The sequence below is a fragment of the Gobius niger genome (genome assembly GCF_951799975.1).
Source record: "Gobius niger genome assembly, chromosome: 22".
In the NCBI taxonomy this organism is placed as follows: Eukaryota; Metazoa; Chordata; class Actinopteri; order Gobiiformes; family Gobiidae; genus Gobius; species Gobius niger.
In genome coordinates, this window is record NC_136873.1 from 3,539,772 (window position 1) to 3,657,567 (window position 117,796).

A 117,796-nucleotide genomic window follows, 5' to 3' on the forward strand; every position below is an offset into this window, starting at 1 on the left:
TTGCATGTGTAAATCTTGAGCGCCATTTTCTCCAAATGAGGTTTTCGTCCTATTCTTTCAGCAACATCTCCACTTTAGTAGCTCCTACAGACGCCACACTTTACAGGCAAGAATGTAGTGGAGTAGAAAGTATTATGTTTCTCTTTCAAATGTAGTGGAGAAAAATGGAAAGTTCTTAACACAAACAACACTCAAGTAAAGATCTGAAAATACTTTGACCCCTCTGCTGCTGAAGCTCAGTGCGATGTTTTGTTGCAGGGCCATGGCACGTGTGAGCAGAGCCTGATCCGGGTCATAGTGAGCCGCTCCGAGACCGACCTGCAGAAGATCAAGGACGAGTACCGCGCCATGTACGACTTCTCCCTGAAGGAGGACATTGCGGTAACTACTTCTTTTGGAAACCTCCAGGGCCATTTTACTGCCTTAAGGGGAGACACTACAGGCAAAACTAAATTTTTTCAGTTTTCAGGTTTTGGGCCAAACTGGTCTCTGAACATATAAACTTTCACGCGGAAACAGAAAATATGCCTAATCTTCACAATAACATGTTTAAATATTGCGCTGATTCAATGTTCCCCCATAGACTTATATGGGAGAACACAATTTACAATATTCCTTTTCTGCCATGGCGACGTGAAAACAGGAAGTGACCTCCCTCTCTCCTGGTGCAGCTGAATTGTTGGCCTTTTTCAGTGAATTGTTTGCCTTTTTCAGCGAACCACGTGGTTTTTCTGGATACTTTTGTACGTCTTTACCGTGTTTTTGTGGAGCTTTGGTGGATTTGTTTACTTTGAGAGTCCAAAATGGTCCTGAAGAAAGCAGCTTTTTGAAGGTAAACAAACTGCTAGCTTATCAGCTAAACCCATTTGAGATCTACAAACATCTTCTTCTGAGACACTGAACAGTGAAGAGGCACCAAGAGCCCCCACACCTGCAGCACGGAGGAGGCGTCACAAGAGGAGCTACAGGAAACAACAAAAGGGACCAACGAGGAGATGGTGATAGACTGTGGAGGGAGCTGTGCAGGAGGAAGAGGAAGGACGAGGTGGAGCTGACCAGTGCAGGACACCACGCTCTGAGACGGGGACAAGCCCAGGAGGTGGTGCACCGTTTCAGATGATCAGAGGAGACAGAGGGCAGCTACAGTTTCTCCATCCTCCAGGGTCATGCGGGTGGAGTGGCTGAAGGACAACGAGATCATGGACCCGGCCGAGGACAGGAACTTCTACATCACCGTGGACACAACCTGATCATCAAGCAGGCGCGTCTGTCCCACACGGCCAACTACACCTGTGTGGCCAAGAACATCGTGGCCAAGCGCAAAAGCTCCACCGCCGTGGTCATCGTCTACGGATTTCCCATCAACCAGTGCTCCTCCTGTGACCAAAACAGTGAAGATGGCGGCCGCGACACAACCATCTTTCACCAAAGAAAAAAAAAAGAGTGGAAAAAGAGTGGTGCCACTGAATGGGTGCTGCTGCCGTATGCTCTCTCATCGAATGCAATTTCTCCATCTGTGAGATCAATAAAGTATCATCTTATCTTATCTTAATTTCAAGGGCCTTTTTCTCAAAACACATTTTTCTGTCATTGTGGCGACACTATGTCCACGTCAGTCGGACCTAAAGACTTTCCAGCCTTGGACTGAACAATATTTGGAGGATTTTTTCAGAGGGATTTTTTATTATCTAATCCCTAAAGCCCCATTTATTGAGTTTTGAATGTCAAAAAATAAGGCCAAAATTATATTTTTACAAATTTTTCCACTAAAAAACAGCTTATTTTCAAACTAAACAAGAAATCCAAAATCCCCTCAGACTCAAAAGTCTTGGTAACTCATTTATCAATAAAATGAAACCATAAATTTGAATGTAGCTCTATCCATTATTCAGATTTCGTCGCCGAAAAGATGGGAAATTTGGGGCATTTTAGGCATAAAAAGTTTATAGAGCGCTTTTCATACACAGGTCGCATCGCAAAGTGCTTTGACATTTAAAAAAAGACATTAAAACATTATTGCCCGACAAACCCTCCCAATATATACAGCTGTCACAATACACACACACACCTACACCCCCAACCCTTTACTCTACACTCACACACAGAATCAAAATCAAGTACATGAGGCTGGGTACAGATGACCAAGGTGAGGAAACACCATCAGATAATATCATGATATAATAACCTGAGGTGCTTTGAGAAACTTGTTAACACAGGCATGTAAAGCACAATACAAGTGTAAGCCATGACAGGGTGACCTGTAGGAGCAGCCAGCATAGACCAGCAGAGCCAGGCTAATGGTCAGATACACCTGGCTGGAGGATTCACCTTTTGTACATGTTTTTAGTGTCCGCCTTGGGCCTGTGTTTACACCAGTGGTTCTCAACCTTTTGGAGCCACGACCCCCATTTTAACAGTAAAAGGGATTCCCGCTCGGGTCACGAATAATTCTTAACCTCTTAACTCCCACCTGAACCGAGAGGATCTTTTTGTCATTTTTTTTGTCACATTTTTTAGTTCATTTTTTGTCATTTTTTTTGGTCATTTTTTTGGTCATTTTTTGTCTTTTTTTGTCTTTTTTTTGTCTTTTTTAGTCATTTTTTGTCATTTTTTAGTTCATTTTGTCATTTTTTGTCTTTTTTTGTCTTTTGTCCATTTTTTTTGTCATTTTTTTGTCATTTTTTTGTCATTTTTTTGTCATTTTTGTTACATTTTGTCATTTTTTGTCATTTTTTTGTCATTTTTTTGTCATTTTTTTGTCATTTTTGTCCATTTTTTTGTAATTTTTTTGTCCATTTTTGTAATTTTTTTGTCATTTTTTGTCTTTTTTTGTCTTTTTTTGTCTTTTTTTGTCATTTTGTCATTTTTTTGTCATTTTTTTGTCATTTTTTTGTCATTTTTTGTCATTTTTTGTCCATTTTTTTGTAATTTTTTTGTCCATTTTTGTAATTTTTTGTAATTTTTTGTAATTTTTTTGTCTTTTTGTCATTTTTTTGTCATTTTTTTGTCACATTTTTTTCCATTTTTTTCATTTTTTTGTCACATTTTTTTTCATTTTTTTCATTTTTTTGTCACATTTTTTGTCACTTTTTTGTCATTTTTTTTTAAATTTTTTAGTCATTTTTTTGTCATTTTTTTGTCACATTTTTGTCATTTTTTTGTCACATTTTTGTCATTTTTTCCAGATTATATGCTAATGAAAATATGGCTATTTTATCTGAATGATCTGGCGACCCCTCAAATTTGTCTCGCGACCCCCAGGTTGAGAACCACTGGTTTACACCATGTGTGCCCTCTCACGTTCCAAGTGACCGTTGTGTTTGTGTTACAGAGGGACACTGAGGGACACTACCGGAACGTGCTGCTGGGACTGTGTGGCCCCTAATGACCGCCTCCGCACCGGACCTCTCCACCCGGCTCCACCCCACCGGCCATGTTGACGATTTGGGTTGAACATGTAAAAGTAGTTTGCATTCTATTATGATTTGTTGATATTTTATAACATACGAGTCGTTTATGATGCAAAAAGAAACTAAAAAGTCAGGTATAGGGCCTTTAAAGTGTACTCTATTATCCGCAAGGGGAGAAGTGTTCTCTGCATTTGATCCTCCTTCAGTGTGGAGCCAGGCTGATGGTCTGAGTCACCCGGATGGAGGGTTAACCTATTGTGCATGTTCTTGGTTCCATCCATTAACTGATTCCCCTGCTGTAATATGTTTCCATTCACACACAAAATCAATGCATTTGTAATAAATCTCATGTTGGCTAATAATGAATGCCTCTAGTGCTAATTATTGATACAGTTACCTGCACAGGAAATAAATGTCTTTCCTCCTCCAGAGTCATCAGTGTCCAAACCGTTTCTGTCTGTTCTTAACATAACATTATATAATTCATGTTGTGAGGCTTTATGTCGCTCTGGCAGAGATTGGGAGAGAGAAAAAATGTCCTGCAATAAGTGAATTTGCCCCTGATTGAACGAGAGACAAAACATCCAACTTTTAAACATTCAGTCAGTCACATGATCTTGGACGTCACATGAGAATCCCCACTGGAGAGAGGCCATACAGATGTGAGCAGTGTGAGGAGGCCTTCACTCATGCTTTCTTCAGGACCATTTTGGACTCTCAAAATAAACAAATCCACCAAACCTCCACAGAAACACAGCAAAGAGTATCCAGTAAAACAATGTGGAACAGAAACCACACAGGGCAGGGCTGTGTGGTTTCCCCCCTCTTGTCTATGCAACACTTGATGTGCTTAGCCTCAGCCACTCAAAGCACACACTTGTTTTTGGCTTTTCATTTTGTACGATTACAAGACACTCGCCAAAAAAGGCAGCCCTGTCAACCAATCAGCCACTAACCTTAAGGATTGTGGGCTGTTTCCTAATCTTAATACATCTCTGATTGAATGAGAAAAAATTGGATGACAAAAAAAAATTTGCCCTCGGCCCCTGCTCTTGGCAGTGTAACGTCGAGATGCACTTCTTTGTCAAGCTGCACTGACAGTATCAACGCGCATGTGCACATGTCTTGTTTCTTATTAAAAACGAGTTATTCACAGCTGGTAAACTTTGTCTTGCATAATATTACGTAACTAAAGAGCAGACGACTCTTTCCTCAGCAACTTTTATTACATTTAAACGGTCATGCTTTATGATTATTCACAAAACGTGTACTTTTTTGTTTGTTTTTAAAGCCTATATTTACAACAGACAGATTTTTAAAGGCAAACTGTTTTAGCAGCGACGTCATTTACTAATTACATGTAGAATAGACTGCCTAATTCGACAGTAAAATTTAGTGCAACTCGAGAAGCCGTCTGTTTCGATTGTACAGCGGCCTGTCCACACTCCAGGCCGGCAGGTGGCGACAAACCCCAATGTTTACCAAATGTCCACCGTCATTAGCAGCAGAAGAAGACTTGTCATGACGTGGAATGTTTACGCTGCGGCTCAGTCCGGTCACACTGCTCACGTTTAAGCGGAGAGACAGTTTTTCCAACGCGAAACCACAACATTTCTCTCCAGACTCCGCGAGCCCGGTACGACCCGACCTGCCTCCACCTCACAGCGGACAAACGGAGGTCAAAAACGGGGATAAGGCCACCGGAAGGGTCGGGATGGGAGCTCGCGGAACCGGTCGGCTAAGCTAGCGGTGAGGCTAACAGCTGATTTATCCGTGTTTAGTTTAATTTGTCAACAGCACGAGCAGGACCTGGGGGGTTTGTGGGGGTCAGAGGTGTCATGTAGAAGGTTTACTGACAGGACCAGAGATTTGTACCATTATGAGTTAGAGATGGTCACATTTTGTCCGAGTTTAGATCTCGTTAAGTCTTGGCCCCATGTTAGAGCCAGTTGGTTTACTCCAGTGTGATTTTAAACCTTGATAAGTCCCTGTTTAGTGAAGCTCTCTCCTATATTTTAGCCCTGATCCTTGGTAGTCTTGTGTGTGCTGTTGTTCTGCCTCTCTCCAATAACAAAGCAGTTATAACAGCTCACAATATTGCCAATTCTCAAAAATAGGATGGATAAGCACGTACAAAAATATAACATAGAATTGGCTAGCATTTCAGATTCATTATGTGTAGTTTCACCAGAGCCGTGGGAAGATATTTTAGTTAGCTGAGGGACAAAATACTTTTTCTGTGCATAAATCCTATTTATTAACCTCTTAACTCCCGCCTGAACTGAGAGCATTTTCTCCAGTTCAGCTTTACCCAAATCCTGTAGGCCAGTGTAACGCCTCATTTGAAAGACCTACAAAACTAAATGGATCTTTTTCCTCACGTCAGATTTTTTTTCATCACTTTTTTTGTTGGGCAGTCGTCTCATTTTTGTCAAATTTTCATGACTTTTTTTGTCACTTTTTCGTCAAATTATTCGCATTTTTTTTGTCAAATTCTTATAACTTTTTTGTACATTTTTCGTCCATTATTGTCATTTTTTTGTACATTTTACGTCCATTTTTTCTCAATTTTTCGTCCATTATTTTTCACCTTTTTGTCAAATTTTTGTCATTTTTTGTACATTTTTTGTCACTTTTTCGTCAAATTTTTCGTCAAATTTTTCGAATTTTTTTGTCACTTTTTTCGTCAAATTATTCACATTTTTTTGTCAAATTCTTATCACTTTTTCGTCAATGTTTTCTCAATTTTTTCACATTTCCATCCTTGTTTTCGTCTCAGTTTTGTCGCTATTTTCACACCTTTTTCCAGAAGCTTTTGGACTGGGGGTAAAGCTGGAGAAAATGTGCTCGGTTCAGGTGGGAGTTAAGGGGTTAATATTGCCTGCAGTTCACAAACTATCCACCAGGGGGTGCTGCAGCGCCCTCAGCACCCTAGGTTCCCACGGCCTTGAGTTTCACCCACAGCCTCCCATGTGACCCTCTCAGATTTGGATGACATTTTTTGTCAGCCATTTTGAGAGAGCAATTTTATACAAGGCAGTTATTCTAATTTACTGCATTTACAGACCAACAGAAGGTTTGGTCATCATTGTAGTGTGATATAGACTGGTGCTATGGGACTGAAAAAAGCATAATACCCCCTCTTTAAACATTGAACTAGATTAAACTTCTGTGCATAGTGGAGTGGAAGCATGATACAAGTCTCCCAAAGTGCTTCACACAGGGTAGGATCATCGCTAAGCTGCATGTGTCTTCTAGGAACAACGATATGCCCTCAGGCAGTGGTGGTTTGCCGTGTTACATGTTCCTGTTTGGTGTTTGCAGGGCAGTGGTCAGTCACGGTGCTGAGAGCTGCAACCTGAAGCAACATGGAAGACAAGTACAGCAGCAATGTCCTGTCCGGGTCGAAGCTGGGCATGGTGGAGGCGTCCGACTCCAGGTATCTGGCGAGGGCTCAATTGCGGCAAATATAATAAGACATGAATGACAATATTAAAGCAAACTCATATAAGAACGTCATGTTTTTAGTGTTGCTCAAAGTGTGTGTTGCTTTCAGACTGACGCGGTACATCGTGTTGCTGCTAGTCTCCAAAGCGCTAAAAGCCCTGGGGATCTTCGAGGCGTACGACATCCTCAAAGTGGTGCACATCGTCCAGTTCATCTTCATCCTCAAACTCGGGTCAGTCGTCGTCCGCTTTGCTTCACACAGCATGTGGCACGTGTTCTGAAACTGTGCTGTGATTCCAGGAGCGCTGTGGTCCTGCTGTTCTTTCAGAAACCCTTCTCTTCCGGGAAACCGATCTCCAAACGACAGGTGCGCTCGCTTCTCATAGCGTGTGTTTGAAAATGTAATGTCTCTGTGATGTTCTCCCTTTCCAGTGGATAAAGTTGGTGAAGCACGCCGTCTTCAGCTGCGTCATTTCTCTGCTGGGGTTCTTCGGCCTGACTCTCTGTGGACCTCTGAGGTATTTCCAATGCCATCTTTCGGAATAAACACGACTGCCACAAGTATAAGCTATGCATAAAACAACATCGAATTAATGGATAGAGCCAGGTTTAAATGTATGCTTTTCTTTTGTTGAAATATTACTGTATTTTCCGGACTATAAGTCGCACTTTTTTCATAGTTTGGCTGGAGCAGAAAGGAAGTTTGGGGTTAGCGAGAAAATGTAGGTTACTCTTACAGCAATTAAACAAAAGAAAGCTAATCACAGGCTAAAAGCGAAATGGCCACAGCTAGAAGAACGAGTTTGCAAATGAGAGCTTGAAAAACATGTTGGAGGAGATTTGTCAACACTGCAGTGGTCTGTTCTTTATGCTATAGTTCAGGGGTTCTCAACCTTGTAGAGCACAAAACCCTGAGTATGTCAAAAAAAAAAGTAAGTCTCTAGCCCATTCCTGTGCGGAGTTAGGATATTTTAACTAAATAACCAGTTTACTCACTCCAGCCACTAGGGGGCAATTTGAATAAATAAAAAATAATTCCACAGGTGTCCAGCAGAGGGCACTTGCATAAGAGATCAGAATAACACATTATAGCCCCGTGGTAAATGAAGCTTACCACCACAGAGTGTGGAGAGAGTGAATAATAAAATACTTTGAGAAACTTGTGACACAGGCTTGTACAGCGCAATACAAGTGTAAGAAGTTATTACTTTGGTCACATTACATAATGATGTTTTATTTGAAAATAAAAATAAATGGAAATTAAAAGAAAGTGTGAAGACTTGATTACTATTTTTGCAAACCACTACATTGAAACAAATATGTGCCTGAATCAAGTGTTGATCTTGTGGATATAGTAGTAGGGACGACTGTGCCAGGCGATTTCTCTCTACTTCACAATGAGGCATTTTGGTCTGGGCCATACAATTCTTTATTAGAGCCAACCCGGTCCGGCCCCCGATCACAGTCAGGAACAATAATGTGGCCCCCAGAGAAAAAAGTCTGAGGACCCCTGCACTAGGGGGTCGCGAGACAAATGTGTGGGGTCGCCAGAGCATATAGATAAAATATTTATTTTAATATTATTATTATGGTGTGGTAGCATACATGCTATTTTACCGGGGTGCCATTATTTGTTCTAAATTTAATTCATTTTTGTTTTAGCCATTGTTTTTTCTTTGTTTTTTAAGAGTTATATAGGTTAACCTCTTAACTTCCGCCTGAACCGAGAGGATCTTTTTTCTCACGTTATCAGATTTTTTTTCCATCATTTTTTTGTTGGGTATTCAACTCATTTTTGTAACTTTTTTGTCATTTTTTCGTCAATTTTTTTTATCACATTTTTGTCATTTTTTTGTCAATTTTTATCAAATTTTTTGTCAATTTTTATCACATTTTTTTCACATTTTTTTGTCATTTTTTGTCACATTTTTGTCAATTTTTTGTAATTTTTGTGTCACATTTTGTCACATTTTTTATCAATTTTTTGTCAATTTTTTGTCATGTTTTTGTAATTTTTTTGTCAAATTTTTGTCATTTTTTCGTCAATTTTTTGTAATTTTTGTGTCACATTTTGTCACATTTTTGTCATTTTTTATCACATTTTTAATCAAATTTTTCTTATTTTTTTGTCAATTTTTTGCCATTTTTTCACAAATTTTTCGTCACTTTTTTGTCAATGTTTTCACACTTTTTTGTCACATTTCCATCATTGTTTTCGTCTCAGTTCTGTCGCTATTTTCACAGAAGCTTTTGGACTGGGGTAAAGCCAAACTGGAGAAAATGTGCTCGGTTCAGGCGGGAGTTAAGGGGTTAATGTCCCTGTTTTTTCCCATGGTCTGACCCGGGTGGGGGTCACGATCCTAATTAACTGTTATAATGGGGGTCGCGGCTCTAAAAGGTTGAGAACCACTGCTATAGTTATCTGAAACCTCCCAAATGTTGTTGAGTCCAAGCCTGTAAATTGTGGAGTCTGTAGGAGCTACTAAACTTCATTTGGAGAAAACGACTCTAATGTTTTGGGGTTTACTCCAATCATAGAGTGTAAAAATAATAGACAGCTTCTGCTCACTCCTCCCCGTTTGCATTACTGACTATGTTCGAGAGGGAATCCATGCTGGATTTACAGACTGCTCTTACCCTGCTCCTACCGAGGATGGACTATAGACTGTGTGCAGTTCGGTTGTAACCGTGCCCTCGCCTTTAGCTCGCATGCTAACAGCCTGTCAATCAAAGTCAGGCCCTCATTAATACCGTAAATTCTCTAATACTGGCCTGTATCCCATTAGCGGCCGGGTCTCTGACAGAGGCCGGGTCTCTGACAGAGGCCGGGTTCGCGGCTGGCGGAGGCAAATTAAAGCCGGTCTCTAAAACAGGCCGGGGCTTTTATTAGAAACTATAGTGGTAGAAATATTCTCCATGTTAGGAATTTGTCTCATACTGGTGTAAAAGAAAACTCACGTGCAGGAAGTAACAAACTGAACCCGGGCCGATGGGGACGCTGCGGAGGAGCTGATCCGAGCGTAACTTTGACACAGATTTAGCCACTTTTCAAACCTCCTGTGACTATATTTGGAAAAAGGGAAAGCAACAAATGTTGTGTGACCCTCCAGGGTTTTAATAAAGTCTCCATCGCGTCTTCAAAGCACGTCCAGCTGCTCCGTGTGCAGGTCAGTCCCACGCCTCAAAATAACTCCTCCCATCAGCGCGAGCGTCTCGTCTTCTCTCGGGTCAGTCTCATGATCGATCACAAACACAAACGCTCCGTCTAAACTTGCCTTTTACACAAGATAACAACAAATAATCCGGTCCGAGGTAAAAACGAAACAGAAACCTGCAGTGACATGGACGTCAAAGCTCCGCTAACAGCAATGAAACACTTCCTGTTGTATAGGAATATCTAGCTGTAGATAGTTTAACATTATATGAAACCAGGCAAAATAGTTGTTTAAAACGTGTGCAAAGATCAGTGCTTTCTAGATGGAGGTGTTGCATCACTAGCGGTCAATGGCAGCCCCCTGTATGGTAGTCATGGAACTGTGCTACCCACGGCCATTGACTCCAACTTGATAATGACCACGCTTCCACGATAAACACTGCCCTGCCAAAGCAGCAGAGGGTAAAGGTTATGTCCCTCGATCTAAACCTTATTGAGCATCTGCGGGGCATTCTTAAAAAACAGAAGTTGAAGCAGCACAAGGTCCTCGATGTGGTCACAGAGGGGTAGAAGAGCAGTCCATTGGTCACCTGTGAAGCTTGGGGTAATCTCCTTGGTCAAGAGGTTTAAAACAGAGCTGGGAAATACTGGTGGAAACACAAAATATTGATATTTTGAGCCCAATCTGTCATTTTCATTGAAGGGTGTACCACCAGTTTTTACAGTATTGGCTGTGTTGAGATATTTTGTTAGTCAGTTGCTAAATGTATTGATCCATCTGGTGTGCTGTGTCTCTGACTGTGGCCCAGGACCCTGCTGCTGTTGGAGCACAGTGATGTGGTGGTCATCGCTCTCCTCGGGGTCCTCTTCACCAGCTCCGGCGGCGGCCCCTCCAAGGTAAAATACAAAAGTATAATTGCAATATCCAAGATGGTTATTATAGGAATATTTTTGTCATATGTTCTGTTTTGATCATATTGTCCGTCTCTGAGCCTTTGCGAGAGACGACTGCTGTTATGACTGGGCTGAACTGAAACGGAGATGGAATTCTTTGCTTGGTTTTCAGACCAGAGGAGCTGCATTCTTCATCATCGCCGTCATCTGCCTCCTCCTCTTTGATAACGACGACCTCATGGCCAAGATGGCAGAGCACCGTATCCTTCCACTTCACCGTACTGATCCGAAACTACAGAGGAAGCCTTGTCGTGTGACTGAGATCATTACCAGAGGCGGGACCTAGATCAAGCACCAATACGGGCTACACCAGTTCTGAATGCTTCTCAAATAGAACTAAATCAGACTGAGTTATGTGTGTACTGTGTGTAAACCATGTCCAAACCAGAAAGACACCGAACTTAAAGTGTTTACAAGGTGAAAATAAACAATCAAATCCCTCCCCTCTTTAACCAGAAAGGAATGGGTACTGATCCCCGGTATCTTAATCGTGCTTATCGTGTGCTGGCATAAGCTCCAGCCCTAAAGAGGCTAGATACAAGTTGGCCATTTTATACTCACTACTGCCACCTCAGGTCATACGTGTAACTGCACCTTCTATATTAAAGGAATAGACCACCGTTTTTACATACTGAGATATGTTCTTACCTTAGCTTTGACGAGTTCTTTAGGACCTGTCTGATCTTCCCCCGTGTCCTCAGTCACGTAAACACAGCGCAGACGGCGTTAGCATTTGGCCTCTCCCTCTCTCCTCTATAGCTCCAAAACTGGTCAAGATAGAAGCTACCAAGCTCTTCCACGTTTTCCCTATTTAAATATGGTTACGTGAAGTGTTCCACTACAAAGTATAATTACACAAAATTAAACAATGTGGATTTTCTAAGCGGATAAAAGGGGGAACTATATTGTAAGGCGTAATAATACCAGGAGTAGTTTGAAATCTGTGCAGTAATCTTCACTTTACTGCGCAGTAATCTTCACTTTACTGTGCGGATGCCAAATTACTCCTGGTATTATTACACCTTACAATATAGTCCCCCCTTTTATCCGCTTAGAAAATCCACATTGTTTAATGCCATCCATCCATTTTCTTCCGCTTTATCCGGGGCCGGGTCGCGGGGGCAGCAGTCTCAGCAGAGATGCCCAAACTTCCCGGTCCACACACACCTCCTCCAGCTGTTCTGACCCCGAGGCGACACCAGGCCAGCTCAGAGACATAGTCCCACCACCGTGTCCTGGGTCTTCCACGAGGCCTTGTCCCACTAGGACATGCCTGGAACACCTCCCGCGGGAGGCGACCAGGAGGCATCCGGAACAGATGCCGGAGCCACCTCAGCTGCTCCTTTCGACGTGAAGGAGCAGCGACTCTACTCCGAGCTCCTCCCGGGTAACTGAGCTCCTCACCCGATCTCGGAGGATGCGCCCAGCCACCCTGCGAAGGAAACTCATTTCGGCCGCTTGTATTCGCGATCTTGTCCTTTCGGTCATGACCCAAATCTCATGACCATAGGTGAGGGTGGGAACGTAGATCGATCGGTAAATCGAGAGCTTTGCCCCGACTCAGCTCCCTCTTCACCACGACAGACCGATACAGCGACCGCATCACTGCTGACGCCGCATTGATCCGTCTGTCGATCTCACGCTCCATCCGTCCCTCACTCGTGAACAAGACCCCGAGATACTTGAACTCCTCCACTTGAGGTAAGGACTCCCCACCGACCTGAAGAGGGGAAGCCACCTTTTTCCAGTGGAGAACCATGGCCTCGGATTTGGAGGTGCTGATCCTCATCCCGGCCGCTACACACTCGGCTGCAAACCGCCCCAGTGCAGCTGAAGGTCCTGGTTCGTTGAAGCCATCAGAACAACATCGTCCGCAAACAGCAGAGATGAGATCCTGAGGCTCCCAAACCGAACACCCTCCGGCCCCTCCGGCCCCTGGCTGCGCCTAGAAATTCTGTCCATAAAGGTAAAGAACAGAACCGGTGACAAAGGGCAGCCCTGGCGGAGACCAACACGCACCGGGAACAGGTCTGACTTACTGCCGGCAATGCGAACCAAGCTCCTGCTGCGGTCATACAGGGAACGGACAGCCCTTAGCAGAGGGCCCCGGACCCCATACTCCCGGAGCACCCCCCACAGGGCACCACGAGGGACGCGGTCGAACGCTTTCTCCAGATCCACAAAACACATGTGGACTGGTTGGGCGAACTCCCACGAACCCTCGAGCACCCGACGAAGGGTGTAGAGCTGGTCCAGTGTGCCACGGCCAGGACGAAAACCGCATTGTTCCTCCTGGATCCAAGGTTCAACCATCGGCCGGATCCTCCTCTCCAGCACCCTGGAGAGGAGGATCCATTAAACAACATTGTTTAATGTTGTGTGATTATACTTTGTAGTGTAACACTTCACGTAACCATATTTAAATGGGGAAAACGTGGAAGAGCTTGGTAGCTTCTATCTTGACCTGTTTTGGAGCTATAGAGGAGAGAGGGAGAGGCTAAATGCTAACGCCGTCTGCGCTGTGTTTACGTGACTGAAGGCACGGGGGAAGATCAGACGGGTCCTAAAGAACTCGTCAAAGCTAAGGTACGAACATATCTCAGTATGTAAAAACGGTGGCCTGTTCCTTTAAAGGGGCTAGATACAAGTTCGCCATTTTATACTCACTACTGCCACCTCAGGTCATACGTGTAACTGCACCTTCTATATTAAGCTCGTGCATGACGGCACTTCAGACCCGAATTAACACCATTTTGAGTGACGTATTTATGTCCATAATCTACAGCAAAAGTTTCAAACTGACACCTGTCACCTATTCCTATTCACCTGCAGTGTCTCGCCTTAAAATTGAATTGCCGGTGACCCAAGTACAACAATTTTCAAGATTTAGTTTACGTCATTTCACTTGTTCCGAAACGTTTCTGACTCGATTCAATACATTTAGTTATATCTGTGAATTAGGTACGAACATTGCACTTGTCCCATTGGCAGTTTTACTTACTCTTATTTCAAGCGAGAGTAGCTTAGAACCAGCCTGACATGTCCTCAAGAGAGCAAAGTATTCTTGGTCCGATCAGGATTAAAGTCTACACAAGTGAAAACCGCTCAAAACTAGTTTAATATTCTCAAATCAAGTCCGTTAAATCCATGCTTGATATTTGTTTTTTATAGTGAGCCTGAAGAAATATCACCAGTGGTTCATGTGAAAACACCGCACTAGTCTTTCATCTCCTCCTGTAACCTATCAATTCACTTTATGAAACGACAAATGTATGGTTTTGCATTGGGGAGAGTGTGGAGTTGGTTGTGTTTCCTTCACTGAGCCCAGCTGAGGGGCACCACGACAGCGCCCTCACTCACTTCCTCCACACGGCCATCGCCTTCCTGGGAGTGGCCGACCACAAGGTAACAGTCCCGTGTTTGTCTATTGGAAAGTGATCGGATGGATACTACTAAGATCATAGACTTATTCCATGTACTTAAGTAAGTGAGGGGAATAAATAGAACCACAGCTGTAGCTCCTCCGTTTATCTCATCTGTTTATCGTCCGTTAGGCCTGTTACTAAGACAACATTTTGACAAAAAGTTTGACATTTTGAGAAGAGGTCGACTGATCATGGGTTTTTCTCAGGCGGATGCCGATTTTGGGGGATTTTTGTTGATGCCAGTATGCACAGCCGATATTTATTTCAGATTTTTCAATGTCTGTTTATAATCTTGTGTATGAAGCTTCCAAACTGTAACTCCTGGTGTTACTAAATGGTCTCCCATCCAAGTACCGATCAGGCCCTTCCCTGCTTAGCTTCCCAGGTCTGACGGGATTGGGCAGAGCAAAGGCGGTATTGCCATGGTAACGGTCTCTATCACACTGCAAAAAGTACCCGACTAAAAACAAGGAAAAAAATCTTAAAAATAAGACATTTTGTCTTGTTTTAAGGAAAAAAATCTGCCAATGGGGTCAGCATGTTTTTCTTGCTAAGAATTCTTATTTCTAGTATATTTTTCTTATCAAAAAACAAGAAAGAAACACTAAATTTAAGCAAATAAATAGCTAGAATTAAGCAAAATGTCCTCAGAAAATTGAATAATTTAAGGAAAACATTCTTATTTAGTGAAAAATTGTGGGTATTTTACTTAAATGTTGCTTGATTTAAGTAAAATGTTCTTAATAAATACTAATATTTAAGGAAAATATTGCCGGCGCCCGGGGACCCGTCTCCATGATGTGGAGCCAGGCTGATGGTCAGAATCACCTGCTGGAGGATTCACCTACTGTACATGTTTTTAGTGGTAGGGGAAACGTACACAGACACAGGGAGAACATGCTCCACACAGAAAGGCCCCGTCCTGGTGGGAATCGAACCCAGGACCTTCAAGCTGGGAAGCTGAGGCTCTAACCGCTGTGCCACCGAGCCGCCCACTTTAAAGAATGGAATGTATTATCTATCTGTGAGAATCAGTTCTTACATTAACAGTTGTTGTGATCTTAGTTTTTTCTTAAAATAAGAAAAATATTCTTTGTCTAAAGCTGAAAAAGATTAAAAACGTTTTTCTTTCTTGTTACAAGAAAAAATATCATGTTTTTTAGCAAATATATCTGAACAAGAAATGGCTAGATTTGATTTCCTAAAACAAGATTTTTTTTCTCAAGGAAACTTTGCTCGGCAATAAGAACTTATTTCTTAAAGTAAGACATTTTTTACTTGCTTAGAATCCACTTTTTGCAGTGCACTTATGGTTCTGAAATTATGTGCAAAAGTAAATGGAATAAAATATATAAAATACAATGCAAGCTGTCCAAACTTTCGACAGATTTTCTTCACAAAGTTTCTCTGTTCCCCCGAGGCCGAGGAAGTTGTAGGATTTAAAGGCTCTGACTGAGCTCAGTGCAAAACACTATCCCTTTCGTATCTAAAGATAGGCCAATAGTCGATATTTGAAAATACCCAAATATCAATATCAGTCGACCTCTAATTTTAATACAGGCATGCAGAACTAAATGTAAAGCTTATTAGTGACCATAAAGTGTTTTGTTTTTGTATCTGTGATTATCAAATGAATAAATAAATGAAATATCATTGCTGGGGTACTTGAACAGTTTTGAAGACCTTAAAAAAAGCTGAAATGGAGTTTGTCTTGTCTCCGCTCTGACTGTGCACAGGGAGGAGTGGTGCTGCTGGTCGCCGCTCTCCTCCTGAAGGTGGCGTTCCACACGGCCTCCAGGAAGCTGTCTGTGGAGATGGGCGGAGCTAAACGCCTGCACGCTCTGGATAACCTGCTGGGCACGGCGGTGCTGCTGCCGTGGGTCGTCGTGCTGTCCGCCACCACTGAGGTCAGCAACAAACACTAAATACAACCGGCAGCTGTGTATGACGTTGAGCTGTGATATTCTGTCTGTCTGGAATATTGATTTATGTGGAGTTTTTGGGGCTGATACCGATATGAAGGGGATTGGGAATAGGTTTGGAAATAGTAACATGTTTGATTACTCGATTAGATTAGAAAAGTAGTCAGATTAGAGCAGGGGTTCTCAATATATATTTTACTATTATTATTATGGTGTTGTAGCATACATGCTATTTTACCAGGGTGCCATTATTTGTTCTAAATTTAATTCATTTTTGTTTTAGCCATTGTTTTTTCTTTGTTTTTTAAGAGTTATATAGGTTAACCTCTTAACTCCCGCCTGAACCGAGATGATCTTTTTTCTCACATCATCAGATTTTTTTTTCCAGCATTTTTTTGTTGGGTATTCAACTCATTTTTGTAACTTTTTTGTCATTTTTTTGTCAAATTTTTATCACATTTCTGTCATTTTTTCGTCCATTTTTTTTTAATCAAATTTTTGTCCGTTTTTTGTCAATTTTTTATCACATTTTGTGTCACATTTTTTGTAATTTTTGTGTCACATTTTTCTCATTTTTTTGTCACATTTTTCATCAAATTTTTGTCATGTTTTGTCACGTTTTGTAATTTTTTTGTCACATTTTTATCACATTTTTGTCACATTTTTCGTCATTTTTTTCTAATTTTTTGTCACATTTTTGTCACATTTTTATCACATTTTTGAAATTTTTTTGTCACATTTTTGTCATTTTTTTGTCAATTTCTTGTGACATTTTTGTCACATTTCCATAATAATAGAGGAGCAGTGGTTGGTTACTCGGCTGGTGACGAAAGCTCGGAGGCGTCTCCAGGAGGTGGGGGCGTTCCTAGGAGGACTCAGGCAAACCTATCCCTAAAATGGCCGCCATCAGAGTTTTTACAGATGACTCAAAAATACGTGAATGTGCCAAGGCAACACTTCAGGCATGTTTTTTGTCAATTTTTTTTATCACTTTCTTATCACCTTTTTGTCATTTTTTGTCAATTTTTTGTCATATTTTCGTCACATTTTTATCACTTTTTGTAATTTTTGGTAATTTTTTGACAATTTTTTGTAATTTTTTGTAATTTTTTTGTCAAATTTTTATTTTTTGTAATTTTTTTCTCATTTTTTTCTCATTTTTTGTAACATTTTTGTCAAATTTTTATCACATTTTTTTGTCACATTTTTGTCATTTTTTTGTCCATTTCTTGTGACATTTTTGTGACATTTTGCCACTTTTTCATCCATTTTTCGTCACTCTTTTGTCAATGTTTTCTCACTTTTTTGTCACATTTCCATAATAATAGAGGAGCAGTGGTTGGTTACTCGGCTGGTGACGAAAGCTCGGAGGCGTCTCCAGGAGGTGGAGGCGTTCCTAGGAAGACTCAGTCAAACCTATCCCTAAAATGATCAGAGTTTTTACAGATTACTCAAAAATACGTGAATGTGCCAAGGCAACACTTCAGGCATGTTTTTAATGAGGGAATGTCTGGATTTGTTCTCATGAGTACTGGTATGAAAACAGATGAACTTGACCCCGTGAACCCTCTCAGTCCGCCTTTTCCCTTCGTGTTGCAGAGTAAGGTGGAGTCGTGGTCGTCCCTGCTCCTGCCCCTGCTGATGATCGTCTTCTGCGTGCTGATCCTGGACTTCTACGTGGAGGCGGTGTGCAGTGCCAAGATGGAGGCGCCGCGCGTGGCCCGCTGCGGCACCGCGGCTCTGTTCGTGTCCGCCCTGGTCCTGGCTAACTTCTGGACACACCCCCTGACGGACCCGCTGCGCCCGCTGAGCAAACCCCCCGCCCAGAGCACCGAGCACGTGCTGTCGGGCGGGGTCATCGTCAGCGCGACCTTCTTCATCCTGGGTCAGACAACAACACGCGGCTTAAGATCACCTCTTCTCTTTAGCTGCCACTGAAAAATTCAACATGGCCGCCATTTTTTGGGATGGCTTCCATAGATACAGACAGCATCTCGTCATAGAAGGGGGCGTGGCTTCACCGAGGGGGAAAATAGAATCTTTAGAGATACACAATTTTTCCCTCTTTTCAGCCATTTTCTGGTGGAATATCAACTTATTTATCACATAAATAAAGTCAAGTATAAATCAGGCCCATTTGGATATTTTCTCACAGCAGATTGTTCAGTAGAAGTGAAAAAACGGCAGTTGTAGCAAACGCTAGCTAACCGTTAGCATTAGCCCGATGCTAACATGTAGCATCAAGTTAGCATTCTTATTCATGTATAGATACAGACGGCATCTCTGGAATCGCCCATATATGGTCATTTTTGAAAACAGTTAAGGGGGAAAACAATTTTGAAAAAATGAAAATTTTCTCTAATTATTCAAAAACTGCTTTAACAAATGCTGAATTATGAATATAGTTTTCTACTAAATAAAGATACAAAGACATGGGGAGGAGCAAAGTGGTTCAACAGCCCATAAATACATGAATAACGGAGAATGCTAACTTGATGCTACATGTTAGCATCGGGCTAATGCTAATGGTTAGCTAGCGCTAGCTACAACTGCCGTTTTTTCACTTCTACTGAACAATCTGCTGTGAGAAAATATCCATATGGGCCCGATTTACACTTGACTTTATTTATGTGATAAATAAGTTCATATTCCACCAGAAAATGGCTAAAAAGTGCGGAATATTGTGTTTCTCTAAAGATTCTATTTTCTCCCACGGCGAAGCCACGCCCCCTTCTATGACGAGATGCTGTCTGTATCTATTTATGGGCTGTTGAACCACTTTGCTCCTCCCCATGTCTTTGAATCATTATTTAGTAGAAAACTATATTCATAATTCAGTTTTTGCTCCAGTAGTTTTTGAATAATTAGAGAAAATTAACATTTTTTCAAAATTGTTTTCCCCCTTAACTGTTTTAAAAAATGACCATATATGGGCGATTCCAGAGATGCCGTCTGTATCTACAGTCATCATATTCAATAGGGGTGTAACGGTTTATCTCACGGTGCAAGTCCAATACAAATAATACGTTGTTTTTTAAATGAAAGAGCCTAAATGTTCATTATGAGGCAGTATTTATAATATCGGAATAAAATTGTTGTTATTTTCAAAATTTTCAAAGCATATTTCAATGTGCCTCTGGGCTCCCAATGCAAAACAAAATAGAAAACAAAATGGTAGTGCGTTAAAGTAAAGCATGTGCCGCTTTAGACGGCAGTTAAAACACTCACAGAGCAGCGTGTTTGATTTGAGGCTCGTGTTTTAGCTGTTCCAGGACAATTATAGATTGTTCTTTTAGTGAGACAGAAGGTTTGTTTTTCCTGCTTTACTAGTTTCGATCACTTCCTGTGTTCCTCAGAAGCATCACCTGGTGGTGAAAGTGACGTGTTGTAGGCAGCTTACATGTTCCTGGGCAGCATTCGGCTTGTACTTTTCTGGAAACAAAGCTTTTGAGGCAGAGAATGACCAAGATCCTACACATTTGTCTGCGTTTTTGTCAGTGTCATTCATTTTTATTTGTATATTTGGTCACGGTGCATGTTAATGAACACACATGGGACACATTCATGTAAACATGCCGGTGTCTTGGGCTAATTTCCATCCGTCGCACCCCACTCAAACTCGCAAACCCACTCTCCTTTATCCTGGCCTATTGTGCATGTTTTTAACAGTAGGGGAAACTGGAGTATCTGCAGACACGGGGATTTATATCTGATCTCTTATTCTGTAGCACTGGCAGCCTTTATACTTCTATGTGTTTATCTTTGAAAGCTTAAAATCTTTAGTTTCCAACACAAAAGACCGCAAATCTCTATCACCTTCTGTTCCAAAGTTATGTCCGAATGTCGGCGATGTTGTAGATGGCCTGTAAAAACGAAATAAAGCGCAATTTGGCCCCTTCGTGCAGATCTCTTAGAGCACCCACATTAGGGCTGCTCGATTATTGAAAAAAAAAATTGTCACGATTATTTTTGTCATAATTGAAATGACGATTATTCAAACGATTATTTGTTGCCTTTAAAAAAAAGTCTTTATTGTATTTATATATTTATTAATAACAAAAACTATGCTGAATATTTTCTGTTTTCTGGACAGTCATAAAAGTACAAATCATTTTTCAAGTTTGCCTCGATTAAGGAGAGGTCCCTGTTTCACACCTGCCCCCTGCTGGCCAGCCCTCACACCTGCGCAAGTAAACTGAGCAGCGCGGCCTGATGACATCATCACACAGTGCCGTTTGTTTTTATGTCAGACAAAAGCATGAGCCATGGCAGGTGAAAAGCGAAGGGAAAATAATCCCAGCGCCATGAAATAACGCAAGTCTGATTTGCCAGAAAAAAAATGAAGAAAATTTAATATTTTGTTTTTGTTTTTTATTGACCTTTATTTAACCAGGATAGTCCCACTGAGATTAAGAATCTCTTTTTCAGGGGAGTCCTGGCCCCAGAGGGGAATCTATTGTGCATGTTTTTAGTGGTAGGGGAAACCGGAGTACCTGGAGGAAACCTACACAGACATGGGGAGAACATGCAAACTCCACACAGAAAGGCCCTGTCCAGGTGGGAATCGAACCCGGGACCTTCTAGCTGTGAGGCGTGAGCGCTAACCGCTGCGCCACCGTGCCGCAAAAAAGTCTGTTTTAAGCCCCATATGCAGGAGATGTCCGCTTTAATAAATGTCAAGCCAAGAGACTTTGAGAAGAATGAGTTTAGATTGCGATTAACCTTTAGCTTCAAGGCTAAAACATCTACGTTTATTAACACAGTCTCCTGTCCTGACTAAAGATTGTCTTGGCCAACCAAAAACATGCTCTGAGCAGTGATAAGTCGACCGAAGGGGCGTGGCATGGCGCTGACGAAACTGCGCTCATAAGACATAAAATTACGGGAACTTGCGCACTGCAAAAAGTATTTAACTAGATCAGTATAAACATCTCAATTTGAGCATAATAATCAAAATTTTAGTTGTTTTGACTAGTTAAGAAGTTGTTGGGCATTTTGTCCTGGATTATTTCACTTGTTCTGAGATGTTTCTGACTCGTTTTGATACGTTTCGTCCTTATTTCAGGTCATTTTCTTTGCAATGTGACAAAAATGTGACAAAAATGTGACAAAAAAATGACAAAAAATGGATTTGAAAAAAAAAAATGACAAAAAATTGCAAAAAAAATGACCAAAAAGTGACAAAAAAATGATTAAAAAAAGGCAAAAAAATGACAAAAAAAAGACAAAAAAAATGACAAAAAGTGACAAAAAAAATGACAAAAAAATGACAAAAAAATGACAAAAAAAAACAAAATATGACAAAAAGTGACATTAAAAAAATGATTAAAAAAAGACAAAAAGTGACAAAAAAATGACAAAAAAAGACAAAAAAATAACCCAAAAAATGACAAAAAGTGACAAAAAATGTGACAAAAAATTGAAAAAAAAATGAAAATTGGTCTTATCTCATTGGCAACTTTACTTTCTTATTTCAAGCGAGATTTCCCCTAGAACTGGTCTGACATGTCCTCAAACAAGCAAAGTAAACTCGGTCCGATCAGGAAAAGTGTCTAAATGAGTGAAAACCGCTCAAAACAAGAGACATTTCCTCAATTCAAGTCATTTAAGCCAATGCTTGATGTTTCCTTTTTGTAGTGCGCTGTATCTACTGTAAACACTGCATTTGTGTGTAAAAAGAAAGATTAATCTCAAAAACAAAAAAAAACAAATTGCTAATGGTTTTAGTTTAAAGTTAATTAGCATTTGTGTATCTTGAAATCTTGCTTTCTTGTTTCCTGTGTGCTGTCCTGTAAGTCTCCTGCTGACGTGCTCTTGCTCCTGTGTGTGTGCAGCCTCCAGTATCCTGGCGTCCCCGTCGCGCCGCGGGCAGAAGGGCACCCTGGTGGGCTACTCTCCCGAGGGCACTCCCCTGTACAACTTCATGGGGGACGCGCTGCAGCAGACGTCCCAGTCCCTGCCGCGCTTCATCAAGGACTCTCTAAAGCAGATCCTGGAGGAGTACGACTCCCGGCAGATCTTCTACTTCCTCTGCCTCAACCTGGTACTGTCTCCAGTCGGTCAATAGTATTTTACACTGCTGCGACCGATGTTTAGAACTAGGGCGGTTATTTTCCCCATATTGATCGATCTTGTTTTCTATTCGATTTTTTTTGTTTTAACCCCTTAACTCCCACCTGAACCGAGCACATTTTGTCTAGTTTGGCTTTACCCCAGTCCAAAAGCTTCTGGAAAAAAGCTGCGAAAATAGCAACAAAACTGAAACGAAAACAAAAAATTGCAAAAATGTGATTAAAATTTGACAAAAAAAATTACAAAAAAAGACAAACAAAAAAAAAGACAAAATGTGACAAAAAAATGACAAAAATGTGCCGAAAAAATGACAAAAATTGGACAAAAATTTGATAAAAATTTGACCAAAAAATTACAAAAATGTGACTAAATGTGACAATTTTTTTTTTTTTTTTACAAAAATGTGATTACAATTTGACAAAAAAATGACAAAAAATGACCAAAAAAAAGAAAAAGTGACAAAAGTGACAAAAAAATACAAAAAAATTACAAAAATGTGACAAAAAATGTGATAAAATGGGACAAAAAAATTACAAAAATGTGACAAAAATTTGATAAAAAAATTGACCAAAAAAAATGACAAAAATGTGACAAAAAAAATGACAAAAATGACAAAAATGTGACAAAACGTAACATTATTATTATTTTATTTTTTTTACAAAAATGTGATTAAAATTTGACAAAAAAATAAAAAAAAAAGTAAAAAAAAATTACAAAAATGTGACAAAAATGTGATGAAAATTTGACAAAAAAATGACCAAAAAAAAGACAAAAATGTGACAAAAAATGACAATTAAGTTACAAAAATGAGTTGAATACCCAACAAAAAAATGATGGAAAAAAAAAATCTGATGACGTGAGGAAAAAGATCCTCTCGGTTCAGGCGGGAGTTAAGAGGTTAATGGACTGAAAACTGCTGCAGAGGAGGCAAAGACGAGCTCGACCCCTCTAAGCCCCATACTCAACATCCCCATCTCACCCCACACCACGCAAACACACACATCTGAAAAGACAAGTTAGCCAGAGTTTGTAGCTGATTTCATTCCTAAATTCACCAGATCCTCTCCTTTGGCTCACACTGGACTTCCTGTTTGCTTGTCTGGTGTTTGCCCCTTCACCTTCATAGCACAGGTGAGGGGGGTTCAAAATTCCCCCATGTCCGACCGCGAGGATACTAACCCCTTAACTCCCACCTGAACCAGGCACATTTTCTCCAGTTTGGCTTTACCCCAGTCCAAAAACTTCTGGAAAAAAGCTGTGAAAATAGCAACAAAACTGATACGAAAACAATGATGAAAATGTGACAAAAAATTGATGAAAAATTGATGAAAAAGTGGCAAAAATGTCACAAAAATGTCACAAGAAATTGAAAAAAAATTTGGCGAAAAAATGTCAAAAATGTGACAAAAAAGTGACAAAAATGGGACAAAATGGGACAAAAATGGGACAATAATGTGATAAAAAAATTGACCACAAAATAACAAAAATGTGACAGAATAAATGACAAAAATTTGACAAAAAATGACAAAAATTTGATAAAAATTTACCAGAAAACAACAAAAATGTGACAAAAAATTACAAAAAAATTACAAAAAATGTCACAAGAAATTGACAAAAAATGTACAAAAAATGTACAAAAAATGTACAAAAAAATGACAAAAATGTGACAAAAAATGACAAAAAAATGACAAAAATGTTACAAAAAAAATTACAAAAATGTGATAAAAATTCGACGAAAAAATGACAAAAATGTGACAAAAATGACAACCAAAAAAAAGACAAAAAAGTTACAAAAATGAGTTGAACACCAAACAAAAAAATGATGGAAAAACAATCTGATGATGTGAGCAAAAAGATCCTCTCAGTTCAGGCGGGAGTTAAGAGGTTAAAGATCATCATGTTTCCCTCTCTACCTTCTCTGACGTCTGCCTTTCCCTCCAGGCGTTCACCTTTGTGGAGCTCTTCTACGGCGTGTGGACCAACAGCCTGGGCCTGATCTCAGACGGCTTCCACATGCTGTTCGACTGCTCGGCGCTGGTGCTGGGGCTGTTTGCGGCGCTCATGACGCGCTGGAAAGCCACACGCATCTTCTCCTACGGGTGAGTGCCTCTCTATCCCGATCTGGTTACTCCCTCGGGGAAAACGTTTCTGTGACCGCTGGGAGTCCCAGATCTGAGCAGCCCCTGTGGCGTTTCAGGTACGGCCGCGTGGAGATCCTCTCAGGGTTCATCAACGGCCTCTTCCTCATGGTCATCGCCTTCTTCGTGTTTATGGAGTCGGTCACGCGGCTGTTGGATCCGCCCAATATCAACACAGATATGCTGACCGTGAGTACAACCTTTTCACCAAACAGTTTTGTTCAATATGTCAAATGGCTGCTAGAAGTTTTGAATGATGCAAACAAGATCAAATGACTTGACTTGACTTGAGTAAAAGTAAAGATACTACTGAATGCTCAGTCAACATTTTAGCAAAGTGAAAGTACTAAGTATTCAAAGTAGAAAGTACAAATATACATATAGAAGTGTTAGGAAAGATAAACTCGTACGAAGGTGCATTATGTAACTTTTAATTCAAATACAAAAGTTGATTTTAGTCCGTATATACAACACTCCAGGACCAATTGTTTTGGGGTTTCTGGTAGGTATGTGTAACCATGGATATGGTTCTATCATAGAAGTGGGAAATAAGTAAGGATTAAACAACTCGGAGCCGCATTAGACGTTATAATGCACGATGCAGAGTCAAGAACACATTATAACCGTGTAATGCAGCTCCTCGTTGTTTAATCCGCTTATACCAGGGTCCCACAAACGTAACATTTATAATAAATGTTTTTTTCATTGACTAAACTCACTAAATCTGCCAGACTACGGGACTATTTTGTGTGGGTTATTAGCCGGTCACTGAAGGCTGGTCTCAGAGCGAGTCATTCTCCGCAGCTATTACGAGGATCTCAGTCAGGCTCAACGACACAACATCAGCACAGAATCACAACACAACAGGACTAACCCGGAAACACTTTTCCCTGGAAGTAAACACCGATATGCGGCACTCGTGGGCAGGAGTTATTTACCTTTTACGCTGTTTAACCTGAAGCTAAAGCTAGCTAGCTCAACCAGCTCAACTGTTTATGGAAACAGCTGCGGTGGAGTCGCTCACACCTGGGCCCCCCCAACTGAAACTTTTATGTTTGACTTTACTAATCCAGACAAATATGCTTCAATGCAGGATCATTTTATGTACGCCTGAAAATGATGAATAGCCTTAACCGTTTTCAATAGAAATGTAAAGCTCATATGTTATTAACAGTAGCTAACCTAGCTGCTCACTCTCCTCAACAAATGTTTTGGCCAAAAACGTTGAAATTAACACTAATTCCATCTCATACGTTCCTGTCAGTCACTAATTACGCCTTTGTCTGATTCAGCTGTGTCATGCGTTGCTATGGCGATGCCACAGCGGAGTGATATCCCAGTGATTTAACTACCGGACTACGTGTGCGGTTATACCAAAATAATGCACCAGCCAATCAGAATCCAGTATTCACCCAGACCATAGTATAATTGCGTCTACAACATTATATCGACATTCCTATTTGGAAGAAAAGCAAATCTTTGTGTTTGTCATGTTGTGTCGCAGTTTCCTTGTGCAAGTTTTCATCTCTTTCTTGAAAAGTTACAGCTCAAAACCAAAATGCTGTTCCTAATTCCACTGTGTTAAGGCTGTATGCTCCGCCTGGCCTCACCGTAACCAACCATAAATATCTCTTAAACCGGCCCCCTCTACACCCTGGCTTTTAACACACTACACTATGTACGGCTTACATAATACAGTGTACAAAAAAAGAAGACAATTGTACAGAAATAATACTAATACTATAATGAGGATGGAATTGACAACTGGGAATGAGCAATGTTTGGTGTTGGTAACCTTAGGAACAAAATACAGTATAATGATCGCTTTTGGTTCCTTGCTTTGTACAGTCATCGTACATGAAATGAGACCGTTGTTGTAGTGCGCCACATTGTACTGTATCAAGTTCCCTTTTGCCAATGAGACTAATCTCAATATGATGTTGCTAAATGTTTGATTGATAAAGTAATTTGCTATAGGCAGTCATATATCTTATTCAAGGTAAATGCCATAGAGTGCGTCTAATATATTTTTTGCTGCTTTTCCTTGTTGTTTTTTTTCATTTTGTACTATGTCCTTTTTGTTATCGTGAAATGTAAATTTGTATTGCATTGAGTTGGGGGTGGGTGCCTCATGAGCTTCCAGCTGAATGCTCAAATAAACAATTAAACTTAACAAAATATCACAAAATATCACGCACATTAGAAACTATAAAAAAGATTAAAGCAGTACTAAGTAACTTGCTTACCTTAATAAATCCTTTTCGTAGTCCCTCTGGGGGTAATACAAGTGTTAATGTGATGATTGGGGTCTGTCATCTCCCCTTAGTGTCTCTGGCCAGAAAACCACAATTGCAACTTTGCTGGCACCGGGTAGATGTCACCAATACACATAAACAGGCTTACGGGCAGTGTTAAATTCGTCGACTAAAATATTTAGTCTTAATTTTAGTCAAAGGGATATTTTTGACGACTAAAACTAAACTAAAAGTTTCTCCTGAGATTAAAGCTGTGACTAAATTGTCCAGATATTTTAGTCGACTAAAATAAGACTAAATAAAAATGAAAAGGAGAGACTAAAATCATCCAAACTTCTATTGAGCGTCTGAAAAAACCTCATATCTTTTAAATTCTCTGCCTAAGGATCAGCTCTGAGCTTTGTTCATGTGGAAGAAGCTCCATCAAGTCGAGGACCACGATTAAATATGATTATAATGAATGTTATAAATATAAGTCGACTAAATTAGTCTTAATTTTAGTCGACTAAATTGACATGCAATTTTAGTCGACTAAAACTAGACTAAAACTAAGAAGTTTTTTTTGACTAAATCTCAACTAAAATTAAATTACATTTTAGTCAAAAGACTAAGACTAAAACTAAAATAAAATATGTCAAAAGTAACACTGCTAACGGGCAAAGCTAACTGCGGGCTAGCGGCACTTTAACAGTATTTACAGCCACGTTTGAGTGAAAAGAAAGATCTCCATTGTGTTATTGGATGAACAATATCCCTCTGTCCCTTTGTTTTTTCTGTCAGCGAAGTATTTACTCTCACGGACAATTAATGAGTAAAAAATCCCAACATTCTATGACACCTGCAATGGCACTTATGGCCTCTAGGGGCATGTGTTGCTTAGTACTGATGGGTGCACCTCTAATTTGAGTGCATTTTGGCCCAGGGCTGAGCAGGGTCAGAATTGCCCGTGGAAAAAGCCTATTAATGTCATGTAGCTCCAATTGTTTTGATCCACACGGCTCAGTCTCTTGTGCCGTCACTCCACACCCATGTCGGGCATCCAAAACAGGATTTCTCCCCCTAACTCCGACGCCTGTGGTGACTTTCTGTCCCGTGTGTCCAGCCGGTGTCAGTGGGGGGTCTGCTGGTCAACCTGGTGGGCATCTGTGCCTTCAGCCACGCCCACAGCCACGGAGGGAAGAGCTGCTCGTCAAACGACCACGGGCACTCGCACCACGGGCACTCCCACAGCGAGCACGGGCACGGTCACGGGCACGGGAGTCATGGCCACAGCCACGGGGGTCACGGGTCACACGGACACTCTCACGGATCAGGAGGAGGAGGCATGAACGCCAACATGAGAGGTGCGTTGCTAAGTAGCATACTTGTTCCTTTCCAAAGCTGCGTTTCTGCGTACACTCCGCTCAGGTCAAAGGAAATGTCTGCTCGTCTGTTTACATTATGAATGTCTCAGCTAGAGTTTATTCTAGATGGCACCACAAGGAACTGGGGACATGACAATTGACCTTTCGCAAAACCCCGCCCCAAAACAGTTGTTGAATCGTACCTCATAGCAACCTTTGCATCCAGTCACTATCGGGATTTCCTCCCATAGAAACTAATGGAGCTGGACCTGTTCCTCCCCTTTCAAAGCTGATAAATGAGCTGTTGTTGCTGGACGTCGTCATGAATAAGATATTTGTGCAGCTGGAATATCTGGCATGTTTACTTTTTAAGCGTCTGTGAGCAGGGGCTGGACTGGGACTGAAAAACAGCCCTGGACTCTGACTAGCCTGGCCCAAATGAGCGTAATTGTGACACTTCCACAAATACATATTTTAACCTCTTACCCCCCGCCTTAACCAAATGCATTCTGTCCTCTTTTGGCTGTGGAACACCTCATTTGAAAGCTAAGACCCACAAAACTGACCTTTTTCCTCGCGCTGTTGCTGTGTTGTGTCACCTTTTGTGTGTTTTCTTTTCTTTTTCATTTTAGTCACATTTTTGTTGAATTTTTGTCCCATTTTTGTCCCATTTTTGCTGAATTTTTGTCCCATTTTTGTTGCATTTTTGTCACATTTTTGTTGAATTTTTGTCACATTTTTGTCACATTTTTGTTGAATTTTTGTCACATTTTTGTTGAATTTTTGCTGAATTTTTGTCACATTTTTGTTGCATTTTTGTCACATTTTTGTTGAATTTTTGTCACATTTTTGTCACATTTTTGTTGAAGTTTTGTCACATTTTTGTGGAATTTTGTAATTTTTTTGTCACATTTTTGCTGAATTTTTGTCACATTTTTGTTGCATTTTTGCTGAATTTTTGTCACATTTTTGTTGATTTTTGTTGCATTTTTGTTGCATTTTTGTTGCATTTTTGTAATTTTTTGTCACATTTTTGCTGAATTTTTGTCACATTTTTGTTGAATTTTTGTTGCATTTGTGTCACATTTTTGTCACATTTTTGTCACATTTTTGTTGCAGTTTTGTTGCATTTTTGTTGCATTTTTGTTGATTTTTTGTAATTTTTTTGTCACATTTTTGCTGAATTTTTGTCACATTTTTGTTGAATTTTTGTTGCATTTGTGTCACATTTTTGTCACATTTTTGCTGAATTTTTGTCACATTTTTGTCACATTTTTGTTGCAGTTTTGTTGCATTTTTGTCACATTTTTGTTGATTTTTTGTAATTTTTTTGTCACATTTTTGCTGAATTTTTGTCACATTTTTGTCACTCTTTGGTTAAGTTTTTGTCACATTTTTGTTGAATTTTTAATGATTTTTTATAATTTTTTGTTGTGTTTTTTTGTCCGTGTTTGTCTCTTGCTCTCATCCTCTTTTTCTCGCTATTTTGACGCTTTTCTTTTTAGCTTTTAGATTTGGGTAAAGCTCGGTTGAGGCGGGACCGGTGGCCCTCGAGCCAGTGGCCCTTCTGTGCTCTTCCAGAATGGACATATGGCCAGTCCGCCCCTGTCTGTGAGCCACTTCCCGCACGCCACATGTTAAATCTGCGGCTTACGCTGACCTCAGACTGTCCTATAAACTTGTACTTGGGTGTAGAGCACAGAGAACTTAGGCCTGAGTGGTCACAGATCGTAAGAATGAAGTAGCCATAACTTTCAGATTTGAGTCAGGCGTGCTCTGGGCTCCAGTAGCTTTAGCTCGCAGCTAACCTTAACTTAACACCTGACCCGGGTGTCTGTTGCCGTCCGACAGGGGTGTTTCTCCACGTCCTGGCCGACACTCTAGGCAGCGTGGGCGTCATCATCTCCACCATCCTGATCCGGCAGTTCGGCTGGCTCATCGCGGACCCCATCTGCTCGCTCTTCATCGCCACGCTCATCTTCCTCAGCGTGCTGCCCCTCGTGAAGGACGCCTGCGAGGTGCTGCTGCTGAGGGCGCCGCATGAGCACGAGAAGGAGCTCAGCACGGCGCTGGAGAAGGTACTGTCCAGAGCCAAAACCTTTCAACTTTACAATGGGGAAAATACTAATCGCACATATTTTAGCCATAGACTGGTTTAGATCAGGTTTAGACTGGTTTAGATCAAGTTTAGACTGGTTTAGATCAAGTTTAGACTGGTTTAGATCATGTTTAGACTGGTTTAGATCAGGTTTAGACTGGTTTAGATCAAGTTTAGACTGGTTTAGATCAGGTTTAGACTGGTTTAGATCAAGTTTAGACTGGTTTAGATCAAGTTTAGACTGGTTTAGATCAGGTTTAGACTGGTTTAGATCAGGTTTAGACTGGTTTAGATCAAGTTTAGACTGGTTTAGATCAAGTTTAGACTGGTTTAGATCAAGTTTAGACTGGTTTAGATCAGGTTTAGACTGGTTTAGATCAAGTTTAGAGTGGTTTAGATCACGTTTACAGTGGTTTAGATCAGGTTTAGACTGGTTTAGATCAAGTTTAGAGTGGTTTAGATCAGGTTTAGACTGGTTTAGATCAGGTTTAGACTGGTTTAGATCAAGTTTAGACTGGTTTAGATCAGGTTTAGACTGGTTTAGATCAAGTTTAGACTGGTTTAGATCATGTTTAGACTGGTTTAGATCAGGTTTAGACTGGTTTAGATCAGGTTTAGACTGGTTTAGATCAGGTTTAGACTGGTTTAGATCAGGTTTAGACTGGTTTAGATCAGGTTTAGACTGGTTTAGATCAGGTTTAGACTGGTTTAGATCAGGTTTAGACTGGTTTAGATCAAGTTTAGACTGGTTTAGATCAGGTTTAGACTGGATTAGATCAGGTTTAGAGTGGTTTAGATCAGGTTTAGACTGGTTTAGATCAGGTTTAGACTGGTTTAGATCAAGTTTAGAGTGGTTTAGATCAAGTTTAGACTGGTTTAGATCAAGTTTAGACTGGTTTAGATCAGGTTTAGACTGGTTTAGATCAGGTTTAGAGTGGTTTAGATCAGGTTTAGACTGGTTTAGATCAAGTTTTGACTGGTTTAGATCAAGTTTAGACTGGTTTAGATCAGGTTTAGACTGGTTTAGATCAGGTTTAGACTGGTTTAGATCAGGTTTAGACTGGTTTAGATCAGGTTTAGACTGGTTTAGATCAAGTTTAGACTGGTTTAGATCAGGTTTAGACTGGTTTAAATCAGGTTTAGACTGGTTTAGATCAGGTTTAGACTGGTTTAGATCAAGTTTAGACTGGTTTAGATCATGTTTAGACTGGTTTAGATCAGGTTTAGACTGGTTTAGATCAGGTTTAGACTGGTTTAGATCAGGTTTAGACTGGTTTAGATCAGGTTTAGACTGGTTTAGATCAAGTTTAGAGTGGTTTAGATCAAGTTTAGACTGGTTTAGATCAAGTTTAGACTGGTTTAGATCAGGTTTAGACTGGTTTAGATCAGGTTTAGAGTGGTTTAGATCAGGTTTAGACTGGTTTAGATCAAGTTTAGACTGGTTTAGATCAAGTTTAGACTGGTTTAGATCAGGTTTAGACTGGTTTAGATCAGGTTTAGACTGGTTTAGATCAGGTTTAGACTGGTTTAGATCAGGTTTAGACTGGTTTAGATCAAGTTTAGACTGGTTTAGATCAGGTTTAGACTGGTTTAGATCAGGTTTAGAGTGGTTTAGATCAGGTTTAGACTGGTTTAGATCAGGTTTAGACTGGTTTAGATCAGGTTTAGGCTGGTTTAGATCAGGTTTAGACTGGTTTAGATCAGGTTTAGACTGGTTTAGATCAGGTTTAGACTGGTTTAGATCAGGTTTAGACTGGTTTAGATCAAGTTTAGACTGGTTTAGATCAGGTTTAGACTGGTTTAGATCAGGTATAGAGTGGTTTAGATCAGGTTTAGACTGGTTTAGATCAGGTTTAGACTGGTTTAGATCAGGTTTAGACTGGTTTAGATCAAGTTTAGACTGGTTTAGATCAGGTTTAGACTGGTTTAGATCAGGTATAGAGTGGTTTAGATCAGGTTTAGACTGGTTTAGATCAGGTTTAGACTGGTTTAGATCAGGTATAGAGTGGTTTAGATCAGGTTTAGATCAAGTTTAGACTGGTTTAGATCAAGTTTAGACTGGTTTAGATCAAGTTTAGACTGGTTTAGATCAGGTTTAGACTGGTTTAGATCAGGTTTAGACTGGTTTAGATCAGGTTTAGACTGGTTTAGATCAGGTTTAGACTGGTTTAGATCAGGTTTAGACTGGTTTAGATCATGTTTAGACTTGTTTACAATGATGTGTTCTTAAGACAATTACAAAAGTACAAATTATTTCAAACAAATCCACATAAATTCTATAAACATGTATCCTGCCCCCTGCTGGCTGCACTCACACCTGCACAAACGCTCCTGGCTCCCAGAATGCACCACATTCAAAGTGAAGGGGCAGAAAAATAAGTCTCAGTGGTATAAAAGAATGAGTTGGCTTTGCGTTTATGAGATGCTGCATCTCTATCGAGTTTTGAACTCGCTCTACACAAAGAGTAGCGAGTAGCGACTACAAAGAGATAAAGGTCAAGGTAAGCATTGATCAGTGGCTTTAACATGAAACTCTATTTTTCTCAGTCCACCAACAATGAAAGTTTAAGTTACTTGAAAGCACAGGGTCCCTGTCTCAGTAATGCTAACACGAACTAGCCTGCAAGCTCACTTTCAATAAAAATGCTTTATAATTACATGAAGAGTGTTTTTTCACAAAGTTCAATATTGTTAAGGAGGAGACAGATTTAGTTGCACTACTAGTCAAAAAAATGCCCGCCCTCCTGTGGACTCACCACCCGCAGAGGGATCCGTATGGGTCGGGTGCGGAGAGGACTGGGTGGCAGTCAGAGGCAGGTGCCTCGACGACCTGGTCCACATGCGCAGCTTCTGGCGTTCGGGACATGGAACGTCACCTCGCTGGGGGGGAAGGAGCCTGAGCTTGTGCGGGAGGTTGAGAGATACCGGCTAGATATAGTCGGGCTCACCTCCACGCACAGCTTGGGTTCCGGATCCCAACTCCTGGAGAGAGGCTGGACTTTCCATTTTTCTGGAGTTGCCCGCGGGGAGAGGCGGCGGGCTGGGGTGGGTTTGCTCATATCCCCCCAGCTCAGCCGTCACGTGTTGGAGTTCACCCCGGTGGACGAGAGGGTCGCGTCCCTACACCTTCGGGTCGGGGACAGGTCTCTCACCGTTGTCTCGGCCTACGGGCCCAACATCAGTGCAGAGTACCCGGCCTTCTTGGAGTCCCTGGGAGGGGTACTAGATAGTGCTCCGACTGGGGACTCCATTGTTCTGCTGGGGGACTTCAACGCCCACGTGGGTAACGACAGTGAGACCTGGGAGGGAGTGATTGGGAGGAACGGCCTCCCCGATCTGAACCTGAGTGGTGTTCTGTTATTGGACTTCTGTGCTAGTCGCAGTTTGTCCATAACGAACACCATGTTCGAGCACAAGGGTGTCCATAAGTGCACGTGGCACCAGGACACCCTAGGCAGGAGGTCGATGATCGACTTTGTAGTTGTGTCGTCTGACCTCCGGCCGCGTGTCTCGGACACTCGGGTAAAGAGAGGGGCTGAGCTGTCAACTGATCACCACCTGGTGGTGAGCTGGATCCGCTGGCAGGGGAGGAAGCCGGTCAGACCCGGCAGGCCCAAGCGTGTTGTGAGGGTCTGCTGGGAACGTCTGGCGGATCCCTCTGTCAGTGGGGTCTTCAACTCCCACCTCCGGAAGAGCTTCACCCAGATTCCGGGGGAGGCGGGGGACATGGAGTCCGAGTGGACCCTGTTCTCTTCCTCCATTGTCGATGCGGCTGCTCGTAGTTGTGGCCGTAAGGTCTCTGGTACCTGTCGCGGCGGCAATCCCCGAACCCGGTGGTGGCGCCCGGAAGTAAGGGATGCCGTCAAGCTGAAGAAGGAGTCCTACCTAGCCTTGTTGGCTTGTGGGACTCCTGAGGCAGCTGAGAGGTACCGGCAGGCCAAGCGTGCTGCAGCTCGTGCGGTCGCGGAGGCAAAAACTCGGGTCTGGGAGGAGTTCGGAGAAGCCATGGAGGAAGACTATCGGTCGGCCTCGAAGAGATTCTGGCAAACCATCCGGCGCCTCAGTGCGGGTGGGGGGCTGCTGACCTACACCGTCACGTCTTCCAATGAGGAAGCAGAGGCTGGGGACTCGGAGGTGGGCTCGCCCATCACCCAGGCTGAAGTCACCGAGGTGGTGAGAAAGCTCCTCGGTGGCTCCGGGGGTGGATGAGATTCGCCCTGAGTACCTTAAGTCTCTGGATGTTGTAGGACTGTCTTGGCTGACACGTCTCTGCAACATCGCGTGGCGGTCGGGGACAGTGCCCCTGGACTGGCAGACTGGGGTGGTGGTCCCTCTCTTTAAGAAGGGGGATCAATTTTGTTCTAATATTCAGTCGCAGTGAGTCTTTCTGAGATGAACGTTTCTCTCCTGTTGTTTCAGATCGAGAAGATAGAGGGCGTGATTTCCTACAGAGACCCACACTTCTGGAGACACTCAGCCAGCGTCATGGCGGGCACCATCCACCTGCAGGTCATGCCCGACGTGGTGGAGCAGCGCATCGTACAACAGGTGACCTACATGCTGAGGCACTGATCTCTCACTGGGTCTGTCACATGTGATAGTGGAGCAGAAGCACCTGATCATCCTTTTAACAGGATCCACTGATGCAAGCGCCCCCGCCCTGTGTTGCAGGGGTAGGCAAGTTTTCTTAACGGAGGGCCAATTGTTTTCATTGTAAAAAGACCCGGGGCTGAAGCTGCCAGTTTTAGGCCAAAGTAAAGCACTACACTGGAAGAAAGAAAAAAAACTCATCTTAAATGAGATAAATGACTTCAAATTGCTTTAACCTCTTAACTCCCACCTGAACGGATGCCATTTTTTCCAGTTTGGCTTTACCCTAATCAAAAGGTTTCTTGGGAAAAAAGCACCAAAACAGCCACAAAAAATGAGGGAAAAAACAAGGATGTAAACACGACAAAAATGTGACAAAAGCTCAACAAAAATGTGACAAAAATTCAACCAAAAAGTGACAAAAATGTGACAAAAATGTGACAAAAATGTGACAAAAATGAGACAAAAATGAGACAAAAATGTGACAAAAATTCAACAAAAATGTGACAAAAATTCAACAAAAAAGTGACAAAAATTCAACAAAAATGTGACAAAAATGAGACAAAAATGTGACAAAAATGAGACAAAAATGAGACACAAATGAGACAAAAATGTGACAAAAATGTGACAAAAATGAGACAAAAATGAGACAAATGTGACAAAAATGTGACAAAAATTCAACAAAAAAGTGACAAAAATTCAACAAAAATGTGACAAAAATTCAACAAAAATGTGACAAAAATTCAACAAAAATGTGACAAAAATTCAACAAAATGTGACAAAAATTCAACAAAAATTTGACAAAAATTCAACAAAAATGTAACAATCAGTGCATAAAAAATCTGGTCAATTTCAGCCAAAACTGCATCTGAATATATTTTAAACCATCATTTTGGTATATAATTTATCTATTGAAATCTGAAGTGTGAGAACTACATTATTCAGTACAAACAAAACACAACTCTGAGTGTGTTATAGATGCGGTAACATTTCAAAACGGTTACTTCCTTCCGTTCCAGGTGACGTCCGTGCTGAAGGACGCCGGTGTGAACAACCTGTCGGTGCAGGTGGAGAAGGAGGCCTACTTCCAGCACATGTCCGGCCTCAGCACAGGCTTCCAGGACGTGCTCCACCTCACGCAGCAGAGGGAGGCCATGAAGTACCTGCACGACGGGACCTGCATCATGTGACCGCGGCTCTGAAGGCTCTGAAGTACCTGTGTCGTGGACCAAACGGACTGTGTTTAACCTGTACAGTGTGTGAATGTGTTTTAATAAACGGAACTCTTTTGGAGATCTCTGTCTTACTGTCCAACAAGCGGTTATGAAGATGGTCTTACAGTGCTTTGCCTCATACCGTTGTCCACTGGGGTCCCGCAGGGCTCCATCCTTGGCCCAGCCCTATTCAGTTTGTACATGCTGCCTCTTGGGTCCATTGCTGCGAAGCACAACTTATCCTTCCACCTGTAGGCAGACGATCTACAGCTCTACCTGCCCGTGCTCACTAACCCTGCTTGTGCCTTTAACTTTCTCCATACAATGCCTCTTGAAAGTACTAATACACCTTGAACTTTTGCACATTTTGTCATGTTTATTTATTTTTTACTGAAAGTTCACACACAAGTAACAGACAACTGTGAAGTGAAAGCAAAATGATACATGATTCTGTAGCAGCAAGTCTTTTGGGGTCTGATTCTACAAGATTTGCACATGTAGAGACTGACATTTTAGTCCATTCCTCTTTACAAAACAACTCAAGCTCTGTCACATTAGAAGGAGAGCGTTTGTGAACAGCAGTTTTCAGGTCTTTCCACAGATTTTCAATAGGATTTAGGTCAGGACTTTGACCGGGCCATTCTAACACATTAATACCGTAAATGTCCTAATAGAGGCCGGGGCCTTTATTTCCTCAAGGGCATCTAGGACCAGGCCTTTATTGGAACCAGGCCACAATTAGAGACCGGCCTTTATTTCTATTTGAGCAAAACGGACGACCAGGAAAACGAAGAAAAACGAGATTTGTGTCCATTTGCACCTAAAATATTCGGTTCATTTATTAATGAACATTTCAAACCCTCTCCCAGCGGCTGGAACATTGACGCCTTTTATTTTGTCGGGACAACAGGAAGTGTTTCGTTGCTGTTAGTGGAGCTTTGACATCAGTGTCACTGCAGGTTTCTGTTTCGTTTTTACCAGACCAGATTATTTGTTGTTATCTTGTGTAAAAGGCGAGTTTAGACGGAGCGTTTGTGTTTGTGATCGATCATGAGACTGACCCGAGAGAAGACGAGACGCTCGCGCTGATGGGAGGAGTTATTTTGAGGCGTGGGACTGACCTACACACGGAGCAGCTGGACGTGCTTTGAAGACGCGATGGAGACTTTATTAAAACCCTGGAGGGTCACACATGTGTTCCTTACCCTGTTTCCAAATATAGTCACAGGAGGTTTGAAAAGTGGCTAAATCTGTGTCAAAGTTACGCTCGGATCAGCTCCTCCGCAGCTTCCCCATCGGCCCGGGTTCCCGTTTGTTACTTCCTGCACGTGAGTTTTCTTTTACACCAGTATGAGACAAATTCCTAACATGGGGAATATTTCTACCGCTATAGTTTCTAATAAAAGCCCCGGCCTGTTTTAGAGACCGGCTTTAATTTGCCTCCGCCAGCCGCGAACCCGGCCCCTGTTAGAGACCCGGCCGCTAATGGAATACAGGCCAGTATTAGAGAATTTACGGTATGTTTGTTTTAGTAGATTTATCTTTGTGTTTAGGGTCATTGTCCTGCTGGAAGGTGAATCTCCGCCCCAGCCTCAGTTCTCTTTCTGACTCCAGCAGGTTTTCTTCTTTCTGTATTTGGCTCCATCCATCTTCCCAACTATTCTTACAGTCTCCCCAGTGAGCAGTGTTAGGTTTGCTCCATACATAACGTTTTGCATTTGGGCCAAAAAGTTCAATTTGAACTATCTTTATGTTTATGGTTGTAAACATGACAAAATGTGCAAAAGTTCAAGGTGCATTAGTACTTTCGAGAGACACTGTAACTGCCTGTTGGTCTTATAATAATAATAATTCCTACATTTAAATGAAAAAAAAGGGAGTGTCCGACCAGTCAGTGTGTCAAAAATGTAGCGAGCTGAAAAACAAATCAATGCTGTGGTCAAATCTCGCTTCTTTCAGCTGCGTCTTTTAGCAAAGGTCGAACACCTTTTGACAAACATCAAGATGCTCCCACGTCACCTCGATCCTCTCCTCCCTTCACTGCTTCCCGCTCCGTTTTTTAATTCAATTCAAAAGAAATTAGTCATTCATTTTAAAGGGATATTTCAGGATTTTTGACATAGGGCCTCATTTCCTAGTCTTCCAGAGTGTTGCTGATTTCTGGAGATATTTTTTTTGTAATTCATGCAGTTCTTATATTTGAAGAGTTTTGTGGTGCTGGGCTAATGCTAGGCTAGCACATTTCTATGGTATCAGCTAGCCTGCATTAAAAACAGTCTGGCCCGCTCCACAGAGCACCTGAGGCAAATCACTTATAACACCAGACTAACCATATAAATGTCTGTGTCCATAGAGTAATTTTAACCATTTTGCAGCATCAGCTTCGTGGTTGTAAGCTATGGAGCGGCGGAGTGATCTGCTAGAAAATAGTCCCTCAAAATGCGATCATTCATGTGATGCAGGTCAGTTATATTCCAAACATGATTCCATCGACACAGACATTTATATCACATTTCTGTCCCATTTTTTGTAAAAAAAAAAAGGAATTTTTCATCACATTTTTATAATTTTTTTGTCACATTTTTGTCATTTTTTTGGTCATTTTTTTTGTCAAATTTTCGTCATTTTTTCTTCAAATTGTTATCACATTTTTGTAATTTTTTTGTCACATTTTTGTCAATGTTTTCTCACTTTTTTGTCACATTTCCATCATTGTTTTCGTCTCAGTTTTGTTGCTATTTTCACTGCTTTTTTCCAGAAGCTTTTGGACTGGGGTAAAGCCAAACTGGAGAAAAAGTGGAATCATGTTTGGAATATAACTGACCTGCATCACATGAACGATCGCATTTTGAGGGACTATTTTCTAGCAGATCACTCCGCCGCTGCGTAGCTTATACAAGCACGAAGCTGATGCTGCAAAATGGTTAAAATTATTCTACGGACACAGACATTTATATGGCTAGTCTGGTGTTATAAGTGATTTGCCTCAGGTGCTCTGTGGAGCGGGTCACACTGTTTTTAATGCAGGCTAGCTGATACCATAGAAATGCGCTAGCCTTGCATTAGCCTAGCGCCACGAAACTCTTCAAATATAGAAATTAGATATTAAAATTCCCTTAGATTTTAAAGACAAAAGACCAAAGACACTCATAACTCGTTTATTCAAAAACTAAACAAGATCGAAAATCCCTCTGAGCAAACTTTGTAACTATGACGTCACAAAATAAAACCGTGGCTCTATCCATTATTCAGAATCTTGACAATTTTGGCCATTTTTATGTATAAAATGCCTTATATGAAAACAGAAAAGTAGCCACACATTTTGTTCCTAATATTTATACCAGTAATCTACAGCAACAGTTTCCAATGATCTCTCTGCATTAACTGTTTGTCCCTTTGACCTGCAGCGCCTGGCCTTATTCTGCGGCCGTCGGGTCATATACAGGTACATGTATATTTATAATATATACAGTCAGTCCATGTCCAGCCAAAAGCCATGACTGGTGTTTACTCGATCTCATTGGAGGTTCCCGTGACGACTCGCTGCTTCAGCTCTGGAACGACACGAGGACACAACGTGAGTACAAGCAACAAAGATACTGTTAATTTACCTGTTTCCATCTTCCAGAATGCACACTGATGCTTCTTCGCAAAAAATCACAAACCATCTCAAGTGAGCGGATGAACTGTTTAACCCCTTAACTCCCACCTGAACCGAGCACATTTTCTCCAGTTTGGCTTTACCCCAGTCCAAAAGCTTCTGGAAAAAAGCTGTGAAAATAGCGACAGAACTGTGACGAAAACAATGATGGAAATGTGAGAAAAACGTGACGGAAAATTGATGAAAAAGTGGCAAAAATGTCACAAGAAATTGACAAAAAATGGACGAAAAAATGAAAGAAATGTGACAAAAAAAATGACAAAAATTTGACAAAAATTGACAAAAATGTGACAAAAATTCGATCAAAATTTGACCAAAAATGTGACAAAAAATGACCAAAATGTAGCAAAACAATAACAAAAATGTGATAACAAATTGACCAAAAAAATGAAAGAAATGTGACAAAAAAAGACAAAAATGTGACAAAAAAATGAGAAAACAATGACAAAAAAGTGATAAAAAATGATTAAAAAAAAAGTGGCAAAAATGTCACAAAAATGTCACAAGAAATTGACAAAAAATGGACGAAAAAATGACAAAAATGTGATTTTATTTTACAAAAATATGACAAAATGTGATAAAAATTTGACCAAAAAATTACAAAAATGTGACCAAAAAAATGACCAAAATGTAGCAAAACAATAACAAAAATTTGAGAAAAAATCGACCAAAAAAATGACAGAAATGTGATAAAAAAATTACAAAAATGTGATAAAAATTTGACCAAAAAAATGACAAAAATGTGACAACAAAATGACCAAAATGTAGCAAAACAATAACAAAAATTTGATTAAAAAAAAAAAATGACAAAAAAAATGAAGAAAAGACAAAAATGTGACAAAATGTGACCAAAAAAAAATGACAAAAAATGGGACAGAAATGTGATAAAAAATTGACGAAAAAATGACAAAAAAGTTACAAAAATGAGTTGAATACCCAACAAAAAAATGATGGAAAAAAATCTGATGATGTGAGGAAAAAGATCCTCTCAGTTCAGGCGGGAGTTAAGAGGTTAAGAGGTTAAATGTGAATTCTGGTGTTTCCATCACTTCTTACTTGTGCGAAACTTCAAACTGTGCATTAAAGCCCAGGGATGGAAACACAGTTATAGATAGAAACTTCTGTCTATAATATGTATAAAATGTGTCTCATGTGTCATATGCAAGATCTGTACTTTTGTAGCCATCTTATTACTTTTACTCCAATACACGGACAAGATAAATGCATTACTTTCTACTCCTCTACGTTTCTATAAAGGCTTCAGGCTCAGAAGTTGGCTGTCTTCAAAGCTCAAGAGCTGAGCTTGGCCTTTACAGTATGTGGGGAGTTCAGGTGTTAGGCTGTCACCATGGTTACAGACATAACAACATGGTACCTGGGCAGGGTCCGCTCTCCAACGCGACGTCGTCGATGGCGATGTCGCTGCGGACGGACGAGCCGCGCGTCGCCACAAACACGATCTGCAGCAGAGAGAGGGACTTTGAATGATAAAAAATTGACAAAAAAAATGAAAGAAATGTGACAAAAAATGACAAAAAAAAGACAAAAATGTAACAAAATGTGACAAAAAAATGAGAAAACAATGACAAAAAAGTGATGAAAAAGTGGCAAAAAGTGGCAAAAATGTGATAAAAATTTGACCAAAAAAATTGAAAAAATGTGACAAAAAATGACCAAAATGTAGCAAAACAATAACAAAAATTTGATAAAAAATTGACCAAAAAAATGAAAGAAATGTGACAAAAAATGACAAAAAAATGACAAAAATGTAACAAAATGTGACAAAAAAAATGAGAAAACAATGACAAAAAAGTGATGAAAAAGTGGCAAAAATGTCACAAGAAATTGACAAAAAATTGACGAAAAAATTACAAAAATGTGACAAAAAAATTACAAAAATGTGACAAAAATGTGATAAAAATTTGACCAAAAAATTGAAGAAATGTGACAAAAAATGACCAAAATGTAGCAAAACAATAACAAAAATTTGATAAAAAATTGACCAAAAAAAATGAAAGAAATGTGACAAAAAATGACAAAAAAAAGACAAAAATGTAACAAAATGTGACAAAAAAAATGAGAAAACAATGACAAAAAAGTGATGAAAAAGTGGCAAAAATGTCACAAGAAATTGACAAAAAAATGACGAAAAAATTACAAAAATGTGACAAAAAAAAGGACCAAAATGTGACAAAAAAATTACAAAAATGTGACAAAAAAAAGGACCAAAATGTGACAAAAAAATAACAAAAATGTGATAAAAATTTGACCAAAAAATTGAAAAAATGTGACAAAAAATGACAAAAATGTAGCAAAACAATAACAAAAATTTGATAAAAAATTGACCAAAAAAATGAAAGAAATGTGACTAAAAATGACCCAAAAAAGATTTTAAAAAATGTGACAAAATGTGACAAAAAAATGAGAAAACATTGACAAAAAAGTGATGAAAAATTGATGAAAAAGTGGCAAAAATGTCACAAAAATGTCACAAGAAATGTGACAAAAAAAATGATGCGCCTTCCACGTCAATGCTGGAACTAGGTCTCTCCAAAAGCAGCTGCTGACTCAATACAACCTGCAATGTTTTACTAAACCTTTTTTCAACTGATGCAAAAATGAACGTTAACACTTTAAACTTTTCAACCTAAAACTATTATTAAAGTTGGAAAAATGTGAAAGTTGATGCTACGGCGCTCTGTGATTGATAAACACCAAGACACCAGTGTTTCCTTAACTTTGCGAAAGGAGTGAAACAGCGCCCCCAATTTGACGCTGGTGGACAAAAAGTGAACTGCATCTATATTTGCCATTGAGAATGAACGGGAGAGAGAGTTATTAACCAGATGCGGCGCAAAAGTAGGTCACTCTCTTTAATCGAGATTTAGTAAAAATAAACTTTTCAATTTTAGTCTAGTTTTGTCAATTTAGTCGACTAAATTTAAGACTAATTTAGTCGACCTTGCATTGATAATATTCATTATAATCATATTTAATCAAGGTCCTCGACTTCATGGAGCTTCTCCCACATGAATAAGGCGCAGAGCTGATCCTTTGGCTGTGAATTTACATCACATGAGCAGAGCCGTGGGAAGATATTTTAGTTAGGGGGTTCTTTTTCTGCGCATATTTCCTATTTAATAATATTGCTTGCTGTTCCCAAACTATCCACCAGGGGGTGCTGCAGCCCCCTCAGCCCCCTGGGTTCCCACGGCCTTGGATCTGAGCCTCTTTCAGACGCTCAATAGAAGTTTGGATGATTTTAGTCTCTCCTTTTCATTTTTATTTAGTCTTATTTTAGTCGACTAAAATATCTGGACATTTTAGTCATAGTTTTGGTGATGAGTGAGTCATGAGAAACTTTGAATTTAGTTTTAGTCCAATTTTAGTCGTCAAAAATATCACTTTGACTAAAATTAAGACTAAATATTTTAGTCGACTAAATTAACACTGCGGGGTTGTGATTTTTCCGTAAAAATGTATTTATAACTTGAGACTTTTTTCTTTTTACATTGTTATATTTTAATTGGAGAGAGAATGAAAAATAACAAAGAAGATGATTGTGCTGTAGAGACGTCACTTCCCGATCTCCTTTGTTTGAAACTGAAGCTCTCGTTCATTGAAATGAGCAGAGATCGGCTGAGAACTTCTAATTTACGCGTGAAAAAAACATTTTATTAGTCAAAATTGAAAAGGCAAAGGTCGGTCGCTTCAGATAATTCATAGAGAGGACGTTAAACACTTCCAGCTATATATCGACCCGTCTGAGGGCCGCACCTGCTCACTACTTTTCAGAATGCATTGTGGGAAATTTTGAAACCCTTTAAACCAGCCCTTGTTCCAAAACGTTCTCTTTCACACAAAAGTTTAAAAAAGTTTAAGACCAGTTGAAAAATTTAACTTTTTGCATGGTTGGATCTGAACAGTAGAATGTCAATAACAGTAAAAATTCAATATTCAACAAGAAGAAATGGGAGTAAAACTTTGACTAAAAACAACAAATGAACTGATGAATCTGTTTTTGCGGCAAAACCAAAAGTTTAGGACCACATGGCTTTAAAAGGTGAAATCTGTGCAAAAATGTGGATTCAGTGTCATCTTCTGTCCAGTATTCACACTGTCACGGCAAAGGCAAAAAAATGATTGTTTTGAGCGTGGTCGGGTTTTTGAGTTACAAAAGCAGGGCCTCTCATTTTTAAAGTTACGATATTTTAACTTATTAATTGTCTTGGAGAGTAAATACTACGCTGACAGGAAAGGTGAAGGGAGAGAGGGTTACTGTGCATCCAATTATACAATGGAAAAAAAAAATTTCACTCAAACGTTGCTGTAAATACTGTTTAAAGTGACGCTAGCCCGCAGTTAGCTTTGCCTGTTAGCATGCTTGCTTCTTCTTTGTGATTTCATTAGTGTGTATTGCTTTCTCCGGTCCGGTGGCGGTCAAGTTGCAAACATGGTTTTCTGGTCAGAGACACCAGGGGGAGATGAAAGACCCTCCAATCATCCCATAAACTCTTGTATTACCCGCACAGGGACGACGGAGCCACCAACACACACTAATGGAATCACGAAGAAGAAGCTAACATGCTAACAGGCAAAGCTAACTGTGGGCTAGCGTCACTTTAAACAGTATTTACAGCCAAAAAATATTTCCATTGTATAATTGGATGTACAATATCCCTCTCTCCCTTTGTTTTTCCTGTCAGCGTAGTATTTACTCTCCAACACAATTAATAAGTTAAAAAATCGCAACTTGCTACGACACCTGCAGTTGCGCTAATGGCCTCTAGGGGGAAGAGTTACTTAGTACTGCTTTAAGATCAAACCAATTTTTCAACTGCTCTTAAACTTTTGATAGGGACTGTATATGTATGCACCATTTAATACATTCGTCACAGTTGCCCTTCCTTCCTTGATTCCTTCCTTCCTTCCTTCCTTCCTTCCTTCCTCCCTTCCCTCCCTCTCTCCTTCCTTCCTTCCTTCCTTCCTTCCCTCCCTCCTTGATTCCTTCCTTCCTTCCTTCCTTCCTTCCTTCCTTCCTTCCTTCCCTCCCTCCCTCCTTGATTCCCTCCTTCCCTCCTTCCTTCCTTCCCTCCCTCTCTCCTTCCTTCCTTCCTTCCTTCCTTCCTTCCCTCCCTCATTGATTCCCTCCTCCCTTCCTCCCTCCCTCCCTCCCTCCTTGATTCCTTCCTTCCTTCCTCCCTCCCTCCCTCCTTGATTCCTTCCTTCCTTCCCTCCCTCTCTCCTTCCTTCCTTCCTTCCTTCCTTCCTTCCATCCTTCCTTCCTTCCTTCCTTCCTTCCTTCCTTCCTTCCTTCCTTCCTTCCTTCCCTCCCTCTCTCCTTCCTTCCTTCCTTCCCTCCCTCTCTCCTTCCTTCCTTCCTTCCCTCCCTCTCTCCTTCCTTCCTTCCTTCCTTCCTTCCTTCCTTCCTTCCTTCCTTCCTTCCATCCTTCCTTCCTTCCTTCCTTCCTTCCTTCCCTCCCTCTCTCCTTCCTTCCTTCCTTCCTTCCTTCCTTCCATCCTTCCTTCCTTCCTTCCTTCCTTCCTTCCTTCCCTCCCTCTCTCCTTCCTTCCTTCCTTCCCTCCCTCTCTCCTTCCTTCCTTCCTTCCCTCCCTCTCTCCTTCCTTCCTTCCTTCCCTCCCTCTCTCCTTCCTTCCTTCCTTCCATCCTTCCTTCCTTCCTTCCTTCCTTCCTTCCCTCCCTCTCTCCTTCCTTCCTTCCTTCCTTCCCTCCCTCTCTCCTTCCTTCCTTCCTTCCCTCCCTCTCTCCTTCCTTCCTTCCTTCCTTCCTTCCTTCCATCCTTCCTTCCTTCCCTCCCTCCCTCCCTCCCTCCCTCCCTCCCTCCCTCCATCCCTCCCTCCTTGATTCCTCCCTCCCTCCATCCCTCCCTCCCTCCTTCCTTCCTTCTTTTTCCTGGTCACTTCTTTATTCCCCACAGCCCTGCTCTGAGCCAGTTCAGCAGAGTGTTTCTGTAAGTACATTTCAGAGGTGTGTGGGTGGGGCCCTGGTCCTACCTGGTGTTGCCGGTCGCTGTGGTACTGCAGCGCCGCCCGGAGCCAGCCTATGCCCTGCTCGCCCTCTCGCTCCCACAGCGCCCGCTCCTCGCCGCCCTCGTCCAGGCGCACGCTCAGCCGGCCCGTCCCAGAGCCGTACATGTGGAAGTGGAACAGGAGGCACTGGGGCCCCCGGGAGCCCCGCAGAGAGGGGGACCGCAGCCGGGCGCTCTGTCCGGGCAGCAGGGGCGAGGCCTCCAGGTGCACGTAGTGTCCTGGGAACAGACCAGGACATATTTCTCTCCAAAACTCATCTCCACATCCACAGGAAAGGATCTCGTCATAGAAGGGGGCGTGGCTTCGCCGAGGGGGAAAATAGAATCTTTAGAGAAACACAATTTTCCCTCTTTTTAGCCATTTTCTGGTGGAATATGAACTTATTTATCACATAAATAAAGTCAAGTGTAAATCGGGCCCATATGGATATTTTCTCACAGCAGATTGTTCAGTAGAGGTGAAAAAACGGCATTAGCATTAGCGCGATGCTAACATGTAGCATCAAGTTAGCATTCTCCGTTATTCATATCTTTGTATCATTATTTTGTAGAAAACTATATTCATAATTAAGCGTTTGTTACAGTAGTTTTTGAATAATTAGAGAAAATTGAAAACAGTTAAGGGGGAAAACAATTACGAAAAAATGTAAATTTTCTCTAATTATTCAAAAACTACTGTAATAAATGCTGAAATATGAATATAGTTTCTACTAAATAAAGATACAAAGACATGGGGAGGAGCAAAGTGGTTCAACAGCCCATAAATACATAAAAAAACGGAGAATGCTAACTTGATGCTACATGTTAGCATCGGGCTAATGCTAACGGTTAGCTAGCGCGAGCTACAACTGCCGTTTTTTCACTTCTACTGAACAATCTGCTGTGAGAAAATATCCAAATGGGCCTGATTTACACTTGACTTTATTTATGTGATAAATAAGTTCATATTCCACCAGAAAATGGCTAAAAAGAGTGAAAATCTGTGTTTCTCTAAAGATTCTATTTTCCCCCTCGGCGAAGCTACGCCCCCTTCTATGACGAGATGCCGTCTGTATCTATCTATAACCGCACACGTAGTCCGGTAGTTAAATCACTGGGATATCACTCCGCTGTGGCGTCGCCATAGCAACGCATGACACAGCTGAATCAGATAAAGGCGTAATTAGTGACTGACAGGAACGTATGAGATGGATTTTGTGTTAATTTCAACGTTTTTGGCATAAAACAAAAGGTTTGCTAAATGTTTGTAGAGGAGAGTGAGCAGCTAGGTTAGCTACTGTTAATAACATATGAGCTTTACATTTCTATTGGAAACGGTTAAGGCTATTCATCATTTTCAGATGTACATAAAATGATCCTGCATTGAAGCATATTTGTCTGGATTAGTAAAGTCAAACATAAAAGTTTGAGTTGGGGGGGCCCAGGTGTGAGCGACTCCACCGCAGCTGTTTCCATAAACAGTTGAGCTGGTTGAGCTAGCTAGCTAGCTTCAGGTTAAACCTTGTAAAAGGTAAATACCTCCTGCCCACGAGTGCCGCATATCGGTGTTTACTTCCAGGGAAAAGTGTTTCCGGGTTAGTCCTGTTGTGTTGTGATTCTGTGCTGATGTTGTGTCGTTGAGCCTGACTGAGATCCTCGTAATAGCTGCGGAGAATGACTCGCTCTGAGACCAGCCTTCAGTGACCGGCTAATAACCCACACAAAATAGTCCCGTAGTCTGGCAGATTTAGTGACTTTAGTCAATGAATAAAACATTTATTATAAATGTTACGTTTGTGGGAACCTGGTATAAGCGGATTAAACAACGAGGAGCCGCGTTAGACGTTATAATGCACTTCTTGACTCCGCATCGTGCATTATAACCGTCTAATGCACGACAGATACGTTATAATATTACTCAAGTAGAAGCAAAACGTACCATATGGTAACACTACTCTAAGGATTACTTCAAAATGTTACTCAAGTCCATGTACAAGTAAACCGAGTACCGTCTCGTGCAAGTGAAAAAAAAAAAATCTGTGTAATTTAGAATCTTCAAGAATGAGATAGTGAAAAATCCCTGTCAAAAAGATTTCCAGATGTTGTTGAGTCCAAGACGGGAAAGTTTGGAGTCTGTCGGTTGGACCATATTTGGTTTACACTGCCCCCTGGATGATAGGAAGAGCTTTACATGTTTTTGTGAAGAGTCAACAGCTACAACACTCTCTCAAAGGTAACTTTAGTAGAGCTCGGTATTGTTCAAAAAAAAAAAAGTGATACCTGTACTTAGACGATACTTGGTTTACAATACCTATAAAATATCTGTCATCTAGATCTGCAAATTTACAATATTGGGTTAATCTACAATGTCAGGAAATGTTAAATATGGGGAGAAACAGGGGCAAAAAAAAGGAAAAAATGTGTAAGAAAAAAAGTGGGGAAAAGGGGCTAAAAAATGAATAGAAAAGATAGGGGGGATGGGGAGAAAATAGGGAAAGATACGGAAAACTGTAAAGGGAAAAATGGGACAAGCATTTAGAAAAGGAAAAATGTGGAAAACATTAGGGGGGGAAATTGAGGAAAATAAGTCCTAAAAATTGACACAAAAAATAATAATAATAAAAAAAATAGGGAAATGGGGTGGAGAAAATATGTATAATAATAATAAGAAAAAATGTCAGTGTAGAGCATGCAGTACCCAGGCCGGTGGTGTGGTCGCCCCGGGGCCCGGTGTAGGAGGTCGGGGTGGGGCCTCTCCTCCGGTACCACTCTGCGTCATCGCCGTGTCTGTCCTGAGAGTACCCGCACAGCCCCGACTCGAAGTCACAGTGCGCGGGCACGGTCAGCACGCCTGCACACCAGCAAGAGGTCATTCACCTGGACACGAGCTCAGACCACAAGAGCCATGTGCCCACGGAGCGGTGCTCACAGAAAAGTTAGAATAAGTATGTGGTGACACGACTACTAATGATATATATTGTTGTTGTTTTGCCTACGGAGAATCAAGTGCACAGATGTTTAAATCTGCATAATGAGCTATAGATTTTGGTTTTTTTTTTTAAGTATCGATATCAGATCAGAAGGGAAAAACTAGTATCGGAACAACACTACCTTTTAATGCCGTAAACGGAGAAACGGCGCTGATTAATCGCATGAATCGCAAAAATAATTAATTGCGATTAATTCAATTATCCTATTTCAACCAAAAATATTTCAATTTTGTCCTTATATTTTACTTCATGAACCTAAAAGTTTGCAGTTTCTGTCCAAAAGGTTCAGCACAAATAAAAATGTGTCTAAAAAGTGAGTTATTAATCCCGGGATGTTCAGAAATGGCTGAAGATCCCGGTTATCAGCTGTTGGACTTTTCACGTGCGATTAATCGCGATTAAAACATTTTATCTATTGACAGCCTTAATATATATATATATATATATGTATATATACACACACAGGAAAAATTGCTAGGCAATGTGATAATTTTTCAAAAAGTTGAGATTTAATGCCATTGTCAGTGAATTCATTAGCATTTCCCGCAGAAACCCTGTAAATTGATGAGGAAAAAAATAATTGTATCCATTTTGAAACACAGTGTAACATGAGAACATATGGGAGAAGTAAAGGGGTGTGAATACTGTAAGAAGAGTTTTGGAGGTACTTCAAGTGACTGTTATGGGTGGGTGGAATCGTCTCCAGGATTTAAATCCAACATGGCCGACTTCCTGTTTGTCAGATGGCGGGGCTATAATGATGTTTTATGACGGCGTCCTTGTTCTTACTTACTGGAAAAGCCTAATAATGCACTCTATGAACAGTAGGTGGCGCTGTGCAGATGCCACTGACAACAAGGAAGAAGGTTTGTCCCCATTGTGTCGCCGTACAACACATGTTTGAATACTGAAGATACAAATACTTCAGTACTTTCACTGAAGTACTTTGACCCACAGCAGAGGGAGGAGAGTTACCTGCGCTCAGCTCGCAGTGACCCAGGGCCAGGCTGATGTCGTCCAGAGCCACGGAGCCGCAGTCCCACAGACTCCTGCACACGCTGACAAACAGCACCTGGACACGGGCAAAAACCAAACACAAAAACTTTATTTAACTTTATTTAACTGGACACATCCTCCACACAAACACACCGTCATTTGTGCAAGTGTCAGAACGACTCGCAAGATAACCTCTTAACTCCCGCCTGAACCAAGAGGATCTTTTTCCTCACGTCATCAGATTTTTTTTTCCATCATTTTTTTGTTGGGTAATCAACTCATTTTTGTAACTTTTTTGTCATTTTTTTTGTCATTTTTTGTCACATTTTTGTCATTTTTTCGTCAATTTTTGTCATTTTTTTGTCACATTTTTTGTCTTTTTCGTCAATTTCTTGTGACATTTTTGCCACTTTTTCATAAATTTTTCGTCACTTTTTTGTCAATGTTTTCTCACTTTTTGTCACATTTTTTGTCTTTTTTTTGGTCATTTTTGGTCATTTTTTTGTCATTTTTTCGTAGATTTTTCATCAAATTTTGTTATTTTTTTTCCCACATTTTTGTAATTTTTTTGTCAAATTTTTATCACATTTTTGTCACATTTTTTGTCTTTTTTGTAATTGTTTTTATCAAATTTTTGTCATTTTTTGTCACATTATTTTGTCATTTTTTCGTCAATTTTTTGTCAATTTCTTGTGACATTTTTGCCTCTTTTTCCTAAATTTTACATCACTTTTTTGTCAAGCCAAACTGGAGAAAATGTGCTCGGTTCAGGTGGGAGTAAAGGGGTTAACACAGGGGATTCATATCCACCATGATGCTTCTCTTCATTTGTGTGGGACCCTGCTGATCGTGAATGTAAAAGACAGGGGAGAGGAAGGACAGCTCCACGTTTATTGTCCAGCTGCAGACACTCTAATACACCTTATGTGTGATTTTGGTGGCTCTGTGATGAACAGAAGTGAAATAAATGACGATCAAAAATGTGTGAAGAGTCAGGATCTGGACATTTCATATATATTATTGTGTTTCTTTTCTTTTTTTTTTACTCTGAGGGGGCGTGGTGTTGCATAGCGAAAAGCTGTACACGACGTACAGATCGAAACAGGTGAGATTTGAACGTTTCCCTGAGTTTTTAAGGCGAGACACTGCAGGTGAATAGGGAAAAAATTTATATATTTACAGATATCAATTTGAAACTGTTGCTGTCGATCACTGGCATAAATGTGAGAAAAAAATACATTGCAAGTTTTCTGTCATTTTATCTTTTCATATAAGAACAAGGTGTTTTATGCCTAAAAATGCCCCAAATTTCCCATCTTTTCAGCGACGAAATCTGAATAATGGATAGAGCTACATTCAAATTTATTGTTTCATTTTATTGATGAATGAGTTACCAAGACTTTTTCACAGGGGATTTAGGATTTCTTGGTTTTTTTTTAAATAAGCTGTTTTTTAGTGGAAACATTTGTAAAAATGTAATTTTCGCCTTATTTTTTGACATTCAAAACTCAATAAATGGGGCTTAGGGATTAAATAGTAAAAAATCCCTCTGAAAAAATCTTCCAAATATTGTTCATTTTTTCGTCAATTTTTGTCATTTTTTGTCACATTATTTTGCCACTTTTTCATACATTTTTCGTCATTTTTTTGTCATTGTTTTGTCATTTTTTGTCACATTTTTGTCACATTTTTGTCATTTTTTCGTAAATTTTTTATCTAATTTTTGTCATTTTTTTGTCACATTTTTGTCACATTTTTGTCATTTTTTCGTCAATTTTTGTCTTTTTTGTAATTGTTTTTATCAATTTTTTTGTCACTTTTTGTCACATTATTTTGTCATTTTTTGTCAATTTCTTGTGACATTTTTGCCACTTTTTCCTAAATTTTTCGTCACTTTTTTGTCAATGTTTTCTCACTTTTTGTCACATTTTTGTCATTTTTTCGTAAATTTTTCATCAAATTTTTGTTATTTCTTTGTCACATTTTTGTCATTTTTTTGTCACAAGTCCAAGGCTGGAAAGTCTTTAGGTCCGACTGACGTGGACATAGTGTCGCCACAATGACAGAAAAATGTGTTTTGAGAAAAAGGCCCTTGAAATTGAATCCTCCCATATAAGTCTATGGGGGAACATTGAATCAGCGCAATATTTAAACATGTTATTGTGAAAATTAGGTATATTTTCTGAACCATGAAAGGATATGTAGTTAAAACTGGAGAACCCATTTCCAAGCCATGAAAGTTGGAGGCAGTGGACCATGCACTGCTAGCTGCTGCCCCAACTCATTCCTAGCTCTCACGACACCTCTCGCCCATCCCAGTTCTCCAGGGAGTTGACCCTGCGTACCTTGGACGGGCCGCTGGTGGTGAAGCTGACGTCTCCCTGGATCCAGATCCCTCGAGACTTCTCCGCCTGAGTCCAGATCTTCTCCTGGACCCGCCCACGCTGCAGGTACACACTGAGGGCCTGCTCCGTCTGGTTAAAGCCTGATCACCAACAGCACAGGACTCACAAAAGCAACATTCACAAATATACTTCTGAGATGCTAGTATGAGTTAGCAGTTCAGATTTCAGCTCAGTGAGGAGAATACACGGTGAATAGTCCAAAAAATTTTCACAGGAATCTAGCTCACACAATTCTTTTCAAGGGACTATACAGAGTTTAAACATGTTCAAATTAAGTATTTTCCTCCCTCTACATGTTCCAGCCATGTCCTCATATGTAGAATGAGCTCAGACCTGTTCACCACAACTGCCTCTAAAATCCTGCACTGTCACTCAAAAGGTTGTTACTTCGGGTCAGAAGTGCCGTCATGCACGAGCTTAATATAGAAGCTGCAGCTACGAGCAAGACCTGAGGTGGCAGTAGTGAGTATAAAAATGACCAACTTGCATCTAGCCCCTTTCAGTGGAAATTCTGCTCAAAACATCTGCCTGTCTTGTTGTGCTGTTTTAGGACTTCTAAGACAAGACTTACTTTAACTTAATTGAATGAAATAACATAGGCATCGGAAAATTGCTGGAAAACCACTGATTTGTGACACTCTGACGTTTTTTACGTCATAGTGTCAAACAGGAAGAGCACAACTTCTGTAATGTAATGCCTTACAGCCTGATTTTAATTTATAAAACCGCTTAAAAAAAAGAAAGAAAAAAAGGCAAACGCACCCCTGAGCGTCTGAACAGACGTCATGTTTGCACTGAAGGATGTGAACATGGAGCTCTTTCTAACCTGCTCTGGACACACCTGTTCTTTATTCTTACCTAACAATAATGTCACGGAGAAAAGTGCGTTTGGCTACGAGAGGTGCACGACTTTTTTCAACCTTCCTAAAGAAGAGGACACTCGCTACAATTTGGAATGGCGACTTTCACCAAAATAGTGTTTTTCTGTGACTGTTAGCTTGTGTGTTAGCGTGTGTGTTAGCTTGTGTGTTAGCTTGTGTGTTAGCGTGTGTGTTAGCGTGTGTGTTAGCTTGTGTGTTAGCGTGTGTGTTAGCTTGTGTGTTAGCTTGTGTGTTAGCTTGTGTGTTAGCGTGTGTGTTAGCGTGTGTGTTAGCTTGTGTGTTAGCTTGAAATCATTAAAGTAGTAGTATCGAAAAAAGAAAACAGTACCCAGCCCTATTGTCCAGTAGAAGTAAAAACCCGCACTTGTAATAATTGCTTGACAGTATGTTTGCATGTCCACTCACTGTATGAACACATCCATCATCAATCTATCTAAGTTTGAGATGAGTTCGCACCAGAAAATCGCAATTTGAAGTTTGAGTGACCCTGTTTCTTTGTACAATCAGGTATAGCTCCTTTAAGTAAGAAAGAGTCTCCTGCACTACATGAAGTGTATGGCACAGTGTGGTACCTCTGAGGGAGAAGAAGAACCTCAGACAGAACTTGGTGTTGCCGGGCAGACTAGGACCCACCAGGCGGCTCACGTACTCAGAGCGAGGGCCCAGCCGAGAGTGCGCCAAAAGGAACGAGCCTGTGCACAACAAAACAGGTCCAGCAGCCGATAAACCTCAGCATCTTCACCAGGTCTTTTGTTCTTGGGTTGATCTTCACATTTCAGACACAGCAGGTTCATCTCGGGGACACAGAACCCGCCTTCTTCCTGATCTGTGTGATGGCTGGACATTTCCATCATTGTTTGGACCAACCTGAACCTTCAAGTGCCTCGAAGTTGCACCCAAGGATGAACCAGACTTGTTCAAAGCTTCCAAGGACACGACATCATCATCTTTCCCAAATTGTTCAACCCCTTAACTCCCACCTGAACCGAGCACATTTTCTCCAGTTTGGCTTTACCCCAGTCCAAAAGCTTCTGGAAAAAAGCTGTGAAAATAGCAACAAAACTGAGACGAAAACAATGATGGAAATGTGAGAAAAAATGTGAGAAAACATTGATGAAAAAGTGACGAAAAATGGATGAAAAAGTGGCAAAAATGTCACAAGAAATGGACAAAAAATGGACAAAAAAATACAAAAATCTGATAACAATTTGACCAAAAAATCACAAAAATGTGATAAAAATTTGACCAAAAAATGATAAAAATGTGATAAAAATTTGACCAAAAAATGATAAAAAATGTGATAAAAAATGACAAAAATGTGATACAAATTTGACCAAAAAATGATAAAAATGTGATAAAAATTTGACCAAAAAATGATAAAAATTTGATAAAAATTTGACCAAAAAATGACAAAAATGTGATAAAAAATGACAAAAAATTGATAAAAAATTGATAAAAAATGACAAAAAATTGATAAAAATTTGACCAAAAAATGCCCAAAAAATGACAAAAAATGTGATAAAAATTTGACCCCAAAATGACAAAAATGTGATATAAATTTGACCAAAAATGTGATAAAAAATGACAAAAATTTGACCAAAAAATGATAAAAATTTGATAAAAAATGGACAAAAAAATTTCAAAAATTTGACAAAATTTGACAAAAAAACGTACAAAAATTTGACAAAAAAATGTGAGAAAAAATGACAAAAAACGTACAAAAATGAGTTGAACACCCAACAAAAAAATGATGGAAAAAAAATCTAATAACGTGAGGAAAAAGATCCTCTCGGTTCAGGTTAAGAGGTTAAAGGTATAGTAATCTCTCTGTAAACTTCTGACTTTGTAAAAAAAAAAAAAAAAAAAAAAATTCTAAAAAATTCTCTCTCACATTCTTCTGGAATTTAGCAAATTGAAATAATTGTTTAAATCCTACTTGACCTTAAAAAAAAAAAGTTCATTCTGGTGTCATGCCAGACCTACATACATATAAATCCAGTTAAATATTGCACTTTTTTGGCCATTATTACTATATGTCACGTTATAAACCCGAGCTGCATTTATTCTCTATTTTGGCACTACTTTAGCTCCATATAGTTGCTCATTTTTTACACTAATGACACTCCATGCATTTGTCACCATAACGTAAACACAGACCAAGATGGCGGATGACACATTTGGTACCATATGGAATGCAGTAAAAGTAAAACATTAGGTCACCTGCTCCAGTGGTGTGGTCTCCGCTCCTGAAGATGTTGGGCCTGACAGAGACTCTCCTCCAGGGGGCGCCGGGGCCCTGGGTGAACTCGCACAGCCCCTCATCGAAGTCACAGCTGCCCACGGTCGGGTCGAAGGTCGGCTCTCGATGGAAACACAGCAAAATCACATTCCTGACAACTCATCAAAGCCACTATCATTCTTTTTCTTTGCTCAAATTCATTTTTTTAATGTAATTCTCACATTTGCGATGACTTCTCTACTTTTGTACACACAGTACTTAGAGGGATGTATTGTGCAAAAAGATATTAACCATGTTTCAAAGTTTTCTCATCAAAAACAGACCCGTTTTTCGAGGGATTTTCTTTTTTCTTCTTTATTTTGTTTTGAGCCAGCTAATTTCTGAGTAAAAAAAAAACTGTACACATTGAAATATCGCCTCGTTTTCTGTGAGTCTGTCGGAGTAGTGCTTAATTTGATCCCCCGTTTGGAGGAACACATTCGCCCAGCTTTCAGTTTTTCAGAGCAAAGGATCGGGGAACGATATTGGAGGATCCAGGATCAAAGATTTGAGATGTGTGAATGTGAGAGTGTTCTGGTTTTCGGCCTGTTCCCCGAATTCCATCCATATATCCAAAAGGGTTCCTGAAAGTACTCAATTACAAATGTAGCACCGTGTAGGATCTACTAAAGTGGAGATGTTGTTGCCAGAGTGGAATGAAAACTTCATTTGGAGAAAACAACCCTTAAGTCAAGTAAGACTGCACATGCGCCCGGTGTATATTTCTCCTGTCTTTAGCTGCTGTTGTTTCCCACAAAGGAAATGACCATATTTGGATTACAGTGTCATCAAAGTGGCTTTTCGTGCTACATGTGGATATCAGGTCAGTATTTGTATTTTTTAAAGACAACCGAGCGCCCTGCTTAAAGCGGCAGAAGGTCATGAAATAAACATAGTAAAGAGATTGTTGGATGTATTTAAGGGGGCCCTCACCGGTGTCGGCGCTGCAGAACTCCGGGGAGAAGGAGATGTCGTCCACAGCCACGCGACCTCCTCTCGGACTGTTGAAGGCCACCTCGAACACCACCTGCAGACACCCAGCAGACACCCAGCAGGCTCGGTCAACACGGCCACCCACACGACCCACCACACACTTCAGGAGATACAACAAAGACATGGATCCAGTTGGATGTAATCGAAATTCCACACAGGTCCTCTTAGATTTTCAAATGTTTCGGTTTGTTGTGTGGAAATTTCATATGTTATTTTCATATCATTGCTGTCCATTGCACCGTTTCTTGGTTCTTCAGTGGTGTTTGAACATTTTTAGACTCTTAAAGGAATGGTTCTACTCGTCAAAAAAAATCCAGATGGACCAATAAGTTCATGTAATGTTATTTCATGTCCCTTTGTTTGTGGTAAAAGGATTAATAAATGCTGGGTTAGTGTTGTGATGGAAAGACCCAGTTTAGACCGGTATACATGCCTTTCAGTCATGTGACATTGGTTGTTACGGCGGCCATTTTGAATACCGAAATAGAATTAAGCAGTACTACAACATGCGACAATAACTCTACTCTAGGGTATAAAAGAAAGACAACTGACTGACGGGCATTTTTATGTTCTCGTAATCATTGCTCATGAAGATAACGGTAAAAACACGGCCCCAGAGAGCGCACGTTTATGTGAAGAAACCAGGGAGTCAGTGTTTAAGACGCTAGCATGCTACCGGTTAGCATTTAGCTTCAACAGCTCAGCTCTGAACCACAAACATCTGGCCTTGGATAAAATATGTGGCCGAGGTCAGAGCTGTGACTGTAGTATTTTTGTCATGTTGAAGCCATTGACAGTTGGATGACAGTTGCTAACTGGTAGCATGCTAACGTCTTGAGCAGCTTAAACACTGACTCGGACTGAGACTCTGTTGACATGACAAACTGTAAAAAATCACAAAGGTTTCTGCTTTTCTTTTGATGTGTTCATTTAGTCTTCAGAGTGGAGCAGATCTTGAGTAAATCCTGCTGTAGCTCCACAAGCCACATGTGCTGCTTAAATCCAAGTTTTTGTCCATTTTTTTGTCACCTTTTCGTCAAATTATTCGCATTTTTTTTGGTCAAATTTTTATCACTTTTTCGTCCATTTTTTCTCAATTTTTCGTCAAATTTTTCTCACTTTTTTGTCAAGTTTTTGTCCATTTTTGTCAATTTTTTGTCACTTTTTTCGTCAAATTATTCACATTTTTTGTCAAATTCTTATCACTTTTTTGTCCATTTTTTTGTCACTTTTTCGTCCATTTTTCGTCCATTTTTTCTCACTTTTTTGTCAAGTTTTTGTCAATTTTTTGTCCATTTTTTGTTACTTTTTTGTTACTTTTTTGTCCATTTTTTCTCAATTTTTTGTCAAAATTTTCTCAATTCTTTGTCCATTTTTTGTCCATTTTTTGTCACTTTTTCGTCAAATTATTCGCATTTTTTTGTCAAATTCTTATCGCTTTTTTGTCAATTTTTTGTCCATTTTTTGTCGATTTTTTCTCAATTTTTCGTCAAATTTTTCTCACTTTTTTGTCAAGTTTTTGTCCATTTTTTAATCGATTTTTTGTCAATTTTTTGTCACTTTTTCGTCAAATTATTTGCATTTTTTGTCAAATTTTTCTCACTTTTTGTCCATTTTTTGTCCATTTTTGTCCATTTTTTGTCACTTTTTCGTCCATTTTTTTCCCTCAATTTTTCGTCAAATTTTTCTCACTTTTTTGTCAAGTTTTTGTCCATTTTTTGTACATAAACGTGCATCTCTGGGGCCGTGTTTTTACTGTTGTCTTCATGAGCAATGCTTACGAGTTCATAAAAATGTCCATCAGTCGTCTTTCATTTTCATCCTGAGTAGAGATATTGTGCAGTACTGCATAATGCTACTTCGGTATTCAAAATGGCGGCCGGAACTTTGCGTGATGTCACTGGAAACGCATGTATATTAAACCAGTCTAAAAAAGACAAGATTAGGCGACATCATAGAGTATTTCCTCTTAGTATTTGTACTATCTACTCAAATGGAGCTCTGTCTGTTATTACATGTTAGTAAGTAAGTAAGTAGGTGCTTTATTAACTTAGCAGTGAATCTGTTTTATTCTCCAGTGAACATCCATTAGCCGGAACAATAGCAGGGACAGAAGGCATGTGTGGCTCAGCTTTGAGTCTTGCCCGAATACCTCCTCATTTGTCCCCTCCCCCCTTTGGAAGTACATAATGTGATAAGATATAAGACCGATGGGGTTAGAGTGATGGTCTCATATCTTATTACAGTATCTCAGTATCAGTATCTGCAGAATGTTAGGGGTGTACTTCCTTTCTCGAGATACTGTACATTTATCAACAGCTAGAACTATATACACTCAAACTTGGCTGTAAATACTGTTTAAGTAGCGCTAGCCCGCAGTTAGCTTTGCCCGTTAGCCTGTTTCTTCTTCTTCTTGATTCTATTAGTGTGTATTGGTGACTCCGATCCGGTGGCAGTCAAGTTGCAATTGGGGTTTTCTGGCAAGAGACACCAGGGGGAGATGAAAGACCCCGTTAACACTTGTATTACCCCCACAGGGACTACGGAAAGGATTTGTTAAGCTCTTAACTCCCGCCTGAAACGAGCATTTTCTCCAGTTCAGCTTTACCCAAATCCTGTAGGCCAGTGTAACACTTCATTTGAAAGCTGAGACTTACAAAACTAAATTGATCTTTTTCCTCACGTCAGATTTTTTTTCATCACTTTTTTTGTTGGGCAGTCGTCTCATTTTCGTCAAATTATTCAATTTTTTTTTGTCAATTTCGTATCACTTTTTCGTCCATTTTTTCTCAATTTTTCGTCAAAATTTTCTCACTTTTTTGTCAAGTTTTTGTCCATTTTTGTCACTTTTTTGTCACTTTTTTGTCACTTTTTTTGTCACTTTTTTGTCAAATTCTTATCACTTTTTTGTCCATTTTTTGTCACTTTCGTCCATTTTTTCTCAATTTTTCGTCAAATTTTTCTCACTTTTTTGTCAAGTTTTTGTCCATTTTTTTCAATTTTTTGTCACTTTTTTGTCACTTTTTCGTCAAATTATTCGCATTTTTTTGTCAAATTCTCATCAATTTTTTGTCCATTTTTTCCTCAATTTTTCGCCAAAATTTTCTCACTTTTTTGTCAAGTTTTTGTCAATTTTTTGTTTCTTTTTCGGCAAATTATTCTCACTTTTTTGTCAAGTTTTTGTCCATTTTTGTCCATTTTTTTGTCTATTTTTTGTCAAGTTTTTGTCACCTTTTCGTCAAATTATTCACATTTTTTTGTCAAATTCTCATCACTTTTTTGTCCATTTTTTCCTCAATTTTTCGTCAAAATTTTCTCACTTTTTTGTCAAGTTTTTGTCCATTTTTGTACATTTTTTGTACATTTTTTGTCACTTTTTCGTCAAATTATTTGCATTTTTTTTGTCAAATTCTGATCACTTTTTTGTCCATTTTTTCCTCAATTTTTCGTCAAAATTTTCTCACTTTTGTCAATCTTTTGTCCATTACTGTCTGACATGAAACCAGAATGAAAATGATTTCTATTTGTCAAATTCGAGAAGAATGAGAGATAGAATTTTCTAGCTTTTATTCATGTGTGACGTCTCTTGTGGAACATTTTGCTGATTCTACAAAAAAAAGGTGTGACAACCAGCCCCAGTCTCCCCCACAATGTCTCGAAGGTCATGTTACCAAAATGGCCCTACTTTCTTCACTCTTTTCCTTTCCGTCCCTGCCCGTCACCCACCTGCACAGAGTAGGGTGCTTTGAGGTCCACCTGTACGGACTCCCACGCCGCGGGCCCCTGAGGCCCCTGGCTCTCTGGCTGGGCCCTCCACAGCTCCTGGTACTGCCCCAGCCCGTCCCGCGTGTACACGGCGAACCGGTTCCCGCGGCCCTCGCTGCGCTGGTACTGGAAGCTGAGGCAACCCGACATGGGGGCGCTGGTCATGGGGGACAGCAGCTTGGCCACCTCCTGGAAGGTGAGGGCGTGGAGGGAGTCCACGTACATGAAGTGTCCTGGGACAGAGGCACAAAAGGTCAGTGGCTGCATTTGATGACGGAGTAGAGAGTAATAGAGCCGTCAAAAAAGTACAACAAATAGTCCTCGAAGCTTAAATGAAGGTAGGTTCAAATTTGTTTTGGCCCCTGACCAACACTGTTTACATGTTTTGCTCACGCTCCAAATGAGCTTGACACCCCTGCTTTAAAGCCAAACCGTGGAACATTTCACCTGATAAATAGAACAACAAAAGAATTTATGTTATTAGTTTCTATTGTTGAAAATACAAAAAAACACTTGAGGCAAAGGGTTCTCCAGGGTTATCCTAAAGGCTCCCAAACCGGACGCCCTCCGGCCCCTGGCTGCGCCTAGACATTCTGTCCATAAAGATAATGAACAGAGCCGGTGACAAAGGGCAGCCCTGAGGAGACCAACACGCACCGGGAACAGGTCTGACTTACTGTCGGCAATGAACCAAGCTCCTGCTGCTCATACAGGGAACGGACAGCCCTTAGCAGAGGCCCCGGACCCCATACTCCATATTAATACATAATTGACCTTTCAGTGACCCAGCAGACTCTTGGGTGGTTATAGCGCCTTTCCTTTCCATCCCAATGGCCTGTAGGATGCTCCAGGATAAAAATTGTTTATTGGGTTTTCACTGCTGATTGAAACATAGTCATGGTTACATGATTTACATTCCATTCCTAAAAAAGGCACTGCTAAAAAAAACTATTGATGAAGCCTCATAGGAGCCACCAGGATGGAAAGTAAAGGCTAAGCTAACCACCCATACAACCGCTGGGTCACTGAAAGGTCTAATATACACACATATTTTATTTTTTGTAATTGTACAGAGCCCATAAAAAGTTAATGGGCGACTGAGAGTCCTGGGTCACTGACGGGCACGACCCAGGACCACTACCATTTCTTTCTTTCTTTCTTTCTTTCTTTCTTTCTTTCTTTCTTTCTTTCTTTCTTTCTTTCTTTCTTTCTTTCTTTCTTTCTTTCTTTCTTTCTTTCTTTCGCACCGTCACAATTTTCATCCAGTGAACATTGACGAGATGAAAAAATGTAAAAAACGGTTTCACTTTGTACAAAATCTATCATTTACATTTTTTTGGCAGCGAAGCCACAAACTGGACGAAGCATTTTGCAATTTTTCGCCAAAAAAAAATGGCTCCCGTTCGCACATATGAAGCCAGATTTAGATCATTTTGATTTCAGTTGTTAAAGTCACAGACCTAAACACTCTCATTTGGCAAAATTCAAATTGGGCGTGATAGCGCCCCCTATAGGAATTATATGATGAGTACAAATGTTTGTTTCACAAAAATTAAAATAATTTGGCACAAAATTTTATTTGGCCATTCCGATCAGAAAAGTCATTCACACCCATGCCATATTTTTCACGGTTTTGCCGTAGCGATGACCAGAATGTCCCATTTTATTCTGAATGTTGAACTCCCTACCTACTACCTAATACACGATAATACATTTCAGAAACTCGTACCTATGTCACGAAAAACAGCTTTTTTTCATTACATAGGTACGCCAAAGGATCCACGTTAAAACCAATGTAATTCGAAGCAGGGCCTTCGGCAATATCAGAAAACTCTGAGATCTCACAAAGGTTTCCATACACCATTTTCCCACAAAAACTGGCTTATAATGAAGTGTTTTCCTTTCTTTTGCTGTCTTGATAAGACGATTACTCCTGTAGAAGTCCCAGATGTGCAGCTCTGGTGCTGTTTTGCGTTCCTCCGTGCTGCTGTATACTGACCAATGAAACCAGTGATCATCTTGTTGCTGGATGCCCTTAATTGGCTAAGACGTCACCTTCTCCATCACTGGGTCCATCTTCACCTCCTTCATCACCGTGTCCAGCGGCAAATTTAAGGACGTTTATTTCATCGCGGACACATTTTGCATCCCTTTACATGGAGTATAGCGGGACACAGGCCTATAGTGGCAGGAGGCATCAGCACCATGGAGCTCTGGATCTACACACCGGACAGGACGCACCTTCCTCGGCTAAAGGAACAGCGCGGGGATCGGTCAGTTTACCGCAGCACGGAGGGACTCGTGCGCATACAGCTTTGCAACAGCCTCCAAAAACAAACATCCCACTAAACATGACCTGGTTTGGAATTGGTTTGTTTTGTGAAGTGTAGCCTCAGTGCTTCACACATTTACCAGGGGAAAGGTCTATGAAGAAGCTCAGAACCAGGATGTGACTGACCTGTGGGGTTGGTGGAGGTGTGGTCACGTGTGAGGTCATTGTCCAGCAGCTGGACGCTCCCTCCGCCCACGTACCAGTTGACGTTGGCGTTCCACTGGTTACTGTAGCCACAGAGGCGGGACTCCTCGAAGTCACAGTCTGTCAGGACACACACACGGAGACAACGTTCAAATTCACACTTTTGCTGTCGATTACACACAGAGATGTGTGCATTTTTTGTTTTGGGTTCAAAGTTCAACAAATCAGGCAAGAAATAGACTGAAAAGATTGGAGTCTAGGAGCTACTGAAGTCGAAATGCAATGAGAGTTTTGGACATTTGGAAAAGAAAAACCTTTTAATTGCGTGAAAACTTGCCTCAACCTGAACCCCTCCTGTCTATCAATCACATTTGTGTGAAATAAACATGATAGTGCTTAACTTGTGTCAAGTTAGCCCCCCATAGTGTCCCATTAGCTTCAAAATAGTGTCATTCGTTTGTGCCTCGTTTGTGCTTCGTTTGTGCTTCGTTTACGCACTTCGTTTTTGAGATATTGGTTGACTGCGGAATCCTTCCGCATTAAAACAATAAATATTAAATGAAATATTACCAGATCAAGGTAAACCACAGAAGCCGCACCAAGCCCAGACCAGGTTACCATAGTTACAAGAGCCAAATTATTTCAGCAGTGTGGGAAATTTTTAGCCGTTTCAAGGACACTTTCATTTTCAGGAGTTTCAAGGATTTCAACTGTTTCAAGAGTTTAACCAGTTTAAAAGAATTTCAGGAGTTTTAAGGATTCAGGAGTTTCAAGGATTTAAGGAGTTTAAAAGTGTCAGAAGTTTCAAGGATTTCAGGAGTTTGAAGGACTTCAGGAGTTTCAAAGATTTTTGTAGTGTTTTTACAGTTTTCAAGGATTTTTCATGTAACTTCTGCAGCAACATTATTCAGCAGTCACTCACAATGGCTTCAGCCTAGTTGATCATGGATTGGTAATTGATCAGCCCCCCCACAGTGTCCGATTCACTCCAAACTAGTGTCATTTTTAACACTTTGAGCGCACAAAATGAGTCTTTTTGCTCTTCTCATAGGATGTGTTTCCCCTAAGTAAACAATTAAGTTCATCATAGTCATCGTAGTCGTAGTCCATCATCTGGACAGCAGTGTTAATTTTGACAACATATTTTAATTTAGTTTTAGTCTTATGACAAAAATTTAATTCGATTATAGTCAAAAAAATATCTTACATTTTAGTCTAGTTTTAGTCCACTAAATTTAAGACAAATTTAGTGGACTTTGCATTGATAATATTGATTATAATCATATTTAATCTTGTTCCTCTGCTTCATGGAGCTGCTCCACAAGAACAAAGCTCAGAGCTGATCCTTTGGCAGAGAATTTAAATGATCTGAGGCTCTTTCAGACGCTCAATACAAGTTTGGATGATTTTAGTCTCTCCTTTTCATTTTGATTTAGTCTGATTTTAGTCGACTCAAATATCTGGACATTTTAGTCACAGTTTTAGTCTCATGAGAAACTTTTAATTTAGTTTTAGTCCAATTTTAGTCATCAAAACTATCACTCTGACTAAAATTAAGACTAAATATTTTAGTCGACGAAATTAACACTGCTGGACAGGGTTTTTATTTATTTATTATTTTTTAATTGAAGACATTATTATGAATACAACTAAATTGATAAAAAAAAAGGTTCATCTGGAAACATGGGAGTACATTTTATTCAGAACATTTTATTCATAACTTTTCAAACATTTACTCTGTAAATCAAAAAACGACGAACGACGAGCCTAAGAGAACCGAGTGAAACTACTTTGTGTAAAGCACGACATTTGGCTGTATCTTTGCTCTCTCAGAACAAGTGGCTACACGGCTGGACAGGTCATCGTGTCGCTCCCAGACATATGACCTCTTGCAATAAGCCACGTGGTGTCCCATAGTGTGACCCTGGAACAAATGCCACTAGTCCTCGTCAGTCTTCAACGTCATGTGGATTGGGAATTCTTGGAGTCGGTGAGTGCCATCTGTCTCAATCATAACTGCTGCTCCTGGTGTCCTTTGTTTTTAAATGGTCAGGACAATCTTCTGGTGATTTCAATGGACGGAGACAAACCGAGGGTGGAATATTCACTCCCCTTTCAAGTGACTCTTGAAGGGCTGCAACACCCTCTCTCTTTAAGTGCTCAACATCGACCATGATAGGCGGGACAGTCACTGAAGATGAGCATATGGTCTCTCTTTTTAGTGCAGGACTTTGTTTTATTGTTGACATAATAATATTTGCAACATTGCTTTCTGCATCCAGCTCATTTGTGCCTGACACCAAAAGGTCACAGTAAAAAATCTGCAAGAGAATTTTCGCTCTTGCCTTATAAGTATTTTGCGTTATTCCTTTAGTCACAATCATCTTGACCACATTCAGCCTGGCATTGCTGCTGTTTTCTTCAACATACTTAGTGCATTGCTCACTGTCACAGAAGGCACAGAGAGAGTCAAAAGCACAGGTGTTGGTAACAAAAACGTCTGTTTTTCAAAACGCCAATCTGTGTTTTCTGTTTCTCTGAGGAAGACTCCTTATGAAGCCATTTGGAGCAGGCTGTCAAATATGACTTTCTTTTTAAGTGGTACTGCTAGACCTCCACAGTTTCTCCTTTTCTGGCTCTTCTTGTTCCTTCTCTTCTTTCTGCATCCCTTTGTCAAACCCCTCTTGATTTACAGACTTGGCCACAGACAGTTTCATCCTTCCTTCAATGAACTCCAAGTGCCTTGACACAAAGCGGTCTATGTCTATTGGCAGACTGTCATGCTGGAATAGTCCCTTTTTCAGATTTTTGAACTCTGCCTCAACATTGGCAGAACTTGCTGTAGGGTTCTTGCTGTTCAAAAGAGAAGTGATCATTCCACTCCACAGAGGGAGAAAGGAGGCCATTCGTATCAGATATGGCACTAGATCTGGAAGAAAGTGCAGGTTGTCCCGATCACCTTCACTGGAAGCAAGAAATTTGGGTCCTGAACCCACTGTTTCTACCACACTCATTCCCAGCGACTACAACAATCTTAATGGAATGGGCCACATCAACTCGGATAAAGCAAGGTGGTATGTTGTGTTTCCCATCAACAAATGAAAGCATTCACCTATGTATGCAGGGGCGGACTGGGACTGAAAAACAGCCCTGGACTCTGACCAGCCCGGCCCAAATTAGCGTAAATGTGACACTTACCCCCCGTCTAAACCAAATGCATTCTGTCCTCTTTTGGGTGTGGAACGCCTCATTTGAAAGCTAAGACCCACAAAACTGACCTTTTTCCTCACGCTGTTGCTGTGTTGTGTCACCTTTTTTATGTTTTTTTTTTCTTTTTTTCTTTTTTGTCACTTTTTTGTTGAATTTTTGTCACTTTTTTGTTGAATTTTTGTTGAATTTTTGTTGAATTTTTGTTGAATTTTTGTTGAATTTTTGTTGAATTTTTGTTGAATTTTTGTCACATTTTTGTCACATTTTTGTTGAATTTTTGTTGAATTTTTGTCACTTTTTAGTCACATTTTTGTCACATTTTTGTTACATTTTGTCACATTTTTGTCGAGTTTTTGTCACTTTTTTGTCACATTTTTGTAGAATTTTTGTCACATTTTTGTCGAGTTTTTGTCACTTTTTTGTCGAGTTTTTGTCACTTTTTTGTCGAGTTTTTGTCACTTTTTTGTCACATTTTGTTGAATTTTTGTCACATTTTTGTTGAGTTTTTGTCACTTTTTTGTTGAGTTTTTGTCACTTTTTTGTTGAATTTTTGTCACTTTTTTGTTGAATTTTAGTTGAATTTTTGTCACTTTTTTGTTGAATTTTTGTCACTTTTTTGTCGAGTTTTTGTCACATTTTTGTTGAATTTTAGTTGAATTTTTGTCACATTTTTGTTGAATTTTTGTCACTTTTTTGTCGAGTTTTTGTCACTTTTTTGTCACGTTTTTGTCACATTTTTGAATTTTGAATTATTTTTTCTATCATTTTTTATTGTGTTTTTTTGTCCGTGTTTTCCTCATGTTTTCATCCTCTTCTCGCTATTTTGATGCTTTTCTTTTTAGCTTTTAGATTCGGGTAAAGCTCGGTTGAGGCGGGACTGGTGGCCCTCGAGCCAGTGGCCCTTCTGTGCTCTTCCAGAATGGACATATGGCCAGTCCGCCCCTGTCTGTATGATTTGAGATCTGGATGTTTGGTAAATGCCTTCACAACACCACCACGCAGCAGCTTCATGTGGTGTAGATGCACCTGCTGCTTTCCACCCTTGAGGCCACTGTGCTATGGCCAGTGCAGTGTGACGTTCAGACGACATTTACCACAGGGACATGAGTATCTTGTGTAAACAGCACTCCCTGGTAAAGAAAGATGTGACCAGATGTTCCATTTGGTCTTTTCAGTTTTCTTACTACAACAGAGGCTCCTTGCTTTGACAGTGAGTTACACACTTGAAGTTGTGAAGGGCTCCGGTAGCAGCAGAAAAACTTGCTAAGCCCAATGTCATGAATGCTACCAGAATAAGGCATACTGTGCTTCATTACTTCAAGGGGAAGTATTGGATTGATGTCCTTGAGTTCTTTAGCACCTCTCTCATGTTTGGCCTTTCTTAAAACTGTTAGACTTAGATGACTGGGCTCTTGGTCCCCAGTCTTCATCATAGAATTAGCTTCTGCCGCTTGACACCCTTGTGGCGTTTTTTTTGCTCTCCCACAACTCATTGGCCACCGCCATTCTCCGTTCACCTCAGCTGGAATGCTATCAGCCCAAGCAGATAACAAAGCCTCACATTCAGTGCACTGTCCACTCATGGTTACACACTTGTCCATAATACTGAGTTTTACCTTGGATCTTTTGAAGGAAAGAGTACACAAACATTTGGTTGTGTTTCATATGTTTTCGTTTAGTTCATTGCACCATGTACCACACTTTAATATGGTGTATTTCCTTGTTTTTCTGTCTTTATCTGCAGATTCCACTTCTTCAACCCAGTGTGTTCTCCAGTCCTCGATGGGGATGTCAGATTTAAAGTTTGGATTGTGTCGTCAGTTGCACTCCCCTCATCAGTGCGATCATTGTCATTATCCAGTCCAATCTTTTCCCAACAGTTGTGGCGATAAAGCTTTACAAAAGTGTAAAGATCTTTGATGTCATCCTCATTTGAAGCTGTTCACTGAGATCATGCCACACTGGGTGTGTGGGGCCAGCAATAGAATGTCTAGTAGCAAAAAAAAGCATTTGCCTTTTTATTTTGGGCTGAATGTTACGTATAATACATATTATACGATGGCCTGGGCGTGCATTATTTTCGTATAACCGCACACGTAGTCCGGTAGCTGTGGTGGGCGTCGCCATAGCAACGCATGACACAGCTGAATCAGATAAAGGCGTAATTAGTGACTGACAGGAACGTATGAGATGGATTTTGTGTTAATTTCAACGTTTTTGGCTAAAACAAAAGGTTTGCTAAATGTTTGTAGAGGAGAGTGAGCAGCTAGGTTAGCTACTGTTAATAACATATGAGCTTTACATTTCTATTGAAAACGGTTAAGGCTATTCATCATTTTCAGGCGTACATAAAATGATCCTGCATTGAAGCATATTTGTCTGGATTAGTAAAGTCAAACATAAAAGTTTCAGTTGGGGGGGCCCAGGTGTGAGCGACTGCACCGCAGCTGTTTCCATAAACAGTTGAGCTGGTTGAGCTAGCTAGCTTTAGCTTCAGGTTAAACAGCGTAAAAGTGAAATAACTCCTGCCCACGAGTGCCGCATATCGGTGTTTCCTTCCAGGGAAAAGTGTTTCCGGGTTAGTCCTGTTGTGTTGTGATTCTGTGCTGATGTTGTGTCGTTGAGCCTGACTGAGATCCTCGTAATAGCTGCGGAGAATGACTCGCTCTGAGACCAGCCTTCAGTGACCGGCTAATAACCCACACAAAATAGTCCCGTAGTCTGGCAGATTTAGTGAGTTTAGTCAATGAAAAAAACATTTATTATAAATGTTACGTTTGTGGGACCCTGGTATAAGCGGAGACGCTGAGCGTCGTGGTGTTCTTGACTCCGCGTCGTGCATTATAACCGTCTAACGCGGCTCCTCGTTGTTTAATCCTTACTAATAATAATGAATAAAAATTGTGTTATTTCCCTATTCACTTGCAGTGTCTCGCCTTAAAGGATCATTTTTAAATGTGTCCCCCCACCAGTCTAGCAGTTGGAAAGTTCTTCTGCGAGAGCCACGGAGCTCAAATTGGGGTCATTGTGTTATACTGTTTTTACTAGTAAACTAGTACTATGTTTAAGAAGTTACTTCTGCATGTTCAAATAAAAAAATATAAAAAAATCATTTATCCTTTCATTGTAGAGAGAGAGAAATCAGACAGACATACACTTTACTTAAATCCAGCCTTGCCTGTCCATCATTTTGAAGGATTAAAAAAATCAAGCCCTCGTCATCCTTTGAAAGTTTTACACACGTTTTAACACATTGTAGTTTCCAAATTTATGTTCAATGATTCTGCTCACAAAATGTATTTAGATTTGCATCCATTTATCCTGTAATCTGTGTTTTCTTAAACACATAATACTAGGTGTATAAGGAGAGATTAATTAATGGATAAAAATAAATTGACAGGAAAATTATCCCTAGTGAAACAATTGGTCAGGACAAATAATGTAGATCAAGACAACAGCAAGTAATACAATAACTGACTAAAGAATTCTGACTTCCTCTCCAACTCAAACGTCCATCCATCCATCCACCCACCCACCCACCCATCCATCCATCCATCCATCCATCCATCCATCCACCCTCCGCGACCCGGCTCCATATAAAGCGGAACAAAATGTCCGCTTTATCCAGGGCCGGGTCTCAGCAGAGATGCCCAGATTTCTCCATCCAAATTCACATTATTTAAACCTTTTTTGGGATATGCACTAAACTGTGCACGTTGCCCCCATAGCTGAAGGGCCCCGCATCTCAGTCAAACTACGCTGTTGTTACACTGATTAATCAACACGTTCTTAGGGGCCTATCTTGTCTCCAAAGATGAGTTGAATCCACACGGTTCTCATGTGTCGTTACTTACAGTAACTCTGGTTCTCTGAATGTGCACAGTCTTAAACGAATTGGGCGACTCACAGACTAATTTTTAGTGGCAAGACAGAAATAACCGTCAGGTGCAGGTTTCAGTTAGTTTTAAATCAGCGGTTCCCAAACTGTGGGTCAGGGACCAGAGGTGAGAGAATGGGACCATTTGCCATTTTAAAAAGTTGGGAAATAGACTAGTAGTCGTCCTAAATCCCAGTCTCACAGTGGCTTAGTGGTTAGTGTTTCTCACACAGGGCCTCAATTCCCTGAATTGACCTCAATTCAGGGCCTGAATTGAGGTCATTATGTTCTTCGTCGAATAGCCATGGGATGCGTACTGTAGGGCCCCTGTGTGGATTTTTGCTTTTTCCTGAATGACTTACTGTGCTGTACTTACCGAGGCAGTAACCGGGGCTGATGTGGATCTCGAACAGGGACACGCTGCTGCCCTCTGCAGCGGCCGCTGCGCCAACAACCACCACCTGCACACACACATTGCATGTACATTTGCATGGTTGGATCTGAAAGGTCCTATATCATGCAAAATCAACCTTTAGCCATGTTGTTTTGCTATTTCCTTATCAAAAGGAAATAGCAAAACTTTGGCTGTTTTTTGGCTTCATTCACGCAGTTCTCAGTAATCCTCCTGAATCCTGCTCTCTGAGCAGCTGCTCCGCCCTCTGCTGGAAAACCACTGAGTTGTGACTCTCTGATGTTTATTACGTCATAGTGTCAAACAGGAAGAGCACAACTTCTGTAATTTAATGCCTTACGGCCTGATATTAATTTATAAAACAGCTTTTTCATCATTTCTGTTGTAAGAAAGAATTCAAAAAATGTAAAGTGTATGTAATGTAAGTGCCCGACGCATCCGCGCTGCCCCCGCGAAGAAAACAAACGCACCCCTGAGCATCTGAACATGGTCATGGTCATGTTTGCACTGAAGGTTGTGAAGATGGAGCTCTTTCTAACCTACTCTGGACACACCTGTTCTTTATTCTGACCTAACGATAATGTCACGGAGAAAAAGCGCGTTTGGCTACGAGGACTTTATTCAACCTTCCTAAAGAAGAGGACACTCGCCACAATTTGGAATTTCTTTCTGGGATTCAGCGACTATCACCAAAATAGTGTTTTTCTGTGACTGTCTCTGATGGATGTTTGGTGAACCTTCACCAGAATCAAAGTGGATTAACTTTTATAACCAACGCAAGTCCCATATCATACACCAGATGGAGCGACCAGAACAGAGTGGTGAGTTAGCTTGTGTGTTAGCGTGTGTAGTAGATGTCAACTCCTTATAACGGCATTATGAAGTTACTTTTTTGCTCTGGTATTTATATTTCTTTTACTGCTAATAATGTACGTATTAGCTCGGAGAGAGGGGGCGGAGTTAACTGAATCCAAGCGTCGTGTCTTCCGGGTTTGCAAAACACCCACGGAAAATACTTATATTTATCACAAAAAATAGTACTCCATAGCGTTAGAGGTACAATATATCATATAAATGCCTGAGGTTTACTTTGGGATGGATAAAATAGCATGATACAGATCCTTTAAAGAAGTAGAACTTCAATATGCTAAGAAATGGGAGTGAGACAAAACAAAGATAAAATGAGAAGCTATTATTGAAAACAACCATTTCACTGAAACAGACTGTTTTGCAGCTGATCAAATATTTAGGACCAAACCTCAAAACAGAAACACAGGTTCCAAGCATGAACTCAGCACATAAACTGTTACTGTTGGTCATTTATAAGATGAGTTGTGGCTCTTGATGCAAGCGTTTGCAGGAGGTGAGTAGGAACATTCCTCTGATCGGTGCACTACCTGAAGCTCTGTTTGTGAAGCCCTTCATTCACAGATGCCTCTGATGGTCATGTAAAGGATAATGCACTCCCAGGGGCCCATTATCAGAAATAACTGGACGACGCAGAGGCGTGAACCGGTTGCTTCCGTGGAGTCCAGTTATTTCTGATAATGGACACCTCGGAGTGCATCATCCCGCTTATATCATGGTCCCATGAACTGAGACTGTTTTCTTATGTCCTGGGGAGGAGTTATTCCACTGTTTGACCAGTTTTACCTGAAGCTATTGATGGAAACATGATTTAACTGTTGCCAGACTAGGTGTACTTTATCACTTTTTAATAGACACCCTTCAGCCATTCAGAATCAAGTATTCACCCAGACCTTGGTATAATGGGCTGCAATCGGCTGTAGTAACGGCCTTCATCTGGGTCGAGGATCCTCCAGCCAATCGGGTCCTCTGGCTCAGGGCTGATGATATTTTGTGTCGGTCTGCCACTTGACTTTTTGTTCAATGACCCTCAGGATTTTTTAAGAACTTCTAAATGACTGTCTTACTGCATCCCACTTCAGCAGCGATGGTGCTCTGTGAGAGCCTCTGCTTATGCAGCGCAACAATCCAAACATGTTCAAAACGAGAACAAATGTTTGCCTTTTCCATCAGTGTCATGACAATGTAAACAAATGACACTGAATCCACATTATTCATTTTAAAGGCATGTGGTCCTAAACTTTTGATCAGCTGCAAAAACAGCACTACAAAAAGTCAATATCAAGCATTGTCTTAAATGACTTGACTTGAGGAAATGTTTCTTGTTTTGAGCGGTTTTCACTCATTTAGACACTTTTCCTGATCGGACCAAGTTTGCTTTGCTTGTTTGAGGACATTTCAGACCAGTTCTAGGGTAAATCTCGCTGGAAATAAGAAAGTAAAAACGCCAATGAGACAAGACCAATTTTCTTTCCCCATTGGCAAAGAAAATGACCTGAAATAAGGACGAAATGTATCGAAACGAGTCAGAAACATCTCAGAACAAGTGAAATAATCTAGGACAAATGCCCAACAACTTCTTAACTAGTCAAAACAACTCAAATTTGGATTATTATGCTCAAATTGAGATGTTTATACTGATCTAGTTTAATACTTTTTGCAGTGAGACTATTCCAGTTTGTTGTTTTCAATAAAATGTTTACTCAAGGCTACTACTTCTTCTGAAGGCTGTTCACGTGACGGCTGCAGTGGTTCCACTGGGGGCGCTGTCTTCATCTGTATCTGAACTCAGACCACTCAGTATTTACCACTAATGTCCCAGATGGAAGGCCGAACTGAAGCCCTGCTCTTACCCTGAAGGGCAGGGACGTGTTGCTCAGGTCCACGCTGGAGATGAGCCAGCTCTCCGAGGGGGCGGCGGTGCTCCACAGCGGCTTGTCGAAGCTCTGCCCCTCCGACCGCTGCAGGACGTCCAGGCTGCCCTCTCCGCTCACTTGGTACACCAGCCGCAGACAGCTCCACTCCTCCAACTCCAGGAGGGGGCTGAGCAGGATCCCCCTCGCCTCGCCAGACTGTCCGGTGTCCCCCAGGCCGGCGTCCGCCTCCACCGCCACGAAATGACCTGCCAGGAGAACGCCAGGGTCACAGGGGGTGTAGCAACATTTCAAAATGACCAACGACACTTCCACATACAGAAATGTAAATTGAATAACCATAAACCGTCCTTTTGAGTGCTTCGCAAAGTTTTCAACCAATATCTCAAGACAATGACACCAACTAATAATGTAAATGCTACAAAAGCTGTCAATATCTATCTTCTAACACTTCTGCTTTATTGGGCCGATCCAGAGCATCCCAGACACAGTCAGTAGGGACCTGTCCGGTGAGCATACCCGCCATGCAAGAACTGGGATGTTTTCAGCGTCCAGGCCTTAAAAAGGCTTCTGGAGTCGGTCCCTCGTCCTTTTAAAGTCCTTAATCTTTACAGAATCCACAGGGTCCATGCACGACAGCGACGGCGGATTGAGGAGACTCGGGCTTCTCCAAAGTGCGAACCTGTCCACACGTATTCCTGCTGGAATGATATTTGCTGCTTTTGAGTCGTCAAATGAAAATAACCTCATAATCTTCGGACAAGCATTCAGCGGTTCTCATCATTGTTTCCTGAGAGTTTCCATCCCAGATCACTGTGGCCTGCTCGCTCTGTAGCTACTCTCAGAAACTGACACATGCTCGAACCTGTGCCTGTTACCACTGGATATGCAAGGGCTTAGAGACTTGTTTTATTCTTCCTGCGCCAACACATGCATATACATAATTAAATAATTATAATATATGGCATTATAATATAATATATGGATATGGTGAAAGAGAGGAGGGGAGAAGGGAAGAGGACAAGGAAAGAGGAGGAGAAGGGAGCCATGGGAAGAGAAGGGGAGTGAGGAGAGGAGACAGAGGCAAAGAGAGGAGGAGAAGGGAGAGAGACGAGGGGGAGGAGAAGAGGAAAACATGGATGTATTGTGTGAAAAAGAGGAGAGGGGGAAAGAGAGGAGGGGAGAAGGGAAGAGGACAAGGAAAGAGAGGAGGAGAAGGGGGAGAGAAGGGTAATGAGGGGAGGAGACAGAGGGAAAGAGAGGAGGAGAGGTGAGAAACGGGCTCCACTGGCGCCCGAGCAGCGAGTGGAAAATCCAGGTTCAGAACTGGCTCCCAACAGCAGCGAGACTTTTGGAAATAACGGCATCATGGCAACCCTCACCACAGAACTCATTCACACGCTGCACTGGAGCTGGGGCTGGGGCTCATGGAACTTCTCACCAGTTTTCCGAATGATAAAGATTCGGTAGTGTGTGCCGGCCATTGAAAAACATCATTTTGTCTTCCGTATTTGTTTGCTTTCTTTCCTTAAGACAAAAGGTTTAAGTGCTGATTGAGTTAAAAATGTTATACACGTTACAACACAACATATAACAATAGCAGAAGAGAATAATACAAAAAAATACCAACAGAATAAGGAACACACAAAAGAGATAAAAAGAAATAGAATACAAAGTCTGAGTGCGAATGTCCCCCTCGCCCCAAACTCATTATTTACTCTGCACTGCATCCACAGTGAGTGTTTTTGCCAAATTTGCTTTTTTTTTCTTCTTCTTCACATCTTCAAACTCTGAACTGTGTAAAACTGAAACTGAACCTGGGATTTGCAGAACTTCGCCTTCAATGAGATTCGCCTCATTGAAGGCATTAAACTATGAATGATTATGGAGGAAACAAAGAATGGGTAAAATTTTTATTCTTGGCCGTTTCTTCATGAGATTCAAAAGGCCCTCGTCCCTGAGGCGGTTTAACAGTTTGTGAAGTCAAAACCATTTCTGGTGACGACATCGTGAAGCTCATTGAGAAAATGACAAAAGTGCAAAGCATTAATCAAAGCAAAAGGCGGCCATTTTGAAGAACTTGTTTAACCTTCTTTTTGACTGAAACATACAGTGGGTTGAAAAATCTATATTCCTTTCCATTTTGCCACATTATGGACCACAAATATAAATGTATTTCGTTTAAATTTTACGTTAAACACAATCGTGAAGTAAAGTTAAATTTATATATGATTTAGAACTTTTTTTATGAATAAAATCAGAAAAGTATCTACAGTATACCGCATTCCTTTTAGTGCAACCTTGAGAAGGCAAGAAGGTTGCAGAAGGTTGACCCAATGACTAAACAGAGTCTACCTGTGTGTGATCTAATGTCAGTTCAAATGCAGTTGTGATGGTCTCAGAGGTCTGTTAAAGGCCACCATACATATCTCAGTTTTTACATCCTGAGATATGTTCTTACCTGAGCTTTGACGAGTTCTTTAGGACCTGTCTGATCTTCACCCGTGCCTTCAGTCACGTAAACACAGCACAGACGGCGTTAGCATTTAGCCTCTCCCTCTCTCCTCTATAGCTCCAAAACAGGTCAAGATAGAAGCTACCAAGCTCTTCCACGCTTTCCCTATTTGACCCTTGTGTCGTCCCTGGGGTCATTTTGTCAATGCGTATCTCTGTCATAGTTTTATCAAATGGTCTGACTTTTCGGATATGCATTAACATCCATGACTTTTACCAGTACTTTTTTTTTTTTTTTTTTGACTAAGTGATTACAATGTTATGAGAAAGAGTTACACTCGTGGTCACCTGGGGTCATTTTTGACCCCATTTTGTTTCTCTAGTATCTCAGTCATAAAATAACATTTTTCAATAATTTTTCAATTACACAAAATGACAGAATGTGGATAAAAAGGGGAACTATTTTGTAAGGCGTAATAATACCAGCAGTAGTTGTGCGGATGCCAAACTAGCCAAACATCACAAGCACCATTCCACTGCTTCTTCATCCATCATCCTCAGGACCTCATGTCCCACGACGCTGTGAATGAACGAATGATACACGGATTGTCTGTCTATCATATTTCAGTGAAGTAATATCCCCGTCTCATTGGAACGTCCAACATTGCCACTGTATGTGAAATGTTTATTCAAATGTGTGTCTCTCTTTATAGTCGCCTAATTTCAATGCATGTCCGCCACATTGGCCTGGGATGACGGCTGCTATTTCCCATCTCCAGTTTTGGACCACGTGCCCTGGCTCTCCACCGACGCTGCTCCCTTTGGTCCCATCCCTCGCACGCCACATGTGGGAGCGCGTCCGGAGCCAGAGCGAGGGCGCGCCTCGTAAACGCTCCGAGTGTTGCGTGCCCAGGGCTCGGCAGCGGAGCGTCTGGACGGGCTCCTCCGCGGCAGATGGGCCAGATGTGGACCAGTCCGAGCACATCGGAGAGAGCAGAGAGCGCCGACCGGCAAGGGAACGAAGCAGCACTAACATTTATACACGCAGCACGTTAGAATAAACTGCACGTCTTTAAAGCGCGGGGTTTTGGATTCTTGCAGGTTTCTTGTTATCACGGGCAAACTATTTCTCACGCTTTGTTGGTTAGAAAATGCAATGTTGATCTAAAACAGCTGAAACTAAACATCCAGTAGTTTCACTTCCGCATTCTCAATGTCTAATTCTGTTTACAAAGTGTCTTTTGGCGTTGTCCCCGGCCACTAGGGGGTGATATTACAGCAATGTCAGCACCCTGCCATGAGGACCAAAGACTTGCCCATTGGTGTTAACCCATGTGTGTGTCTAACATGTCAGAGATGTTCTGGTGCCAGACCATAAAGAGACAGTACGAACGCAGAGCAATTTCAAAGTCTGCACATTTGAAATTGAAACTGAACCTTCAACATTGATTTGAGTGGAAAATGAATGAATAACTAAGCCAGGGGTGTCCAAACTTTATTCATGGGGGGGCCGCATACAGAAGCGTACGTGGGGTGAAGGGCCACAGGTCTTTGGTTCGTGCCGTGAAACCTTTGACTTGCAGAGGTTTTAACCTCTTAACCCCCACTTGAACCGAGCACATTTTCTACCCAAATCTAAAATCTTCTTGAAAAAAATGTCAAAATAGCAACAAAAATGAGGTGAGAAAAAAAAGGATGAAAACACACCAAAAGAGCCAAAAAAAAAGAGCAATAAAAAAGTAACAAAAGAGCAACAAAAAGTGATGAAAATGTAGAAAATATGTGATGAAAACCCAACAAAAAAGCGATGGAGACAACGCAAGGAAAAAGATCCATTTAGATGAGTTTTGTTGACCTTAGCTTTCAAATGAGGAGTTACACTGGCCCATAGGGTTATGGACCTTATGGATTTGGGTAATGCTGAACTGGAGAAAATGCACTCGGTTAACCTTTATCTAAGCTTTGAACCTTCATGCCAGCTGTCTCACAATAACATTTTAGTTGTTTGGTTAGAATTGTATAGAGGGCTATCTCTGATGATATGTACCGATTCAGCAAGAAGGCTGAGGGCCACCAAAAATTGGTCTGAGGGCCGCACTTTGGACAACCCTGAACTAAGCGGACTAATGATGAATGCTAACTGCCATGTTTGGCTATAACATCACACACATAACCTCTATCCTCCTAGACAATAGTATTGTAAATTGTATCAAATCTGATAAATGCTGCTTATGCTCGTCATGAGTTCAACATTAGTGCATGATTGATCTGTGCTTGTAAATGCTTCATTGGAGTAAATCTTTAAAGGGGGGTATTATGCAAAATGGACTTTTTCAAGCTTTACATCATGTTATTCTGTCATTCCCTCATTAAAAACATGCCTGAAGTGTTGCCTTGGCACATTCACATATTTTTGAGTAATCTGTAAAAACTCTGATGGCGGCCATTTTAGGGATAGGTTTGCCTGAGTCCTCCTAGGAACGCCCCCACCTCCTGGAGACGCCTCCGAGCTTTCGTCACCAGCCGAGTAACCAACCACTGCTCCTCAGCAGAACCCCCTCCCCACTGATGCCACAGACAGCGTGTGGAGGGGGCGTGTCTAAAGGCTCAGAGGTTCTTAAAGAGACAGAGGCCTATTTCAAGACATTCACTACAGCCATTTTGAGAGAGACATTTTATACAAGGCAGTTATTCTAATTTACTGCATTTACAGACCAACAGAAGGTTTGCTCATCATTGTAGTGAGATATAGACTGGTGCTATGGGACTGAAAAAAGCAGAATACCCCCTTTTTAATTTCCCTAAACTTGAGCACAACCGACTGTCCAACCACTTCTGTGAACTCCTGTGACCTGTAGACGGCAGTGTTTATTTTGACAATATATTTTCATTTAGCTTTAGTCTTATGGTGAAAATTTAATTTATCTTTAGTCGTGATTGAGTCAAAAAGATTCTCTTCAATTTTAGTCTGGTTTTAGTCAAACAAAATTGCATGTAAATGTTAGCATTGAATTTATAATATTTATGATAATCATATTTAATGAAGGTCCTCTGCTTCATGGAGCTTCTCCCACATGAACAGAGCTCAAAGAATAGGTTGCGTTCATGTGAAATCACAACATTCTAAAGAGCCTGGAGTTTAAAATTGGAGATGGAGATTGGATGGAGGGCAGCTGAAAGCTTCTATACAGACGGCATCTCTGGAATCGCCCATGTTTGAAAACAGTTAAGGGGGAAACAATCTAAACTTTCTCTAAAAACTACTTTAACAAATGCATAATTATTGATACAGTTTTCTACTAAATAAAGATACAAAGACATGGGGAGGAGCAAAGTGATTCAACAGCCCATAAATACATAAATAATGGAGAATGCTAACAGGATGCTACATGTTGTGCTAACGTTAGCTAGCGCTGAACAATCTGCTGTGAATAAATATCCATGTGGACCTGATTTAGACTTAACTTTGTTTGTATGTGTTTATATCTCAATCATTTACTGGAACACATGAAACATTTTCTTTTTATAGACGTCTGAAAGTGCTGACAATATTCGAAAACATGGGTATGATGTTGGTCAATAAAAAGGAAATTCAGACATAAAAATCATGTCAGGTTTCTGAATCCAATCACTATCAAATACTGATAGTGATTGGATTCACTATCAGTATTTGACTAAAATGAAATATTTTAGTCGAAAATATTTTAACATTTTAGTCATAGTTTTAGTCCCATAATCAACTGTTAATTCAGTTTTAGTCCAATGTACCTTCTGAGTGCAGGTTCCAGCTGGTGAAGTCGGGGTCCGATGTGTATCCGCAGGTGTGGCTCTCAAAGTTACAGGAGCCGGGGCGAGTCGGCCTCTGTGCCCCCACCAGAGCTGCAGAAACACACCAAACAAAAAAATAATATATAGCATGGTATAACATTCACACAATACGTTGACTAGAGCGAACATGATTTCTCAACATTGTAAAACAGTCTATGATTCAAAATGGAGTTGGAGGGCAGGTAAGAATTCCATGGTGGTAACTATGGTAACAGTCAAAATGCTTTTTCACTCTTTTTAATCATTTTCTGGTGGAATATGAACTTATTAATCACATATAAATAAAGTCAAGTGTAAATCTGGCCCATATGGATATTTTCTCAGCAGATGGTTCAGTAGAAGTGAAAAAACGGCAGTCGTAGCTAGCGCTAGCTAACCGTTAGAATTAGCCCGATGCTAACATGTAGCATCAAGTTTGCATTCTCCGTTATTTATGTATTCATGGGCTGTCGAACCACTTTGCTCCTCTCCATGTCTTTGTATCTTTATTTAGTAGAAAACTATATTCATATTTCAGCGTGTGTTAAAGTATTTTTTGAATTATTAGAGAAAGTTTAGATTTTTCTCCAAATTGGCTGGTTGCAGAATGTTGCTACGCTAATTCCTCTGAGCTGAGGTTGTGGGCGCTAGTACTTCCTGTTCGTATTAAATTCCATTAAGATTAGCTTAGAATCTGAAATACAATGATTCGAATGGGTCTGTGGTGGACAGTGAGTTTCTGGTAGACGATCACTTACCGCAGGTTAACGAGTGGCTGTACAGTGTAAATATTTCCGTAGAGGAGACGTCTATGTTTATAAGGATCAGTGAGTTTGTCTTGAAGCTAAAGGCTAGCGTTCATTTCATGCATTATACAATTTGAAATAGTGCATTTATTCAATTCTTTTATAGCATGTTAGCCTTTAGCTTCAAGACAAACAATCAATCCTTCATGATCACAGGTGTCTCCGATCTGAACTCGTTACATCAAGGTTTGAACACACAGTAAATAATCATCGACCAGGAACTCTCTGCCCACAACGTAATCTATAGAAGATATGATTATTATTCCAGGAAAAGAATACAGACAGGAAGTACTGGCGCTCACACCTTCAGGTCAGAGGAGCTAGCGTAGCCATACCGTGCAACAAGCCATTTGTTTTCCCCTTAACTGTTTTTAAACATGACCATATATGGGCGATTCCAGAGATGCCGTCTGTATCTATATTATTTATACAAGGCAGGTACAATTTTTTTGTTTTTGAGGAGATTTTCCCCTTATGAGAGACCAACAGGCCTGGAAAGAACCATGAGGCCGTCATTCCGTGGACTCACCACCTGCAGGAGGAGCCATAGGAGGCTGGTCCCATGTGATTTGAGGACCCGGCAACAGACAGGTGGAAGAAAATGGATGGATGGTTGGATACTACTTGTGAAAGTGTAAAGCACTTAATAGTTATGGTCAAAATGCTGGATTTCGGACTTGGTTCATAGTTAAAGGGATATTTTAGAAATTTTGTCACAGGGCCTCATTTCCTAGTCTTCCAGAGTGTTGCTGGTTCTTATATTTGAAGAGTTTTAAGGCGCTAGGCTAATGCAAGGCTAGCACATGTCTATGGTATCAGCTAGCCTGCATTACAAACAGTGTGACCCGCTCCACAGAGCACCTGAGGCAAATCACTTATAACACCAGACTAACCATATAAATGTCTGTGTCCATAGAGTCATTTTAACCATTTTGCATTTAAAATACCTTATATTTGAGCAGCGGTGGAGTGATCTGCAAGAAAATAGTCCCTCAAAATGCGATCATTCATGTGACGCAGGTCAGTTATATTCCAATTCCATTTATATGGTTAGTCTGGTGTTATAAGTGATTTGCCTCAGGTGCTCTGTGGAGCGGGTCACACTGTTTTTAATGCAGGCTAGCTGATACCATAGAAATGTACTAGCCTAGCATTAGCCTAGCAACACGAACATCTCTGTAATGGCTGGATCTATCCACATGAAGAAAAAAAAAACTGTCCCAAAGTCGGACGTCTTCTCCCACAGCACATATGAACTGAGGTCACATCTTTCCCAAACTGTGCCCCGTTGGGTTTAATCGGCCCCTGTTCCAACTCACATTGTCGAATGACGCTCTGGCCTCAGCGCTACACTCACTTGCGGCTGCTTTTACTGGGGAAAAATATCTCAAACACATGTGTCATACCTGGCCAGCCTGTCCCGCTCTCTACTCAGCCGGCGTCCGGGACGAAGCATCAACATTTCCAACAAGTCACTCAAACGGGAACACTCTCAAGTCCTGTATCGCTCTGGACAAGCTTTATGGTGACTCCGGTTTGGCAGAAGATGGCAGAAGGCAATGTATAATCTTTCCTTTATATATTTTTGCGCTGGTGTAAACCTCCATGTCGGACACGCCCGTGCGTTTCACTGCGGTCGGTCCGCCTGTAAACGATGCCCTCAGACCCGTGGAGATCACACACCGGGTCTCTGACTACACGTCTTGTAAAAAGAGGAAAAGCATGTGGTCTGGCGGGCCGGGCACAAAGATCAAAGGTGTCCAGACTTCTTTCATTGGAGACCACATTAGATCAGATTTTCAGTCCGCGGGGCCATTATCCAACCAGTTTTACATGGGAATTAACGTGAACATGTGGGAATTAACAGGGGGTTATACCATGGTCTGGGTGAATACTGGATTCTGATTGGGTGGTGCATTATTTTGGTATAACCGCACACGTAGTCCGGTAGTTAAATCACTGGGATATCACTCCGCTGTGGGCGTCGCCATAGCAACGCATGACACAGCTGAATCAGATAAAGGCGTAATTAGTGACTGACAGGAACGTATGAGATGGATTTTGTGTTAATTTCAACGTTTTTGGCCAAAACAAAAGGTTTGCTAAATGTTTGTAGAGGAGAGTGAGCAGCTAGGTTAGCTACTGTTAATAACATACGAGCTTTACATTTCTATTGAAAACGGTTAAGGCTATTCATCATTTTCAGGCGTACATAAAATGATCCTGCATTGAAGTAAGGATTAAACAACAAGGAGCCGTGCATTAGACGGTTATAATGCACGACGCGGAGTCAAGAACAGTGGAGTGTTGTTCCTCCTGCATTATAACGTCTAACGCGGCTCCTCGTTGTTTAATCCGCTTATACCAGGGTCCCACAAACGTAACATTGATAATAAATGTGTTTTTCATTGACTAAAGTCACTAAATCTGCCAGACTACGGGACTATTTTGTGTGGGTTATTAGCCGGTCACTGAAGGCTGGTCTCAGAGCGAGTCATTCTCCGCAGCTATTACGAGGATCTCAGTCAGGCTCAACGACACAACATCAGCACAGAATCACAACACAACAGGACTAACCCGGAAACACTTTTCCCTGGAAGTAAACACCGATATGCGGCACTCGTGGGCAGGAGTTATTTCACTTTTACGCTGTTTAACCTGAAGCTAAAGCTAGCTAGCTCAACCAGCTCAACTGTTTATGGAAACAGCTGTGGTGGAGTCGCTCACACCTGGGCCCCCCCAACTCAAACTTTTATGTTTGACTTTACTAATCCAGACAAATATGCTTCAATGCAGGATCATTTTATGTACGCCTGAAAATGATGAATAGCCTTAACCGTTTCCAATAGAAATGTAAAGCTCATATGTTATTAACAGTAGCTAACCTAGCTGCTCACTCTCCTCTACAAACATTTAGCAAACCTTTTGTTTTGGCCAAAAACGTTGAAATTAACACAAAATCCATCTCATACGTTCCTGTCAGTCACTAATTACGCCTTTATCAGATTCAGCTGTGTCATGCGTTGCTATGGCGACGCCCACAGCGGAGTGATATCCCAGTGATTTAACTACCGGACTACGTGTGCGGTTATAACAAAATAATGCACCAGCCAATCAGAATCCAGTATTCACCCAGACCATGGTATAAGCATATTTGGCTGGATTAGTAAAGTCAAACAAAAAAGTTTCAGTTTGTGGGGCCCACATAAAATAGTCCCGTAGTCTAGCATATTTAGTGAGTTTAGTAAATTAAAAAAAACATTTATTATAAATGTTATGTTTGGGGGACCCTGGGATTAAACAACTCCGCTGCGCGTCGTGGTGTTCTTGACTCCGCGTTGTGCATTACAACTCTCTAATGCACGGCTCCTTGTTGTTTAATCCTTACATAATGTACACCGAGCCCGGCAACAGTTAAAAAACAGTTAAATCACGTTCCCTAACACTCCACTGCAGCTGTTTCCAAAGTAACGATAAACATTTGAGCTGGAACTAGTTTCAGGTAAAACTGATTAAAAAGTGAAATAACTCCAGCCCAGGACTAAAAAATATATAAATACAGTAACAGAAACAGTAAACAGTTTCAGTTGGCGGGACCATGGTAAGCGGGATAATGCACTCTGAAGTGTCCATTATCAGAATAACTGGACTCCGCGTCGTCCGGTTGTTTCTGATAATGGACACCTCGTTGTGCATTATTCCTTACTTAACACAACTGAAGGTCGTGTCTTGACAGATCGATATAAACTGCAGCATGAGAATCTGATCTGATAGTTTCACACTTAAACACCTGTCACCGCAGAGATGAAAAGTCTCAAAGAAATCATCTTGTCGTGCAGCAGGGTTTGATGAGGACAATGTTTAGAATTTTCTGAATTATTTCTATTTGCTAAATGCCAGAAGACTGAAGGATATTTTACAAAATTTTACAAAGCCAAAAGTTCACATACTGTACATTTCATTAATATTTGGTAGAATTGCCTTTAAACTGTATAACTCGGGTCAAACGTTATGGATTTCCTTCCACAAGTTCCTCACAATACAGACCTGGTGTAACTGAGCCACATTTGTAGGCCACCTTGCGTGCACATGCCTTCCAGCTCTGCCCAGACATTTTCAACTGGATTGAGGTCAGGACTTTTGATGACCACTTCAAAACATTGACAAAACAAGCCACTCAAGGGTCATTGTCCGTTTGGAAAACCCATCTGCGCCCAAGCTTTAGCTTCCTGGCTGATGTCTTGAGATGTTGCTCCAATATCTCCACATACTTTTCTTTCTTCATGACGTCTGATCTATTTTGTGAAGTGCACCAGTCCCTCCCGCAGCAAAACAACCCCACAGCATGATGCTGCCCCCCGTATTTCACAGCTGGGACGATGTTCTCTAGCTTGGAAAAATCTAGACTCTCTGTACCAGCGTGTGAGTCTGGTAACTTGAACAGGAAGTGGAATAAACCAATCAGCGAAGGGCAGTCAGTGGCGTTATAAGTGGTTTTGCGTTAATAGTCGAATTATGAATCACAAAACTCACCTACTGCCGATGTGCTTTTGGTCATTTACCAGTGATTAGAAGGAAAAAAACCTTGGCTCTCTTGGGCGCCGGCCGTAGATTGTTATCGAGAGGGCTTCCCAAGCGTGACCGCAAATAAACGATTCTGATTGCACAGATCTGTTTGAGTTTGGCAGAAGTGGTTCCCAAAATTAGACGATATAATGGAATGGAATGGAAGCTTATTTGCATAGCGTTTTTAACATGACATAAGTAGGTATCATCATTTTGAAATGCCATACAAGTGATGCTCCATATCATCAGCTGATTTCTCTTTTCAATAAGTGATGGAACAAATATTTTATCACGCTGTGATTTCTTAAATGTACCTGCCTGTCTCTCACTCTCTCTCTAATAACAAACAGTGACCAAAGGTGTCCATGGAGTGGTCGGAGCCTGTTTCTGAGCACTGCATTAAACAGAACAGACCTAAACCTAACTGATAGGGATGGGCGATTTTTTGGAATCGATACGATACCGATGCTTTTGGGGTCATTTTTCTCGATACCAATACCGATACCGATACCGGTTATTTTTATATGGGTGAATGTATTTCAATCATATACATTTCTATAACTGGTACATTAAAATGATATTACTTTAACTGGTTAATTATACAATATTAATGTGAAATTCAACACATAAACAAAGTTTAAAACTAATACTTTAATGACAAACAGAATCTAAACCAGAATGATATGGCTGGCTTAGTTCAATCCCCTGCTGCTGTGGATTGTTTTGGCTCAGAACAAAGATGTAAATTGTCCTTTTATGTTTAAAATTGCAGCCACGCCTACTTTTTAAATATGCAAATTAGTATCGATACTTTTTGCCCAATATCGATACTCAAAAAGTAGCCGTTTGGTATCTATATATCGATACTGTGGTATCGATCCACCCATCCCTACTAACTGACACACAAGAGAGAAAGCCTTTCTTCGGGTTTGTCATGTCCAGTTAAAACCCTGGCCAGACACGGTGATGATGATTTCTTGGACACTTTTCGTCTCTCCAGTGACAGATGTTTAAGTCTCTAGCCATCAAATCAGATTCTTCAGCTGCGGGTTTGTATCTGTCTTAATTCCATGTTTATTCCAGTCAATTTCCATAGATTCCTGTGAATTTCCATGTACTGTCAATGCCACTGCGTCACGACAGGAAAGGTTTGGCGCAAAGTTAATGGGCCTCATTCAGGAACATCTTCTTAAGAAACTTCTTAAACCCGTACTCACGAAGGCAGTGTCCGGAAAATGCGCCAGATTCACGACACGTTCTGAAGTTTGGAAAATCATTCGCACGTGTGTTCTGAGTTTCGTGAATCCCTGCTTGGAAGCGCGTGCGTGTGAGGACTAGTTAGCATATCTGCCTTTGATTCTCCAAAAAAAGTGCCAGGCAAAAGGAAGAAAGGGAGGAAATGAATGGCCAAACACCAATCCAAAAGAAATAACCAACAAAACGGTACCACGCGCTCAAGACCCTCCTAACCTGTGGGCCAGTTCCAGTTTTGGAACCGGTTCTTTTCGTTTTCCACTGAAAAAAACACTGGCTCTTGGTTCCAAAATCTGGTGCCGGTTGGGAACCAATTAAAAGCTGGACCAAGAAACGAGCACCAGTGATGTCAGCGGCTGGGGGCGTGGCTCTCTCCTCCAACAAACATCAATATTAGTTAGTTTGTGCTTAGAACTTCCTGGAGAAGCCAGAACAGTCTCTGTGGAGGAAACTGTTGCTCTTTAGCTAAAACAAGAGTTAGAAAGAAGAAATCAAAATGTTAACGGCTGCTGTGACTGAAACATAAACTTATTTTTCTGTATTTTATAACCAGAAGTGGCTGGAGTAAGATGTTACTATCCATGTTTTATGTTGACTTCCCAAAGCGTTGCTATGACAATAGGCACAGCTCTCATTTTGGTGGAAAACCAAGTCAGTGTGGAACCAACCTGGCACCAGAACCAGAACCAGAATTAGTGCTATATTATATGTGAACGGCGGCATTCAAAAGTTTTATCAGTAATGCATTGGTGCTTTGCTTGCCATTAATAAAAGTCGGCTACAAGTGATATTACCAACTTATCTCTGTATAAAGACATCTGAAATTCATGATGATGATATTTACATTCTGGAATTAATGAATACATGATTTATTATGTACAAATATATATGACTCAGAATGTCCCATCAGGAGCATGAGCTTGTACAGAACTGGATCATTTTTTTGTGTGGAAGAGTCCCCCAGACTATTCTAAGGATTTGTACTTAGAGAGGAACGTTTTCAGCTAAGAGCAAGTTTTGTGAATGCTAAAACTGTTCCAAAGAAGGCCTTAAGAACAATTTATGCGTAAGAATGTGTTGTGAACGTTCATGAATGAGGCCCATTGTTCCTCACACTTACTTAAACTGATGTGCACCAGGGGCAGATCTAGAGGGGTGGTACGGGGGCAGCTGCCACCCCTAGTAAAGGTATTTCCACCCCAGCTGCCACCCCGTTGATTTCAGCCAGGTTTTGTCCTTGTCTAGATTCTATTTTAACCTGTTTCAAGGACTACTACTTGCAATCCAGATCTTCAAAGCCTGATTCATTGAATTGTTTTTTTTGGTCAATTACCAATGTTATGTCTCACATCTGCTCCAGAAGCTACATCAGTTATTATTTTTATTGACAGGAACAAAGAATTCTAACAACTATAGCTAAATAAGGATCCATGTGCCAACTCCTGTGGCTCCCGAGATGATGATTTGTATTTACATTTTTTTTATTTTTTACAAAAGTTTAAATTTTACCTGAGTTAGAAACCCCCTACTTATATAATGGACAATGCTGCTCTTTGTGTATAATTTTGGTAGATCCAGCCTCCATCTAAATGGAATCAGGCAAAACTTGCGTACCCCGCTATAGATATTTCACATTGTAAAATGTGTTGCCATCCCAGAAATGATCCCTGACCCTGCTTGACCCCGTGATTTGTTTTCTATATCCGCCCCTGATGTGTACTTTTCACTTTGAATACTTAAAGTCACTATACCTTTGTGTCGACGATGCACACCATCAACAAATCAATAAACAATGCAAACTTCAGGCTTATATTTACACAAATGACGACTTTTACAAATACTTTTATGGGGCAAAGAGAATGTAACCATACAAAAAAAGTACAAAAAGTATAACTAGCCTGTGAAGCATTTTGTATTGTGTGTATTGTCTTTTTTCAACATTTTGCAATACTTAATAGGCAATACTTAATAGGTTACATAGAGGCACATGACCTGCAATGTTCTGCGGAGTTCCTTAACCCCTTAACTCCCACCTGAACCGAGCACATTTTCTCCAGTTTGGCTTTACCCCAGTCCAAAAGCTTCTGGAAAAAAGGTGAGAAAATAGCGACAGAACTGAGACGAAAACAATGATGGAAATGTGACAAAAAAGTGAGAAAACATTGACAAAAAAGTGATGAAAAATGTATGAAAAAGTGGCAAAAGTGTCACAAGAAATTGACAAAAAAATTACAAAAAAATTACAAAAATTTGATAAAAAATAGACAAAAAAATGACAGAAATGTTACAAAAAATGACAAAAAAAAGACCAAAATGTGATAAAATGTGACAAAAAAATTACAAAAATGTGATAAAAATTTGACAAAAAAATAAAAAAAAATTGACAAAAAATTACAAAAAAATTGACAAAAATGTGACCAAAAAAATGACAAAAAATTGATAAAAAATTGACAAAAAAATGACATAAATGTTACAAAAATGACCAAAAAAAGACCAAAATGTGATAAAATGTGACAAAAAAAATACAAAAATGTGATAAAAATTGACAAAAAAAATTACAAAAAATTGACAAAAAATTACAAAAATGTGACAAAAAAATGACAAAAAATTGATAAAAAATTGACGAAAAAATGACATAAATATTACAAAAAATGACAAAAAAAAGACCAAAATGTGATAAAAATTTGACAAAAAATTACAAAAATGTGATACTAAATTGACGAAAAAATGACAAAAATGTGACAAAAAATGGCAAAAAACATGACAAAAAAGTTACAAAAATGAGTTGAACACCCAACAAAAAAAATAATGGAAAAAAAATCTGATAACGTGAGGAAAAAGATCCTCTCGGTTCAGGCGGGAGCTAAAAGGTTAACTGTGGGTCTTGTTTTGATTTTCCACTTGACTTTAAGGCCCTATAAGTACCACAAAAAAAAAAAAAAAATCAACCCCCCTTTCAATATTGTTGTTTCCTTGATGTTTAGAATGTGCTGTTTACAGAAATCTAAGTTTCATGTAGTCAAGTTTCAATGGTTTGTCATTGGAAAAATACAACCAAATGTAATATTTTGAACACATGGCCTGTTACATCACTCCTGCTCAAATATTACACTGAACTGCCAAAAGTCACAGACACTAAGTTTTCTTTGTGAAATGCAAATTTGTTACATAATCAAAGATATCTGTCACAAAACAATCATCTTTAAACTTAAACTTTGAAGGAATCTGGTTGAAAACATCAAACTGGCTCCCACTTTCCCTCCCCTTGGATTGTAAATGGTGGCACATGCATCCACTTTGTCACCAAACAGCACATTTTCCAGCCGTCCTCAGGCTCTGGCGCGTTTGGCCGGTTTTGGTGCTTCGGAGGGGAAAGCGCTGCGTGTTATGGGGAGGATGAATCATAAGCCCTGGCCAGGACACGCAGCACCGGCCTGGCTGAACGCTCTTGCACAGCCGGGAGCGCAGGGGCCCCGCATGTGGACGCCAGCCCTCCCCCCCCTCCGCCTGCCGTTAAATCAACTTCATCTGGAGGAGTCGAGTCGTAGTTTCAGAGGAATTCAAATGTTTTCGGGGATAACGTACAAACACGGCTGCCTGCGGATATACAGCAGGGATTTACGCCTCTGAACGTGTCCTACAGGGCTGTGGAAGTCAAAATCAAAGTGACACATCTCGACTGCCTTCAGGGGCTGTTTCACTCGTCAGGCCAGGGCAGGAGCAGTTTGGACGAAGACGATGGAAGATTTTGGTGTTTAATGAGACTGAAGGGAAAGTTTTGTCCTTATCCTCCTGTTAAAGTGCATATGACTGCTTTCAATGTTTTTGTAATTATGACTTAGAGCGATTTAGTTTAGCTTAGTTTATTTGTTTATATAGAGCAGTTAACACCCTACCCCAAAAAGCCATACAATAAAGTAAAGACCCCGAGATACTTGAACTCCTCCACTTGAGGTAAGGACTCCCCACCTAGTGCAAAACATAGATTATACAAACTCACAGGATCTGATCACAGTAGAAAACACCATTTACAGACGGCATTTACATAAGTCATTACATGTACTGTAACACATGTATGTAACATCTTCCACAAAGGCGTAGCACTGTATACAAAACAATAATGCAACTTAAGGTGTTGTATCAGTCGCATGCATGACCCCTGCAGCGTGCACACATACACACACACAACATGCATGTTTATAAGTTCACCGTATCCTATTGAAGTTACATGATCAATTATACAATCATACAATTATACAATTATACAATTAGCAGCATCGAGTTTTGATTTGCCTCATTAGCAAAAGAGAACCTTACACTTTAAAGCGGCTATTTTAACACAGACCAAACTGACAAACTATTAGTTAATTAACAGAAACAGAAAGGAAGCACAACTGCAACAGCTGTCTCGTATTATGATCAATGTCTAGAACAAAGCAAGTACCAAAGGGCGATCATTAAAGGATCTGTATCATGTTATTTTAGCCATTCCAAAGTAAACTATAGGCATTTATATGATATATTTTAACCACCATGGAGCACTCATTTTTGTGATAAATATAAGTGTTTTCTGGAGGTATTTTTCAAACCCGTAAGAAAAGACGCTTGGATTCAGTTAACTCCGCCCCCTCTCTCCGAGTTGATGCAGCCAATGCAACTTTTGAAGTAGTAGAAATATTAATATCACAGCAAAAAGTGAAGTTACTTCACAATGCAGTTATGAGGAGTTCACATTTGCAACACTGCTTCATAAACACACACAAGCTAATACGCATTTTGACTCACCACCGCTCTGGCCGCTCCATCATCGCTGGTTATGTAAGGATTAAACAACAAGGAGCCGTGCATTAGACGGTTTTAATGCACGACGCGGAGTCAAGAACACCACGACGCGCAGCGGAGTCATTATAAGCGTCTAATGCGGCTCCTCGTTGTTTAATCCGCTTATACCAGGGTCCCACAAACGTAACATTTATAATAAATGTGTTTTTCATTGACTAAACTCACTAAATCTGCCAGACTACGGGACTATTTTGTGTGGGTTATTAGCCGGTCACTGAAGGCTGGTCTCAGAGCGAGTCATTCTCCGCAGCTATTACGAGGATCTCAGTCAGGCTCAACGACACAACATCAGCACAGAATCACAACACAACAGGACTAACCCGGAAACACTTTTCCCTGGAAGTAACTTTTATGTTTGACTTTACTAATCCAGACAAAGATGCTTCAATGCAGGATCATTTTATGTACGCCTGAAAATGATGAATAGCCTTAACCGTTTTCAATAGAAATGTAAAGCTCATATGTTATTAACAGTAGCTAACCTAGCTGCTCACTCTCCTCTACAAACATTTAGCAAACGTTCTGTTTTGGCCAAAAACGTTGAAATTAACACAAAATCCATCTCCTGTCAGTCACTAATTATGCCTTTATCTGATTCAGCTGTGTCATGCGTTGCTATGGCGATGCCACAGCGGAGTGATATCCCAGTGATTTAACTACCGGACTACGTGTGCGGTTACACCAAAATAATGCACCAGCCAATCAGAATCCAGTATTCACCCAGACCATGGTGTAAAAGAGTTTAATCCACTTGGGTTCTGGTGAAGGTTCACCGAGCATCCATCGGCTAAGTGACGGTCACAGACAAACACTATTGTGAGCGGGATTCCGGAGAAATGCTCAGAACTGCGTGAATGAAGCCAAAAAAACACTCTGGGGGTGTTTTTGATAAGGACATAGCTTAACAACTTGGTTAAAAGCGCCAAAAAGTCGATTTTGCATGATATAGGACCTTTAATAACTTTCTTTCAGACGGTTATCAATGCCAAACAATGTTAACACAACCGAAAGTCACTAGTTTTATGTTAAAAAGGTACGTTAATATACAGCTCATGATCTGAAATATTGAATTTCTAAAGCTAAACTGTATGTAGCCACTTTATGTGAAATTAGTGAAGTTTTTGTTGCTGGTAATTATAAGTCCTCCTGCCTTTTAAAGAAGGGCCGGGAGAGCAATTTAATGAAGAAAAGTTGAGAGGGAAATTGTTAAAAGTAATATCAACTGTTTTACATCTAAGTAAAATAATGTATCTCACCATTTCTTCAGGGAAAAATAAGATATTTTTATATTAAAAATAAGCCCTCATTGTGTATGGAAAATCATAATTTGATATTTGATATTTAATTAATGTCAGAAAAGCATTACTAAATAAAATCCAGAGTAATTGTAGTATTTCTGTGTGATCAGATGTTTAAAAAGAGTCTCGTACAGTCAGCTCGGCATAGGACTAAAGTTCCACTGGACCCGGAAGTGCAGCGATGACATCATCACTTAAAGTGTGTATGACACACTAGAAACAATTTTTGCGAAAAAAAATAGTTAACAAGATTATATTGAAGATTTTGCCAAAAATTGTATCCAGTTTTCTTTAGTTTGGCCATGTTTGTGATGTTTCTAGGTTCACTTCCTTATTGGACACTGACAGGAAGTGACATAGAAGAAGGTAAACAATTTTAAACTGTTGCCATGCAACCATGCTAAGTCAATGGGAAATGAGGCAAACTGCTAATGCACAGCTTCGAGGAACTCGAAGCTGTGCATTAGACGGTTATAATGCACGACGTGGAGTCGAGAACACTTCGAACACTTCGTAGCTAGCTGCAGCGCGCTAATGCATCAGTCTGCACAACAAATTTACGCCGAAGCAGAGCGCAGCTGTGCAGAACACTGAGCACAAAACTGATCCAAGTTTTGTGATTGTCTGACTGTAGCTTCACATTTCACAAGAGCCGCGAGAAACGTGAAGCTAACCGATAGCAACATTTACTGTGAGGCTAAATCCCATGGCTAAATTGACCGGGCAGGTGCCCGTGGCTCTGTGCACGCTCTGGGCTCGTTTGATGCGTGGTTGCGGTCAGTGAGGAGAGGACTGACCTCTCCAGGTGGACCGTGTGGTCAGTGAGGAGAGGGCTGACCTCTCCAGGTGGACCGTGTGGTCAGTGAGGAGAGGGCTGACCTCTCCAGGTGGACCGTGTGGTCATTGGGTGGTTCTGACGTGGTTTCTGCTGATCTGAGATGTCAACGTTGGCAAGTTTACTAAAACTGAACGTGTCCAAAAAGACTTGCCACTATTCAATATTGCCAAACCATGTGTAAGCTTTTAGTAGCTGCTGTAGCCAGAAAAAACCTGACACCATTTTAGTTTGTATGGTGTAGGGTGGCATATTCTGCAGTGTATGCTATATTTCTATAAATAGTCAATAAAAGTTTAAAATCTATATTTACAAATTGAAAATGTAACAATATTTGCACTATAAAAAAGTGGATTGTTTGGGTTCATTAATTGTTCTGTTAAAAAATTCCCGCAAACCACGCGTTCCGGCGCGGCCCCGTGAACTGTCACCTTTTTCACTATATGTGTTTGCATGTCTGTAATATAGAGACTGCAGTTACGCGTACGACCTGAGGTGGCAGTAGTGAGTATAAAAATGACCAACTTGCATCTAGTCTCTTTAACAAATGCTAAATTATGAATATGGTTTTCTACTAAATAAAGTAACAAAGACATGGAGAGGAGCAAAGTGGTTTAACAGCCCATAAATACATAAATAATGGAGACATGATGCTTCATTTTAGCATTCATGCTAATGCTAGCTAGCGCTAGCTATGACTGCTGTTCTTACGCTTCTACAGAACAATCTGCTGTGAATGAACATCCACATGGACCCCGTTTAGACTTGACTCATTTGTATGTGATAAATAAGTTTATATTTCGGCAGAAAATGTCTAAAAAGAGTGAAAAGTTGTGTACAGTCCATTGGTGCAAAGTGGGCAGAAAAACACAGGTCTTTTAGATCACACTCATCTACTCCCTCAAATAGTGATCAGGTTCAACATTTGGAGATCATAGAGTTATACTTAGCTCCTGCTCCATCTGACATTATGACATCATCACATTTGAGACAGAGAATGGTTTCATTACTTGAGTGAAAGTACTGACACTGACACTGTTAAATATGAACACAATAAAAGTAGAAGATGCACTGTCAAATGATTACTTTTGTGAAAAGTACTTGCTGTAGAAAACACTTAAGTATTTAAAGTAGAAAGTACAAATCTGTTTAAGCATGTGTTAGGCAGCTTCAAAAACATGTGGCCTGAATTGAAGGTACCATCATGCACAGCGCCGCCTGCTGTTCATACAGGGGAGAGCTCAACAGTCCCGCTCACTTCCTGTCATTTCAAATCCCATTCATTTTTACACATTGACTTTAATTTTTTTTTATGGTATGAAACGGTATGAAAGCATTTCGGCGTATTTTCATGTATTGAAATTTGTTTTTCTTAGTCGTTGGTGAGCATAAAGCTGATTAGCCAGCGTTGAGCTGTCAGTAGATAAAATGAATGGGATTCTCACTGCGAAATGACTAGAAATGGGTGGGACACTTGAGCTCCACAGAGTGTGTATTATCAGGCTTTTCAAATAAACCAAACACAGGGGACTGTCTACAGTACATGATTTGACAAAAGCAATCGGCCAAAACTTGCTTCACCGACCTCCACGGACCGCCGTCTATGACCGTCCATCCACACCATCCACACCAAACACAGCTGGAGGTCAGCGCGTGGGTGTGAAAGGGCCTTGTGAGTGCCAGTGTGGGACGACAGATGGAAACTGACCCGTGTATGTTCATAATGCACTGTTCTGACCAAATAAATAGATAAAATAAATGTATCTTTCAAATGAAGTCGAAGTGTAAAAGTACAGATGCTACTGGTGAAATATTACTCCAATAAAAGTAAATGTTATTAGGTCAATTTTTTACTTGCCTTCTGGTTCGAGGCTTAGGGCTCCATTGGTGGGGAAAAACAGATACAAATATTCCTTCATACCTGTAGCCATCTCTACCCTAAACGCTGAGTATAAAAGGAGTATACAGGCACCAAATTCAGTGTGAGGGTAAAAGTTGTTGTATTCTCTTGTTCTGTTGTTGCACAAAAATGCCAAGGACTCTGTTTTTTGTAAGGTTTTTGCACTTCGGCATCTTGTTGAACTGGTGAATGAATGCATTTTATTTTTCCTGTCTGTTTTTATGTATCTACTGTATTTGTATGTATCTTGTGCTGCAAAACTAATTGCCCCATCGGGGACATGAAATAAAGTGAAGTGAAGTGAAGTGAAGTAAGCAATACTATTCTTTGTACAGAGGTATTTGCGTTCAAAGTAGAAAGTACAAATCAGTTAAATAAGTGTCATTTTTTAAAACTAAAACACAAACATGTGCCTGAATTCCCCTCTGTATGGCAACACGACGGGGACAAACTTTGTTCCTTGACAGTACATCTGCACAGCGCCACCTATTAGGGCTGCTCGATTATTGAAAAAATAATAATCACGATTATTTTTGTCATAATTGAAATCACGATTATTCAAACGATTATTTGTTGCCTTTAAAAAAAATCCAGCAAAAAAGTGACAAAAAACCATAAAAAAATGACAAAAATCCAGCAAAAAAGTGACAAAAATCCAGCAAAAAAGTGACAAAAATCCAGTAAAAAAATGACAAAAATCCAGCAAAAAAGTGACAAAAATCCAGCAAAAAAGTGACAAAAATCCAGCAAAAAAGTGACAAAAATCCAGCAAAAAAAGACAAAAATCCATCAAAAAAGTGACAAAAATCCATCTAAAAAATGACAAAAATCCAGCAAAAAAATGACAAAAATCCAGCAAAAAAGTGACAAAAATCCAGCAAAAAAATGACAAAAATCCAGCAAAAAATGAAAAAAATCCAGCAAAAAAGTGACAAAAATCCAGCAAAAAAATGACAAAAATCCAGCAAAAAAGTGAAAAAAATCCAGCAAAAAAAATGACAAAAATCCAGCAAAAAAATGACAAAAATCCATAAAAAAGTGACAAAAATCCATCAAAAAAATGACAAAAATCCATCAAAAAAATGACAAAAATTCATCAAAAAATGACAAAAATCCATCCAAAAAATGACAAAAAATCATCAAAAAAATGACAAAAATCCATCAAAAAAATGAAAAAAATCCATCAAAAAAATGACAAAAATCCAGCAAAAAAGTGACAAAAATCCAAAAATTAAAAATTAGAAACAAAAAAAATAAAGTAAAAAAATAAAAAAAAGGAAAAAAATAAATAAATAAAAATTGGGAAAAAAAATTATAATTGATTTTTTGCGATTATGCTAATTTTGTAATCGTTTACTGTTGTAATCGAAATCGTAATCGAATTTCGATTAATTGCACAGCCCTACCACCTATTGTTCTGTTATTGGGCTTTTCACATGTACCAAACACTTGACTTTGGAGCCTTTAGAGAAATGTAGCAGAGCAGAAAGTGTGCCATTTATCCTTCAAAAGTAAGAAGTTCTCAACACAAATACTACTGGAGTAACGTACAGATCCTCAAAAGTGCAGTACTTCAGTAACGTGGCATTCTCTGCTCATGTGGGAGAGAAATGTAAAAGAATGCACTCACCAGCTCCGAGCACGACGAGCAGCAGCATCTCCACCTCTGTGCGCAGAACTGAGAGGAACGGACCCTGCAGGCGCTCAGCTCTGCAGCCACACACACATGCACACACACACACACACACACACACACACGAAAACACGAACACGCAGCTGCTCAGGAGAGAGGCCGGCACGAGGGAGGAGCCACATTCACCACACACTGCTTCTATGGAGTGTTTTTAAAGAGGAGACGCTGCAGGTGAAAAGGGAAAAAGAGTTGAATTTGAACAGTCGTATTAAGTCCATTACATCAGCGGCCTATTACCGTCTAAAAAACATTGCTGAAATAAAAAACATAGTGTCTAAACCAGACTTGGAGAGATGAATGTTTGTCTGCTGCTCGAGTCCTGACCAGAACCAGGAAATACGACCACATTACTATTGGTGGGGACACTGGACATTCAAGTCCATACTGGTTAAAATCAGTCCCATAGCACCAGTCTATATCACACTACAATGATGAGCAAACCTTCTGTTGGTCTGTCTCCTCCAATGTGGCGTGGCAGCGATTTCGGGAGCTTGAGCAATAATTCTAATACTAAACAGAGAGGCACTGTACGTCTTCCACCCACTGTACAATGTGTCTATATCATTGATTTAATAAGCTTTCCCCGGGTTTTATTTCATTTGAACAATAAGAACAACTTGTGGAGCTGATTTTGGACCTCGGGTTTCCTGTCGTTCCCTTTCAAAATGTGCTCGACTCAGTACTCACTCACATCTCTTTAGCTTCTACTAGTAGTAGTATTACACAGAAGTATCTCTACAGTATTTTTTTTTCAAGCACATTTAACATCCATCCATCCATCTTTTTAATTTTTGTCACATTTTTGTTGAATTTTTGTTAAATTTTTGTTGAATTTTTGTCACATTTTGTTGAATTTTTGTTAAATTTTTGTTAAATTTGTGTTGAATTTTTGTTGAATTTTTGTTGAATTTTTGTTGAATTTTTGTCACATTTTGTTGAATTTTTGTTAAATTTTTGTTAAATTTGTGTTGAATTTTTGTTGAATTTTTGTTGAATTTTTGTTGAATTTTTGTTACATTTTTGTTGAATTTTTGTTGAATTTTTGTTGAATTTTTGTTGAATTTTTGTTACATTTTTGTTAAATTTTTGTTGAATTTTTGTCACATTTTTGTTGAATTTTTGTCGAATTTTTGTTGCATTTTTGTTGCATTTTTGTTGCATTTTTGTTCAGTTTTTGTTGAATTTTTGTAATTTTTTTGTCACATTTTTGTTGATTTTTTTGTCACATTTTTGTCACATTTTTGTCACTCTTTGGTTGAGTTTTTGTCACATTTTTGTTGAATTTTTAATGATTTTTTATCATTTTTTGTTGTGTTTTTTTGTCCGTGTTTTTCTCATATTTTCCTCCTCTTTTTCTCGCTATTTTGATGCTTTTCTTTTTAGCTTTTAGATTTGGGTAAAGCTCGGTTGAGGCGGGACTGGTGGCCCTCGAGCCAGTGGCCCTTCTGTGCTCTTCCAGAATGGACATATGGCCAGTCCGCCCCTGATCGTTTGTACTCTGTTTTATTATGTTGCTCTGAAAGGCGCTTTTAAATGAAATGTATTATTATTATTATTATTATTATTATTATTATTATTATTATTATTATTATTATTATTATTATTATTATTATTATTTGAGTAATTGCCTCTCTGGAGAAAAGTGATTCTGATGTACCGCTCCCTGAGTAAATGTTGTGTCTGCAGGTGACTGACCTGTTGTTGTTTAGGACAAACGCGCTGCTCCCGTGCGCGAGCGTCCCTTTTGTGCGTCGCCGTAAGCCGCGCTGACGTCACCGGGCGTGGGTGTGGCCTGTGCTGAGTTTTAATCCGTGAGCTCAGCCCTCGCTCCCGATGACAAGCCCCTGCAGAGCGGAGCGGCCGCGCGTTCAGGGCCGCAGCGCATTCGTGACCCGAGCGCCATCTGCTGGTCGGACGATGAGGAAACCAAGGGACAAAGGCGGCACGAACCTCACTGAATACAGACTTTCACCACACTTTCATGATAGAACTTTACTCTTGATTCCAGAATAATGAGAAATAGAAATTTTGACACAATTTTGTATTACTTTTTTACAAAGTCAGAAGCTTATATACACTAAGATTACTACACCTTTAAACGGTTTGGGAAAGCCCAGATGAGGATGTCATGACCTTGGAAGCACAAGTCTGGTTCATCCTTGGGTGTAATTTCAAGAGACTTGAAGATGCCAGGTTCATTGGTTAACCTTAACCCCTGAACCGAGTGCATTTTCTCCAGTTTAGTTTCAACCAGATCTAAAAGCTTACTGGCCAGTGTAACGCCCCATTTGAAAGCTAAGACCTCAAAAACGTTTTTGTCACTTTTTTGTCAGGTTTTTGTTGCTCTTTTGTGGCTTTTTTGTTGCTTTTTTTGGTCCTCTCTTGTTGCTTTTTTTGGTCCTCTTTTGTGGCTTTTTTATCAGGTTTTTGTTGCTCTTTTGTTGCTTTTTTGGTCCTCTCTTGTTGATTTGTTTGGTCCTCTCTTGTTGATTTGTTTGGTCCTCTCTTGTTGATTTGTTTGGTCCTCTCTTGTTGATTTGTTTGGTCCTCTCTTGCTGATTTTTTTGGTCCTCTCTTGCTGATTTTTTTGGTCCTCTTTTGTGGCTTTTTTGTCAAGTTTTTGTTGCTCTTTTGTTGCTTTTTTTGTTGCTCTTTTTGGTCCTCTCTTGCTGATTTGTTTGGTCCTCTCTTGTTGATTTGTTTGGTCCTCTCTTGTTGATTTGTTTGGTCCTCTCTTGCTGATTTTTTTGGTCCTCTCTTGTTGATTTGTTTGGTCCTCTCTTGTTGCTTTTTTTTGGTCCTCTCTTGTTGCTTTTTTTTGGTCCTCTCTTGTTGCTTTTTTGGTCCTCTCTTGTTGCTTTTTTTTGGTCCTCTCTTGTTGCTTTTTTTTGGTCCTCTCTTGTTGCTTTTTTGGTCCTCTCTTGTTGCTTTTTTGGTCCTCTCTTGTTGCTTTTTTGGTCCTCTCTTGTTGCTTTTTTTTTTGTCCTCTCTTGTTGCTTTTTTTTGGTCCTCTCTTGTTGCTTTTTTTTGGTCCTCTCTTGTTGCTTTTTTGGTCCTCTCTTGTTGATTTTTTGGTCCTCTCTTGTTGCTTTTTTTTTGGTCCTCTCTTGTTGCTTTTTTGGTCCTCTCTTGTTGATTTTTTGGTCCTCTCTTGTTGATTTTTTGGTCCTCTCTCTTGTTGATTTTTTTTTTTGGTCCTCTCTTGATTTTTTGGTCCTCTCGTTGCTTTTTTTGGTCCTCTCGTTGCTTTTTTTGGTCCTCTTTTGTGGCTTTTTTGTCAAGTTTTTGTTGCTTTTTTGGTCCTCTCGTTTTGTTTGGTCCTCTCTTGTTGTTTTGTTTGGTCCTCTCTTGTTGTTTTGTTTGGTCCTCTCTTGCTGATTTGTTTGGTCCTCTTGTTGTTTTGTTTGGTCCTCTCTTGTTGATTTTTTGGTCTTCTCTTGTTGATTTGTTTGGTCCTCTCTTGCTGATTTGTTTGGTCCTCTTGTTGTTTTGTTTGGTCCTCTCGTTGCTTTTTTTTGTCCTTTTGTGGCCTTTTGTCAAGTTTTTGTTGCTTTTATGGTCCTCTCTTGTTGATTTGTTTGGTCCTCTCTTGTTGATTTGTTTGGTCCTCTCTTGTTGATTTGTTTGGTCCTCTCTTGTTGATTTGTTTGGTCCTCTCTTATTGATTTTTTGGTCCTGATCAGGTTTTTGTTGCTTTTATGTCACGTTTTTGTTGCTCTTTTGTGGCTTTTTTGCCCATTTTTTCTACAAACTTTTGGGTAATACCAAACTGGAGAAAGTGTGCTCGGTTCAGGTGGGAGTTAAGAAGTTAAAACAATGATGGAAATGACCAACTATCATACAGATCTGTGTCCCAGAGACGAACGTGCTGAGTCTGAAATGTGAATATCAACCCAAAAACAACCGTGGCAAGAGATCATTCAAAGTGAAACAACTACTGTACCCACATGTCCTGAGAAAAGAAAACATCCAAAAGAAACATCAAAAAGACAGATTTGCAAATAAAAAAAGGAAAGAGACTTTAATTTTTGGAGACATATCCATAATGACCATCGACACGTTTGGAGGAAAAAGGCGGAATCTTAAAAGCCTGAGAACACCATCCCAACTGTGAAATACGGGGGGGGGGGGGGGGGGCAGCATCACGCTGTGGGGCTGTTTTGCTGCAGGAGGGACGAGTGCACTTCACATAATAGATCAGCTGATGGGTTTTCCAAATGAACAATGACCGAAAGCAAACTGCCAAACCGGTTACAAAGTGGCTTAAGGAAAACAAAGTCAATGTTTTGAGCCATCACAAAGTCCTGATCTCAGTCCAGTTGAAAATGTATGGGCGGAGCTGAAAAGGCAAGGTGGCCTACAAAGGTCTGTATGGAGGAATGGACCAAAACTCTATAGTGAGAAGCTTGTGGAAGGATATCCAAACCATTTGACTCAAACTATACAGATTATGTAGAAAATTCCATCTCTCATTCTTCTGGAATTTGGCAAATATAAATATTATTTTAAATTCTAATTGACCTAAAAAACAAAAAGTACATTTTGGTTTCATGTCTATCCTTCGACAGCGCCACAGCTTTCTTCAGTCTGGACGGGTTCTTAAAGGAATAGGCCACCGTTTTTACATACTGAGATATGTTCTTACCTTAGCTTTGACGAGTTCTTTCGGACCTGTCTGATCTTCACCCGTGCCTTCAGTCACGTAAACACAGCGCAGACGGCGTTAGCATTTAGCCTCTCCCTCTCTCCTCTATAGCTCCAAAACAGGTCAAGATAGAAGCTACCAAGCTCTTCCACGTTTTCCCTATTTAAATATGGTTACGTGAAGTGTAAAAGGGGGGGACTATATTGTAAGGCGTAATAATACCAGGAGTAGTTCGAAATCCGCGCAGTAATCTTCACTTTACTGTGCGGATGCCAAACTACTCCTGGTATTATTACGTCTTACAATATAGTTCCCCCTTTTATCCGCTTAGAAAATCCACATTGTTTCATTTTGTGTAATTATACTTTGTAGTGGAACACTTCACGTAACCATATTTAAATAGGGAAAACGTGGAAGAGCTTGGTAGCTTCTATCTTGACCTGTTTTGGAGCTATAGAGGAGAGAGGGAGAGGCTAAATGCTAACGCCGTCTGCGCTGTGTTTACGTGACTGAAGGCACGGGTGAAGATCAGACAGGTCCTGAAGAACTCGTCAAAGCTAAGGTAAGAACATATCTCAGTGTGTAAAAACGGTGGCCTATTCCTTTAAGGTCCAGGTATGATTGGCGTACACAGGGTCTGCTGAGCTCTCCTCTCCTCAGGGGAATGATCGAAGCACGTCCCGTTGCAGGGCTGTCTTCGGTCTGGACGGGTTCGTCAGGTTCGGCTGCCAGCTCTCCACGCACCTTTTCCAAACAGGGTTTCCACACTTGTCTACCTGTACTCAGCCTTTATATGTATGTATTTATTTTATTATGTGTGAGTGAGTGAGTTAGTGAGTGAGTGTGACGGTGGGGTAAAAGTTTGAGTGTATGATTGAGCGATCTGTATATATTCAGGAGGATGGGAGGGTGTTCCAGGCATATTGTTTTAAATGCTGTTTTCGGTATGAAAAGCTCTTTATAAATAATGTTTGATTGATTGATTTTTCCCTCCCAGAGGAAAGCGCTACTCAGGCTGAGAGATGCGTAGTCCTGCCCGGATCCAGCGCAGAGTCCACAGAGACTGGTTTAGATCATGGTCCAGGCTGGACTGACAGCAACGTATAAAATGTGGTCTAATTTTATATGTGGGTTACTGACAACAATTAGGCCTGTTTATCATATCCTGCCAAGAGAAACGTTCTTTTTTGCCAGGTTTCGTGTGTGCCTGCCCTAAAGGAGGCTTAAAGGGGGCCTATTATGCAAAATCGACTTTTTCAAGCTTTACATCATGTTATTAAGTCATTCCCTCATTAAAACCATGCCTGAAGTGTTGCCTTGGCACATTCACGTATTTTCGAGTAATCTGTAAAAACTCTGATGGCAGCCATTTTAGGGATAAAACGCCTGATTCCTTCAGGAAACGCCCTCGACCTCCAGGATACGCCTCCGACCTTTCGTCACCAGCCGAGTAACCAACCACTGCTCCTCAGCAGAACCCCCTCCCCGCAGTGTCTAGCCCTAAGATGTAAACAGAGTCATCATGGAGGATTAGCTCCATGTGTTGTGAACCGGAGCCACAGCAGACTTTTACAAAGACACACATCAGTGTTTCTGTTACCGAAACACCCAGGATTAAAACCGGGGACAAGAACACTTATTTCAGTGTCTGGTTCTGCGCTGGGCCTTGATGATGCACAGAGCCTCCGGAGAAAGCTAATGCTAAGCTAAACCTCGAGTCATCACGTGAAAACGAGAAATATGCACAAATAAAGTCAATAAAACCACCACACACATAAAGAACCGTTTAACAATGATCACACACGGAGCCTGGCTTGTTGATTTGGAAGTTTATTGCTCACATTTCATCTACAAAGGGTCATAGCCGAGTGGTTTTCTCCCGGAGCTAACAAGCTAGCCGCGACAAGCTAACGGGAAAATTCACTGAATACAAGCAGCATATTATGCATTGAAAACGTCACTAAAACAGGCAACTGCTTGAAGCAGCCTTTATGATGATCACACACTGAGCCGGGCTTGTTGATTTCGTAGTTTATTGCTCACATTTCATCTACAGTGAGTCGTAGCCGAGTGGTTTTCTCCCGGAGCTAACAAGCTAGCCGCGATAAGCTAACGGGAAAATTCACTGAATACAAGCAGCATATTATGCATTGAAAACGTCACTAAAACAGGCAACTGCTTGAAGCAGCCTTTATGATGATCACACACGGAGCCTGGCTTGTTGATTGTGTAGTTTATTGCTCACATTTCATCTACAGTGAGTCGTAGCCGAGTGGTTTTCTCCCGGAGCTAAGGCACTATTAGCCGCGACAAGCTAACAACCTTCACCTTCACAACATTCATTGAAAACAGGCAGCATATTATGCACAAATAACGTCAATAAAGCAGGCAACTACTCGAAGCAGCCTTTATGATGATCACACAATGAGCCTGGCTTTACACATTTGTGGTTTATTACAGACTTTTCATCAACAATGAGCTGTAGTCGATTATAACAAGCTAAGGGGTATCCTCGAAAAAACATTGTCCACCTGCACAGATAATGTCCGTCTTTGAATCGTATGGGCTCCTGCAGATCCTGGTGTCTTCCATGGGGGTATAGTTAGAGATCCATAGGGCATGGCAGTTACAAAGAGAAGCCTCCAAACAGCAGTTATTTTTCAGGCAAGAGCCCCGTCCAAGCGGCCGGTGTGGAAGGTTCGTTTCCAAATAATATCCTGTGTGGCCATTGTTCACAAAGTGATAAACAGTAGCTCCTTTCCAACAATAAAAATTAAAATGCACCGATCGTAGTTTCAATACTGTTGAGACTGGTTGAGACACGACGAGCGCAGTGTTGTGATGCCACAGACAGCGTGTGGAGGGGGCGTGTCGCAAAGGGTCAGAGGTTCTTAAAGAGACAGAGGCCTATTTCAAGCCATTTGCTACGCCATTTTGAAAGAGCAATTTTATACAAGGCAGTTATTCTAATTTACTGCATTGACAGACCAACAGAAGGTTTCGTCATCATTGTAGTGTCCTATAGACTGGTGCTATGTGGCTGAAAAAAGCATAATACCCCCTCTTTAAAAAGTGCAATACAAGTGTACAGTCACATTGTTATTATTCATAACGTCAATCAATCATCAATTGTTTTGATGATTGATTGTAGCTTACCTACAACTATGAAGGTAAGCTACATGCAATGTTATGCTAGCACCAGCTAAAGCTGCGCTAACAGCAGCTAAATGCTAATATCGGCAAAATCCCTGTTTAGAACAGCCGTATGATGTTGTAAAATATTAAATCCGTATGACCTGCGTGTTCATTGTGAGGACTGTCCACTCTCTCGTTACCAATCAGAGGCCAGAGTCTGTTCACATCACATCAGACACAGGCTAGCGCGCTTTGGCCACAGCCAGAGGTTGGTCCCAAAACCTATTCACCTTTTTCCGCCCCGCCCACTTTTGCCACTTTTTGCGTTGTCTCGGCACTTCCGTTGTACAGACACTTCCGGTCGAGCGCAAAGCCCGTTCATTTACACAGAGAACGAGGGGAAATATTCTCCGCTCAAATCTGATGTTTAATGGTGCATGGTAGATTGATTAGTGTAAAATGGCCAATGTTCATTTGCACCGACATGTCGACACTGCACCGTTTCTCAGCGCGGCCGAAAAACGGCTTTGTTTTCGTGTAGTGACTGATATTATGTGGACTTCTCCAGTCCCATGTTCATAGATAGGTGAAAAGGGGCGGGCACAATTAATGGTGGCGCCCACGCGAGGCTCCGGAATAAGGTGAATACCTGGTCAGACCAGTTTGGCCCTGGCCTTTGTTTTGGAAAAGCTCGACCAAGCGGGTGAAATAGCCGTTCGGCCGACACGCGCCTGCATGGGGAAAGACACCTGTGTCAGAACACGATTAAAGGCCCCACTTACTATGTTACACTATCACCTTGGAATTCATGGTGCTTACATTACAGCTGTTCAACTACAGTTTATAATATAACCTTTTGCCTCCTTGTGTCTGTGTAGAATGCTATATCTGATACTCTGAGCTATTCCCCCGAATGAAAGGAAAAAAACTCCAGATAACTTGTTTCTTGTTTTCTGTAACAGCGTCTTTGAGTGTCTTGAAAAGCGCTATACAAATAAAATGTATTATTATTATTATTATTATTATAACTTCATCGCGAGAAGCACCTCATGTTGCCGTGACCGTGAGTTTCACTCTCCACTTCACTCTTGGTAAGTTGTATTATTCTTTTTTGCAGTTTTTAACTTAAAGGGACTAGAAGGGACTAGCATGAAGGCAATTCGCACCCAAATTAACCCTTTTTGTGTGTCAGTGCAGGATTTTACAGACAGTTGTGGTGAATAAATCTGAGCTCATTCTACACATTAGGACATTGCTGGAACATTTTTAAACTCCGTATAGTTCCTTTTAAGATGAAGAAAATCCATAATTTTATGACCTAGTTACTTACCATAAATTACCAAGTACCAAGTCGTTGGTTTGGAAAGTTCTGGGTCATGTTTCGAGCAACAGGGCTGCTCTGAATTGAGTTTCATATTTACTCAGCGGGACCCCACCACGATGGACGGCTCATTTTTACTTGCTCCAAAAAGCGTTGCATACCGAAGGAGAACCTTCACAAGATGGTTCCTGACAAGGTATGTGTGTTCAAAGACGAATTGGTTAAAGGAAATGGCCACCATTTTTACACACTGAGATATGTTCTTGCCTGCTCTTAGAAGAGTTGATGCATACCTTATACCTTTCTTTGTGCGTTCCCTCAGTCACGCAAAACGACCAAAGATGGTGTTAGCATTTGGCCTTTCCCAGTGTACTCCTATAGCTCCAAACGGGGGTGAAGAAAGAAGCGACCACACTCTTCCACGGGCACAAAGACCAGACAGGTACGGGTACGTATCAGCTCGTCTAAGCTCAGGTGAGAACATATTTCAATATGGAAAAAACGGTGGCCTGTTCCTTTAATTTCAGTCAGTTACTGAACAATCGCGGCAGGCCCATTGAATTGCCTTTTGTAGGAAATTCTCGGTATAAATAAACATGCCTTGCCAGCTGTTACCATGGATATCCGCCATGTTTCTGGCTAGTTGCAAAAATTCTCCAAAGACTAAATATTGTAACAAATAAATATGAAAAGAGCCATGCATCAAGTTGCTGATTGCTCTTTTTAATAGTTGCAGGCTAACATAAGCTGAACTGATCTGTTATGGGAAGTTGCTGGCTTCAATTCTCACTTGAACGGAGCCTTTCTGTGTGGAGTTTGCATGTTCTCCCCATGTCTGCGTAGGTTTCCTCCGGGTACTCCGGTTTCAAGGCACTAGAGGAATCCTTGCCATTGGAAGACTTCACCTTCACTGTCCGTTTAACTGGTTCAGATGAGCCTTTAGATGAAAAAGTAACAGGTGGAGAGTTACATGACTGTACCTTCCAGAAAGTCCTCAGAGTGAACATATGTTCCATGAAGAAGTCACGAACAACACAGAACCAAACACGGACAAGAAATCCATCCCACACGTGTCATTACTCCAGTAGTTTCCCATCTACAGACCATCCACAACCAAACCCGTAGACTCTGCCACAACCAGGCCCGTAGACTCTGCCATAACCAGAACCGTAGACTCTGCCACAACCAAACCCGTAGACTCTGCCACAACCAGGCCCGTAGACTCTGCCATAACCAGACCCGTAGACTCTTCCATAACCAGGCCCATAGACTCTGCCACAACCAGGCCCATAGACTCTACCACAAGCAGACCCGTAGACTCTGCCACAACCAGACCTGTAGACTCAGCCACAACCAGACTCCCAGACTCTACCACAACCAGACCTGTAGACTCTGCCACAACCAGACCCGTAGACTCTGCCACAACCAGACCTGTAGACTCTGCCACAACCAGACCCGTAGACTCTGCCACAACCAGACCTGTAGACTCTGCCATAACCAGACCCGTAGACTCTGCCACAACCAGACCTGTAGACTCTGCCATAACCAGACCCGTAGACTCTGCCACAACCAGACCTGTAGACTCTGACATAACCAGACCTGTAGACTCTGCCACAACCAGACCCGTAGACTCTGCCACAACCAGACCCGTAGACTCTGCCACAACCAGACCCGTAGACTCTGCCACCACCAGGCCCGTAGACTCTGCCATAACCAGACCCGTAGACTCTGCCACAACCAGGCCCGTAGACTCTGCCACAACCAGGCCCGTAGACTCTGCCACAATCAGGCCCGTAGACTCTGCCACAACCAAGCCCATAGACTCTGCCACAACCAGACCCGTAGACTCTGCCACAACCAGACTCCCAGACTCTACCACAACCAGACCCGTAGACTCTGCCACAACCAGACCTGTAGACTCAGCCACAACCAGACTCCCAGACTCTACCACAACCAGACCTGTAGACTCTGCCACAACCAGACCCGTAGACTCTGCCACAACCAGACCCGTAGACTCTGCCACAACCAGACCTGTAGACTCAGCCACAACCAGACTCCCAGACTCTACCACAACCAGACCTGTAGACTCTGCCACAACCAGGCCCGTAGACTCTGCCACAACCAGACCCGTAGACTCTGCCACAACCAGGCCCGTAGACTCTGCCACAACCAGACCTGTAGACTCTGCCACAACCAGGCCCGTAGACTCTGCCACAACCAGACCCGTAGACTCTGCCACAACCAGACCCGTAGACTCTGCCACAACCAGACCTGTAGACTCTGCCACAACCAGGCCCGTAGACTCTGCCACAACCAGACCCGTAGACTCTGCCACAACCAGACCCGTAGACTCTGCCACAACCAGGCCCGTAGACTCTGCCATAACCAGACCTGTAGACTCTGCCACAACCAGACCCGTAGACTCTGCCATAACCAGACCTGTAGACTCTGCCACAACCAGGCCTGTAGACTCTGACATAACCAGACCCGTAGACCCTGCCACAACCAGGCCCGTAGACTCTGCCACAACCAGACCCTTAGACTCTGCCACAACCAGACCCGTAGACCCTGCCATAACCAGGCCCATAGACTCTACCACAACCAGACCCTTAGACTCTGCCACAACCAGACCCGTAGACCCTGCCACAACCAGACCTGTAGACTCTGCCACAACCAGACCCGTAGACTCTGCCACAACCAGGCCCATAGACTCTACCACAACCAGACCCTTAGACTCTGCCACAACCAGACCTGTAGACTCTGCCACAACCAGACCCGTAGACTCTGCCACAACCAGGCCCGTAGACTCTGCCACAACCAGACCCGTAGACTCTGCCACAACCAGACCCGTAGACTCTGCCACAACCAGACCTGTAGACTCTGCCACAACCAGACCTGTAGACTCTGACACAACCAGACCCATAGACTCTGCCACAACCAGACCCGTAGACTCTGCCACAACCAGACCCGTAGACTCTGACATAACCAGACCTGTAGACTCTACCATAACCAGACCCGTAGACTCTGCCACAACCAGACCCGTAGACTCTGCCACAACCAGACCCGTAGACTCTGCCACAACCAGACCCGTAGACTCTGCCACAACCAGGCCCGTAGACTCTGCCACAACCAGGCCCGTAGACTCTGCCACAACCAGACCCGTAGACTCTGCCATAACCAGACCCTTAGACTCTGCCATAACCAGACCCTTAGACTCTGCCACAACCAGACCCATAGACTCTGACATAACCAGGCCCATAGACTCTGCCACAACCAGACCCTTAGACTCTGCCACAACCAGACCCGTAGACTCTGCCACAACCAGACCCGTAGACTCTGCCACAACCAGACCCGTAGACTCTGCCACAACCAGGCCCGTAGACTCTGCCATAACCAGACCCTTAGACTCTGCCACAACCAGACCCGTAGACTCTGCCACAACCAGACCCATAGACTCTGACATAACCAGGCCCATAGACTCTGCCACAACCAGACCCTTAGACTCTGCCACAACCAGGCCCGTAGACTCTGACATAACCAGACCCGTAGACTCTGACATAACCAGGCCCGTAGACTCTGCCATAACCAGGCCCATAGACTCTGACATAACCAGACCCGTAGACTCTGCCACAACCAGGCTCCCAGACTCTGACACAACCAGCTCAGACATGTAGGACGACCCAGATGATTTGGTGATCCTGAGAATATAGTTGAGAGGAATATTATTATTGTTCGCCAAACGCATATGATTTCTGACATGATTGCAGTATTTTCACAAGGTGCATTGAGTTGTCTTGTGTACGAAATGCGCGGTATAAATAAACTTGCCTTGCCTTCACAAGAAAACATATTAGAGGCAAGCCTTGGGTTTAGACGGGTGTTTGATATTGGATATTTTGAAAAAGGGGTGGGGAGGGGGATTGCCAGGGACTGTGTTGCAGATTTCTGGAGCAACGTCTATGACACAAAAACATCAGGAGCAACATAGAAGATGATCGATTTACATCATGCAATGCAAGAGCATGAGTGGAAAGCTGTGGAAGAAGAATTTTGGCTTTTGGAGGGCAGAGATTAAAGCATCTACCTGTTCAACTGGCTCCACCTATCTTAACAACAGAACACCTCTCTCTCATGGAGGGTTTTTTTCCCTACATTGGCTCCACTGAAAAGGATATACTCACAGAGAGACACTGAGGAACTTCTCAGCATCCTCAGTAGCCACAACCGCTCAGTAATGCCCAATAAAGAAAACCTCTCCAGATTGTTGGAGGAGATAGCCCATAAGGAGTTGGTTCAACAGCCATCATTCATAATTAAGTGTTGGAAGCCAATCTTATAAACTGTTGGCGAATCTCTAAGTAATGGAGTTCTGGACAAGATTCTTAGTGATCTTCAGCCGAAGGCCAGAGGAGAGAAGCACCTCTCTTCATCTTCAGCGATTTATTCGATGAACAGATGCAAAAGAGCTGGGACAGTTTCTCCGCAGGTTTGTTTGCTTCCACCTGCATTCACTTCGTCTACTCTGGAATTTGGCTTCTGGATATGGTGTAAGCATGAACAACTATGAGCTTTTTATTTCCGTAAATGATATATTTTATTTTGAAAGTTGTAATTCTACCTCAAAAGACTGAAGACCTGGTATGGCATCTGTGAAAATGGACATCGTCTTTCATTAGTCATTAGTTAACATGCCATTCATTTGATTGACAGATTCTAAGCTTTGTTTTTATGTTTCATGCTGTGCTTTTCATGTTATAAATGGCACATGTGGTCACAATGTTTTAATCGCACATTTTATGGTTTTACATGTTGTGCTGAGTGACAACCATGTTCTACCAGGTATTCCATTTCTCCTCTAACAGAACAGGATTGATCGGCTGGTTCCATTACTCCTGATTGTGACGGTTGAAAAGTCACACTGCCTTGACATGTTTCAGTTATTAAAAACAATCATGTTGATTTGTTGTATGTGTCTCAATTAGCATCCCATTTAACTTGCCCATAGGGTTAACTGACTGAAATAGCTGCATATCTACTTCAACAGATCCTCCAACCACAACTGAAGAATCTAATTAACAAAATAAACAGGCTTGCAAAATCAGATTTAAAGGGATGTTTCAGGATTTTTGACATAGAGCCTCATTTCCTAGTCATCCAGAGTGTTGCTGGTACCTGGAGATATTTTTTTTGTAATTCATGCAGTTCTTATGTTTGAAGAGTTTCGTGGCGCTAGGCTAATGCAAGGCTAGCACATTTCTATGGTATCAGCTAGCCTGCATTAAAAACAGTCTGACCCGCTCCACAGAGCACCTGAGGCAAATCACTTATAACACCAGACTAACCATATAAATGTCTGTGTCCATAGAGTCATTTTTGGAATGTAACTGACATTGCATCACATGAATGATCGCATTTTGAGGGACTATTTTCTAGCAGATCCCTCCGCCGCTGCGTAGCTCAAATATAAGGTATTTTAAATGCAAAATGGTTGAAATGATTCTATGGACACAGACATTTATATGGTTAGTCTGGTGTTATAAGTGATTTGCCTCAGGTGCTCTGTGGAGCGGGTCAGACTGTTTTTAATGCAGTGTAGCTGATATCGTAGAAATGCACTAGCCTTGCATTAACCTAGCACCACGATACTGGATTCTGATTGGCTGGTGCATTATTTTGGTATAACCGCACACGTAGTCCGGTAGTTAAATCACTGGGATATCACTCCGCTGTGGCGTCGCCATAGCAACGCATGACACAGCTGAATCAGATAAAGGCGTAATTAGTGACTGACAGGAACGTATGAGATGGATTTTGTGTTAATTTCAACGTTTTTGGCCAAAACCAAACGTTTGCTAAATGTTTGTAGAGGAGAGTGAGCAGCTAGGTTAGCTACTGTTAATAACATATGAGCTTTACATTTCTATTGAAAACGGTTAAGGCTATTCATCATTTTCAGACGTACATAAAATGATCCTGCATTGAAGCATATTTGTCTGGATTAGTAAAGTCAAACATAAAAGTTTGAGTTGGGGGGGCCCAGGTGTGAGCGACTCCACCGCAGCTGTTTCCATAAACAGTTGAGCTGGTTGAGCTAGCTAGCTTTAGCTTCAGGTTAAACAGTGTAAAAGTGAAATAACTCCTGCCCACGAGTGCCGCATATCGCCCCAAAAAGAAGAAGAAAGAAAGACAGAAAAACACGCTCCTGGACAAGGCCGTGGGAACCCAGGGTGCTGAGGGCGCTGCAGCACCCCCTGGTGGACAGTGTGTGAACTGCAGGCAATATCAACCCCTTAACTCCCACCTGAACCGAGCACATCATGACAAAAAATGTAAAAAAAAATGACAAAAATGGACAAAAATTTGACGAAAAAGTGAGAAAAAATGACAAAAATGGAAAAAAATGGACAAAAAAGTGAGAAAAATTTGATGAAAATTTGAGAAAAAATGGACGAAAAAGTGAAAAGAATTTGACAAAAAAATGCAAATAATTTTAAGAAAAAGTGACAAAAAATGTACAAAAAATGACAAAAATTTGACAAAAAAGTGTGAAAATTTTGACGAAAAATGTAGAAAAAATGGACGAAAAAGTGATAAGAATTTGACAAAAATGAGATGACTACCCAACAAAAAAAGCGATGAAAAAAAATCTGACGTGAGGAAAAAGATCCATTTAGTTTTGTAGGTCTTTCAAACGAGGTGTTACACTGGCCCACAGGATTTGGGTAAAGCTGAACTGGAGAAAATGGGAGTTAAGAGGTTAATAAATAGGATTTATGCACAGAAAAAGTATTTTGGGGGTAAATTTTGTCCCTCAGCGCCCCCTAACTAAAACATCCTCCCACGGCTCTGCTCCTGAATCCGCGGTCCTGCATCTGCGGGCGCGAGTGTGCGGCGCGCTCCGACCTGCGGACGTCACTCTCCTCCCCCTGCCGCTAACGGGACCAGCGAGTCCAGGCGAGGAGGAGGCCGCCGCCGCTGCTGTCAGCCTACAAACCCCCCCCCTCTAAAGGAACCGTGAGGAGGAGAGAAGGAGAACCGGGAGGAAATGTCCACCGGCGCGCCCGCTTCCACGTCCCCTACCCGGGCGCACTGACACTGGCAGGTAACGGCGGGCGCACGGAGCTGGAGAGAGGCACGGGGGATGGAGGGGATGATGGCGGACACCTGCTCCCGTTAAGACCCGTGTGTTATTATGATTATTATGATGGATATTCGACACATCAGTGCGGGATTTGCCGGTTCGTGTCGGGACGGTTGCGTTTCGTGTGTGGCGGAGGCTGCGCGGTGACTTCGAGATTCGAGATTAGGCGTCACGCTCGGGTCTGTAGCCCCCGCTCCGTTGGCTCTTCATTGCGGAGAAAAGGGGGTGCACCCGCGGTCGGCTCTGGGTCTGGTTGTGGAGCGAGTGCAGGCTATTATCACTGAGAGGTCTTGTGGAGCGCTTTTCAGAGGTGCTCCAGGGGGCGCTATGACTCGATGTTGTCCTGGGAACGTAATGTGTAGCATCCATATTCTCCTGCTGTAGGCTGTCATATGCTTTCCTTCACTCTGGAGACATGTTTTTGTTAGGTGTTCAACTCATTTTTGTAACTGTTTTGTCATTTTTTTGTCACATTTTGTCCCTTTTTTGTCCATCTTTTGTATATTTTTATTTTTCAAATTTTTATCACATTTTTGTTATTTTTGTCACATTTTTGTCATTTTTTTTGTCTATCTTTTGTATTATTTTTTTTTTCAATTTTTTTTCAAATTTTTGTAATTTTTTAGTATTTTTTTATTTTTCAAATTTGTGTGTTTTTTTGTCACATTTTTGTCATTTTTTGTCACATTTTTGTGTGTTTTTTGTCACATTTTGTCCCTTTTTTGTCCATCTTTAGTATTTTTTTTTGTCACATTTTTGTCATTTTTTTGTCACATTTTAGTAATTTTTTGTCACATTTTTGTCATTTTTTTGTCACATTTTTGTCATTTTTTGTCACATTTTTGTCATTTTTTGTCACATTTTTGTCATTTTTTTGTCACATTTTTGTAATTTTTTGTCACATTTTTGTCATTTTTTGTCACATTTTTGTCATTTTTTTGTCCATCTTTTGTATTATTATTTTTTTCAAATTTTTGTAACATTTTTGTGATTTTTTTTGTCAAATTTTTGTAATTTTTTGTCACATTTTTGTAACTTTTTTGTCACATTTTTGTAATTTTTTTGTCACATTTTTGTCACATTTTTGTCATTTTTTTGTCACATTTTTGTCATTTTTTTGTCACATTTTTGTCATTTTTTTGTCACATTTTTGTCACATTTTTGTCATTTTTTTGTCACATTTTTGTCATTTTTTTGTCACATTTTTGTCATTTTTTTGTCCATCTTTTGTTTTGTTTTTTTCACATTTTTATCACATTTTTATCACATTTTTGTCATTTTTTGTCACATTTTTGTCATTTTTTGTCACATTTTTGTCATTTATCGTCAATTTTTTTAAATCAATTTTTTGTCATTTTTTGTCACATTTTTGTCATTTTTTGTCACATTTTTGTAAAAAAATTTCTCACATTTTTGTCATTTTTTGTCACTTTTTTGTCAGTGTTTTCTCACTTTTTTGTGAGTTTGTGAGTAGTGAGTATTTTCAAACCTATTTTGTCTTTTTTTGGGTCAAGAAATAACATATGTAGCTATAACTATGAGGACAACCAACCCCAAACACACACTGTCACCTGTGGCGGGTGGGGATGTAAATTAGGTGGGGCTGTTGCACACCTTGTTCATGTTGTTTTGTTTGTTTGTTTGTTTGTTTTTAACTATCAGATCTTCTAAGAACATTTACTGCTCTTCAGACTAAAATAAGCATGTAGCCTAACCACATATCAGCAAATATCCATGGAACTAGCCTTACATATAACTCTTATTCCCAGAGCATCAAACATACACAAAAGCAAATGTTTACTCTATAGAGTTCGGGAATGTGACGTCATATCACTAAGCGTTATGGGATTTGCAGATATTGTAAACTAATGGAGATTTTCGAAGTTAAAATACTGGAGTTATTGTTCACATTAAAACACTTGGAGACCACAGTGAGTTAGATGTATTTACCAGCAGTGACTCAGCAGCTAACGGAGCTGTTCCACGGCTATTTTCTCCACTTTATGAACTGTTTTTAGCTAATGTTAGTCAATGGAAATGTATGCTAACAGCTGCAAAGATGGCCGATCTCCATGGTAATTGTAGACTTTCCCGAACTCTATAAACGACAGTCAAACAGCTGCATTAGGTCAGTTAAACAGCAGACTACCTTACGTTTTCCCGAAGCACAATAGATACAGACGGCATCTCGTCATAGAAGGGGGCGTGGCTTCGCCGAGGGGGAAAATAGAATCTTTAGAGAAACACAATTTTTCACTCTTTTTTGCCATTTTCTGATGGAATATGAACTTATTTAGCACATACAAATAAATTCAGGTCTAAATCGGGCCCATATGGATAATTTTTCACAGCAGATTGTGCAGTAGAAGTGAAAAAACGGCAGTTGTAGCTAGCGCTAGCTGACCGTTAGCATTAGCCAGATGCTAACATGTAGCATCAAGTTAGCATTTTTGTTATTCATCCATGTCTTTGTATCATTATATAGTAGAAACTATGTTCATATTTCAGCATTTGTTACAGTAGTTTTTGAATAATTAGACAAAGTTTAGATTTTTTCAAAATTGTGTTAAGGGGGGATTGGAATCGCCCATATATGGTCATTTTTGAAAACAGTTAAGGGGGAAATTTTTTTTGAAAAAAATGTAAATTTTCTCTAATTATTCAAAAACTACTGTAACAAACGCTGAATTATGAATATAGTTTTCTACTAAATAATGATACAAAGACACGTAGGGGAGCAAAGTGGTTCAACAGCCCATAAATACATAAAAAACGGAGAATGCTAACTTGATGCTACATGTTAGCATAGATACAGACGGCATCTCAGGAATCGCCCATATAAGGTCATGTTTGAAAACAGTTAAGGGGAAAAACAATTTTGAAAAAATGTAAATTTTCTCTAATTATTCAAAAACTACTTTAACAAATGCTCAATTCTGAATATAGTTTCTACTAAATAAAGATACAAAAACACGGAGAGGAGCAAAGTGGTTCAACTAACATGATGCAACATGTTCGCATCGTGCTAACGCTAGCTGGCGACTGCTATGACTGGCGTTTTTTCACTTCTACTGAACAATCTGCTGTGATAAAATATCCATATGGGCCCGATTTACACTTGACTTTATTTGTGTGATAAATAAGTTGATATTCCACCAGAAAATGGCTAAAAAGAGTGGAAAATTGTGTTTCTCTAAAAATTCTACTTTCCCCCTCGGCGAAGCCACGCCCCCTTCTATGACGAGATGCCGTCTGTATCTCATAGATAAAGCATAAAGGTGTCGTTTATGTTCTGCTAAAGTTAACAACACTGCTGAACCCGGACAGACGTGAACCGCGGTGCAAATGGACTCACCCAGCAGCAGTAGCGTTGAGGGATGTCGCGTCCGTATGTCCGTTTAGCCTCATTGAAACTCCATAAACACACGGCAGCTTCCACACTTCAGCTTGTGTCGCCAGCGAAAAGTCGGGGAAAAAAAGAAGAAAATCCGTATGATCCACCGGTATTTCCTACAGAGACCGCGTGCAAGTGAATGTGACCAATGTAGGATATTCAGTAAGTGAGCATCCTCCGTGTGTGTGTGTGTGTGTGTGTGTGTGTGTGTGTGTGTGTGTGTGTGTGTGTGTGTGTGTGTGTGTGTGTGTGTGTGTGTGTGCTGGAGGCGGGACCGTGTAGCACTGCCATCTATCGATCACGTCATGTCATATTTGTGTGTGTCTCCGGGACTAATCATAACTAGCCCGTTTTTGTTCTTGTTGTGGTGAACATTGTGATCAGATGTATAAAGCTACAATCACTGATAATATAATATTATCATTTCATATGATTTATACCCTAAATTTGAGCCAATTTAGGGCACCTTACAATAAGCCGCGCCAGCTAAATTTGTGGCCTTGTACACATACAGGCCGCACTCTGCCACTCCTCCAGTTTGGGGGCCACTGCCCCGAGTGCCCCAACGACCACGGGACCACTGATGCTTCACCCTCCAGGTTTTCTCCAGCTCTTCTCTGAGCCCCTGGTATTTCTCTAGTTTCTCGTGTTCCTTTTTCCTGATGTTGAAGTCTTGGTATTGCTATGTCGACCACAACGGCTCCTCTGCTCTTTGTCACCACCACAATGTCCGGTTGGTTCATTACCATCTGTCCGTCTGTATCTGGAAGTCCCACAGGATCTTGGCTCGGTCATTCTCCACCACCTTTGGAGGTGTTTCCCACTTTGACCTTGGGGTTTCCAGCCCATACTCTGCACAGATGTTCCTGTACACTATACCAGCCACTTGGTTATGGCGCTCCATGTAAGCTTTCCCTGCAGCATCTTACACCCTGCAGTTATGTTCTTAGTAGGGCTGTGCAATTAATCGAAATTCGATTACGATTTCGATTACAACAGTAAACGATTACAAAATTAGCATAATCGCCAACAATCAATTATAATTATTATTATTAATTTTTTTTAAAACAATTTTTACAAAATTTTAATTTTAGGATTTTTGTCACTTTTTTTTGCTGGATTTTTGTCTTTTTTAATGGATTTTTGTATTTTTTTTTATGGATTTTTGTCAGTTTTTTGCTGGATTTTTGTATTTTTTTATGGATTTTTGTCACTTTTTTGCTGGATTTGTCTTTTTTTCTGCTGGATTTTTGTCTTTTTCTGCTAGATTTTTGTCTTTTTTTCTGCTGGATTTTTGTCTTTTTTTCTGCTGGATTTTTGTCACTTTGTTAATGGATTTTTGTCACTTTTTTAATGGATTTTTGTCACTTTCTGGCTGGATTTTTGTCTTTTTTTGCTGGATTTTTGTCACTTTTTAAATGGATTTTTGTCTTTTTTTCTGCTGGATTTTTTGTCTTTTTTTGATGGATTTTTGTCACTTTTTTGATGGATTTTTGTCACTTTTTTAATGGATTTTTGTCACTTTTTTGCTGGATTTTTTGTCTTTTTTTGCTGGATTTTTGTCACTTTTTAAACGGATTTTTGTCTTTTTTTCTGCTGGATTTTTTGTCTTTTTTTGATGGATTTTTGTCACTTTTTTGATGGATTTTTGTCACTTTTTTAATGGATTTTTGTCACTTTTTTGCTGGAGTTTTGTCTTTTTTTCTGCTGGATTTTTGTCACTTTTTTGCTGGAGTTTTGTCTTTTTTTCTGCTGGGTTTTTGTCTTATTTTTGCTGGATTTTTGTCACTTTTTTGCTGGATTTTTTTAAAGGCAACAAATAATCGTTTGAATAATCGTGATTTCAATTATGACAAAAATAATCGTGATTATTATTTTTTCAATAATCGAGCAGCCCTAGTTCTTACACCCTGCAGTTATGTTCTTACACCCTGCAGTTATGTTCTTACACCCTGCAGTTATGTAAAGC

The 117,796-nt window shown here is 40.7% G+C and overlaps 3 protein-coding genes across 4 annotated transcripts in view; 2 read left to right on the forward strand and 1 right to left on the reverse strand.

Moving 5' to 3' along the window:
- The window catches only part of LOC306981656 (annexin A1-like), a 25,280-nt gene extending 21,833 nt beyond the window's left edge, over positions 1-3,447 (forward strand). Inside the window, exons 10-11 of the mRNA XM_079581283.1 lie at positions 259-381; positions 3,332-3,447. Of these exons, the coding sequence (XP_079437409.1) occupies positions 259-381; positions 3,332-3,385 (177 nt within the window). The 3' untranslated portion in view covers positions 3,386-3,447. The remainder of the gene's footprint in view (positions 1-258; positions 382-3,331) is intronic.
- Positions 3,448-5,011: 1,564 nt separating this feature from the next.
- Positions 5,012-35,998, forward strand: slc30a5 (solute carrier family 30 member 5; the record flags this gene model as incomplete). 2 transcript variants are annotated; one of them, XM_079581260.1, is made up of 17 exons in its annotated part: positions 5,012-5,159; positions 6,740-6,849; positions 6,967-7,089; positions 7,158-7,224; positions 7,290-7,375; positions 10,821-10,908; positions 11,078-11,165; positions 14,294-14,370; positions 16,127-16,297; positions 17,912-18,197; positions 22,147-22,355; positions 24,326-24,483; positions 24,582-24,711; positions 27,880-28,120; positions 29,972-30,198; positions 34,638-34,766; positions 35,828-35,998. In XM_079581260.1, exons 2-17 carry the CDS (start codon positions 6,779-6,781, stop codon positions 35,996-35,998), a joined length of 2,322 nt encoding a protein of 773 aa, XP_079437386.1. In that variant the 5' UTR covers positions 5,012-5,159; positions 6,740-6,778. The 2 variants fall into 2 exon arrangements, with proteins under 2 accessions (XP_079437386.1, XP_079437385.1); XM_079581259.1 differs by having other exon boundaries at positions 5,025-5,159; positions 6,735-6,849.
- Positions 35,999-39,353: 3,355 nt separating this feature from the next.
- On the reverse strand, positions 39,354-96,166 carry LOC306981636 (MAM domain-containing protein 2-like). Its single transcript, XM_079581263.1, has 15 exons — positions 96,129-96,166; positions 78,959-79,069; positions 72,716-72,984; positions 69,960-70,044; positions 62,479-62,616; positions 59,982-60,253; positions 56,196-56,289; positions 55,205-55,345; positions 53,557-53,676; positions 52,044-52,183; positions 49,678-49,774; positions 48,411-48,563; positions 45,699-45,952; positions 41,059-41,143; positions 39,354-39,576 (listed from the first exon to the last, which is right to left on the reverse strand). The coding sequence occupies exons 1-15, from the start codon at positions 96,154-96,156 to the stop codon at positions 39,530-39,532; spliced, it is 2,034 nt and encodes a 677-aa protein (XP_079437389.1). The 5' UTR covers positions 96,157-96,166; the 3' UTR covers positions 39,354-39,529.
- Positions 96,167-117,796: the final 21,630 nt, after the last annotated feature.

Coding starts and splice junctions, on each gene's coding strand:
- LOC306981636 (XM_079581263.1), bottom strand. CDS start 96,156: ATGCTGCTGCTCGTCGTGCTCGGAGCTG. Junction 49,775..52,043: donor CCACCAGCGGCCCGTCCAAG/GTACGCAGGGTC, acceptor GCCCGTGTCCAG/GTGCTGTTTGTCAGCGTGTG. Junction 39,577..41,058: donor GGAGAGCGGACCCTGCCCAG/GTACCATGTTGT, acceptor GTGTCGTTCCAG/AGCTGAAGCAGCGAGTCGTC.